The 135,285-nt window shown below is 35.0% G+C and overlaps 2 protein-coding genes and 1 long non-coding RNA gene across 4 annotated transcripts; 2 read left to right on the forward strand and 1 right to left on the reverse strand.

Annotated features, from left to right (window-relative positions):
- The first annotated feature begins 12,517 nt into the window (after positions 1-12,517).
- LOC130013567 (uncharacterized) lies at positions 12,518-23,030 on the forward strand. Its single transcript, XR_008788753.1, has 4 exons — positions 12,518-12,647; positions 20,825-21,096; positions 22,106-22,197; positions 22,951-23,030. It is a non-coding gene; the product is annotated as an uncharacterized LOC130013567 (long non-coding RNA).
- A 1,901-nt stretch (positions 23,031-24,931) lies between these two features.
- On the forward strand, positions 24,932-86,501 carry LOC126828485 (leucine-rich repeat serine/threonine-protein kinase 2). 2 transcript variants are annotated; one of them, XM_050558239.2, is made up of 62 exons: positions 24,932-25,017; positions 25,985-26,125; positions 27,478-27,606; positions 28,375-28,497; positions 28,977-29,099; positions 29,942-30,045; positions 30,575-30,660; positions 31,135-31,241; positions 32,080-32,209; positions 33,381-33,514; positions 35,044-35,172; positions 36,290-36,370; positions 36,795-36,937; positions 37,793-37,910; positions 38,264-38,364; positions 39,033-39,261; positions 39,984-40,082; positions 40,352-40,528; positions 41,274-41,429; positions 42,283-42,426; positions 42,855-42,994; positions 43,417-43,459; positions 44,280-44,491; positions 50,771-50,881; positions 51,747-51,883; positions 53,397-53,548; positions 54,405-54,528; positions 55,364-55,475; positions 55,966-56,037; positions 56,347-56,457; positions 57,013-57,108; positions 57,654-57,796; positions 58,129-58,249; positions 59,122-59,251; positions 59,599-59,658; positions 60,275-60,371; positions 60,922-60,976; positions 61,387-61,674; positions 63,212-63,324; positions 63,731-63,837; positions 64,408-64,508; positions 64,775-64,846; positions 65,446-65,528; positions 66,042-66,169; positions 66,766-66,869; positions 67,139-67,212; positions 67,797-67,860; positions 68,464-68,529; positions 68,855-69,025; positions 69,513-69,611; positions 70,312-70,437; positions 71,030-71,137; positions 72,911-73,015; positions 74,327-74,428; positions 75,231-75,332; positions 76,618-76,790; positions 78,253-78,331; positions 79,106-79,275; positions 79,931-80,080; positions 80,850-81,022; positions 81,883-81,960; positions 83,038-86,501. In XM_050558239.2, the coding sequence occupies exons 1-62, from the start codon at positions 24,936-24,938 to the stop codon at positions 83,151-83,153; spliced, it is 7,404 nt and encodes a 2,467-aa protein (XP_050414196.2). In that variant the 5' UTR covers positions 24,932-24,935; the 3' UTR covers positions 83,154-86,501. The 2 variants fall into 2 exon arrangements, with proteins under 2 accessions (XP_050414196.2, XP_055958249.1); XM_056102274.1 differs by lacking the exons at positions 33,381-33,514; positions 35,044-35,172; positions 36,290-36,370; ... (48 more) ...; positions 81,883-81,960; positions 83,038-86,501 and having other exon boundaries at positions 32,080-32,262.
- On the reverse strand, positions 48,156-49,479 carry LOC126828488 (trypsin-2-like). Its single transcript, XM_050558246.2, has one exon. It carries the CDS (start codon positions 49,473-49,475, stop codon positions 48,375-48,377), a length of 1,101 nt encoding a protein of 366 aa, XP_050414203.2. The 5' UTR covers positions 49,476-49,479; the 3' UTR covers positions 48,156-48,374.
- Positions 86,502-135,285: the final 48,784 nt, after the last annotated feature.

Genomic DNA, 135,285 nt, shown 5'->3' on the forward strand with positions numbered 1-135,285 from the left:
ACTTTAAATCAAATATTTCCAATGTATATAGTTCAGTCATTGTAGATGCATTTATAAAAATATTCTAGATAAGACTTGCATATTATGTTATTATATATTATTATAGATCAAATATTACCATATTTTAGAAGTATTTGTGTGGAAATAACGTACTACTCCCTAGGCAACCTCAATTCGCTTGAGTCACAGAACTAAATAGTATGTGACACGTGACTCATACAGTTTGAGGCACTACAGCGAGCAGTAGTTTTGCATGGCCAAGTGTTAAAGGGTTATGATGATACAGAGAAAAACTAACCCAGTTGTACAAATTTTGGTTGAGTTATGAGTATTTTGGATATAAATCACTTTAAGGTACCACTCCCTAGGCAATCTCAAACCGCTTGAGTCATAGGACAAAGACAGTAATTTATTCTGGAATATTACTGATGTGAACTTCAAGCTGGTAAATATGGAAAATTTTCAAAGGGTGTATGAAATGGAGTAAGGAACTAAATGAAAACTACGAGTTTACGCTTGATTCTGAAAATAAACACGTAATTCACATTGTTTTCTGGATATTACTTTTGACACTATTTAAATCGCCCATTTTTACCTATTTAAATGTTTACCAAAAATTCCATCTGAATATTTTAATTTTTAGACAGATTTGGAGGATTCGCACAGATTGCATATATGAGAATCCTCTTAGTCTTAGACTCTCGCAAAAAATGACGAATTTCTAACCCAGTTTGAGGCACTGGAGGGAGTAGTAGTTTTGGGTGGCCAAGTGTTAAAGGGTTAATTATATCTCAACTGATACAAATTTTGGTTGAGTTTTGAGAGTGTCTGTTATAGAATGTTCAATATTTGATTTGTGTGTTGGTTTTTGTTAAAGATTGCATAGTTTGTGGTTATAGATGTTAGTTCATTGAATTAAAACTATCTGATCAAAATACAGATCTAACTTCTGTCTTTTTATGACAGAATGATATAAACTATTTATTATATTTAACTTCAGTTTTGTTTTTTTCTCTACTAGTCTATTCCAACCTCGTGGGTTTTCACCCACTTCCTCCGGTTTCCTCCCACTGCTAAAGACCCCTTCGCACATGCGAATTATTGAAATAAAACTGAACCATATGTTAGTCCCGAAATGACCTAGTTTGTGTCGAGTGGACGTTAAACCCCATTTCTTCTCTCTCTCTCTCTCTCTCTCTCTCTACTAGTCTATATATGGCTCTCATTATGCATAGCACACTTTGCCTAAACTTAACTAAACAGACCATTTCATTGGCTAATCTGTTATATCAAAGAGAACTCTTAATTTAAATAATCACTCCAGATCCTACTGTTGTATAGACTAAGAAAACAAAACTTGAAGTATTGAATTATTATTAAAAAACTAAACAAAAAAAGATCTGTGTTTTAATCTGATTATATTCTATTTATTAACGATAATATTTTACATAGATGACGATATTACTTCAATTAAAATTTGGTATACTCTTGGCAGTATACTTATAGTCACGGGTGAGCCAGGCTAACATGAGCAATGTCAAAATTTATAGCACTTATAGTCACGTGTCAGCTTGATTAACATCAGCAATGTCAAAATTTTAGATGTAAATCTAATATCCTGGATACATAGGTGTTTATGAAACTGGATATTAAATTGATTGGTTCCCCCAGTAACTCGAACCATTCGTAAATGTTTTAAGTAAAACTTGCAAGAACTATGACGTGCAGTGTGTTTACATGGTTTCTTAAAAAGTTGATGTCCTACTCTGAACCTGAATCAGGTTCCTCCTTATGATTAGCCAAACAATCTCAGCATGAAATAAGAAATCTCATTTTGATAGATGGAATAACTGACAGACTAGGATAATGACAATGTAATAACACATCATTTGTTCATTCATTCGTTTGCAGGGTTTAATGGCCACTTTCATCCAGAGAAACACATGGAATCTGGTCGTATAAAAATCCTTTAATGTAGAGAAAACACTTATCACTACGAACAAATAAGGCTGAATGTGGAGAAGTGCTGCCCTGGCTAAAATCCATCTTATATATCACCTGGAAAGATGTAGTGAAATAAGTATTTATTTATCTATGTAGAGTATTATTTATGAATTATTATGTACACTGTATCTTTTAATGTTTTTTTTTTACTGTGATGTATGTTGTTATAATATCTATATTTGCATCTAGTTGAACCCTGCTATGTATTTATAACCTAGTACAAAAGTTCGAATTGGTTTCAATATTCCTGTTACTGAAAGTTGAGATCAATCAGTTCACAATGAACTTAAAGCATGCAAATCTATCTATTGTCGGAATCACATCTAGGTTTGCAAATTTACCTGGGATCTGAAACTACAAACTCTATCTTTAATTACAAATTTACCTGGGGGTTGGATGGCCGATTGGTTAGCGTGTGCGCGCTGTATCATAAGGTCTGTCATTCAGTCAAGTGGCGTGGTTTTGATTCCCCGGTTGTATGTGACAAGGAGTAGGGTCGCATGTTCAATCTTGTGGGTTTTCTCCGGGTCCTCCGGTTTCCTCCCACTGCTAAAGACCACTACGCGCAAGCAAATCATTAAAATAAAAATTGAACCATATGTTAGTCCCGAAATGACCTAGTTTGTGTCTAGTAGACGTTAAACCCCATTTCTGTCTCTCTTTTTCTCAGGGGTAACTTTTTTGTTGGTACAGAAAGAAATATATTAAATACAATTTTTGATATATCTCTAAAAATCCATCTGAATTGTAGTGTTAAAGTACCAGGAAATTTGCAAATTGTGACCCATGTGATGTAAAAGTGATAATTAATGAATTAAATTAGTCTGACCTTACATTATGATGTAAATTTCAATTTCCAAGGATTGAATAATATTCCTTTAGTCTTAAAAAGGCAAAACTTCCACATGGATCTATTTTATTTATTTATTATAATTCTTAAACAGTTTGCTATTAAACTGTATATATATTTGTATATAAAATTCTTGCCTTTTCTCTAATATAGAAAAAAACGAACTTTTCACTTGAAAACATGAGACAATAGCAGTTCATTTCAAAATGTCATGTGATTCTCAAAATCCATATATATGTATATATATATTTATATGAAAAGTTAAAGATTACTACTCTTAGGTATTGGATACACAAAAATATAAAAGATTTTGAAAAAAGAACTACATTATTTGTTGATGGCCGAATGGTTAGCATGTGCGCGCTATATCATAAGGCCTGTCATTGAGTCAACTGGCATGGTTTCGAATCCCCAGGTTGTAGGTGACAAGGAGTGAGTGCCTGTCCAACCTCTTGGGTTTTCTCTGGGTCCTCCGCGCAAGTGAATTATTGAAATAAAATTAAACCATATATTTGTCCCGAAATTACCTCGTCTGTGTCGAGTGGATGTTGAACCCCATTTCCCTCTCTTCAGGTAAACAACATTATCTAAATAAGCGAAAGTGCTAGTAATCAACAAATAATGTAGTTATTTTTTCAAAAACTTTTATATTTTTGTGTATATATATATTTATATATTTGTATACATCTATTAGAATAAGATATTTTATGAGTCATAATTAAGGATCCTGTCCTACACATAATTGTCTCGCCTTTTGGAGAAATCAGGGGACTATTAAAATGGATTTTTTCATCCGTTCATCTGTCTGTTCATCGACACCTTTTAGAACACAATAATTCTGCTTCTAATTGAGGTAGAATTTTCAAATTTTGAGTATAGTTCATTAGTTGAATGTCTTGTCTGGGTTTAATGATGAGCATTTTCTGCTTAAGCTAAGCAGTTTGATTTGTCGATGTTTGAGGACTCTGCTTGTAAATTGTAATGGATTTGAGAGTGATAAAACTTGGTGTGTAGTTTAACAATACATCAATGACATGACAAATTTCGTTCATAAGCATTTTCTGCTTAGGTCAAGCAGAGTGATAAGCAATTTGATTGCTTGATGTAATCCTTTAGTGATATTTAGCGATCGAGCAAAATAAAAAAACACAATTTCTATGCAAAACAATCACTGATTTGTACAAAAGAGCAGGATAATCTTAGCATTTAGTAACTGGGTAGAGCAATAAACTATAACACATACATATGGAAAACAGCTACTCATTTATTTAGGCGAGGTTAAAAAGAGTATTTTCTCAAGGTTATCAAGCTAATAATACAGCAATACAAAATCATGAGGCAAATATATACAGAAAAATTATAACAAATCATGAAACCATACATGACAAAAACAGTCTTAGAGTTTTCTTTCACGCACAAATGATTGTTTTTCATATAAATTGTGTTGTGGTATTTTTTTGATTGCTTGATGCTTTATTAAAAGATACATGTGCACTGTACAGTTATGGGACATCAATCTCTCACTGTTAGCTTGTTTATTATAGCCTAGGGTTCTGACTTTGTTGTTGACTGTTTAAAATATTTGGCAGTTGCACAAATAGCACAACCAGTGTTTATTTTGAAAGTAAACTAGATGACTTGACTTGAATGAGAACAAGTGTTATGTAATATAGACAAATTTCCGCTTTTAAAATGTACATAATGTTTATTGTAAATATTTAAGCATTAATGTATATATATATACATGTATATATATGTATGTTTAATGTCTTTACAAATGTGCCAAAATGTGTTGTTTTTTTTGTGTGTGTTTTTTTTTTTTTTTTGTGAATATGTATTTATATTTGAAATTTATTTTAAATAATAAAACAAATGTTGTAAATAGATTAATTGATACATACTAGTCCATAGGTACTATATATGTATGAGGCAGGGTATAATTGATCTGTTTAGAAGACCTGATGTCACGTCTCACATAGGTAACCACTGGGAAATAATACATAGTCCATGGTTACCATGTATGAGGCAGGGTATGATGGATCTGTTTAGAACACCTGATGTCACGTCTCACATAGGTAACCACTGGGAAATAATACATGGTTACCATGTATGAGACAGTGTATGATTGATCTGTTTAGAACACCTGATGTCATGTCTCACATAGTTAACCGCTAGAAAATAATACTTACTAGTCCATAGGTACCATGTATGAACAGAGTATTTAGAACATCTGATGTCACATCTCAGATAGTTAACCGCTAGAAAATAATACATACTAGTCCATGGGTACCATGTATGAGACAGGGTATGATTGATCTGTTTAGAACACCTGATGTCACGTCTCACATAGTTAACAATTTCTGTTGTATTTTTATTTCGACCTTATTAACCCTTTGACCGTTGAACACCTGAATGTTTCACAGGCTCTCTATCGGGTTACTGGGACCAATATGTCAAATGTCTGGACATAAACAAGTGAAGATTGCGGCTTGAGAATCGAATACATAGGCACTGCAACTCTTCTTTCTTGGTTTATCTTCAATATTCCACCTTGTGGTGCTAGTTGTCTGTTTAGTCATAAACAAGTGAAGGTGAGGGCCTGAGAATTGATTGTTGTACTAGTTGTACCAACAGTTGTTGTCTGGACGTTCCACATCTGGACGTAAGCAAGGCAAAATTGTGACAGGAGAACCAGTGGCTCGTCTTCAAAGGGTTAATTTTGGTCAACATATTTTTTTTATAACTGTTTATTCTCATCAAAACAGTGTACATTGTATCAAAATTATAAAATCTAAAAACAAATTCATAAAAATTATCGTAATATTATGAATATAACCTCTATATATACATTATTTGATATTGGCTTTCTCTGTAATGTTGTGTTATAATATAGATTTAGATTTGATATCTCTGGCTTTCCATAGGGTTACTTCTTCTGCTTATCAAATCATACTGCCAGTGTATAGAATTATAGATAAAGCTTTAATGTAGATATTCATATATTACCTGAAAATTTATTTTGTAAATCTCTCTATATATAATTCACCTTCGTTTATGAATTTTTAATCAACATTTAAATGTTTTGTAGAATATGATTTTAACAAAAACAAAAATGTACGCAGGTGCTTTTATATCATAATTTATTGGTTAAACTCGTATATCATAGTAGATTGGTTAAATACAGAAATATATATTCAGTTATTATAATATTGTTTAAAGTGGTTGATTTTCATTTGTATTTGGAGGGGTTGGATGGCATGTGCGCGCTGTATCATTCATAAGGTCTGTCATTGAGTCAACTGGCGTGGTTTCGAATCCCCGGTTTTACGTGACAAGGAGTAGGGTTGCCTGTCCAACCTCGTAGGTTTTCACCGGGTCCTCCGGTTTCCTCCCACTGCTAAAGACCCCTACGCGCAAGCGAATTATTGAATTAAAATTAAACCATGTGTTGGTCCCGAAATGACCTACTTTGTGTCGATTAGATGTTAAATCCCATCTTTCTCGTTTGTATTTTTAGGACAATATTTAATTTTCTCAGGTCTTAATACAAGCCCGGTTGTACGTGACAAGGAGTAGGGTCGCCTGTTTAACCTCCTGGGTTTGCTCTGGGTCCTCCGGTTTCCTCCCACTGCTAAAGACCCCTACGCACAAGCGAATTATTGAAATAAAATTGAACCATGTGTTAGTCCCGAAATGACCTAGTTTGTGTCGAGTGGACGTTAAACCCCATTTCTCTCACTTTCTCTCTCTTAATACAAGCGAAAATGTTCTCAAATGTTCTCAAATTGATTATTTAACAATTACTTAAAAAATGAAATCAATATATCTCCCTGCTTGGATTCATTCAGATTAAACAGAAGCCCATCAACACTTATTTGTGGTGTTGGCTTGTTTATATTTTCGGCAGAGGGCGCTGAGTGTTTACAAATTTTCAATTTATCACATCTTTGTAAATAGTGAATGGAACTGAACCTTTTTTTGAACCGATATTTCTTTCAGAAATTATAGGTGTTTTTATCGACCAAAGTGATTTGCATTCAATCAAATTTTGATCTTTAACGTCCATCTAATCCAATTTGGTTACCCTAATTTTCAAATTTATTAACACCAATTTCCATAGCGATCACCACGGTGCGATTTGATGATTTGATTACGTGTTATTTTCAACTATGTCCGGCCACAAGAATTGTTTACAGCTGATCAGCGCATTTAACGAACTCGCTAAAGTACTTTGAAATCGACTATACTGTCACATGAAATCTCCACTAAATTCAAATCGATTTGGCAAGTCTAAAAAAAAGCCTTAAATGTTTACAATAGTTACAAAATCCCTCAAATGAAGATCAGTGGCTTCAATGTATAAATCCTGAAAGTATACATATACTCCTTGATTAATATACAAGGGTCCCGTTTCACAAAACATATTGATGGTTCTTAAAACAATTATATGTATGTAATAGGTGGTATTACACAGTAATATATTTCGGCATTAATTTCTTGTTTTACGAAAGAAGAGTTTTGGTATATTGAATTTACTGGTACATAACTTTATATACGTTTTGGGAAACAGGGACCCCAGCTATTATAAAGATATATCAAAATTTATACGTCTATTCTGACCACTTTCATGAAACTTCATACTATCTTGTCCATGTTAAATTTCGAAGACAATTTTCAATATTTTTTCATTTTGATAAATTCCAAAGTTATGAAAGCTGTGACTCTGACAAGGAATTTTTTTATTCTGAAAGAGAAATAGTTGTTGTTAGTTAGTTGTATTTTACGTCCGCTTCCACCGAGGTGATATCGCAGACAAAAAAGAGAAATAAATGGCAAAGAGTTTAAATAGTATATGTCACTTGAAGCAGAAATTTTTCATGCTTGATGGCCAAATCATTTCAAAACTACAATTGTAACCAATGATGTCCATAAACAAAATATTCTTAACTTTTTGTCTCCTACAATTTTGTTTTGTTGTTGAGTTAATATTTATTCTATAGTTCTTTGAAAATGTAATGTACATTGTCGATTGTAACCAATGATGTCCATAAACAAAATATTCTAAACGTTTTGTCTTATACAATTTTGTTTTGTTGTTGAGTTAAAAAAATTTCATGATTAATATATTTATTCAATACAGTTCCGTGAAAATGTAATAAATTGTCTATTTTAGTGGATAGATAGCTCCATGAAACAGATTGTCAATTTTAAATAATATTTTGAATTTTTACTACAATATGCCAAATATAAAACTTAGGAAATGGTGCTTATCATAATATATCATATCATATAAGTTGGATTTCTGCTTGGTTCATAAAAAAAAAACTGTTGTTTAAATTCCCCCAGTTTTGAAGAATTATCAATTTCACCAAGATATTAATATTACCTGATAAATTTAAAAAACCTATTTAAGACCTAAAAGTTTAAACCAAAATGTCAACTAAATTCGTTTCTGGTAAGATAAGGGGTCCTGAAGTTAAAGCTTCATTGGTTTCAGCGTAGATCGAGTCCTCAATGTGTGAAGAGGTTTGATAATTAAGAGTAATTCAGGTAGACCTGAGATTTGTTTGGGTTGGGTACAAGATCCAAAGTTTCATTGGACGACCAATAGATTCTTGTGTTACACGCCCGATATACATCTCTGAATGAACCAATTCGAATCTATTTTTCAAAATTTTCTGGGCCGTACTGTACCCTGTACTTTTTTTCTAAATTTAGCCCCCCCCACCCCCCGACTTATCCCAGCCCCCCTCCCCGACTTATCCCAGGCCCCCAAGGTTAATCTAACCCTATCTTTCCCAATTAAAACAGTTTATTTTTCTAAACTCATGATTTGAGCACATAGTCAATAACTTACACCTGGCACAATTATATGGAATATAAGTTACTTGTAGATTTATACACACCAATGGTTCATCCAAGTAATTTGTATTCCATACAGTTGTGTCAGGTGTTCCTCCGAATTAGTTATTAGTCTGTAACTTACATGATAAAATTTTGTGAAATATAAATACAAAATCTAAAAAGAGCCTTATTTTAAAAACAGAAATACATCTTATATTAACTTATAATTATTTGTCCTTTGTAATTAATAAATGGTTTGTTAAATCTTCAATCCTATTTTGTCTTCTTTTTGTTTGATATTATATTATGCGAATACTAAAGAAACGCCACTATTATTCTACATTGTAATGAAATGAAATGAAATGAAATGGAGTTTAACGTCCTACTGTTCTGCTCCTAACCTGGGCTAATGAAGACGGGCAAACGCCATACAGTGTGCTATGAGGGAAATTTTGCCCGGACAGCGGCACTACGGCCTACTCTTATATCGAATTCCAACTGCCAAGGGATCTTTTACGTGCACGCCAATGTGTACACGGGACCTCGGTTTTTCGTCCCATCCGAACGACTAGACAGCTTTCCTTGTCAGCCCCTCCGTCCTGCATCACTGACAAGAGAGAACCACGCCGGAAAATCTGGATGAACTTTCTCGGCCAATGTGTAATGAAATGAAATGGGGGTCTAATGTCCTACTTTTGTGTGCCATCCAACTTCTTAAGTTTTTTCTTGGTCCTCCAGTTTCATCCCACTGTTAAAATTGAACCATATGTTAGTCCCGAAATGACATAATTTGTGTCAAGTGGACATTGAACCCCATCTCTCGCTCTCTCTTTCTGTACGAACTGGCCTATTCATAACTGTTTTTGTATGTGCACACCAATGTGTACACAGGACATCGTAGACCCTAGCCAATGTGTACACGGGACATCGTAGACCCTAGCCAATGTGTACACGGGACATCATAGACCCTAGCCAATGTGTACACAGGACCTTGTAGACCCTTGCCAATGTGTACATGGGACCTCGTAGACCCTAGCCCTGATACTTGACTTGAAAAATCCTTTCTTTATTCTCGGTCACCTGGGTTATTCTAGCCAAGTCCTGCACCTACCACTGGCCCTTTGAATATGGATAGGTTTTAGAGTTTAATTTTCTTATGTTTTGCAACAGCATCAGACAATTCTTTCCAGAACATTTGATACCTCTTCTTATCTAATACCTTTTGATTCTCTTTTTCATCGGTCAGGTGGCTGAATGATCTAATATGTGTGCTTTAAATTGATAAGATCTGTCATTGAGTCATATCCCAGCTTGTACGTGACATGGAGTAGGGTCACCTGTCCAACCTCATTGGTTTTCTCCAGGTCCTCCAGTTTCGTCTCCCAGATAGATCCCTAAGTGCATGCCAATTATTGAAATAAAAAGTTGAACCATATATATGTTAGTCCTGAAATGACCCAGTTTGTGTCGAGTGGACATTAAATCTCTCTCTTTAATGTGCATGACAATGTGTATACTCAGGAACTTGGCTTGAAAATTTCTATCTTTATCCTCAGTCACCCTGGCTACTCTAGTCGAGATTACAGTACCCTTATTAAATTTCCCCTTTGGACCTCTTCATATTTTTGTGTTTGGTTAGTAGCTTTTGACTATCTTTGTTATTTGGATTCAGTGTTGGCGTGCTTGGCATTGTTTTTATTTGCCGGCTGCAGTGGCTCAGTGAGTAAGATGCTGGCTCGCTAGCCTGGAGGTCTCGGCTTCGTTCTCAGTGTTGGCTGAGAAAGTTCCTTGTGATTTTTCTGTTTCCCCTTGACAGTTGTGCAGGACGGGGGGGTCGGACAAGTACAACTGCCTAGTTGTTTAGATGGGACGAAAAACCAAGGTTCTGTGTAAACATTGGCATGCACATAGAAGAACCCTTGACAGTTGGAATTCGATATAGGAGTAGGAAGTAGCGCCACTGTCTGGGCAAAATTTCCCTCATAGGACACTGTATGGCATATGTGTGTCTTCATTAATCCAGTCACAGCAGAATAGTAGGAAGTTAAACCCCGTTTCATTTTTGGTTTTATTTCTGTCTTTCATTTTACAGTCTTCCTCCAGTGTTGATAGATAGGCAGGGTTGGGTGGCCGAGTGGGCTAACAAACACTTTAGGCCATAAGGTCTGTCGTTAAATCAAGTGATATATTTTTTTACTGAAATAAAGAAATATATATGTTAGCCTCAAAATGACCTAGTCTGTGTTAAGTCCTTATTAAGCCCATATCTCTCTATTCCCCCACCCACCCACCTATACACCTCCCGTGTTGAATAGATAATACTTGTAACATTATTTTGCAATATGAGTGGAGATTTGAAAGATTTTATTTGTATATACATTCTGGTATAAATTCTACACAATAAAAAGAGACATTGAAATATATATCCACAAAGAATTTTTTATTTAGGACAAGTTATTTTAAGTATTCTTTGTGGTCATTACAATAGTATATCTGTTCAAGGTTGTACAGTACATAGACAATCCCACACAATCATTAGTATTACAATCACAGTAGGCTACATAGTAAACTATAGAACTCCACCTTAATTGACATATTAAAGGTCTCTCTTGTGCATATTATTAAATATGAGAGAGAGAGAAATGAAATGAAATGAAATGGGGTTTAAGGTCCTACTGTTCTGCTCCTACTGGGCTAATGAAGATGGGCATAAGCCATACAGTGTGTTATGAGGGAAATTTTGCCCGGGCAGCGGCACTATTGCCTACTCTTATATCGAATTCCAACTGCCAAGGGATCTTTTACATGCATGCCAATGTGTACATAGGACCTTGGTTTTTCATCCCATCCGAATGACTAGACAGCTGTCCTTGTCAGGCCCTCTGCCCTGCACCGCTGACAAGGGGAAAACACAATATGTTTAGGACTAACATAGCACAATTTTATTTCAATAATTTGCTTGTGTGTAGGGGTCTTACGCATTATTCAAATTAGTTCAGTGAAGAAACCTATTGAGTTTCAACAAATTATTTTAATTACTTCTAGCCCTTGTTTTACTTAGGAGAATATAACAACTAAAAAAGTTATTAACTGATCTGTCTGTAATTGATATGCATTATTCAAATAAGTGAAGTGAAGAACAATTTCTGTTAATTATTTCTAGAGTTATGGTCTCTGTTTCACTTTGTAGAATATTGTGAATGCTATATCTGTAAGAAATTAACATCATCATTCAAAAGTGATCTTTCCTTTAATGTACAAACTGCCATGACACCACCGCCAAATATTGCAGGTGTTAACTCCGCCCATTGCTTGCATTATAAGGCAGTGTTACAAGGCTTTTTTTTTACTATTTATGCCATACATGTAAAGTGACTATTATCACCTGAGATGGAGTGCACATGCTATTTCTGGCTAGGCGGACATTTTAAGTTGGATAGGAGAGAAAATTCGGGTAGCAGGGTTTTTTCATCAAATCATGTGGTTAGGCTTCACCTTTATTTCAATGGGAATTGGTATGTTAAGCTATATGCAGTACAGTTTTGAATCAGTTTATGTGGAAATTGAGGGTACTATTGGCCAATGACATTTTTTCAGTCATTTGACATCAGTGGCACCATTTCTGAGATGAGTGTATGTTTCGTTGCCTGGCAACCTTTTTTGAAATATTTATATAACATTTCTCAAGGATATGGATATTTGTTTTGCTGCCATTATTACAATTAAAAAGAGTACAAATCCCCCAGTCCTATCATGCTTCACTTTAAATTTGATAAAAAAATTAACGGTACTGGATAACCCACACTAAAGGAGAACGAGTCACGCGCTTCTTCTTAACAATAAACATCAATTTTAAGTCATGGATTCATTGGCGACGAGAGCTGTCAAAGTTTGCTGTCTGAACCTCGGCATTTAATTTTGCTGTCATTTATTTCTGCAGTAACAATGGGTGAGTTCACTTTGAATAGTACCTTATTAGATCGATATAATCAAAGGAAATTAAAGTTTTCCTTGCATATTTTCTTGTCAATTAATCACGTGGTTGCCCGCGTCTGATCATAATAATAAGCTATTGCCATTATAAACAAAAATGTCCGGAATTCACCTCGCTAATCAGCTGTTTAAAATTCAAGGCATTGCCATCCCAGTTAAGACTGGTTTGTCATCGAATAATGTAAGGTAATTCGGCGACCCCATTTACCTATATAGACGGTCAAAATTAATTAAAACTGACAACGCAGGACATATATATGGCCTATTATATCTCGATTATCAAGTATGCAATTATACTGCGCTAACCCTCTGAGCAGTGAGTACCGTAGATTATGTAATCTCGTCTACGTCAAATTGACAGGTGTTTTATTTATTACTGCATCTGCATAAGCTGTCAGTTACCGCATAACAAAAGGGTGTCATTATATATGACACATTTTAAAAACTAATTAAGGTGGCAATGGGCAAATATTATAATTAAAATTATTTTATATGAACCATGAAGTGACATAAAAACTAATGCCAACATTAATATCCATTATTGTCATTGGAAATGACAACTTTGATTCTCAGGTGTCCAGTTCAAAATTTAGATAACAATCATTTAAATTTATAGAGGTTGAATGAAATTTACTCTGTGATTCACTGGTAGCCTATTGGCACTATTGCTTCAGTCATTGATACAGAGATAACATCAATACTGTGTATATATTTCAATTTGTAAGTAAAATTAATATTATTCTTTGATTTAAATTTAAACCTGTATATCAGTGGTTTTCAAGCTATTTGGCACCAAGGTAACTGGAGGTTTTTGGGAATGAACTAAATCTTTAATGATGTAATCTTTTAGTCAATTTTAGGGGTATTTATAGTTAGTGGATATAGCAATAAACTACAACACATATTTATGGAAAAACAACTACTAATTTATTTGGGCGAGGTTACAATTAAAGAGTATTTTCTCAAGGTTATCAAGCTAATAATACAGCAATACAAAATCGTGAGGAAAATTATTATGTAATCATCGTAATGTTTAAATACTGTAATAATTGATTCTGAACACTTTTACTGCTGGTGCTTTTATATGCCATTTAAAAGTTTTCAACAATGTTTCTACCGAAAACAAAATCTTCTTAGTCTGTATATATATATATATATATATATATTGCAATACCTGAATAAACTCAATACAGTCAGAAACAAATTTTAACATTTAGGGCTTAATTTTATGATATTTATTGGTGTCTAACTTGATTTTTTAAGAGCACTGCAACATGCTTAGTAGATACTCATACATAGTCACTCACAGCACACCAGCAAGAACCATTGCTATATAGTGCATCTGAATGAAACTATTTTTCATTACATTCATGGTATCTAATTTGCATTCTGTGCAGGGCAGAATATGTTCACCCTTTCAAGAACATGTGACAGAATGGTACACACTGATCAGCAGTGAATTTTCGCTAGGCCACTTCAATCACTGATAAGGATGACATCGATAACTTTTTTCCTGCGACAAATTAAATTCTAAAACATTTTTTTTATGTATGGGAAAAATTAATAAAGGCGTTTGACGTATTTGTAGGTAAAAATTATTTCCTATTTAGTGTAAATGGGTATTAAAATGACTAAAAGGCAGCATTCCGCCCGAAGCATTAACTTCTTATGTAAACAATGCACGCGCCATTCAGCCAATGATTGACCCCGCGTGCTGTGAGGGCACGTGTTAAGGCAGTCATCTTTGACAGAGATATTACTACTCGTAATTCTCTGTGAAACGGATTGAGAATGCTATTGGAATGTTTAGATTACTATGACCCGGTGCAGAGGTTTTAAAGTTTACATTCTAAAACACTATTTGTTTTTAAAACTCTATTTGTCTTTTTTGTTTTTCTGGCCTTTGAATTCATTTGCCTTTTAGGCTCAATGGTAATTTATCAGTCTTACATCATTACATAATAATATTAGTAATGATAAATAAAAGACTTTATCATATTCATAAATTGAACTAAACATTACATTATCTTTCATAAATTAGTACATTCATTTTATTAGTAATGATAAATAAAAAAAACATATTTTTTATGTATATAAACAATATTTTATTGCATTTGGAATTGGATTGGGGAACAGGCTAGGGCTAAGTTGTATGGAAGACCAAACAGCTCTTTAGTCAGTGTCCTTAATTCATAGCCCTTAATTGTCCCCGCCTTTCGAAGAAAGCAGGGGACTATTAAAATGGGTTCGTCCATCCGTCTGTCTGCCTTGATGGAGTTGGAAGATGGGCATTTTCTGCTTGGGGTAAGCAGAGATAAGCAATTTGATTGGTTGATGCTTTGGGACACGATAACTTTAGTTCTAATTAAGTGAGAGTGATAAAATTTTGTGTATAGTTTTATTACATCAATACCTTGACTAAGTTCGATAATGAGCATTTTCTGCTTAGGGTAAGCAGAGCGATAAGCAATTTGATTGGTCGAGACTTTGGAATACAATAATTCTCATTCTAATTTAGCTAGAATATTCACACTTGGCGTAGGTGTTTATTAGATGAATGCCTCGAATGAGTTGGGAGTTAGAAGATGAGAATTTTCTGCTTACGGTAAGCAGAGATAAACAATTTGATTGGTTGATGCTTTGGGACACGATAACTTTAGTTCTAATTAAGTGAGAGTGATGACACTTGGTGTATGGTTTTATCACCTCAATACCTTAACTAAGTTCCATAATAAGCATTATGAATTAAGAACAAAGAAGAAAGAACACTGAATAAAGAGCTGTTTGGTCTTCCATAAAGTTGACACCTCTGCAGAAAAAAAGACAAAGTTACATATGTGTTTTCAGATTCCAACAACACCCACCCCGGCCTATACAAAAGAACTTAAGTTGGTGGTGTAAAATGTCAATTTATTCTATTAAATTACTGAAACATGAATATTCCAATTGGCAACAATTAATAGTTACCCTTACTTCATGTTCCTTACTCAACAACAGTTGGGCTTAATTCAGACTAAGACACACATTTAAAACTTTATAAAATGTGAATATGTAAGGTATGTTAAATACTGTACCGATATATACAATCTCTATATACTTATTATAAATGTTATCTGATGATGACTAAGATAAAAATAGAGATAGTAATTGTTATGTGGTTTATATAATGTGAATGTATTCCGTATTTACATCCGATCTACCTTGTGTTTGCTGGTGGATAATTTATGACTTCACATTTTTCACATTAATGAATTGTTTTGGAGAAATCGTTTATACCGTATACCTATACCATTTATTACTTCACACCTTTTTGCATTAATAAATATTTTTCAGAGAAATTGTTTATGGTAACCAGGTAATAGATCTTTCTTTTCAAAGCAAACTATTGGCTTTGTGTTCATACACAATAATGACTTCACACTGATGGTTTATGAAAACAGAGATATATCCGGAAGTGAATTAAATCTAGACTAGCGGGGATTGGGTGGTCAAGTGGGTTGGTTTTCGATCTCAAGCATGTACATGACAAGAAGTTGGGTCGCCTACCCAGCCTAAAGACCCCTGTGCGGAGTGAGCTATTGAAATAAATCTGTAGTACAGATTCTGTACTATATGTTAGTCCCAATATGACCTCCCTCTCTCTCTCTCTCTCTCTCTCTCTCTCAACCATATCAAATACCTTTAAAATATCCTTTAAACAATTCACTGGACTTGTGTTTGTTGGGGAATGTTTACCTTGAATGACTTTGCACAATAATACAATAATATAACTTTTTTGGGGGAAAAGATTTATTCAGGAATACAATGTGAAAATCTTTTTTAATATAGACAGATACATTTAGGAATTTTACTACTGAGTGAAAGATTTATCCAGGTAAATCAGATTTAAATTAAATTCATCATAAATTCAACAAAAGGTAAATTATCACCTTGACAATGTAAAATCAACCACAACATCATCCTTTAAAGATGAATTATGTAAAACTTAGATAAAGAGCTGTCTGTTCTTGCTATAATAGTTCAAAAATATATAATGAAAAATATATCTTTTGAAATTTTCATTTAAATTACTTTATTCTGAGCAAAGTTAGGACTGTTTGAAGATAGAGCATAAATCGTTGATTATCGTAGCAACAGTACTTGAAAACCGTGCCTATTTTCTCTTTATGTGTCTATGTGTTGCCTACAGGCCGCACTTCTGAAACTTTTAATACATATTCCTTATACCCTAAGGATGGCCTCTTATTATTTTTGGTGCAAGCCCGACCCCCAGGGACAAATGAAATGGGGTTTAACATCCTACTGTTCTGCTCTGACTAGACTAATGAAGACAGGCATACACCATACAGTGTGCTATGAGGGGAATTTTGTCCAGGCAGCGACACTAAGCCTACTCTTATATCGAATTCCAACTGCCAAGGGATCTTTTACCTGCATGCCAATGTATAAACAGGACCTAATTTTTTTTGTCCCATTCGAATGACTAGACAATTGTCCTTGTCAGGCCCGATGTCCTGCACCACAAGGGGAAACCCCCTCAGAAAATCCTGAAGAACTTTCTCGGGCAAATCAGGGAAAGTATACACGACCTCCAGGGTAGCGTGCCATCGTCCCAGGGATGGAGACAGGTGCAATTTATGTGTGTGTGTGTGTCGCCTACAGGTCACAGTTCTTAACAGATCCTCTTGAAACTCTGCATTCTTTTTCTTTATACCCTCAGGATGATCCCTATTGTTTTTGGTGAAAGCCAAATCCCCAGGGGCAGTGCCACACCCCTTTTTTCTTTGTGTGTTGTCTACAGGCCACAATTCTTAATGGATGGTCTTGGAACTTGGCATATGTATTCTTTATAGCCTAAGGGACAGAGCCACGCCCACATTTTGTGTTGATCGTATACAGGCTGCAATTCTGAATGGATCATCTTGGAACTTGGCATATTTATTCCTTAGAGTCTAAGGGCGGCAACTATTGATTTTGGTGCATGTCCCGATCCCCAGGGGCAGAACCACGTACATTTTTTTATACGCCCACATTTTCATGTGGACGTATATTGTCAACCCACAGTCCGTCCGTCCACAATTGTTTTTGGACTCTTTACAGGTCACAATAATATTTATCCGATTTTGACGAAACTTTAAATATAGGTTTATCTCCAACAGATCTCGTCTGCTTTCGATATTGGCATGTGTCTGATCGAAACTTCGTGGATTATGGCCCCTGATTGTACGAAAAATCACAATTTTAGCTTGTGGACCCTATAAGGGTCACAATTTTGAACCGATTTTGATGAAACTTGACATGCATGTTTATAACCCAAAGATCTTGGTTCCTTTCGATATTTGTGTCCATCGGATCGTAACTTCCTGAATTATGGCCCCTGATTGTCCGAAAAATCGCCTTTTTTAGCTTGTGGTCCCTCTGGAGGTCACAATTATTATCTGATTTAAAAAAAACGTTTGATTATATCACCATTACACTGTAATGAAGGTTGAGTTCGAATTTCCCGAAAATCAAACCAAAACTGCCGGACAAAATTGCCGCCGCTTGTAAGCGAATAGTGTAGAAATATGGTATATTAAGGTTTATAACCGAAAGATCTTGGTTCCTTTAATATTTGTGCATATCGAATTGTAACTTCATGAATTATGGCCCTTGATTGTAGGAAAAATCACTTTCTTTTTAGCTTGTTCTCTATCCATCTCTCGAAAATGTGGGCGTATCCTGCCTGGCAGCCGCTGGTTGTGTTTAGCATCTGAAGGCCACAATTCTGAATGGATTATCTTGGAACTTGGTATACTTATTCCTTTTACCCTAAAGACGGCAACTATTGATTTCAGTTCATGATCTGACACCCTTTGGTAGTGCCACACCCATTTTTTGATAATATTTTGTCAGTAGATAATCTACAGGTTGCAATTATTAACATATTTGGATCCAATTCGGAACAATCCATCATAGGGTTGTAACTATTTGTATTGGTCCATGTCCAGCCTCCAGGGGCAGAGCCATGCCCAAATTCTGGAATTCTACAGGCTGGAATTCTAAATGGATCATCTTGGAACTTAGCATACCATATTTATTCCTTATACCGTAAGGATAGCAACTATTTATTTTGGTGCATGTCCCGATCCAATCTTTTGTTAATTTTTTTGTCAGTAAATACCCTACAGATTTTGTTAAAGTTCGGCAATCAATCATTTCAATAACAGGGTTGTACCTGTTTATATTGTTCCATATCCAATCCCCAGGGACAGAGCCACGCCCAATTTTTGTATTTATCATCTACAGACTACAATTCTGAATGGATCATCTTGGAACTTTGCATATTTATTCCTTAAACCGTAAATACAGCAACTATTTATTTTGGTGCATGCTAACCCCTTGGGGCAGTGTCATACCCACTTTTTTGTTAATATTTAGTCTGTAAATTTGGCCTTCTTTGCCTCTTGTCATATTACAGCCATTTCATATTTCATTCTCTTCATTTAAAAAAGTACCATATCAATCAAAGCAGGAATGTGGCCGTACATATATATTGCAGCGGTAGCGATGCTCTCGTTTAAATCTTGCAGCTGTTCAAATCCACTTAAATCTTGGCCATCCAATGGTTTAAAGAGTTGATTATATGCTTGTCATGTGAATAAATGCCTAAATAATAATTTATATAACATTTGAAGCCAACAGAAAGACCGGTAATAGGCAGATTTAGCTCTTACGTAATGCATCTTTAAGCAACTTACTGGAATGGTTACTTTACTGACTTTGCAAAACAATACAAACTAAAAAAATTTAGGGAAAAGTTTTATTTGAGAATATGATGTCATTTTCCTCAAAATATTTAGCAAGATGTAAAAAATTGTCCTTGACAATTAAAGACGGGAAAATTAATGGATTTTACTGTTGAGTGAAATATTAATCGTCTTATGTCATAACAGGTTTATGAATAATTTTATCAAAAAAAAAATAAAAAATCACCTTGACATCTTCAAAACATTTGTATGATTTATTATTTGACTTTATACGTTTAAGAAAACAAAACAATATTCATGGTATATTTATGTCTCGTGATGTTTGAGTAATATTATAGGTGATAAATTGTTGTTTTTTATAATGGAGCTGAACCTCTAACTCAATTATTTCCATAATATTTGAAAATAAAAACACAAATTAGAATTCAGTATTGGTCCATTTCAATCAGTATTGATGTTATTACCATGCTGTGAAATTATGAGATCCTGATATCCAATATTTAAGATATAATGAACATTTTAAAATCAATACACAAGTCGTGTATTCTTTGGTTTCGGGTGCCATTTGTAATGAACATAGCAAATCATATCCTACAAGACAATGTGGCAGTAATAAGTAAGATTGATTTACAAACGACAAAATAATAATTAAAAAAATCGTGTAGAATGGACTAAGCAGATGTAAACGACTGTCGTTCAGTTTTGACTGTTCAGTTATTTCACCGAACATAATTGATTAAAAATTACAATAATCTGACATTATAATGTACTCTTTGACCTATTATCGTTGATTTTTAGGTTCCAAAGAATAGGGGTTTGGATGGCCGAATGATAAGCATGTGCGTGCTGTATCATAAGGTCTGTCATTGAGTCAATTCCCGCGGTTTTGATTCCCCGGTTGTACATGACAACCTTGTGGGTTTTCTCCAGGTCCTCCGGTTTCCCCCACTGCTAAAGACTCCTACTCGTAGTCGAATATTGAAATAAAATTAAACTATAACACATACTTACGGAAGAACAATATGTGTTATAGTTTATTGCTCTATCCAGATACTAAATGCCTCTAAAAGATAATGAAATAAAATTGAACCATGTGTTAGTCCCGAAATGACCTAGTCTGTGTCGAGTGAAGGTTAAACCCCATTTCTCTCTTTCTCTTGGTACTTAGAAGTTTAATTCTTGTGACTTTTCAACGAGTACTCATTCAATATTGTGTATATATATCTTCGGAGTATTATGGTTGTCATTCTTTGCTTGATAAAGAGGAGAGAACCCTCGTCGAGACTACCGGTACATCAGAAATAAATATTTTTATGTGACTTGTATTCCATATAATTTATGTCACGTGTGAAATTTTTGAAGTTAAATATAAATTGTTTTTCAGTGATGAATAAAGCTACATGTATTCTGTGGTCCATGAGATAATCATGGTGAACAACAGGATGGAATCAAATCATGGTTTCTATGACAGCGGTTGTAGTTCACCAGTACCAGAAACCAGAGATAAAAACGGATTTGAAGTTTGGCCAAATGAGGAGAATTGGGTACACATACAAGCTGCTGAGTTGATACTACAGACTTTAAAACAGTCATATGTTGTGGAGGAATTAAAAGATGGATTGCTTCGTTTACAGAATCTACAAATATTTACTCATAGTATGTTGATATTTTTGTCATTATCTTTAATCATTCAGGTTCTTACAATCTTATTAAAACACAGATCCTATTTCGTTTCGTTTTTTTATAGTTCAATATTTCGTGTTACTTGTCTTTACGTACTGTACTAGGATCTGGAAGAATGTGATTTACCGTCTCGCTAGCAAATTCAGATAACTAATCTACTTTAGGGATTGGTTAAAGTCTCTAATTGTGAAAATTTAATCTCTAAAACAATCTGATAAAAACACAGAGGCCCTATTTCGTTTCGTTTTTTTATAGTTCAAAATTTCGTTTTACTTGTCTTTACTACACTAGGATCTGTAAGAGTTGTTATATAACCCGCATTCTGGTTGATGTGAGGGATTAGCCAGTGAAATAGTCTGTTTTAGTGATTTCTTGGAGTGCGATGCACTGAACTGTGGGTATCCTACTAGAAACATCGATGCAGATTGGTTAATCAAATGTCTGATGTCATAAGGTCAAAAGCCGTTCGTATGACCTCTGACGTGACCCCCCAATATAACTGGTCAGATCTTCATGTAGTAGAGGCCATCGGAAGTATAAAAAAAATGAAACAAAATATAGATCTGTATTTTATTCAGATTGAGGTGCTTATTTCCACTGAAAATTACGTTTAAAGCTGACTGATTAATTTTGATAATGAGTGTCCAATTTACAAGTATTTAATTTCCTGACCACTGTCCAAACATTAATCATTATACATCATTAATCTATTGGGTTGTTTATTTTTAACAGTGATTGAGAAATTAAACGCTTGTAAATTGGACACTCATTATCAAAATTGAATGGTCAGATTTAAACTGGACCGAAGTACGAATTAAACGATTTATGGTGATTTTAAACAGTTTTTACGAATTTTTAAACAAAGATTGGATATTAAACGAATGAGAAAGAAATTAGTGGTAGATACACAAGATTAAATGATACCTGGGTTACAGTGTATGTAAATGGTACATCTTTTTCTGTTTTCTATTTCCTTTTACAGCAGAGGTTCAGAAATATTTGGAGAATAATCAAGTACATCTATTGGTTTTATCTGTAATGAAACATTTATCGGCTTTTGATGATATACAATTAGTAAGTATGTCTTTACTAGACTACCTTTGTTTACCAGGTGAGTAGGGTCACCTGTCTAACCTGGTGGGTTTACTCCAGGTTCTCTGGTTTCCTCCCACTGCTAGAGACACCTATGCTCAAGCGAATTATTGAAATAGAATTGAACTGTATGTTAGTTCTGAGATGACCTGGTTTGTGTTGAGTGGACATTACCCCCTCCCCCCTCTCTCTCTCTCTCTCTCTCTCTCTCTCTCTTTTATGTTTATAAAGAATGTGGTATTACAGTTAAATTTATAGTTTATAATAATATATAAAAAATATGTGGTATTACTAAAAATGGTCTATTTTTTGGGAAAAATATCTTGCAAGTATACAGAATATGTCTGAAATTGACAGATTTTCAAATTTTGATGTAAACAAATTGTCTCTGGAAGTCCAAACTTGGCTATATTTAAATGACGTCTAAAAACCTTATTTTTTACCCAAACGTTTGACCTATAATTTAAATGCTTCACTTTCTATTTGTATATTGTAACTTGACTATTCCTTTGTATTCTTTTGTTTATTGGTATATAAATGTATGTTTTTTATGATCATATCTACATTGTAAAGCGCCACAGAGCAGTCAGACTGACTGAATGTTCAGCGGTATAGAAAACGATTATTATTATTTTTTATTATTTAAAAGTTCTGCTTTATAGAACAGTTAATTGTACAAGCTATTACCATATGAATAATATTGTATATTTTTTATTTTTCTTCCAAAATAATCAGATCGGTTTGCAGCTTCTGTGTTCCTTTATATCTCACAGTAGAATATTAGAAGATAGTATTAAAAACTCTGATACACATAGGTAAGTTCCTTTATATCTCACAGTAGAATATTAGAAGATAGTATTAAAAACTCTGACACGCATAGGTAAGTTCACAGAAGTATGTTATAAGATAGTATTAAAAACTCTGACCCACATATGTAAGTTCCTTTATATCTCACAGAAGAATATTAGAAGATAGTATTAAAAATTCAGACACACATAGGTAAGTTCCTTTATATCTCACAGAAGAATATTAGAAGATAGTATTAAAAATTCAGACACGCATAGGTAAGTTCCTTTATATCTCACAGTAGAATATTAGAAGATAGTATTAAAAACTCTGACTCACATAGGTAAGTTCCTTTATATCTCACAGTAGAATATTAGAAGATAGTATTAAAAATTCAGACACGCATAGGTAAGTTCCTTTATATCTCACAATAGTATGTTATAAGATAGTATTAAAAACTCTGACCCACATATGTAAGTTCCTTTATATCTCACAGAAGAATATTAGAAGATAGTATTAAAAATTCAGACACGCATAGGTAAGTTCCTTTATATCTCACAGAAGTATGTTATAAGATAGTATTAAAAATTCAGACACGCATAGGTAAGTTTGCCTTTGGAACTGAGAAAAAGGAAAACAAATGCAATGAAATTTGGTATAATGGCCTAGTTTTCTGCACTAACTAAGATAATGAAATCAGACATACACCATGCAATGAGAGATATTTTGTCCAGACAGTTTTATTTCTCGTTTTCCGCCTGCTTTTCAACATATTTCAACTGCCAAGGGTTCTTTTATGAAATGAAATGAAATGGGGTTTAACATCCTACTGTTCTGCTCCTAAACTGGGCTAATGAAGACAGGCATACGCCACACAGTGTGCTATGAGGGAAATTTTGCCTGGTTTTTCGTCAGGCCCTCCGTCCTGCATCACTGACAAGGGGAAACCACGCTGGAAAATCTGGATGAACTAGCGAGCCAGCGTCTTACGGTTCTTTTATGTGCATGCCAACCAGGGGCATGGTGACACATGATTTTGCATGAGGAACAAGATGCTGCCTGTCCCCCAAAGAAACAATATTTATATGTGTGTGCGGAGGAGCGGCTCCCAGAGCCACTGGGTAATATTGGTCTGTGTGGAACATGCTTGAATAGATTTGTGGCATATCTGACCCACAGTATATGTTTGACACTGGTTGAGCATTATGATTATAATGTTGAAAACCACATTGAAACCATATGATTGTTTGTCATTTGCGAGGGGGCGCAAAAACTCAGTGTTGCGCAAATACTCTCAACCATGCTGCAAAGCATCAAAGCATCCAACCAGGACAGCATACAATACATATACACAAAATACTTAATTAGCACACACACACATATCCAGCACTTTGGCATAATCAATTGAATGACAGAACAAGAAAGAAGAAAATATATTGATTATCACACACAGAGATTAAACAACAATTATTACAAGGAGAAAACCTATAACATTTAGTTAATGATACATTATGGGAGATTTGATGACGAGTTGGCAGTTTTCACTATAATAGTTAAAAACTAGCTAATGTAAAGGCAATTTGCTGAAAATTTCATTCAAATTGATCCACTATGAACCGAGAACTAAGCGATTGAAATTTTTGCCTAGCCTCGATCATCATTACTAGTCAGTACAATAAACAGCATCTTCTCGATTATCCATTTAATCGTTAAATTGTGATGGAAAGTTATGCAGTAAATTGGCTCATAATCCACTAAAGATCGCAGGCTAGAGATGCCATCTAGAGTTGATTATGGTCTGGATAGGTTCATTAATGTCTAATTAATAATTTATATAATTTTTACAGGCCTAAAGAAAGACCTGCAATAGACAGATTTAGCTCTTGCATAATGTATGTTTAATGTATATTTATTTGTATGATTTTAGTCATGTAATGGAAGTCTTACAGAATAATATATCAGATCCAGAAATTCATAAAGGAGGAATGAAAATATTTTCCTGTCTTCTGGAAGATGGTTTGTATTTGGAATGTTGAATAATTTCGTTTTTTATACGCCCACATTTTCATGTGGATGTATATTGTCCCCTTTCGTCTGTCCGTCCGTCCGTTCGTCCGTCCGTTCACGATTTGTTTGTGGACACTCTACGGGTCACAATTTTTATCTGATTTTGACAACACTTGAAATATAGGTGTATCTCGCAAAGATCTCGATTCCTTTCGAAATTGGCATGTATCGGACCATATCTTCATGAATTATGTCCCCTGATTGTACGAAAATCATGTTTTGAGCTTGTGGACACTCTAGAGGTCACAATTTTTATCCGATTTTGATGAAACTTGCAATGTATGTTTATTACCCAAAGATATCGGTTCCTGTCAATATTTGCACATATAGGAGTGTTACTTCCTGGATTATGGCCCCTGATTTGTCTTGCCTGGCAACCGCTGGTTTATACTTTTGATGGTCTACACTACACTTTCGATGGCCTGTACTGGAAGGTTGCGCCAGGGGTCGTACGAGCGGCTTTAGACCCTATGACGTCAGACATTGATTAATCAATCTACGTTGACGTTTCTAGTGGATTATCCACAGTTCTGTGCATGGTACGCCAAGAAGTCGCTATAACTGATGGTTTCATTGGCTAATCACTCACGCCATCCAGAAAGCCGGTTAAATAACAACTCTTCCAGATCCGAGTGTAGTACAGACAAATAAAACGAAATTTAGAACTATAAAAAACGAAACGAAATAGGATCTGTGTTTTAATGAGATTTCTTGGCATTGAATAAGAAAGATTTTAGGGTTTCTCAAAATTCAAAATAAACCCAGTTTTAATTTAAAAAATTGAATGTTGCTATTTATATTGTATTTGGTGCAGTATGACATTGACAATTGATGAACAAAAATATGTGGTCAAATTCCTTGCTCTTTCAAGTAAAAAAAAATGAAATGATAAAATTTGGTTCCTGTATGTTTTCAGATTATATAAAAATGCAGCTAAAGTCTGAAGGAAGATTATATGAAGTATTAGATATGGTTTTTAAAAGTATTGCTGTATTTAAGGATGATGAAGGAATTCAATTTTATGCCTTTGCATCTCTGGCACATTTACTAAGATTTGGTAAGAATTTAAGTAATTAAGAACATATGTTTCATTCTTTTATTTGAATAAATTAATATTGATCAATAATATACACATTATTCCCAATCTAACAAAGAATGAAGAACAACATCTTATTGTTGTCTAAGATTTAACACAGGAACAAGGTCACAAGAAAACTAATAACTGTGTGAATTAAATTTGATACAATAGAACCTTTTTTGGGAACTTTTTACAAAATGAACAATGCAGAGAAAACCGATAAATGTGAGAATTAAATTTGATACAATAAAACTTTTTTGGGAAACTTTTTAGAAAATGAACAATGCAGAGAAAAATGAAATGAAATGAAAAATGAAATGGGGGTTCAACATCATACTCTTCTCTCTTCTGCACCAACCGGGCTAATGAAGCCAGGGGTAGTTGGATGGCTGAATGTTTAGCGCGAGCACATTGCATCAAAAGGTCTGTCATTGTGTCAAGTGACAAGGAGTAGGGTTGCCTGTCCAACCTTGTGGGTTTCCTCAAACTGCTAAAGACCCCTACCTGCAAGTGAATTATTGAAAAAAAATTGAACCATATGTGGGTCCCAGAATGACAGTGTTTGTGTCAAATGACGTTAAACCCTCTCTCTCTCTCTCTCTCTCTCTCTTTCTCTCTCTCTCCTCCCCTTTTCATTATTTGCAACACTTCCTGACTCGACAAATCAGGAAGCGTTTAACCAATTCTATCATATATGTAGAATTTGTGGACAACAACATTGTCTTTTAATGATCTAGTAAATAATGTAACCCTTTTGCTACTGGTTACTATGGTTACTAGCTCACTGTGCCATTTCTTTACTCGACTATTCTAATAATAGAATGGGAAACGATAGTCGGGTCCTACGTAAAGTTGCTATAGTTTGTGGTGACTTAATTGGTGACCAAAACTCACATGATGAAATGGTCAAGCAATACCTCCAATTACAATTTCGTCTGATTACAATTACAACTCTTGACAATTCAAATTAAAAAAAAAGGTAGGAGTAAATGACTCTCTCTGGGCAAAATTCTTCTGCCTTGTGTTGGGCGAACAATGATACCTTTATCTTTAAATGACAAAAGTATTGGGTTGACAAGACATCTGATTATAATTACAGAAAAACAAGGTCCTGTGTATACATTGGCATGCACATACAAGATCCCTTGGCAGTTGAAATTCGATATAAGAGTAGGCCATAGTGCCGCCGCCTGGTCAAAATTGATGTATACCCATCTTCATTAGCCCAGTTGGAGCAGAACAGTAGGACATTAAACCCCATTTCATTTCATTTCTTTTAAAGCAATCAATTTTTTTTGTCTTACACAATGTTATTATTTTATTGAATAAAGATGATGAAACCAAGAAAGAAATGATGAAGAAATATTATCAACTAGTGATGGATTCTCTGTCTATTAATAGTTCTAAACCAGATATTGTAGAGAAGATATTAATTATCATAAACATACTAGCTCATAATGGTAAGTAAAATTTAGTTTGTTGTTTAAATCTTCTTCCTGTCTATCAAAAAGTGTCTAAGTTGTAATGTCATGATTTGCCCATTTTTTGGATATTATCAAGTTTCTCGCAGCATAATCCACTCTAATATGTACTTAGATTGATTATTTAACATTTAATTAAGAAAACAAAATCAGAATACAAACGATAGATAATCTCCAGTCTTGGATTCAGTGTGTGTGCTGTATCATACGGCCTGTCATTGAGTCAACTGGCGTGGTTTCGAATCCCCGGTTGTACGTGACAAGGAGTAGGGTCGCCTGTCCAACCTCGTGGGTTTTCTCCGGGTCCTCCGGTTTCCTCCCACTGTTAAAGACCCCTACGTGCAAGTAAATTATTGAAATAAAATTAAACCATATGTTAGTCCCGAAATGACCTAGTTTGTGTCGAGTTTAACCCCATTCCTCTCTCTCTCTCTCTCTCTCTCTCTCTCTCTCTCTTGGATTCAGTCAGATTAAGAAATTCATGTTTTTGGAAGTCATTATTAATGAGTACTTGTGACATTGTAATTTTTGCCTTTGAGCAGCCATTCCAGTGCTACAATAAGATGATAATGATTATTACCCTGTGGTCTTTCTGTGTTGAATGTCAATAATTGCAAACTGCTTCTAAATCATAAAGCATATTTTGTTTTTTTGAATTATCTCCCTTGACACACTAAAGGGGAGATAATTCTGAGAATATTTCCTAATTTAGTTTGAAATATTTTTACACAAGATTTCAATTTACAGAAGAATGCCATACAAAATTAGTGATTGAAAATGTCCATTTAAAGTTGATGCAGTTTGTAAAATCAGCAGTTGATGATATTGTAAAGTCCAGTCTGGAAATTTTGGTTCTTCTTTCGTCTTCAGGTAAGATTTTATAAAGCTTGTATGAATCTTTTACTGTCTTTAAGGTTAATGAACCTCTACCCAGAGCAAGGAGAGCCACACCCCCTTGACAGAAATGTGGCTATACATCTTTCTATGCAGTTTTTTTACGCCAACATTTTCATGTGGACGTATATTGTCATCAATCTGTGTCTGTCCACATTTTCTTTGTGAACACTCTACATCTAATAGTTTTTATCCGATTTTGATGAAACTTGAAATTAGGTTTATATCCCAAAGACCTGGGTTTATGTCGATTTTGGCAAGTATCTGAACGTAACAGTCAGGATTATGGTCCCTGATTGTGCGAAAAATTTCCTTTTTAGCTTGTTCTATGTCCATCTCTTGCAAAATGTTGGCGTATCTTCCATAGCAACCGCTGGCTTTATCTTGTTCTCTGTCCATCTCTTGCAAAATGTGGGTGTTTCTTGCATGGCAACCACTTGTTTTTATTTTTACAGAAACAGTTTGTAATGATGAAGTTCAGTCTGGTTTTATGATGGATATTCTGTTTCCAACACTGATTAGTCAACCAGAAGAAGCTGAGATACAGATGCTGGGTTTAGAAATATTCCAATTTACCGGTACTGTATATTATTGGGTCTTGTTCTAATATGAAATGAAATGGGGTTTAAGATCCTACAGTTCTACACTATCTGGGATAATAAAGACAGGCGTGTGCCATGCAGTGCGCCCATCGAGTTCGAACCGTTAATCACTATTTTACATGCACAGTAACACTGGTGAACCTCGGTTTTTTATCTCATCTGAACAACCAGATGCTTTCCTTGCCTGGCTTCTTCCTTTGATTGGCATAAACATCTCTGATTATGTGATACAATGTTATAGTTATATTTAACTTCTATCTAGTGGTGTTGAGACTTTGGAAGCCATGTCACACGCTCCTTATAGTGAACTGCATCAAGGCTCTACTTTAAAAACCTTGCCAGCTAGTAAATTTCATTATTTACTTTATTTCACATTTTCAAGACATTTATTTAAAAAAAAAAAAACATGGCAGTTTTAAGAGCTATCTCAATTTTAAAATCAATTTGAAGTGTCTTGTACACATAAATTTAGCTGTATTTGGTGTGTGATGTTCAAGAATGTACATTGATTGACAAAGTATGTTCTCCAATTTGTCAATTTCATGACCAATCGTCCAACCTCGTGTGATTTCTCCAGGTCCTCGTATTTCCTCCCACTGCTAAAGACACCTACACGCAAGCGAATCAATGATATAGAATTGAACCAGTTTGTGTCAAGTGGATGTTAAACCCCCCCTCTCTCTCTCTCTCTCTCTCTCTCTCTCTCTCTCTCATATGACCAATCAGTCAAGCTGGTAAATATGTCCAAAAGGTGATTCCTGAGGAACAAGTGCCTTAATTAAATCATTTTATTGATATTTTGTTAATGTTATTTCTAGCTTCTGAACTATTTAAAGACCTTGACACTGCCGATTTAGCATCTAATTGGACTCGTGTTATATACACCAGTATGTCACAACACTTAGATTCACCTCTGGTACAGGTTTGTAAGTTTTGTATTTTACTGTGACTGATAGTTTCATGCTATATGTAGACGGGGATATAATGATTTTACTGTGACTGATAGTTTCATGCTATATGTAGACCGGGATATAATGATTTTACTGTGACTAATAGTTTCATGCTATTTGTAGACATGGAAATTTAACTGTGAATGCTATATGCAGGTCTGAATACAGTTATATTATTTGTACCTACCAAAATGTCTGGCACTGATGATCCAGCCGGCACTGATGATCTAGTCAAACATGTATTAATAAAATCAATAAAAATGCAGAAAAATTACAAATCTGCGGCAGACAAATTGACAGGCAACAATCAGTTGTCGTGCATTACAAAGCCTGAATTGGTATCTGACAATGTCTGTGACTGGTGCCTTATTTCCAGGCTTGGCTATATGCTAGTTTGATGGACAGTTGGCAATAACTTCAAGAAGAAATCAACTTATGTTCTAAAATTGTTTTAGAAAGATGCCTTTGTAATACTACCAATACTTGATTTTGTATTTTCAGAAATCTTCTTGTATGGCTTTGAGTAAATTATTATGCTGTAAACCTGAAGCATATATGTGGATTGGGGAAAGCACAGATTTAAAACAGTGAGTACTAATTACCTTATCTTTATTTGATATTCTTCCTTGTTACTTCTATTCTAGTAAAGCCCTTTATTTGATATCAAGGTGGTTGTACGGGCAATAAAAGGAACAGGAAGAGTTTTAACATCTCCATGATACTTTGGTAATTCTGAGGTTAACATTCGAGAGGAGAATTTCTATTGAAAGAAACATCGCCGCTGACTCTTTATCAAATTTCAACTGTCGCAGGTTCTTTCACATGCGTACCATGGGTAGCCCTTAGTTTTTCATCTCATCCATATGACAAGGTACCAATTTATCCGCACTTAACTGCCTCTGCCTCCACAACTATCAATAAATTCTGGAGTAAACATAAACTTTTGAAGTGTTCTGAAACTAGATGCCACAGGTGTTATAACTGACTAATGTACATATTGTAAATGTACATATCATATATATAGTATTTATTATTGCTAAATATGTTTTGAATATTTTCAGATATCCCCTTCACTCATTGTGTCTAGGTACCTTGTTGATGTATTCTAAATTTGAAGAACTGTATGCAGCAGCCTGTGATTGTTTTTTCTACTTAGCTGCTGATAATGGTGGGTAACTTTTCATTCCACTCTAGAATATACTCAACTTGATTATTTAACATTGATTAAAATACAGATGTGACGCCATCCTTTGGTGTTGGCGTACCATTATTTCAAATTTATGATTACGGGCAATGTGCTAAGCGTACTTTATTTATACTAGTTGAAATTTTTGACCTGTGTGACGTATTTCATGGCAAAGCAAGTGCGAGTGTCTGTATTTTAAGTTGTTTAATGGTCTCGAGCTTACGACATTGTGTAATATATTGAAACAACAACTCAGGGCTAACGTCCCTCAGGTTGTTTTAGTATATTACTTAATGTCTCGCTCTTGACCATTAAACCACATTTAAGAAAACAAAAGCAAAATATCAACAGTAGATAATCTCCTAGCTTGGATTTAATCGGATTAAAAGAGAAAGAGAAATAGGGTTAACTGGACACAAACTAGGTCATTTCGGGACTAACATAAGGTTTAATTTTATTTCACTAATTTGCTTGTGCGTAGGGGTCTTTAGCAGTGGGAGGAGACCGGAGGCCTCAGAGAAAACCCACGAGGTTGGACAGGCGACCCTACTCCTTGTCACGTGGATCCAGGGAATAGAAACCACGCCAGGTTCCAACCCATCTGACTAAACTAAAAAAAGACCCTGTATACATGTGAGAGTTGGAATGAGTTAAAAGTAGATCAAAAAGTGCACTTATTGCACAATGCATGGTGTTTTCCCAGATGAAAACTAAGACATTGAACCCCATTTCATTTTCATTCTAAAGCAAGCTGTTGATCAACTGTTGTATACATGATAATGCATGTACATGTATTTGGTTTTCACTTTGATTATTTCAGATGCATTATGTAAAAATTTAATACAAAAGAATTCTCACTTTGCTATAATTGAGGGAATGAAGTTGCATTTATCCTCCCCAGTTGCTCTAGCATCATCCTGTCGTGCTCTAAGAGGCTTATGTATATTTCAGTAAGTAGCAGTAATTTTAAGTTTTATAAAGATAATCACTTAACTTTTTTGTACACAGCATGTTTTTTTGAATGGCAAAGCTTTATTAATTGATGAATGAATACCGGTATGTTAAAATGCATTGCATCATGGCATGAATTTCATACCTAATTTTAACAATGTTTTAATTCTTACTAATGAGATGTAGATGATACACCAGCCTTGTGATACGATGTGTATTTCAAAAGCAATACTCTTTATACAATACAATAATGAAATTAAATGGGGTTTAGCATCCTACTGTTCTGCTCCGACTGGGCTAATGAAGACGAGCATATGTCATGCAGTGTGCTATGAGAGAAATTTGCGGACAGTTTTTATCAAGTCTCGGGTGACATGAGCTAATATATTGCTGTCAAGTTTTAGCATAGGCCCAGCTAGCCAATAGGAACTGGTTTACAAGGCACATGCCCAGCTAGCCAATAGGAACTGGTTTACAAGGCACAGTCTGATATACTGTTTGTCCGTGCCACTGGAGACGTGAGCGGAGTTACTATTCAGACCAACCAGTTTCCTCAGTTTCTATCTATCTCTGATCATAGTCAACATTTGCTAGTAGTTTTTATGGGTTTAGATAGTTTTGTTGTGTTGTAGGCTATAGTAGTAATCCTAGTAATACTGATTATACTTATAAAATTTTTCCTTTGCGTCATGAAAGTCAACTTAATGTATCTGGTATTGTATCTTGGAAAAGTGTATTTCAATTATGCACTCACATGTTCATAGCCCAGTCAGAGCAGAACAGGACATTAAACCCCCATTTCATTTCATTTCATTTCTATACACAATGTATAGGTGTATCGTAACAGCCCTAATGATATGATATTTTTATATGTATCGATGACAACAAGTTGATTATATCAGATATTTTTGTACATAGCGATGACGACAGGTCGATAATATCAGATATTTTTGTACATAGCGATGACAACAGGTCAATTATATCAGATATTTTTGTATCTAGTGATGACAAAAAAGTGATTATATCAGATAATTTTGTATAGCATGATGACAACAGGTCGATAATATCAGATATTTTTGTATCTAGTGATGACGACAGGTTGATAATATCAGATATTTTTGTATATAGCAATAACAGCAAGTTGATTATATCAGATATTTTTGTATATAGTGATGATAACAAGTTGATTGTATCGGAATATGATGATGTATTACAAATATTGGTGACTATATTACGGCGGTATGGACAAGATATTGGAGTGTTAAGTGAAGTTGTAAGCACTATTACGTGTTTGGCTGATATTGGTGAGACATCATCCACATCTTTTTTATTACTAATAATTTAACTTGTTTATTAATGGCATCCATAAAGCTGCTGATTTTCATTCTAATATTTTGGACAATATCTAATGATTCACTCTTAATATGTATATAGATTTATTGTTTAACATTTAATTAAAAAAACAAAACCAAAGGGGGAGGGGGCACGGTAGCTAAGTGGGTAGGACGCTGGCTCGCTAGCCTGGAGGTCGGGTGTTCGATCCCTGCATTGGCCGGGAAAGTTCATCCAGATTTTCCGGCGTGGTTCCTCCTTGTCAGTGATGCAGGACGGGAGGGCCTGACAAGGGTGGCTGTTTATTCATTCGAATGGTACGAAAAACCGAGGTCCCGTGTACACATTGCCGAGAATGTACCAGGTCCCTTGACAGTTGGAATTCAATATAAGAGTAGGCCGCAATACCGCTGTCTGGGCAAAATTTCCCTCATAGCACACTGTATGGCGTATGCCCATTTTCATTAGCCCAGTTCGGAGCAGAACGGTAGGACGTTAGACTCTGTTTCCTTTCATTTCATTCCAAAGGGGGGTGAAGGGGTGGGGCATCAAAAGGTTTTACTCAATACTGAAGGGAATTGAATAACGCTTGTGCGAAAAAATTCTTTACAGAGATTCAATTTTACTGTATTTTATTTTACAAGGGATTTAAAACCCATCAAATGAATATCAGCAGCTTTAACCGATTTATTTATAGCCTTGAGAATGAATTTTGAATATTTATTATTGTTATGAAATGTATATGCATCTGTCAGATGGTCAGTATAAAGTTCCTATATAATGATATATTTTCATCTTTCATATTTACGCAAATTGCACGTGTATAATTATTGTTCTTAATGATTTTACACCATTAGCAGTACGTTAAAGATCCCCTGACAGTTAGAAATCAGAATAAGAGTAGGCTGTTGTGCCACTGTCAAGGCAAAATTACCCTCACAGAACATTGCATGGTGTCTGCTCTGTGCTGTTTGTGCAATAAAGTAAGATATTGAATAACAATAAACCCCATTTCATTTTGTCTGATTCCCAATCATCAGTCATATATATAGTTCGTCTTCATTAGCCCAGTCGGAGCAGAACAGTAGGTTGTTTAACCCCATTTCATTTCATTATATATATATATATATATATATATATATAAATAAATTGTAGGTCCATTCATGTATTAGGGGTGGTTGACTGACTGTATGGTTAACGCATGCTCATTGTATTAGAAGGTCTGTCATTGAGTCAACTGGCGTGGTTTTGATTCCCTGTTTGTATGTGACAAGGAGTAGGGTCACCTCTCCAACCTTGTGGGTTTTCTCTGGGTCCTCCTTTTTCCTACCACTGCTAAAGATGCCCTATGTGCAAGCGAATTATTGAAATAAAATTGAAAGATATGTTAGTCCCTAAACGACCTAGTTTGTGTCGGTGGTTAAACCCTCTCTCTCTCTCTCTCTCTCTCTCTCTCTCTCTCTCTCCATGGATGTATTAACCAGTAATATGTATGTTTCAGATGTAATAAGACATCAATGTATTGTAGAGAAGGTACATCTACATATATTAAGTATATTAGATAATTTCCCCGATGATAGGATTATACAGGAAGCTGGTATAGAGGCTATAGCTGTTCTAGGAGGAGCAGGTATTATCACCAATAAAATAAAACACAAAACATACATGGAATACAATCACTGAGTTTAATAGGAGCAAAGTATCAGTAATAATTATGGTGCCCTTTGTGCTTGATAACGACAAGATAATGATTGTGAAATATTCATGAAAGTTCTGTGTTTTGTGAATACAATTAATAAATTTAAAGGAGCTAAATTGCTATTCTTTGGTACCTAGAAATGGACACAAATGTAATATGTAATATGAATGTATATAAACTGATTTACATTCAATCGTTTCTGTTTTTACTGTAATTTCTAATCAGTTATGTTTGGTGAAATACATGAGTGCAAAATTGAATGGCAGTCTTTGACGTCTGGTTATTCCAGTCTACAACGGTAGCATTGTTCTCTGGGATATATATATCCCCATTCACCGAGTCACTTCATTGCAAATGGTGCTTGAAAGCATACTGGCGCGCAATTTGTGTGCCAATTTTAAGATTTTTTATTTTGTCTGAAATATTGGATATCAAAAGTTCATCTTTTCACGGTAAGATAACAACATCAATGTTGATATAAATTGACTAATAAGTCGTGTTTGCAATGTCGAAGACTGTGAATGATATTGAGTTAAAGAGTTGCCTCCTTTAATAGGAGCAACTTAAAGTTTCAGCAGTGTTGTTCTTACCGATATTACGCTCATAAGCACAAAAGAATTTAATTGGGGCAATGTTTCAGACAAGAGAATCATTGTTGAAACATTGCATAAATTTAAATTCAATTATTGTATTCCATAAACTTTTTGTTTTTCATTTAATGAGTCCAATTACCAAACTGAAACTTCTATAATATTATTAACATCATTATTGACATAGAAATATAGTGGTGGATATATATTGATAATATCAATAAAAAAGACAAATAGTGCCAGACAAAATATAGGCACCAGAGGTTTAGTGCCTGACAAAGCCTGAATCTGTGCCTGACATTATCTGTGACATCGGCCTTATTTCCAGGCATGTTAGCCATATGATGCTTTCACGACATAAAAACACCGAAATCAATGACTGTCTTGAGAGTCAGAATATTTTTTTGTGAGGCCTAATGGTAGATAATATAATTTTGCTTAAATTGGTTTTTTTTTAGCCAGTGGAGCTGAGGTGCTGAATTATTACAGAGCTGTTGAAAAAATCATCAGAGGATTGCTCAACTTTCAATACTATATTAGTAAGTTTTTGTTTTTTTTATAAAAAACAATTTTTTTTGTATGATTTTATGTATTAACCCTGGAAATGAGTAGCCATGGCTATCATTTCTTGATTATGAATGGAACTCTAAGAATTTTTTTTTCGCTACAGTATCATGTTTTTCACAATATACCTGATGCCGGGCTCCGGTTTCAAGAAATTAGAATTTCCCACTACTAAAGACCCCTACGTGGAAGTGTATTATTGAAATAAAAGTGAACCATGTGTTAGTCCCGAAATAACCTATTTTGTGTCGAGTGGACCCCCCTCTCTCTCTCTCTCTCTCTCTCCCCCCCCCAATGTTTCATCTAGTAAAGATAATGTAGGATTTTATGCCAACATTAAAAGATGACATTACATCTGTATTTTAATGTTACATATATTTACATTTTATATTTATTTAGACATACAGAAGAAAGGATTAATAGCTATACAGATTTTGGCTGATAATGATGTACTTAAATCACCAGATATGTGTACAGAATTAGCACAAGTTATACGCATGATAATGTTCACACATAAATCAGTCTCCAGTATACAGAGAGAGGTATGTAGAATGGAAACTTTACCTGATTTAAAAAAAAATACTCACCTACATCGACCAGGCAAAGATTGATACTGTTGGGTATGGTTTTGTTACCGAAATTGTGCCTGGACAGTGGGAGAGAAAAATGGTGTTTTTGCCGTCCAATCGACACAGTCTAGTTTATTTTGGGACTAACATATACTTCAATTTTATTTAAATAATTTGTTTATGCGCAGGGGTCTTTAGCAGTGGGAGGAAACCGGAGGACCCAGAGAAAACCCACAAGGCTAGACAGGTGACCCTACTCCTTGTCACGTACAACTGGGGAGTGCCTGGATAGTGAACCTGAGGACTACTCTTGTTTCAGTTTAAACTGTCAGTGTATCTTTAACTACTGTCAGATAGTATACATTTGTCTTGTTTGAACCAGAGACAAGGGGAAAGCAGGCTGGAAAATCAAGAGGAACTTTGTTGGACAACACATGTATCAAACCCTTGATCACCTGGTTAGGAATCACCTCCATACCCATCTAGCCATCATGGCTTCCATTTGTGTGGTTCAGGCGAGAAGGAAGATTTTAACTTCCACTCAAAAAAAACCCCAGATCATTATATTTCATTAATTTACTTTGCATGCAGACTTTTTGGCAATGGCAGGGAAACAGAAGCTTGAAGCAGCCAAAAGAATCATCAAGTGGCCCTACTCCTTATCACTTACCATCATGGGATAGAATTCTTGGCTTGCATAGATAACATGTGATCATCAACAATGCAATCCCTCATGGGCTAGCCATGCCCACTTACTGTTGGATTTGAGAACATTTATTAGAATATGAGATAGAAACAATAATCAATATAAATTTGTTTATGTTGTAGGCAGTGGTTTTGATGCAGATTTTAGCCGAGAAAGGTAGACCAATGAGTGAAGTACTGGTTAAACAAGACTGTCACGAAATACTCTTTCAGATATTAGAGAGATATGATGACGATAGAGGTAAACTTGACATTCATTTACCATTTGATAAAAGATGTCTGGAATCTTTACGATAGATTGCACCCATCATTCTGTACTCTCTCTCTCTCATTCTGTACTCTCTCTCTCTCATTCTGTACTCTCTCTCTCTCATTCTGTACTCTCTCTCTCTCATTCTGTACTCTCTATCTCTCATTCTGTACTCTCTCTCTCTCATTCTGTACTCTCTCTCTCATTCTGTACTCTCTCTCTCTCATTCTGTACTCTCTCTCTCATTCTGTACTTTTTTCCCTGGCATTTAATGTCAGACATCATCAATGCGATAAAATTTTCTTACATACAAATTAGGTGATGGTAATAATTTTATTTTACAGGGTTACATGATTTAGCCAGTGAATGTTTATATGTTATTGGTTGTGAACAGAATCTGAAATCGTCCATGTTATTAGCAGCATGTGCCAAGGGTTTCTTAGCGGTAAGTATATGTTGTGTGAACTTTATAGTTATGGGTTGAACAAAAAAATTGGAGAGGAGCCCTGGGAAATTTAAAAATTACAATTCAGTTATTTTATTTTTTTGTAGTTTAGTTGAGGCAAACCAAGAAATAATTAATGCTGCCGATCTCATTTGTGCATTTTCGGACCATGTCTAATTATTCATGGCTTAATCCACGGTAAAATGTACTCAAATTGATTAACATTTAATAAAGAATCTCCTGGCTTGAATTCAGTTGGATTAAAAAAAGATCCATTAACCACACCGGAAAATCCTGATGAACTTTCTCGGCCAACACCTGGATCGAACCTGGGACCTCCAGATTATTGAGCCAATGTCTTACTCACTAAGCCAACGCGGCTCACCGTCTGCTTATGAATATCTTTTAATTCTATTATATACATTGTATTGGAAAGATTCAGCGCTATCTAAAAACCCTCATCTATAAATAATCAGTAAATATAACAACCAACAGTGCCTTAGAAACTATTCTTCAGTATTAACACGCTTTATAGATAGCCTTATTATTACTTTGTTCTGCTACTTGTATAATGCAGTAGTTTTATTTTCTTTAATCCTTGACCACCGTATTCGTTTGTTTAATAAAATGTGTAGATACAGTTGAGGTTTATACATTTCTGTTGATAGGGTGTAGAATGTTTATTAGAAATTGGTTCGGATGTAAATATTGGGGAAGGACAAGAAACACCATTATATTTTGCGGTCAAGAATCAAGATGAGAATATGGTTAGATTATTATTAAAACATGAAGTAACAGATGTCCGAACGCCATTACGACATAGTTTAGATAAACAGTATCATTATATAACCAGTTTGTTATTACCGTATGTAGACCAGGATCATGATCTAAGGAAAGGTAAGTATTATAACCAGTTACAATCCTACAATTACTAATTAGGATATTTTTATGTGGAATTACTAATTAGGATATTTTTTGTATGGAATTACTAATTAAGATATTTTTTGTATGGAATTGCTAATTAGACTATGTTTTGCATGAAATTGGGCTATGATTTGAATGGAATTACTAATAAGGATATTTCTTTGTATGGAATTACTAATTAGGATATGTATTTTATGGAATTACTACATTCTATGATTGTATGGAATTACTAATTAGGTTATGATTTGTATGACATTACTAATTAGGTTATGATTTGTATGACATTACTAATTAGAGGAAATGTTTTGTATGAAATTTTTAAATAGAATATGTGTTGTATGGAATTATTAATTAGGATATGTTTTGTATATAATTACTAATTAGGCTATGTTTTGTATCAAATTGCTAATGTGGATATGATTTGTATGGAATTGCTCATTGGGATATGTTTATATGGAATTACTAATTTGGATATACTTTGTATCGTATGGAATTTCTAATTAGAATATGATTTGTATAGAATTACTAATTATGATAACAACAGATTAAAAAAAATTCTAATGAGTAATATTTCTTTGGAATCGCTAATTTGAGTACAATTTGTGTAGATGTACTATTGAATTGAAATTTCTAATTAAGTTATATTTATTAGGAATTACTAATTAGGGTAATAATTGCATGTTTTTTTTTTTCAGCTGGTACTGTTATATGGAATGATTTTGGATTGGGTAATTTAAGACCAGAGTGGTTTTTATCTACATTTGGTGGACAAAAAGAAACAAGACCTTCTCCAGGTTTGATAATCAAATCCATAAAACATACAGTAAGATTCTGATCTTTAAGCTTTGCTCCATCTAGCACCTCAAACTGTTCAAACTATTTAAAGGCAGTTTGAGGCAGTAGATTCGAGAGGTTTCAAAATTGAGCTACAATGCTCAATGTAAATAATATTCCTTTTCTCTAGTTTCTTCATAAGTAAGTACTTATTTGTAACAATTAAAAGCTTTTGAAATTTATATTTTCAAATGAAAAACACAATTTGCATATATTTTCTTTGTTTCAGGAGCAGGGAAGAATCTGTTTGCCAAAATCAAAAAAAGTGAACAAAAACGAACCAAACGCTTGAGCCATTCTCCTAGTGATTCCTATCTAGAGATAATGAGACATCAATGTTGGCGAGTTCGTAGGAATAATTGTGATTTTATTAAACATAAAGCTGAAATTGTCCGAAATATCAGAGGTAGGTTTCATTTTGTTCAAATACCTCTGGAGTGCTGTAGAATACCGATGAACAACAAAAATTAGTGAACTCTTCAAATGTGAAGTGGTATTGGTGGTTCGAGAAAGAATCTGCTGTCTTGTGTATGATACCTATCACTGCTAACAACTTCATGATGGAATAGTTTGAACTTTTCAATTTCGAAGGTACAGGATGTCGAGTGAGCCATGGCCGGGGTCCCCAAGATCAACTCGCAATTGAGTTCTTATTTAAAAACCTTTTATGGTCAAAAAACTATGTATTGTTGTCACCCACGTCTGTCCATCCATATTCTTTTATATCTTGCATGGAACTAAATTAATATGCAGTAAAAAGCCAATATATTTGCAACAATTTCCAATAATTCGAAACACCTAAGTTGTCATCTGATTACCAGTAAATGCTTTGTTTATATTAATGTTGGGTAAAAGCCACAAAATATTAGTCAATTCTGATAAATATCTCTTGGATTGTTGCCCTTGATTCATTTTTAATATCTTGTAATTAGTTATTTCTGATCAATATTTCTTGGATTGTTGCCCTTGATTCATTTTTAATATCCTGTAATTAGTTATTTCTGATAAATATTTCTTGAATTGTTGCCCTTGATTCATTTTTGATATCTTGTAATTGCTCCCAATTCCTACCATATCACATGATAGGACGACTTAGCTACTGTGGTTGTGTATGTTTCATTGACTGGCAACCTAACTTTGTTTTATATCAGAAGCTGAAGATCTCAAATCAAACACCAAAAGAGCAAAAAGCTTTCCAAAAAGATTTTATCGCCAAGGTGGTGATGAAACTAAGAAATCTTCCAGTCCTACAAGCGATTCTCCACCGAAAGATAAAATCGAACCTGCTTTCATCATTCCTATACCCGGTAATATTTAAACAATCTCTTTCATCATACAAACCCATGGTGGCTCAATGATTAAGTTCAATGACTAGCTCGCTAATCAGGAGATCATGGGGTCGCTATCAGTGTTGGCAAGAAACTTTTCCTGTGCTTTTTCAGGGTATTTCCTTTTGTGGGGGTGGGAGGGATTGGGGGTGCAGGACAAAAGGGTCTGGCATAGAACAGCATCTAGTTGTTCGGATGAGACAGAAAACCTATGTCCTGTACACGTTGCGATGCACGTAAAGAACTCTTGACAGTTGGAATCAAAATAAGAGTAGATCATAGCGCCGTTCTTCAGAAAACATTTTACCCAACACTTAAGATATTAAATGTGGTGCTTACTTGTTTTGGACTGATATTCCCTTTAGAGATTCAACTTTCAAAATATTGTAGTTTGCAAGGGATTCAACATCTCTCAAATGATGTTCAGGTACTTTAAAGACAAATAATAAGGTGTATATTTAAGGATCATTGCTTGATAATGGCGACCCCTAAAGAAACCCTACGCCCAAGCGAATGATTAAAATAAAAATTAACCATGTGTTAGTCCAGAAATGACCTAGTTTGTGTCGAGTGGACGTTAAACCCCATCTCTCTCTCTCACTCCATAGAGCTTGAAACGTTGAAGTTAATAAAGATAGTGAATGTTATCCATAAAGCTTGAGACATTGCAGTTAATAAAGATAATTAAAGATGCCCTTTAAAGATATTGTATATTTAAGTGTATAAGAACAATCTTTGACAGACACTTATTAAAGCAAATAGTAGAAAACTAATTAGACATTTAATTTATGTAATAAATTAGAAATGAATTTTTGTTTTCGTATCCCTACAGATGATCCATTATTTGAGCATTCTGAAGATGAGTGGGAAGATTGGAAAAAGACAACTTTAACTGGGGCTAATATCCCTTTTAGTCCATCTGATCCCAGACGACAGAAAGGAAAAACAAAAAGGAAAGGAATGGTTGCACCTCCAGGTAAAAATGTGTTGTATAGAAGTTTAAATTCCTGACATTGTAATATAACATTTTTGAATTTCATGGAAATCTACATATTTGTATTAAATTTATAAATTGTTTATATTTTGGTCTTTAATACATAAACATGTAATGGTATAAAATGTTTATATTTTGGACTGGAGTAAAATACATATACAATTATCATCTTTTGAAATATTTATATTTTGGACTATAGTAAAAATATATACATTTTATACCATTACATGTACTGATATAAAAGCTTGTATTTTGAACTATAGTAAAATACATACACATGTACTGGTATATTTTTGACTATAGTAAATACATATACATATACAACATATATTTACATGTATAAAATATTTATGAAATATGGACTATATAGTAAATGCATATATAATTACTTGTATACAATGTTTATATAGTAAAATGGCAACGGAAATATACACAGATTGAAGATCCTACTTACACTGGACAAACCTCAAGACAAACCTTGGAACAATCCTCTATACGAGAATCTTCGGATCTTAGTTCTGAATCATCTGGTCTTTTTTCTATTGATTTTGTAAGTTATAATTTATAGATACTGTATTCATAAGCAGCAGTAAAGGGAAGCAGAAGTAAAGTACATGTATAAGTTTCATATTTGGTCATTGTAACGCAATTTTTATAAGCGGATGACGTTTATTGTCAATAGAGGCAACAGATGTGGTCTGAAGCATGGTATCGGTTTTCAGCATTCCACAACCTTACATGCCCCCTTTCTAAAAAAAACAAATGTGACGTAAATCATTGGGGTCATGAGAGGACAAACCTTGTGAATGTGATAGAGGCTACAGTTTTTAACAGATCTTATTCACATTTGTCGTGAAACATTAGGAAGAATCCTGTTGATCTACAGTGATCTGCAACCCTTTGGAGTTACACCCCTTTTATCAGCATGTATGTTGAAGGGAATGTATTTATAAATAATATTTATCATTGTAGAATGAAGACAGATCAAGATTTAGTGTTTGTGATACATGTACAGGTATAACTATTTATACTTAAAATATTCTTTATCACAGATTCTCATCTTGCAGGGGGTGGGGGGGGGTGGATGGCCGAATCTTTTAAGAGTCTATTAGACAGAAACACATTAATTTCGGGACTAACAGATGATTTAATTTTATTTCCATCTTTAAGCAGTTGGGAGGAAACCGGAGGACCCGAAGAAAAACCATGAGGTTGTACAGGCGATACTACTCCATGTCATGTACAAGCGGGTAATCAAAACCACAGACTCTATGACAGACACTATATTCTAAAGTACACCTTTAAAAGATTCAGGTAGGGTGGATGGCCGAATGGTTAGCATGTGCGCGCTGTATTATACGGTCTGTCATTGAGTCAACTGACGTGGTTTCGATTCCTCGGTTGTACATGACAAGGAGTAGGGTTGCCTGTCCAACCTCGTGGGTTTTCTCCGGGTCCTCCGGTTTCCTCCCACTTCTAAAGACCCCTACGCACAAGCTAATCATAGAAATAAAATTAAACCATATTTTAGTCCTGAAATGACCTAGTTTGTGTCAAGTGGACGTTAAACCCCATTTCTCTCTCTCTCAGTGTGCAGGACAGAGGGCCTGACAAAGAACCATGTATAGTCATTTGGATGGGACAAAATACGAGGTCCAGTGAATGCAATGACGTGCGCGTAAAAAAAGCAACCCTCGACAGTTGGAATTCCATTAAAGAGTAGACAATAATGCAGCTGCCTGGACAAAATTCCCTCATGTAAGGCATATGCCCATCTTCAATAGTATGGTCAGTGGGAAAATTAGGAAGATGATACCCCATTTCATTTTTTTCAGAAATGGAAACCAGTATTGACGATAATTTGGAACACGATTTTATGATAACACCAGAATTTACTATGAAATGTCTGGATGTGTCTTCTAATAAAATATCAACGTTTAGTCAACTAGTGGAACAAGGAGAAGAATTCTTAGAACATTTTAATCAGCTGCAGAGATTGATAGCTTCAAATAATACCATTTCACAGTTTCCAATGAAATTTAGCCAAGTAAGTATATTGAAACATTCTGAACAAAAAAAGGTTTTAGACTTTAGAACCATTTGAATATAGGACGTCCCAATTCTAACTTTAAGTTCATGATTTTGCAATCTGAGTAAAATACTATTTAGTTTTTTTTTTTTTATCCTTTTACCGGTTGTACTGGAAGGTCATGTCAGCAGTCGTGTGAGCGGTTTTTGACCCTATGACATCAGACATTGGTTAATCAATCAGTGTTGAAGTTTCTAGTGGTTTAAACACAGTTCCGTGCATCTCACGCCAAACACTCGCCGTAACAGACTGTTTCATTGTCTAATCCCTCACTTCATCCAGAACGCTGGTAATATAACAACCCTTCCAGATCCTAGTGTAGTAAAGACAAGTAAAATGAAATTTTGAACTATAAAAAACGAAACGAAATAGGATGTGTGTTTTAATCAGATTGATGATTTTGCTGTAAATTTGTAAGATTTTTCTGTCAGAAGTCTGTATAGCACTGAGCTTAGTTGGTGCAGTGTCCACGAAAAAATGAACGAAAGGCAATAGGCTTGCTGGCACAAATATGATGCAATAATCAATTGAATCTGTTTGTATCATAGAGCTGCGAACCGGCACATGTGCACTGAAGCACATTCATAAATCGACTCATTTTGAATCAGAATAGGGGGGTTGGGTGGCCGAATGATTAGAGCATGCTTGCTTTATCGTAAAGTGTATCATTGAGTCGACTGGCGTGATTTCGATTCCCTGGTTGTACGTGACAAGGAGTAGGGTCGCCTGTCCAACCTTGTGGGTTTTCTCTGGGTCCTCCGGTTTCCTCCCACTTCTAAAGACCCCTACGTTCAAGTGAATTATTGAAATAAAATTAAACCATATGTTAGTCCCAAAATGACCTAGTTTGTGTCGAATGGACATTAAACCCCTTTTCTCTCTCTCTCTGATTCAGAATAGTCATATATACTGCTGATGACATTTAAACTAATTCCCATATTGTAAAACAATATGATACTTTGAACAATCAGAGTAGCCGAAAATCAGTGAAAAACATGCACTGTAACCTGGGTATCATTTAATCTTGTGTATCTAACACTAATCAATTGGGTTGTTTATTTTTTAACAGTGCTCAAGAAATTAAGCGCTTGTAAATTGGACACTCATTATCAAAACTGAATTGTCTCCTTTAAACTGGACACAAGTACAAATAAGATGATTTGGGGTGATCTTAAATGATTTTTACGAATTTTTAAACAAAGAATGAATGTGAAAGAAATTAGTGCTAAATACACAAGATTAAATGATACCTGGGTTACAGTGATCGGTGATGCAATTAATTCCAACAGGGGTGTACTTATACATTAATCATTATGCAGATAATCAAATAGACAAATAAAACTTATTTTCTGAACTCAAGGTAAATGTAACAATCGGCAATATCTTCTATTCAAATATTTTGACCGTGTATATGAAATATAAGTTGTCCGAGTCCTTGATCACCTTTAGGTGTATTGTTATTATACATGTTGTATAAATATTTACGTGTAAGAATGCTTGTTATGATATTACCAATTTGTGCTGTGATATAGACATAAAGGAGTGACTGTACCTATTACAGTCTGTTGATTTTGTTGGGGTTATGAATAGAATATTGTATGTTATGTTATTTGATTTAAAGTTATAATGAGGGAAAACAACCATCTGGCTTGTTACTGGACTTATCTTAATTATTATGTGAGAGGTTTACAGGTACAGTCAATGACAGGTCGAGATTGGTGGCCCTATATGCCACCCCCTCCCCCCCTTAAATAATTCTATTATTGTTGTGTTTGTATGAAACCATCTGGCTTGTTACTGGACTTCCTAACATCTAAATTATTATGTGAGAGGTTTACAGGTCCAGGTTGGGCTCCTATAGGCCTGCCCCCCTCCCCCAGTTTAAATAATTCACTTATTATTGTGTTTGTATGAAACCATCTGGCTTGTAACTCTGGCCCACCCGCTTAAGTAATTTACTTATTTTTGGCGGGGTTGGATGCCCGAATGGTTAGCAAGTGTGCGCTGTATCATAAGGTCCGTCATTGAGTCAACTGGTGTGGTTTCGATTCCCCGGTTGAACGTTACAAGGAGTAGGGTCGCCTGTCCAAGCTTGTGTGTTATCTGCGGGTCCTCCGGTTTCCCTTTAATTCTATAGACCCCCTACGTGCAAGTGAATTTATTGAAATAAAATTGAACCATATGTTAGTCCCGAAATGACTTTGTGTCGAGTGGACGTTAAAACCCATTTCTCTCTCTTTCTCTCACTTATTGTATTTGTATGAAACTTTTAAATTTGAGCTATTTGTTGGGGTTGGTCCAGATATGAGCCACAAATGACAGAATGTTCCCCCAACCTGCCCCAGGGCCCCTCTAACTAAATTTTTCTATCCTTAAGATAGATATTTTGGAAAAATATGCAGTCATTTATAAAAAGGCATTTAATGTCCTACTTTTCTGCTCCAACTGGACTAATGAAGAGTGCTATGAGGGAGATTTCCCCCCGACAACTGGCAAGGCTTCTTTATGTGCACGCCAGTTTGTACACAGGTGCTCAGTATTTCGTCCGTCAGAATGACTAAATGGGATCTCCATATTAGCAAGCATTAAATGGGATCTCCATAATAGGGAGCCAGCGCAGCTCCTTTTTCCAGAGAATCAAAGTATGCTTTTTAAAGTGGGTTAGCCCAGTCTGGAAATGAAATGAGATGGGTTATAATGACCTGTTTTTCTGACAATGTGGATATTTCATGCGGTGTTCTTTGAGGGAAATTTACCCAGAGACAGTGGGATTTCTACCTTCTCGCCATCGAATTCCAACTGTTAAGGATTCTTTTAGATGCACTCCAATGTGAACACAGGAATTTGTTTTTCCGTACCATCCAAAAGATTTAATGCTGTTTCTTGCCTAAATCCTGCACCACTGACGAGGGAAATGAATGAAATGAAATGGTGATTAATGTTCTACCGTGTTCTGCTCCGACTGGGCTAATGAGGATGGGCATATGCGATACAGTGTGGGATAAGAGAGAATTTTTCCCTGACAGCGGCACTACGGCCTACACTTATATCGTATTCCAACTTCCGAGGGATCTTTTACGTGCATGGCAATGTGTACACAGGGCCTGTTCTTTTGTCATATCAGAACAACAAGACCCCTGTCCTTGTCCGGCCCTCCATCCTGCACCATTGACAAGGGGAAACCACGCTGGAAAATCCTGATGAACTTTCTTGGCCAAAACCAGGAGCGAACCTGCAACCTCCGGACTAGCGAGCCAGTGTCTTACTCACTTAGCCACCGTGGCTCCCTGACAAGAGGGACAGAACTCAAAAACTTGGGACCTTATTCACTGAACGGCTGTGGCTCCTAGGTCAGGCTGGTTCCTCGCTCCTTCAATAGATACAACACTCTCTTTAAAACATTGAATAAATACTTCAGAGAAAACAATTTTACTTACTGCATATATTAGATTATGTCAACAATTGAATAGTGATAATTAGTGATATAACATATACTTATTATATTCAGTAAATCCTTGGTATTGATATTTAGTTATAACATATATTTATTATATTCAGTTAATCCTTGGTATTGATAATTAGTTATATAACATATATTTATTATATTCAGTTAATCCTTGGTATTGAAAACATAATTATATGTGCAAAATTTAAAAGTGCCAGTATTATGAATTTTCAGCGAGTTTTACTACAGACACAAAAGTTTTGAAAAAGGAAATATTCTCACAAAGAACAGTCAGTATATCCTTTGAATTGATAGCTAAAAGTACAAGTGCAAGAATTGTTCAGTAATTTTAATTGAGAATAAATTGTTTATGTTATTATTGGCTTCATTATTATTTTACTTTCCGTTACCGCTGTTGATAACACTGTCAATAAATGGTCGCATCTTGCCTACATCTGTGTAGACACCTGCAGCACCAGCAGAGGCACAACCAGCTCCATAGGAGACAACACCATATTGTACATAGCGGCCATTGATAGGACAGAACAGTGGTCCACCAGAATCACCTTGACAAGTATCAGCACCTCCTATTACAGGTCGACCAGCACAGAGTTGGATATTTGGATTAGAGGGAACGGTACTGGAGAAATATTTGCTACATTCAAATCCATTATAAGTAGGAATAGTTGTTTCTTGAAGGATAGGAGAAGCTTGCCCACCAGAGGATGTAGTACCCCAACCGGCTATTGTACATTGTGTTCCAGATGGTAGGGCGACACCATCCCCATCATTAGCAAGACAAATTGGTTGAACACAGTTGTTGAATTGTAACGGTTGGGCTAGTTTGATAATTGCGATATCATTCTCTTGTTCACCGTTGGGAAGATCTCTGTAGTTGGGATGCTTGATAACAGCAGCAGCCTTAACCGTCTGATCATTAGTTTCGTAAGGATTGTTATAGTCATATTCCCCAGCATGAACACCAATAGTAGAGGCTGGATTCGTACCAACGCAATGAGCAGCTGTAACAATATGGTAGGCATCAATAATACTACCTCCGCACATGCCATTTCCCACCCTCAATCTTACCATCCATGGATATTCACATTTCTCTGTGTTTACTCCACCCACGATTCTCATCTGATTCATCTTCTCACTGAATTCTGCCATTCTAGTGGCAGGATTGGTGCTACTGATTCCACAGTTACTTTGATTAATTGGGTTAGAAAGGACTGATGGTACAGCTGGTGCGGTTGGACTAGAGTATATTGAAGGTACAGGTGTTGGTGCTGTATTCAATGGATTGGTAGAATAAGCACTACAGCATTGTTGATACAGTTGATTACTAAGTGCTGCGCTGCTGCAATAAGGAGCACTGGCTCGTAGTTTGTTGATGTAACTGCAGTAGAAAGCATTTGTTGTTGTACATACGGCGGTTCCTGCTCTAGTCTGGGTTTCCTCTACTACATCATCAGGTGTGTTAGACAAATGAGTCATGGCATTGTAGATATCATTAATGTTTCCATTTTCACCATTTTGATACATCCGATTTGCTATTATCGTTTGAACAATGTTATCAGGAGAGCGTCTTTGAGCTGCAAGGAGATGGACCTGTTGCCAAATTAGATTTTGTTCACTTGCAGCAACAAAAGGGAGCAATTGATTGTAAGCAGAAACAGTGACTGGATTCAGATAATGCCCAAAAGCTTTTTGAAATTTTTTATCTCTCTTTCTTCTTGTTCTACCAGCTATTTTGTTGCAGACAAAGTTATCATACATTCCAATTGGTAAGGTTCCCATATTATTTGCTGCTGCTTTATATGGGGATGGTGCTGGTAGTGGCGTTGGCATTGGAGTTGGTGGGGGGAGCGGTTGAGCGGTATATCTATATGGCTGCGGATATGGCTGTCGATATGGTTGCGGATATCCATATGGAGATGCATAAGGATTATATCTGTATGGTGTTCTCTGGAACTGGTACGGCTGATAACCAAACACAGCAAGAGCCGTTGGAATGGTCACAAGTAGAAACAATCCAACAAACATACTGACAATTACAAGATAAATGTTCACACTAAGTCTTAGATCTGATACAAGTTAAATACTGCCATATGGAGGCTACACACCTGGCTTTGAGTAATGATTTGTTCAAATAAATCACCCCTCATATACCTGACTACTGGATCAATACGTGACAAACTATGATTTTATATCTTGACAGTACACCATTGTTTCATTATTATAGAACCGTTATAATTTCATAGTAACATTTTACATATTCTGATAATACAAGGAGTGGCTTGTTTCTAATTTTAGTTTAGTCAGTTGTAAGACGATCCTAGATCAACAGAACTTGATCGTTTGTTTTTCGTGGTCAAATGAGCTACATTATAAACTGGAGTAATTCAAGTGCATGAATAAACGTATTGACTCCCATGCCATAACATAGATCAAACAATTGCATATAGAAATAATTGGTTAGGCTTGTAAGATCAGTACTGCAGCTAGGGCAGGGCAGTAGGGAAGCATGGGGTGGGCATCACTTTTCGGGGGTATGGAGGATCACTTTTGTGATACTGCATTGAAAAAAAATGGCCAATACAGTTTTATTTATCTATGAATAAACACCGCTTTTTGTTTAACAGTTTATTGTCCTTTTCATATGTGTGTGGGGATGAAGGGGGTAAAAACTCCAGGAAATCCCTGTGCTACGCCACTGTGTTACATGTTTGATAATTAAATTACCTATGTAACAATGGTTTTACACATTTATAAATCTTGTATTTTTTTAGCAATTAACAAACCTGACAACACTAGATTTAAAGAATAACCACCTGACAGCCTTTCCTGTTGAATTATCAGCTTGTCCCTGTCTGTCTACTGTAGATTTAACTAAAAATCAAGTAAGTGTTTATATATAAAATATCCTAGTCAACTCCAACATGCATACTAGCACATCAGTCTAAACAGTCAGCTGATTACCAACCCTGGTAGTAAACACTGATCCTCTAGGACACCAACTCTGGTAACCCCACTAATTTGTGAGTCTGGCAAACCTGACAAGTGCAGGAATAGTATAAATAGAAGCCCACAATTTGAGTCCAGTCCATCTGAAAAGTTCAATACGAACGAATCTAGTCACTGATACTCATTATAGCCCGGTCTTTGATCATAAACAATATTATCTTCTTGAAAGTGTTTATAAAACCACATCTTGTTATTACCTGTGTCTGTAATTCAATGGTCTTTTGTCTGTTGACAATAGTTAAAGAGCTCTGAAGGTCAGAGTTATTCAATGATCTTTTGTTCATTGACAATAGGTGAAAGGCTCTGAAGGTCAGAGTTATTCAATGATCTTTTGTTCATTGACAATAGGAGAAAGGCTCTGAAGGTCAGAGTTATTCAATGATCATTTGTTCATCGAAAATAGGTGAAGGGCTCTGAAGGTCAGAGTTATTTGTTCATTGACAATAGGTGAAGGGCTCTGAAGAGTTATTCAATGATATATTATGATTATTTGAATTTGAAGGACTTATACTTTTAAGACAATTTATGTTTATGCTTTGACTCTTTTAAGAGTCATAGCATAAACATAAATTATCTTAAATTTTAAAATTAATATACACAATACAGGATAGAGACCACAACTAAATTGTTCCAAAAACACCTGTTGTCAAATCTTTAAATTAAACAAATCTTTTGGAAAATAGAATGATGAAGTTGTTTGAAATGATTAATTATACTTCTTTTATTTTATTTTTTTAATAGATACAAGTTTTTGGCCTGAAGAAACCATTTGTGACCTTCAGTATCCGAGACCTGACCTTGATATCAAATGGATTGAAGGAATTCCCTAATTACTTATACAAGATTATGCCACATTTGGAAAAATTGAAATTATCAAAGTATGAAATTTTCATTGATTTCTTCAAGTGAGAGTAGAAATTATCCTCATTTTGTTTATTTGCCTTCTTAATAACAAAAATTGAAGAATGTTTCGACATTGACGTTCTGATTCTGAAGACTAAAATTCTAAAACAGTGGCTGACTAACCAGGATGTTTCTGGTTTGATCATAGTTGAAATAACTATGTGGCACTGTTGAGCCTTGGCCCACATCAGGGATGGGGGGGGGTGGGGGAGGCGTAAAAAAATCTCAGTTGCGCAAAAAGTAATGTGAGCAATGGTCAGACTGAGTACTCCATCTGCTAGTGGCTGTGATGAGGCCCTCTGAGGCACTCCATTGGATTTTCAAAGTCCTGGACATTGGGATCTCTTCAGACCATGGTTAGCCTGCAGCTGTGGGCTTGATCCCAGTGTTGGATAATGTTGCACAGGATATTTCAGATTTCTTATTGTGTGTGGTGCAGATTGTAGGGCAAGACTAAGAGAAGCATCTACTAGTAGTCATTTTAATACACAATGGGGTGCACATAAAATGTCAAACCCCATTTCATTTTTCTCTGCATTGTACATTTTGTAAAAAGTTTGCCAAAAAAGTTTTATTGTCTCAAATTTAATTCACACATTTATTGGTTTTCTCGTGACCTTGTTCCTGTGTTAAATCTTAGACAACAATAAGATGTTGTTCTTCATTCTTTGTTAGATAGGGAATAATGTGTATATTGTTTATCAGTATTAGCAGAAGAAAGGTCGTTGGCATCAGAAGCCCCATTTTTATGGTACGGCATATGAGAACACAGAGAATCTTAAAACAGGCATTTTTATCAGGGTTTTTAAATAATGAAAATTATCATGCCTGTTTTAAAGAAGGTGTCTTTAATTCTGAACCTTATAATAAAATTTATAGCCTTTGTTTTTTTCTACATGCAAGTTTCTACCTGTGTTTCAATTCTATTTTTATACTTGACTTGTTGTCTTGTTTAACTAGCTGTGATATGTATATATATGTATTAAAGTATACATATATATATAGATTGTATCAGTGCCTATTAGCAACTATGGGGAGCCATGGTGGCTAAGTGGGTAAGACGCTCGCTCACTAGCCTGGAGGTCGCGTGTTTGCTCCTGCATTGGCCATGAAAGTTCTACAGGATTTTCTGACGTGGTTTCCTCTTGTCATTGGTGCCTGACAAAGACAATTGTCTAGTCTTTCGGATGGGATGGAAAACCTAGGTCCTGTGTATACATTGATGTGCACATAAAAAATCTCTTGACAGTTGGAATTCGATATAAGAGTAGGCCATAGTGCAGCTGCCTGGGCAAAATTTCCCACATAGCACACTGTATGGCGTATGGCCATCTACATTGGCCCAGTCGGAGCAGAACAGTAGGACGTTAAACCCCCATTCCATTTCAATTCATTTCATTTACTAGCAACTTTAATTTTAGTTGGATTTCAGGTATACTATCAAATGAATTAGATAATTATTATTATTAATTAATATTACTTTTTCAGAAATAATCTAGATGGTGTACTAGATTCACCGCTACACCTGCCAGAGTTACGCAATCTAGATCTATCCCACAATTCCTTGAAAGTCATTGGAGATAAATTTTTCACGAATTGCATTAAACTGGAAACTTTCGCCATAGCAAACAATGGATTAGGTAGATAATTATTAATTTATATTAAATGTGTCCTCGGCAATTTGAATATTTTTTGTAGATAACCAGAGTTTTGACTACAATTTAATGTGGCCCAATAATGGTCATTCGTACCTTGTATGGGTTTGAAGAGCTGAGTTGTCAAATGCAAGACATGGCTTCAATCTTAGGGTTATATTTGACAAGAAGTGTCACCTTGTTTTTTCACCAGTTTTAGTGATTTCCTTCCACCTATAAAGGGTCTTGTGCACAAGCAAATTATTGAAATAAAGCTGTCATACTAATTGGATTCTGAAATGACCTGTGGGAATTACCCCCCCCCCCCCTCTCTGTCTCTGTCTCTCTCTCATTGTTTCTGTTACTTTGTGGACAGCTCACCCTAGGAAATACCTAAGCCCCTAGGCTGCCTATGTCCCTCATTACTTAGGTAATAAATTCAGTTACCAGAACTCCCCAAATTATATTTGACTCATATTGTCTGCTCAGTGTTATCACAGACATATGGAAACTGATGATAGTTAAACTGATGTGTGAATATTGTTATTGGGTAGTTGAATGGTGTGCGTTAGATCATAACATCTATCACTGAATCATGTGGCATGATTTCAATTCCTTGTTTGTATGTGACAAGGCGTAGGGTTTCCTCTTCAACCTCATGGGTTTTCTCCGTGTCCTCCCATTTCCTTCCACAGCTAAAGACACCTATGCGAACGCGAATTATTGAAATAAATTTCAGCGATATGTTTGTCCTGAAATGACCTAATTTTTGTCAAGTGGACATAAGATCACATTTCTGTTGCTGTCTTCCATAATAAGAATATCGATACTTTTCACATATTCATTGTTCTCTCATTTTCAGAAACTTTACCAAGTGAAGACATATCCAAATCTTTAGCCAGACTTTATCAACTTCGTCTCAACAAAAATAATCTTTATGGGAAGGAGCCGTTCTATGTTCCAAAATTTGTTTTAGAATTACCTAGGTTTGTTGAATATTTGTTCACATTAATTTTCATTTTTAAGAGAAGTATCTTTTGTTCATGATGAATTATTTTGAAACTAGAAGTAGTTTATTTCTCTGGAGAGAAAAGTGTGGTATAAAAGAAATTTTACTCGGAAAGTAGAATACTCTTCATAAAATTCCATCCGTACACAGGATCTTAATGTTTGATCCCCTAGCTAGACCATCCATCTTGCATCACTGAGAATGGGAAAACCATGCTGGATATTCCCAGGAATGTTTTCAGCCAACATCGGGAGCAAACCACTGTTGTTCCTCAAAATATTTAAACATATGATTAGATATCAAGTTGAAAAGTTAAATTCTAGGTGCTCCATTCTAGGTGCCCCATTCTAGACATAGATTATCAGATTAACATATATAGAAATCATCTCATGGAGTCAGCTGGTGACCAGTAATGTAAAGGGTAAATACCAAAGATCTGTAGGGAGCTACAGTGACTCAGTGAGTAGGGGTTGGCCTGCTAACCTGGATGTCCTGTGTTTAATCCCAGTGTTGGCTGAGAAAGTTTCATCTTGTCTGTCATACAGGATGAAGGATCTGGCAAGGGACAACGAATAGTTGATTGGATTGGATGGAAAACCGAGGTCCTGTGTACATATTGATATGCATGTAAAAGATCTCTTGGCGGTTGAAATGCGAATTAAGAGTAGGCAATAGCGCTGATGTTCCGGACAAAATTTACCACACTGCATTGTGTATGCCTGTCTTCATTAGCCCAGTCAGTGCAGCAAAGTAAGCCGTTAAACCCTATTTCATTTCATATAGAATGATTGATTCTACTATTTTTATTACAGCTTACGTTTAATAGAATTATGTGATAATGGTTTAACTGGTTTTCCTGCTCCCTCTGTTTGGAAGTCACCAATATTGAAAGAAGTTATATTTTCAAGAAATTTGATTAGCAAGGTAAATTATTCAAACTTAAACAAATATAAGTCACATCTTACTTTGATAAGTGTAGGATAAAGCATGAGGCTGAGGTTAGGCTTGGGAAAGAAAGGCTGAAGAAAATAACCAGCAAAAGTGTGCAATATCATTGAACATGTCCAGTTATTGCACGGTTAAGCGCTACCCATCTACTAGAGAGAAAACAGTCTGCTTATTCAACGAAAAGAACAAAGAAAGTTTTCCCGTCCATGTTACAATTCTATTTACAATATTGATAATCTGTACCAAATAGTTCCCCTTTGCTTTTACCAGGCCCACCTGCTGCCCTCTCCCCTTCCCTCCTCATAGCACACTGTCATCAGTAGCCCTGTTGGTGTAGAAAAGTAAGACGTTAAATCCCATTTTATCTCTTTTCCCCAATTCGCCCTCCCCCACCCTCTCTCTGCTGGTAATGTTTTATCTGATGTCACCGTCTTAAGATTCTATTGTTTCTTTTTTCAAATTAAAGTTGAATCTTGAAGGTGCTAAAGCTTGGAGTAAATTAGAAAAACTTCATATTTCACACAACAGATTATCAGAAGTGAGTAGAATTTATCTCTTATTTCTTTTGTACCAGAAAATCAAAAAGAATGTTTTCTAAAATTTTTTGCTTCTTCTGACTACACTGCTTCCTTGATAACTTAGAGAAAAGTGATGTATTTTTGATTGGGTTTTGTACCTCCTTTTCAAAGCTGACCACAACTAACGCTCCATAGACTGTCTCAAATTGCCAGAACTAATCACAGAATTAGTATATAGTTCTAAGGAGCATTAGATTCAGGCAGTTCAATTGTTAAACGGATAAATCTAATTGTACCTAATTTTTTTTTTTTCATTTATAAATTTACAGCTACCCCGAGAGATTGGTCAGTTGATATCTCTTCAGTCGTTTGATTTTAGTCATAATAAAACATTAACAACATTACCAGATGAATTAGGAAGATGCTCTAGATTATGGGAGGTAGGTTGCTTACTGACGAAATGGTAGTTCTGGTAGTATATTTATGATTTGATATATTTAATGTATATAAATATATGTTTAAATTTTGTTAAAAGATAAACTTGTTTATGATATTTTGACAGTAAACATGTACAATTATCCTTAATGTCGATATCAAATAACAGAGAAGTAACTGTATCTATACCTTGGTGGTTGGATGGCCAAAGGTCTGTCATTATGTCAAGTGGCGTGGTTGTGATTCCCTGCTTGTACATGACAAAGAATACGGTCGCCTGTCCAACCTCGTGGGTTTTCTCTGGGTCCTCCAGTTTTCTCCCACTGCTAAAGACCCCTATGTCCAAGAGAAATAGTAAAATAAAATTAAACCATATGTTAGTCCCGAAATGACCCAATTTGTGTCAATTAAATGTTAAACCCCATTTTTCTCTCTCTCTCTATCTATAACTTGTTGTTTTGTTGTTAATGTTTAAATCATACTGAGAGATGTCATTTAAACAACTGAGAAGTAAATAAATCTTTAAGCCTGTTGAATGTCGTACATTTTTTTTTTCACAGATGCCAACTGATGGCTGTAATATCGATCTAGCTGATAGCTTATTAAAGGGGAGAGTTCGAGATCTCATCATATATCTACATAATAGACTTAAAAAGGTTAATAATTTTGGAACTGTAAACATTTTTACATCAGGATAAGGCTTTAATGAGGGCTCTTGTTTCACTCATATATGCCAGTCTTGTCTGACTGACAGTGAAATTGGCCAATTGGAGAACTTACCTGTCAGTCAATTTACATGCCACAAAATTAGAAAAGTAAAAATATATAAAAATATTTTGGGATACTAAATATGTGATATTACTAAAAATTGTAATATATTTGAGAAAATGTCTTGCTAATCTGATCTCAACAAAATTTGTCAAACATAGACTGACAGACAAAATTTTGAGATCGTTGGTTCCTTGCTTAAGGCATAACGTTCGCTTCCACCTTGGGGGATATCGCAGACAAGTAATTTTGTGATGAAAGCCCTAGTTTAAAGTGCAGAGTGTTGCAGGCAGATGTCATTTGGCCTGAGTAAAGGTCCATTGACATTTCAAAGAGTTATGTGAATATGTAGCCTATAGTATTGATACTGTCATACTTCTATGCTTCCATCATTTTGCCTTGTGTAAGATGATAGATATAAATTATTCTGCAGGCTCAACGTTATTTTTGTATGAAACTTATGGTTGTTGGTTATGGTGGTAGAGGGAAGACAACTCTATTAAGAGCTTTATGTAAGAAATATAAAAAATCGGCAGAGGATCGACCAACAGTTGGAGTGATTGTTAATGATTGGAAGTAAGTAAACAAGACTGAACGAAAATTTATTTAAGTTACTGTGCGAGATGTGTGTTTTTCGGAAAATATTAAATTTATCACGGCTTTACAATCAATTAAATGTACCCATATTGATTATGTAATGTTTAATTAAGAACATAAAATTATAATATATATTAATGTTAGATAATTTGAGGGCTTTCATTTAATCTGATTAAAAACGAACCAACCAAAGGATTAATATATCGTTCAAATCACACTCAAGGTCTGTATATTTTTATTTATGAATCATGATATTGTAGTTATATATAAATAAACTACCCTGTCTTAAACCAGGCCTGTTTTTCCTTTAGATATGAAAGACATAAATTTGGGAAGAATTGTGCATACACCATCAGAACATGGGATTTTGCTGGTCAGGAAGACTTTTACAGCACACATCAGTGTTTTTTATCAAATAGAGCTGTGTATTTAGTAAGTATAATTTAATTAAAAGATATTTAAACTACTGCTAAAATTTTTAATATTTTTTTTATTTTGAAAGAAGATGTAAATCCAGTCTATATAATTGTTGCAGGACTCTCTTTTCCATGGCCTGAAGAGCTTACCTATCACTCAGTTGCTTGCCATAAAATTAGATTTTCAAACAATTTAACCTTCAACCATATAAATACACTTTTATTTATAGATTTTTCATCATGTACAATCCTTAAATATATATTAAGAGATTAAGATAATGCCAAAATATTGTACAACACTTAAAGATATATTAAAAAGTTGGGATAATGGCAAAATTTTGTCATGTTCTTTTAAAAAAAGTATCTTACTACAGTAATTTGAGTTAAACAACGTCAACAATGGACCGGATGTGAAACCTGGGTCTGTTTAATCTTGATTTTCTCCAAGTCACCTGACTGTTTATGTAAATGTGATCTGGACGGGTGGGGAAGGGTGGCGCAATGTAGAATATTCTGTTGCCATCACACTATTGGGGGTGGGTTGGGTTGGGGGGGGGGGTGTGTGTGGATGGCCAAATGATTAGCACGTGCGGGCTGTATCATAAGGTCTTGTCATTGAGTCAACTGGCGGGGGTTTCGATTCCCCGGTTGTACGTGACAAGGAGTAGGGTCGTCTGTCCAACCTCGTGGGTTTTCTCCGGGTCTTTCGGGTTTCATCCCACTGCTAAAGCCCCCTACGCACAAGCGATTTGTTGAAATAAAATTGAACCATATGTTAGTCCCGAATTGACTTAGTTTGTGTCGAGTATGTTAAACCTGTCTGTCTGTCTCTCACTCTCTCTCTCTCTCTCTCTCTCTCCCTCTCTATTGTATTTTTGTTATTTTAAGATTGTGTATGATGTAAGTCGAGGTGTAAGTGAAATAGATCGTCTACAACCATGGTTATCTAATATATTAGCCCGAGCACCAGCTTGTCCTGTCATTGTTGTAGGAACACACTATGATCGACTTAATCCTGGTAAATATAGTATTATTTAGTATAATCCTCTCATTACATGTGTTTTAACAGGTTTAAATCTTGTTTACCCAGGAGGTAAATTTTGCAGATTCAGGATTTTAAAATAATTTTGTTTCAATAGCAGGGGGCTACCATCCTAGGTCCTTAGGTCAAAATACTCTTGGGGGTCTAGATCGTCGGAGATGTTTTCTGAGCGATTTCTGATTAATAAAACTACTCAACAATGAGTGTTTTTAATAGAATAGTTACTTGCGTGCAATAACCTAGAGAAATGAGTACATGCGGCCTGCATTTACTACCAACTATTAATCTATTGTTTATTGGTATATATTATCATTGTTTTCTAGATGAATATGAAAAAGTACAAGAAATTGAACAGAAGTTGCATGTTTTAAGCAATAAACCAGGTAATAAAATAGTTTTAATTTTTGTTTACCGGTAGACTCATTTTAAAATTGTTTTCACTTCTAAATTTTAATTTGGTACTGGACACAATGGGAAGAACATTTGAGATTTTTGAAGTCTATCCTTTGCTTGTACAGTGTGGGTCCTGCACGGCTGAGTGTGTTTAATTGTTTGGAAGGTACGGAAACAGGTCCTTCCCAGTACGTTGGAAATCAAAGAAGAATAGGTAAAAACACTGCTGTTGACAAAATAATCATACCTCGCATTGCACCCGTAACTATAGAAATAAAAATTACCCTAGGCTTGTCTCAAAATAACCAAAGTATTGCCTCGGTGAAATATTTAAAACCCACACTATTCGATTACTATATACAAATTGTCCTAGTTGCCTGTAGTTATTAATATAATGATTAATATTTATGTCATATTACCTTGTGATATTATTACGTCCTATGGTTGACTGTAGTTATTGATATAATGCTATGGTTGAATGTAGTTATTAATACAATGCTATTGTTGACTGTAGTCATTAATAATATAATGCTATGGTTGACTGAGTTATTAATATAATGCTATGTTTCACTGCGTTACTAATATAATGATTAATGTTTACATCAGGCTACCCTGTGATATTATTACGTGCTATGGTTGACTGTTCGAAAGAAACACCAGAAATGGAAGAACTACGACGGAGAGTTAAAGATACTATTGATAAGTAAGTCTAGGAATTATTATTTTATATTCAAACATTTCAGTTTTGAAGTGTTCTAAACATTTAGGGGTTGCTAGTGAGGACATTGGAGATTCACAACTAGAATGTCTTAGGTGCGTAAATAATTTTTGCATTTGTCACACTGTAACCCTGGTATCATTTAATCTTGTGTATTTAGCACTAATTTATTTAATTTCAAATCTTTGTTTAAGAATTCGTAAAAATCATTTAAAATCAGTACTTGTGTCCAGTTTAAAGCTTTATATTGAATGAATGTAAAAGAAATTAGTGCTAAATACACAAATTAAATGATACCTGTGTTACAATATCAAGTGTAACACATGGCAAAGATATGTGTCTTGTAGTTTGGTTAATTTGAAAGAACTATAAGAACTATATCTTGTGTATACATCAGAATAAATACATGATGCACATGGATTAATTAATCAAATTTTTTTATGTGTTGAGCAATTGTAAAAATTTAGAAATCCGGGCCTCGGGAATGTGTTCTGTTCATTACAATACAAATTTCATTATGTTATTTATTTTACAGTTTTAAAGTCAAAGGAAAACCAGTTATGGGTCAGAAAGTTCCAGCTAGTTATGTGGTTTGTGCATGTTTTATTATTTTATTAATTATTTTTGCAAATACAGCCCATAATATATATTTAGAGTATAGGCATATTTCATTGTTGCTGATAATGAATCAGTTCATCATGATAGTGGTTTGTGAGTAAATAGTCAAGTAAATATTGTGTTTGATTTTAGTACACTCTATATCCTTGCAACTTATTGGCTGTGGTAGTCGAGTGATCAGTGTTGTGGTAGTCGAGTAGTCAGGGCTGTCATAGTCGAGTGATCAGGGCTGTGGTAGTCGAGTGATCAGGGCCATGGTAGTCGATTGGTCGGGGGCCGTTGTGGTTGGGGCTGTGGTAGTCGAGTGGAGCATTGTTTTGATGAAACATTAAACCCCATTCCATCTCACTTTACTTTCAAATTATCATTACTTTTATTTTAGAAACTTTCTGAGCTTCTATCAGAAGAAGCTAAAAATCCTGAGTCCAATCTGCCAGTACTACGTAGAAATCAACTATTGAAAATAGTACAAAATGCTGGACTTGATCTTGATGAAGAAGAACTTGATCAAGCTGTTTGGTTTTTACATGAAACTGGTGTTTTACTACATTATAATGAATCAGCCTTACAGCTACGAGATTTTTATTTCATCAATCCAGGATGGTTGTGTAGAATGATGGCTCAGGTTGTCACAGTTCCACAAATTAATCCATTTATAAGTCCACAAGGGGTAAGTCAATTTTGTTTTGCTTTCGTGATATAAACCAACAAAATAGATAGGAACAAATGATTAATTAAGAATTTCACACACTGATATAATTAATGTGCGAAATAATTTAACAGATATTTTAAACAATTCTTCACTTTCATCGTCAATAGATATTAGTACAACTTTTGAATGGTCACATAGGTAAAATATGTTTGTTTTTCTGTACACGGGAAACATTCACTACAAGTTAATGATGCATCTGGAATGATCCTCCAAGACACATTAGGGAAAATGGAACATTCACAGGTTATAACAGTTATTGTTGTCCCCCGCCTTTCGAAGAAAGCAGGGGACTATTAAAATGGGTTCGTCCGTCTGTCTGTCTGTCTGTCTGTCTGTCTGTCTGTCTGTCTGTCTGTCTGTCTGTCTGTCTGTCCGTCTGTCTGTCCATCTGTCTGTCCGTCTGTCTGTCCGTCACACTTTTTGGGACACAATAACTCTCTTCCTAATTGAGCTAGAATGTTCAAACTTGGTGTATGTGTTTATTAGGTCAATGCCTTGATGGAGTTCGAAGATGAGCATTTTCCGCTTAGGGTAAGCAGAGATAAGCAATTTGATTGGTTGATGCTTTGGGACACGATAACTCTCTTCCTAATTGGGCTAGAATGTTCAAACTTGGTGTATGTGTTTATGAGGTCAATGCCTTGATGGAGTTCGAAGATGAGCATTTTCCGCTTAGGGTAAGCAGAGATAAGCAATTTGATTGGTTGATACTTTGGGGCACGATAACTCTCTTCCTAATTGAGCTAGAATGTTCAAACTTGGTGTATGTGTTGATTAGGTCAATGCCTTGATGGAGTTCGAAGATGAGCATTTTCCGCTTAGGGTAAGCAGAGATAAGCAATTTGATTGGTTGATGCTTTGGGACACGATAACTTTAGTTCTAATTAAGTGAGATTGATGAAACTTGGTGTATAGTTTCATTACAGTAATACCTTGACTAAGTTTGATAATGAGCATTTTCTGCTCAGGGTAAGCAGAGCAATACGCAATTTGATTTTTATATGTGTCCTCTAATTATTTTCCTATTTCGGCGGGGGACATCAGCCTCACTGTTGGCTTGTTTTTTAAGGCAAGCGGTCGCACCTTAATGTTAACTGAGGGGAGATTTTTCTCCCTCCCCTTAAAATTGAAAATTGCTCTCCTTTACAAAGTGATCGGGGGTTTGTTATCATTTATGAAACCAGTAATAACCCCCTTATATGCAGTTGTTGATCTTCAGAACCATTTCCCATACACACAACTAATCACTCTCCTTAATTTCAGATCATTAACCTTAATCTCTAAATCACTCTTCTCATCGAAACTGAGAGAGCTTTTATTAGGGGAGTGATTTTTTCAAGGGGAGGTTTTTTCGGCTCTCCTCTAAAATACAAACAACAACGACTGTTATAAGACAATTTAAACTCAACGTTTTACCAAATAACTGTTCTAGAACACTATGAACTTGTTGTAAAGGGATTAGACATGATTTTTGGACATATTATATTTTATACAGATAATGAAGAAAGATTCTGCCAAGTGGTTGTTTACTGGTAAAACTGTTGGTGATGAAACACATTTTAAATTTCCACATCAACTTATACCCCAGTATCTACGTCTCTTAGAAAAGTTAGTTTACATTTGTTTAATAAATAAAAAAACAAAACAGTCCTTATAAGAAATTGTTAACCTAATGGTGCAAGCAATCTCTGCGGTGTAAGATGAGAACTGTATAAATATCGTTTTAATGATAATAATAATGGCGCAATTAAAAGAATACTGGATACTGCAGTCAGGAATTCTTTGATCAGTCCCATCCATAATAAATTCCATTCTGTTAGCTTTCTGGAGCATATCTCATAAACCTTTCAAGAAATGTTTATGAAACTTTGTACATTTATCAATCTTATGCCTTTTGCTAATTGGAGATTTCTCAAATACACTAATTTTTGTGCTTTTGTGGAAACAAATATGACTCAGTTGCTGGTATAAAAGTTTATAGAAGGATGATGACTAAGTCTTATTGTTTTATTAGGTTTGAGATAGCACTACCTCGTAACAATGATGAACTGATGATACCATGTCGACTTCCTGCAGAAAGACCAGTTCTAAAGATAAATGTACATGCTTTACCAAAAGATGGTAAGATTTACAAAATGTCCTTATCGATAATATTGATCTCCTGTTTAATATCTCAGGGGTTGGGTTATTGAGTGGTTCAGATTGTGCACTTTACTTTAGATCCCAAGGTTTGTAATTGAATTAGGAGTAGGGTCACCTGTCAAACCTCGTGGCCTGTCCAACCTCGTGGGTTTTCTCCGGGGCCTCCAGTTTCCTCCCACTTCTAAAGACCCCTACGCGCAAGTGAATTATTGGAATTGAACCATGTGTTAGTCCCCAAATGACCTAGTTTGTGTCGAGTGGACGTTCAAACCCATTTCTCTCTCTCACTCCAACCTCGTGGATTTTTTCCAAGTCCTCCGGTCTCCTCCCAATTCTAAAGAACCCTGTGAATTATTGAAATAAAGTAGTTGAATGTGTTAGTCCAAAATGACTTTGTTTGTTTTGAGTGGTAGGTAAACCCCATTTCTTTGCATGTTTGATATCTCAATGTTACTGTCAACAGTAGCATCAAACACGAATCCCAAAACATGAATGTATATTATGTGTAACAGTTCAGATACACAGTGAATATAACTCTTTATTTTTCAGATAAAATAAGTCGTATTTACGTAATGCCATCTGCACCTATTGGTTTCTGGTCCAGATTAATAACACGACTTGTTGTCTTTTCACATAGTTCTGTTGCAGAGGTATGTTGTTTATATCCTGCATAACTTCTTTTTCTTAAACAATATTTTATTCAGATTTGTATCTGAATAGGGATTGGGGAACAGGTATAGCCTATATTAGACCCCTCTCCCTATTAAGGACTTGATTGATCAACAGCTGTAGGGCACTGGTCTCTCGACATGAATGTCTCTGGTTTGAATTCCGGTGTGGGCTAAGAAGCACATTCAGGATTTTTCAAACCTGGATTTCACATATTTATATCTGGGTACCGTACTTATTTTTGCAGATATTACTACAGTTAAGTGTCGAACCTGTTGTGCAATATTGGAGAGAAGGAATTTTTGTAGCATGGCCTAAGGTAACAGCTTCTCGAATATTTAAAATTATTATTTACAATTATTGTAAGATATAAAATCATAGTTAGCATCTTTTAACAATGTGAGTATATGAGGAGTGGTATCAGGTGTTTTCATTCAACCCAGTCGATGTTGGCTGCTAGTGGAGCCATGGTGGCTAAGTGGGTAAGACACTGGCTCGATACCCTGGAGTTCACGGGCTTCGCTCCTGGTGTTGCCCGAGAAAGTTCATCACGATATTCCGGCGGGGTTCCCCCCTGTCGGTGTTGCAGGACATAAGGCCTGACAAAGACAGCTGTCTAGTCATTCGGATGGGACAAAAAACTGAGGTCCTGTGTACACATTGGCATGCACATAAAAGATCCATTGACAGTTGGAATTCAATGTAAGAGTAGGCCATAGCGGCGCTCTCCAAGCAAAATTTCCCTTATGGCACACTGTATGGCGTATGCACATCTTCATTAGCTCAATCGGAGCAGAACAGTAGGATGTTAAACCCCATTTCATTTCCATTTTCTTGAAAAGTTATTTGTACAGAACTGTTTTTTACCTTATGTATAAGGACCTTTATATATCTTTTACCATATTTGTTCATTTTCAGTATGCTTATTTTCTGGTTGATTCTGCTAAAGATAATGATGAAGAGTTACATATAACTGTACCTTCAACTACCTTTGGTTACAGGTAACTTAAACTTATAGTTATTTTGTTGATTCTGTGTTATTAAAGTTGTCTAGCTGATGTAATTATTTTACAGTTGTCTAGCTGATCTTACATTACAGTTGTCTAGCTGATCTAGTTATATTGTGGTTGTCTAGCTGATCTTATATTACAGTTGTCTAACTGATCTTATTATATTTTAGTTTATCTGATCTTATTATTTTACAGTTGTCTAGCTGATCTTATATTACTGTTGCCTAGCTTATCTTATTATATCACATTTGTCCAGCTGATCTTATATTACAGTTGTCTAGCTGATCTAGTTTTATCGCCGTTGTCTAGCTGATCTTATTATATTACAGTTGTCTGGCTGATCTTATTATATTACAGTTGTCTAGCTGACCTTATTATATTGTACAGTTGTCTAGCTGATCTTATTATATTGTACAGTTGTCTAGCTAACCTTATTATAGTACAGTTGTCTAGCTGATCTTATTATATTGCAGTTTTCTAGTTATATAGTTGATCATATTACAGATTACTGGGTTATCTTGTGGATCATGTTGATGCGTTAGTTGATGAATGGTATCCTGGTTTAACAGGTATTGATCCTGTATTAGGACGGGAATTATTACAGAAATTTGCTCAGTGCTATCGGTGCACAGGTAAATATACAAATTTTCTTCTAGACATGTTTGTTTCATCTCTGTATCTACTGTGTCCGACTTCATACACATTTTCTCCCAGAGACGTTTGATTCATCACACACAGTTTTGTTTGATTGTGGTTTTATAGGAGAACGATAGATCGGAGAAGGTCCTGCACATTTGTGGATTGTGTGTTAGGGTTATGATAAGGGTTATGCTTGTTCCAGGGTTAGGGCTAGGGTTAGCTCCAGTCCTGTTTACATCTGAAGATTTTGACAAAATCTGTAGGACTCCTAACCCTTACCCTAACCCTAACCCACAATCCACATATGACGTCATATGTGCTCAAATGTGCAGGACCGTCTCCAGTCTAGCAATCACTGGTTTTATATCATAAAACCTTTATCACAAACTATGTTATGATTGAAAATGGTCAAGATTTTCTCTGAACTTAAAGCCTCAGATCAGATCAATATAATGAAGCATTGAGAGTGTATAGCCTTACTATTTTAATCGTTTATAAATATTAGATGAACAACCTATGAGAATTTACTTTTGAGTTATTATTAAAATATACTTCCAAATTTTAACAAAGTCTATGTTTATTTTTCTAGAAAAACCAAAGAGATTTCTCGTATCTGAGATAATTATTCAGTCAGAAACTAGTGATGAAATTTACTGTCCAAAACACAAAGGAAACATTGAACTTGGCCATCTGGTAAGGAATTTTGATTACCCAACTTTTGTGGAATAAAATATTATTGTATATTGTTAAAAAGTTACGGAAAATGTTAGTAGTAGGTATACATTTTGTATTTATATGTAACAAAAACCTGATTTGTTGATTCAATTTGTTCTTCTATATTGAATTATATACTTATAAACGAACCAATATGTTTTTTAAATTAACATCCAAGGATCTGAACAGTTTTGAGATCCATTTAAGATTTATTTTAACTTTGTAGAATAAATGAACTGATATTTCAGGCTCCAGATGTCATGTTAACAGATTTAGAGAGTCATTTCCAGTTAGATATGAATGAATTTGAATTCAAGGACAGGTCTGTACACAGATTTAGGGTTTTAGGAAAATGTGTATGTTTGTGATGGTGGGGTGGGTTGATTGATCTAATGTGTGTGCTTTAGATCAGAAGTTCTATCATTGAATCAAGTGCCATGGTTTTGATTCCTAGCTTGTACCTGACAAGGAGTAGGCAGGGCTGCCTGTCTATTGTCTAACCTTGTGGCTTTTCTCCGGGTCCTTCGGTTTCATCCTACTGTTTATTGAAATAAACTGTAATTAACAGAATTTATATTACTATTAGACTAATTCACTGTTTGTTTGCAAATGCCCCACTGAACAAAATTGCCTGATCAATACCGATGACGTTAAGTGAAAATCACACCCTTTTGGTTCTATTTGAAAAAGGGATATTAGCGTATCTAGGTAGATATCACCCTTTAAACAGAAAGTACAGATCGTTCACATCCCGACATAATGAATACCATTTCGAATCAGAATAAGAAATGAGATTATAGGTTTTTTTTGTTGAATTATGACGTGGGAGACAGAGTTGAGAATTTTATACCTTTTGGGACATATTGATCAACTTTCAACCAATCCTAGTTTGTTTATATATTTTAGCCCAGAGAATTTACTAGGAGATGGTGGATTTGGTTGTGTCTTTAAAGCTGTTTATAAAAAACAGGTATTGTATAATAGGCTAGAACTTCATTTGGTAAAAGGGGGTGTTGGATGACCCAATGGTTAGCATGTGCATGTTGTATCTTAAGGTCTGTCATTGAATCAACTGACGTTTCGATTCCCCGGTTGTACGTGACAAGGAGTAGGGTCGTCTGTCGACCCTCGTGGGTTTTCTCCGGGTCCTTCGGTTTCCTCCCACTGCCAAAGACTCCTATGCGCAAATGAATTATTGAAATAAAATTAAACCATATGTTAGTCCTGAAATGACCAAGTTTGTGTTGAGTGGACATAAAACCCCATTTCTCTCTCTTTCTCTCATAAAACTAAAAGCCGAAACAGTGTCTTTTTAATACAATTGTTGTGAATCAGACATCCATACTTAAAAAACAGTAAACTATTTAAAATTAGTAACTTCATTTTAATATGTTATTGAGCTACCTGTTTGAAATATTTGATTCAAATTTAATGCAATGCTGTATAGCAGAGTTAGAGTGTGGTATGGGATTCTCTTAATTTAAAACATAATTATGGGATATCAGAGTGTTTATGTGAATATTTCTGTGTATAAAAACCAGTGGTTGTAAAGCATAAATTGTATTAATTACAGATTGTAGCAGCTAAAGTATTTAGTGCTGTTGGTGATGACCATCCACATAAAATGTTGAGACAAGAGGTAAACAACTTTCTTTATTGCTTCATTCTTCACTTCTTGGTGTGATATATTATGGTATTGGGGTATATAGATAACAAGATAAGCAGAAGGGTTAAGGATCAAACAGCCATTATTCATTTCACTCCATCCCAGAATTCCCTATAGGATCAAAGCCTTTTATTAATTAAGGGGGGTAACTCATTTTGACACAAAGAATTCAAGACAGTTTCAGACCACTATTTCTTTGTGAATAAGTTGGTTTAGTAATAGAGTATATGACAAAATTATAAAATTGTATAATGGATCACATTTATGACATCTGCTTATTGTTCTTTCTTGACTCCAGGTGAATATTTTACGAAGATTGAACCATCCTAATGTTTTATCATTAACCGCTGTTGGTCTTCGTCCAGCCAGATTAGTATTACTAGAATTTGCTCCTGTTGGTTCTCTTGGAAATGTGTTACGTAATAGACAGCCATTAAGTAGAATTTTACAACATAAAATAGCATCTCAGGTAAGGTTTTCATATTCTTGGTTATTTCTATATTTTGAAAATAGATTTTAAAACAGTGTGCATGTTTTCTGATTTACTACAGAGAGAAAGAAAGAAAGAAAGAAAGAGGTTTAACATCCACTCGACACAAACCAGGTCATTTTTGGACTAACATGGTTCAGTTTTATTTCAATAATTCGCTTGCACGTAGGGGTCCTTAGCAGGGTTACCCAGAGAAAATTGAACAGGCAACCCAGACCTCTATACTTACATTTAGGTGGCATTGGCCTTTGAGAGGGTTGGATGGCCGAATGGTTAGTGTGAATGGTTAGTGTGTGCGCGTTGCATCAATATAATATTTCACAAGAGATCCCTCAATACCTTAAATGATGATCAGAGTCTTCAATTAATATCAAATCATACCTTGATGTTGATAAATGAAGTATTTGTATTGTGATGTTGATGATTTTACGTAATGTTAATGAAAGATATTTATATTTATATATAGATATGTGAAGGGATGTGTTATCTACATAAACTAATGGTAGTATATAGAGACATGAAACCAGATAACGTACTTATATTTAGTCTTTCATCAAGTGCCAAGGTTTGTGATTCCTTTTGCAATATATACAAGTGAAATGTACAGCATTGTAAAGGTGCAATAACAGGGCAGTAGTTCAATTATTTGTTGTATCAGGAATCTGCTCACATGATGGAATAGTCTCTCAAGTTGAGTTTCAAAAAGATTTCCACACCTAACAACTTAATCTGATTGCTGTCAAATCCACACACCCTTACTGCAGTAGTCTTTATTGGGGTGATGGATGGCCTGTCATTGAGTCAACTGGCGTGGTTTCGATTCCCTGGTTGTACGTGACAAGGAGTAGGATCATCTGTCTAACCTCATGGGTTTTCTCCGGGTCATCCGTTTTCCTCCCACTGTTAAAGGCCCCAACACACAAGCGAATTATTGAAATAAAATTTACCATTTGTTAGTCCCGAGTGGACGTTAAACCCAATTTCTCCCTCTCTCAGTAGCCATTATTACATAACACACGGTCTTAGACCATCATCAAAGTTGAAGTTATTATAAACTAAAGTTTGGGAAATAAATATCATAGTTAAATTGTTCTTTCCAGTAACTTTTAATTACTGGTTGAAGATATTTAATGTTAGATAGTACTTATCTTCCGGATTTTGCCATATTTTTGTAATTTTTTTTTTAAAAAAAAGAGATGATAATTAAATATAAAGTTTATGATGTCAGTAGATCAAATCTAAATGTTATAAATAATTCATTTCAGATTAATGCTAAAATATCTGATTATGGAATATCCAGATTTTCGACATTATATGGTTTAACAGCACAAGAAGGTACACCTGCTTATAGAGCACCTGAAGTAATTAGAGGTGAAACATACTCATTTCAGGTATTATATCTCCTTAATTTAAGTAGCAACTCATATAAAACTACAAAATATTCATTTTATAAATATTTATTTTTCATGTGCAGGGTGGGGGGGGGGGGTGGATGGCAGAATGGTTAACGCGTGCTCACGTTGTATCACAAGGTCTGTCAATGAGTCAAGTGGCGAGATTTTGGTTGCAGGTGACAAGGAATACGGGCCGGTCACCAATCCACCCTCATGGATTTTCTCCTGGTCCTCCGGTTTCCTCCCACTGCTAAAGACCCCTATGCGCAAGTGAATTATTGAAATCAAATTGAACCGTATGTTAGTCTCGAAATGACCTAGTTTGTGTTGAGTGGACCTTAAGACCCATCTCTCTCTCTCTCTCTCTCTCTCTCTCTCTCTCTCTCTCAAATCTTTGTGTGAACTGTGGGTGTAATTGGGGATATTTGGTACTGTAAGACTGATACAGATATTTATCCATCTTGTATTTAAAAACAGTTTTTATTTTAATTTGCACTCGAAGATGAATGACATGTATCTACTTTCAATATTATTTCAACTAAATATCATCAAATATATTAAAATAATATTAGTATATTTATTTTAACAGGCTGATGTATTTTCGTTTGGTATAACTCTATATGTCATGGTAACAGGAGGTCAACATCCATATGATGAACTCGAGTTCCAGAGTGAGAAGGACAAAGCTTTTGCTGAAGTTAGTTAAATCATTGTATTTCTGTCCTCCACCTTTTAGAGACAGCAAGGGGCTTTTATTATGGGTTCGTCTGTCTGTCTGTCACACTTTTTGTAACACAATCATTCTTTTTCTAATTGGGGTAGAATGTTCAAACTGGGTGTATATATTCATTAAGTGAATGTCTTGACAGTTTGATTATGAACATTCTCTGCTTAGGTTAACCCTTTCAATGCTAGACGTAAATCCACTGCCTGTGCTAGACCCTTTTTTGAGGAAAAAAGGGAGGTTGGAACTGAATGCCAAGCAGTACTTATGGAAGCTTTTATGAAAAATCTTTTTGTCTGTTGGGATGGGCATGAGGTTGGGCTAAGAGGAAAAAATAGAATTTTGGAAATTTGCATAATAATGTAGTCACGTGACGTCATGGCGGCCATTTTGGATTCTCATTTCACACTAAAGCTAACACGAAAACGAATTTTTCTCCATGAAATACTTAAAAGATATTGGTTTTTTTACTGGATTTTGATAAAGATATATAAAATGAACAAAAATATCAATAGCAGCCATGAGCAATGCCGCCGCGAACACGCGCATCACGTCTCCCGCTGCCATGACCACGTGCGGATTGCAATACCTTGTTTTTACTTTCACTTTCACTTTCATCCCCAAGTCCCATATCATTATCAATATAGTCAGTCAATAGATCTACACGTTCGGGAATCAGGAATTACCTACGTATTTTACGATCCAGCAGGCCAGCATTATTATCAACATTAGAATTATTGTCAGAATCTACTGCAGACACAGGGCTATCGTGTTCACATTGGGCTTGTTCATCATGCACGGGAGACATAGCTAGCCATGGGCGGAACGTCGCGCAACAAATCACACACTTCATAATACCAATCACTGTCCTGACTACTATCATTATCAAGTAACTGGAAACGAATTATGTGTATCACCCGCCTCGAAATTGTCCACATGTTGGTCAGCAAGACGTCATTCACGACTTCATCGAGAGTGCATCCTCTACGTTGTCACAATGCACTCCGCCATTTTACGGTTTGCTGCTTTGAAACACGTGGAAATATGTTCTAGTGTATAGAAAATACAATAGATGGCACTTGCAGTTACGGTACTAATTTTAGCGAGGGCTTTACTGAGTACACGGTAATACCGGGTACGGGCATTTTACCGACATTTTATAATACCCGGTACTACCGGGTATACGCAGTGAAAGGGTTAAGCAAAGATAAGTGGTTTCATTGTCTTTGGCCCATGTCTTGGAGCACGATAACTTTGTTCTTTAAGAGTGATGTTTCATTACATCGATACCTTGACTAAATATGGTAATGAGCATTATCTGCTCAGCTTATGCAAAGCGATAAGTAATTCTGTTGTTTGATGCTAAGTAGTTAATAGGTGTCATATATTTATTTTGGGACGGAGTTGGGGAAGTCAACGTCATTGTTGACTTGTTTTCTCTAGCAAGTTATAAAGCGTTATTTATATTCCGTTCGAACTTAGAAGAGATCATATTTTAGTCTCTGTATTATAAAAGGAAAGAAAATTAAAAATGATTTAATATTTCACACATCTATTCTATTATTGATATCAATTAATTGACAAAATTGACCTTGCACACACACACAATCAATTTTATAACGTCAGTTTTCATTCTGATCGAAAACTTTGAGATAAAAGCACCTTTGTCGCTCGCAATAGTCGGATTTGAGCTGGTATCTACTTTGTAAGATTTCAAGATATAAAGTATGTTTTCTCTGAATTCAGAATCTGCCGATTCCACCGATTACTAAACGTGGAATTAAACCGTGGCCTGACATGCAGGAAGTAATTAATCAGTGTTTACAACAAGTACCAGATTATAGACCACAGGTATTATTCTACTCATACACTATTTTATAAAAATAGTATTATTTTATACAGACAGTATTTTATAAAGTAATATTAATTTATACAGACAGTATTTTATAAAATAATATTATAAACAGTAAAGTTATTTCATTCAGACAGTATTTTATAAAATAATATTATAAACAGTAAAGTTATTTTATAAAGTAATATTAAAAAGAGTAAAGTTATTTTATACAGACAGTATTTTATAAAGTAATATTAAAAAGAGTAAAGTTATTTTATACAGACAGTATTTTATAAAGTAATGTTATAAAGAGTAAAGTTATTTTGTACAGACAGTATTTTATAAAGTAATGTTATAAAGAGTAAAGTTATTTTGTACAGACAGTATTTTATAAAGTAATGTTATAAAGAGTAAAGTTATTTTATAACGTAAATATTATAGAGAGTAAAATTATTTCATACAGACAGTATTTTATAAAGTAAAATTATAAAGAGTAAAGTTATTTTGTACAGACAGTATTTTATAAAGAGTAAAGTTATTTTATAAAGTAATGTTATAAAGAGTAAAGTTATTTTATAAAGTAATGTAATAAAGAGTAAAGTTATTTTGTACAGACAGTATTTTATAAAGTAATGTTATAAAGAGTAAAGTTATTTTATAAAGTAATGTAATAAAGAGTAAAGTTATTTTGTACAGACAGTATTTTATAAAGTAATGTTATAAAGAGTAAAGTTATTTTATAAAGTAATGTAATAAAGAGTAAAGTTATTTTGTACAGACAGTATTTTATAAAGTAATGTTATAAAGAGTAAAGTTATTTTATAAAGTAATGTAATAAAGAGTAAAGTTATTTTGTACAGACAGTATTTTATAAAGTAATGTTATAAAGAGTAAAGTTATTTTATAAAGTAATGTAATAAAGAGTAAAGTTATTTTGTACAGACAGTATAAAATGAATGACTAAATGGAATGGGGTTCAACAGCCTACTTGTCTGAACCAACCTGTATGAAGATGGTCATACACCATGCAGTGTGCTTGGAGGGAAATTTTACCCAGACAGCAATTGTCCAGGACCTCACTGGAAAATCCTGCGGAACTCTCTTGACCAACACAGGGATCAAATCCAAATGAAATAGAAGACAGGCAGTGAGCTATAAGGGAGAGTTTGGCCAAACAGCAGCGTGACAGACTACTATATTTAAATTGCCAGCTAACAGGAGATCTGTAACTTGTGGTCAATGGCATACACATTCAAGAAGCTTTTTCTTACCAGTTGCCCCATCACTTGATTCCCAATACTTGTTTATATGTTATTTTATATTTCTAGTCAAAGGAAGTATGTAGAAAATTGCGATCAGCTGAGTTATATTGTTTGAGAGAATTTCGACCAATATCTGTGGGCACAACTGTAGAATGTATGGCATATCAGGTAAATTGGTCAAATAATAAGCTGAGATATTTAGCGATTTGAAATGTATTTAGAATTTTCTTTTTAACATTCTGCCAGTTTATTTTTAAACTATTTATTCTGTAATAAATGGGGGTTGGATGGTCTAGTGGTTTAACTAGTGTGAAAAACATAGGTCAGTCATTGAGTCAAGTGGCGTGGTTTCTGTTTCTCGTTTGTACATGACAAGGCGGAGGGTCGCCTGTCCAACCTAATAGGTTTTTCTCTGGGTCCTCCAGTTTCCTTGTTAAACAACATCTAGTCTGGGGTATCACCTATAGGGTAGACAAGGAAAGTACTGTGTAGTCATTCGGGTGGAACAAAAAAAATCAAAGTCCATTCATGTACACATTTGAATATGTGTAAAAAAACTCATGACATTTCGAATTCAATGATGAGTTGGTAGAAACCCCACAACCCAGGCCAAATTATCCTCCCTACCCTTTGCACATGACCTTAGAGATAAATAACATTATCTTAATCTCAAGTATGTGTTGATTCAAGGTTAAACTCTGTGCCTTTTAAATTATTAAAATTATTTTGCTTTGGCAACCAATGTGTTGAAGAGTAGGCATAAACTCCTCGGTCCGGGCAAAATTATTCATCAATCATTGGTTCATGTGACCATAGGAATTAATCAACTTATATTAGTCTTGAAATGACCAAAGTATTGTATTAATTGTTTTTTTTTTCTTAAACAAAATTTTATTCAGAAATTAAATAATTATTGGGGTTTTGCCGTTTCCATTGCCTTTAAATTATCGAATTTGTTTTACTTTGACAGCCAATAGATGAGGAAGAAACCAAACTATGGATAGCCAGTGGTGACAATGATTATATGCAATTTGGTTGGTTTAATTTATTAGATTATAGAGATGAATTTAAGGTAAATACGTTGAATAAATTATAACAAGTTTCCTGGAGACAACACTAAATTATAACCAGAGCTGTGTTTTTACATTGAATTTCTTGGTAGTTTTTCGGATGAGATGGAAAACTGTGGTCCTGTGTACACAATGGTGGGCACGTTAAAAATCCATTGGAATTTTATATAAAAGTATGCCGTAGCGCCGCTTTCCAGGCAAAATTTCCCTAATTGCCCAATCAGCAGAACAACCTCTTTTTACTTATTATCAAGTACAATACAATGAAATATAGTCAGAGAGAAATGGATCGTTGCGATTAGACTTACTTGAAAAGAATTTTGATACCACAAGCATTAATATTATTTTCTGTTTATGAGCGGGAATCATATGGAATAAAAAAATTGTTATCCTGAATTATTGCTGCATGACAGTGAACATAAGCAAATCCCGAACTATATAATGTACCGGGTAATACCTTTTTATCACTGAAACATTTTTTTTTTCTAACAAGAAATTGTACCGTAATTGAACCAGTGTTTTGAACTTTGGCATGTTCTGTTTATCAATATTTTTATGTGTTTTTTGACATAAAGGATATAACTTCAACTGTATTTCAAGTATTTCAAGGTTAATTTCCTTGACATTATAATTTTATGGTATGTAAATTGACTGAAAGGTTAACCACTCTGGTCTTTCGCCAGTCAGTTACACTGACAGGTTAACCACTCCGGTCTTTCAGTTACACTGTCAGTAAATGTGAGTAAAACAAGACTCCTGCCATGGACTATGATACTTGTAAAGTCTTGATCTCAGTGATACAGCTGGCGAAGATCAGGAAAAAAATCCTGGTAAATAATTCACGAACAACACTTGACAAGACTGTGTAGAGTATAATGGTTTATAATCCTTATAAGACATATAGAAATAGATTTCACTAAAAATAAACACACTTATATGGATATACTACTTCTGAATTTTATTAACATGCTACGTTTCAATACTCGTACAGGTATCGTTATCAAGCAAAAAGATTATTTACTTGATAACGATACCTGTATGAGTATTGAAACGTAGCATGTTAATAAAATTCAGAAGTAGTATATCCATATATAAGTGTGTTTATTTTTAATGGTTTAATACAGGATACGTTTCGGGCTACAGCCTTTTATCAATTGGTAGTCTGAAATGCATCTTTTATTAAACCATTATACTTTTATATTTATATATATTTTTTTAAGTATGTTTTTATGTTAACAGGGTGCCATGTTTTTATGTTAACAGGGTGCCATGTTTTTATGTTAACAGGGTGCCATGTTTCCGTATGGTAGAATATTATGTATGTTACCAGTTGATCCAGAACATATTTTACTTGGTACACAGATTGGCAAAATATTTGTATTTGATACAATAACAAGAGAGATAAGTAATTCTACAGAAGTTCTTTCAGATTCAGTTTTATCTCTACATCTTGTTAAAAGGTAGGTTTCACCAGTGGTATACGGGTTGGAGTGGCAGGGAGGGTCACAGTCTCGCCACCCTGCCACCCCACCCATTTAAATATTCCTGTGACCAACACACCAGTGGCATACAGACTGGAGTCATAGTTTCACCATCCTGCCACCCCACCCACTTAAATATTCCTGTGACCAACACACCAGTGGCATACAGACTGGAGTCATAGTTTCACCACCCTGCCACCCCACCCACTTAAATATTCGGGTGACCAAACTCACCAGTGGCTTACAGGGCCGCCTTCGGCTCGTCCAAATGTTCGACCATAGTTCAACTAGGTCTCGACCATGCACAACCCGAACTTGAAATGGTTAGACTATAGTCACGACCATGATTAACCCACCTTTCGAGGTCGGTTGAGGCTGGTCAAGTCAGATTAAAAATGGCGGCTCGCGACAAAACATGTGTTGTGTTGGAATTGTTATTTGAAGATAGAACGTATACTACCAATGTTGCTCCAGAACCTGAAAGTTATTTAACTTCATATAACATATTTAAGTAGATTCCATATTATATAAAGTGGATAATCATGTTTTTCCAATCAATTCGACCAAGACTGGTGTCAGACTGAAATTGTGAAAGTGACAGTATTATAGTAAAAATATTTCATCTATTTGTGAATTTTATTTGGAAAAACAGAAACACAAACAAACGATTTTGTTCATAAATACACCAGTTTGATATACATTGTAAATATAAATTATGTAAATAAACTCTGGATATTTTGTTGGTTTGTTCATTTTTTTTGTCTGGGGATAACTCGGTCACTAACTCAACTGTGAGTAGATTTCTTGAAATCGTCGTTATCATATTCTACCTCTGGTATAGCGTTTTCAGCATAGTCTTTGGCAAACGTTCCGAGAATTTATCTCCAAAGAATGATGTGGTCATATCAAAGTTCTCATTAAGCAAACTTGCGTTTTCATTGATTAAAAGGTTTTGTAGCTGTTCATTGAAGAGAACGGCGTCCATTTTGACGACTATGGTCGAACTAGCTTCCGTTCAGGTGTAGTGAACTATACTTTGCCGTTTAGTCGTGACCATACAAGCGCACCCGAAGGCTGCCCTGGCTGGAGTGGGAGGGAGGGTCATAGTCTCGTTTAACAAGTACCATTGCTATGATAATAAACAATCCATACTACATTTCGTTAAAACTTCAAACACTGGTAACTTCACTCAGAATAAAGTAATATGACTGATTTTTCGATATATTCATTTTGCATTATCTATTTTGGAACTGTTATAGCGAGAACTGACAGCTCTTTATCTAAATCTTACATAATATATCTTTAATGAATGTAATGATTTTCATATTGTTCAATTAAACAGTGAAATTCACATTTTTGTATAGTGGGCTAAATCCCCTAGATTATTGAATTCATTTTACTACTGAAATTGTGTTTTGGTCAGATGAAAATTGTGTTATAGGTCAGATGAAAATGATGTTATATTTGCTGGATTAGCCAATGGGAGATTAGCATTCTTTCCAGTATCAGAAATATTACAGGTACATTTTAAAGATACATTCTCACGAAAGATTTTATAGGGTAATTATTTATGATATAAGTATGGCAAATTGGGTATAAATGGAATGAAGAGACGCCCAGTCTTACTGGAAAAATACTGGATTGCCTGATAAACACCCATGAGGCAAGCACTGTGCAAAATTGTCAGGGTATCACTAACTGTCAACCCAGCGGCTTATTGTCTACCAGCTTGACTTAGGGTGCGCTTGTTGTTTCTTGATCGATTGGTTAGACGTTTTTTGGTAACATTAAGGGTTTAAGCATACAAAAGAGTCTGTAATTAAATGGCAGAAAAAGAAGCTGGCAGAAGATAATCCAAGAATTTACTTAGGCTTCAATATGTAATGCAAATGGACAGTGAGTAATACATTTTGAAAAATGGGCCTCTCTCAATCAAGTTATAACATGACAAAAATGGCTTCTAATAATAGATTTTTTATATCTTCGGGTATTTCCTCGTGAGTACATTGTTTTGAGAGGGATTTGAAGCAAAATATTGATAGATTAATCGGTTTGAATATGGTTTTAGTCCAAATACATCATCAAATCACCTGGTTTGTACATGGGAAGGCATTGTTAATCTTTTTTTTAAGGTGACTTTTTCCTATGTTTGTTGGTATTGATGTTTTACTCCATTAATGAGAGAAGGCGGCGCAGTAGTCTCGGCATTGCTCGGTGTGATGGACGAGAAAAGGGAAAGAACCCTTGACAGTTGGAATCCACAATAATCATATTTTATGTTTTTTTTCGTACAGGAACCAGACACACAGCCATTACCCCCGATGATTATTGGGAAAGGTTACGACCCTGTATGTTGTATCTTAAAGTATAAGAATAAAACAATTGCATCTTGTGGTTCACAGATTGTAATATTAGCTAGTAAGGGTATGGCTGTTGAAAAGATGTTTGATACCGATGAGGAAAGGTAAAGTCAAATTTGTTTCCATGGAAACACAAATAAATATTAAATCAAAAGAATTATAGTATTATGTTAGTGTCAAAATGATCTAAATAAGGTAAAGTCAAATTTGTTTCCATGGAAACACAAATAAATATTAAATCTAAAGAATTATAGTATTATGTTAGTGTCAAAATGATCTAAATAAGGTACAGCAAGACATTACATGCCCATTTCACTTGATTTAGTTAAAGGACAGTGGTCTGAATCCTTCATCCCCATCCATCATAAAAAGACCTACCAATCATTGTATCTTGATTCAAATAATTTGTTGTACCTTTTTTGGTCCATGATCTTACCATCTCTTCCCGAAACTTGGGTGTCTGAATGGACTAACGCATCTGCTTTAGATCATAAGGTCTGTAATGGAGTTGAGTGTCGTGTATACCCCACTCCTACGTGACCAGAAGTAGAATTTTCTCCCACTGCTCAAGACCCCTACGCACAAGCGAATTATTGAAATGAAATTGAACCATATGTTAGTTCTGATTTGACCTAGTTTATGTCAAATGGACTTAAACCTCATATCTCTCTCTCTCTCTCTCTCTCTCTCTCTCTCTCCATGCTTTGTGTGACTAGGTTATATTTCAATTTGAATCATTTCCATGTATTATGTTTTCAGTAAGAACAATTTTAGAAAACCTATTCTAACAATGACATTAGGGAAACATCTGTATATATCTAAACGACAGTGTAGTGTGGTGGAAGTCTGGGATATATCGAAAGGTAAACGTAGGGATCGTGGTGATTGTAATATACAGACTATTTTCAAGTAAGTTTAGTTTATAATCATGAACATTTTCTTCTCAAAGTAACGATACGCCAGTGGCATTTGTCACTAAAATATCATATAAAGATTTATGCTCAAAGTGAGGTCTAAAAATTCCAGAAAATGGCTTATGAATATAAACCTCTAAACAGCTAGGTTCCATCGAAGTTGTTTGAAGACACTGAGATTCAATATAAGAAAGGGCAATACATGTGCTGTGTTATAGTCAAATGATCTGCAAACTAAATGTTAGATTACTAAGAACTGGGAGCCTGATTGCATGGATCTAGTTGAACTTATGAATAATATATAAAAACCTTAGTGCTGACCATTCTGATATAACTGTTCATATAGAATTAACTATTTTCATTCTCCAAAATGTATAGATCTACGATATCCTTACCACAGTTTTAAGTTACTTTATGTTTTTAGTTGTGTTCAAGCTTGTTCGGGGGATTGGATGGCTGAATGGTAAGCGTATGCGCACTGTATCATAAAGTTTGTCATTGAGTCAACTGGCGTGGTTTCGATTCCGTGGTTGTATGTGACAAGGAGTAGGGTCGCCTGCCCAACCCCATGGATTTCTCCGGGTCCTCCAGTTTCCTCCCACTGCTAAAGACCCCTATGCGCAAGCAAATTATTGAAATAAAATTAAACCATATGTTAGTCCCAAAATGGCCTAGTTTGTCTCGTGTGGATGTTAAACCCCATTTCTCTCTCTCTCTCTAGCTTGTTCATATTCATGTTTTATGTTTTTATTTTTTTATCACAGCCTGCCCAAAAATGATTCAAGAATTACAGCGATGGTGCTTCAAGATAAAGTATTATGGATTGGTACAGGTGGTGGTCAGATAGTTATAGTTGACAGTTTGTTATTATCTCCCCTTGTTTCTACTGCACGTCACACAGCTTCTATTAGATGTCTCATGTGTATTAAATTACAAGGTAAATTTAAACATCAAATTTACCACTAGAAAACTTGGTCGAGAAGATTCTTCAAAAGATTCTTTCCCTTTGTCCGTGGTGCAGGACAGGGGGGACCTACCAAGGACAAGCATCTTATATTTGTGTGAGACGAATAAATAATAAGGACAAATGTATAACATTTTCAGTATGTTCAAGATTTCCTGACAGTTGGAGCTCGATAATAAGAGTGGACCCCGTTGCCCAGCTGTCAGTGCAAAATTTCCACCATAACACACTGCATAAATAAAATAAAGCAAAGTACGAACAATCCAAACCATGAGACAAAATTCAAAGTCCTAAAAAAATGGTATAGGCAAAATGGACTGTTCACCATATACAAAAAGCATGATGAACAGTGGTAACAGGTGTCTGGAAGAGTAAGCTTGCCCTTTCTAGCGCCACACCCACCATAGCTGCATCCAAACCATTAGACGAAATCTTGGTAGCCAACAGACTTTTCCGTCCTTTTTCACTATTCTGGTTTGTGCAGGAAAGTAGAATGTTACCCCCCATTTCATTTCAATTAGTGCCCATCATTTATTTATTTAGCTGGACAGTTTACAAGCCTGGTCTTTACTTCTCAGAGGTGGTGCTGCTGAGGCTGACAAGGAAAGTGTTTGTAGTCATTTGGTTGGGACAGAAAAGCAAGGTTAACCCATGTAAATTAACGAAGGGTAGGCAGATATCCTGCTTTCCAGGCAAAATTCTCTAAACTTGCATGACACAAATTAAAAAATTTTGTCTCAAAATGACTTTACTATTGAGTTGAGGAGACATTGAATCCCAGTTTCATTGTGTTAAAATATATGAGGCCTATTATAAGATTTTATTTTATCCAGCGGAGAATGATAAAGATTGTGTGATATTAAGTGGTGGATTAGGATTTCGTAACAGACCAGATTCAGATATTGATAAAGGTATGTCATATGAGGACGCTTCATAAATATACACTACAGACTTCCACATGTAATGGCCAGTGGGTGTAGGTTACGGTCTGTAGGCTAGAACAGTTCAGGGTTTGAACGAAAGTGGGTTTAGTGGTTTGGATGGGATGGAAAAAACAAAATAAAGTCTTTTAAACAAATAATATACAAGAGTAATACTCTTCATGTTGCATTGCACGTTTAGCCCGGAGGCACTGCTCGACAATATGAATTTGAAAATAACTTATAACTATCAGCATGAAATATTCAGAAATTGTTGAAATAGCCAAAATTAGCTAAGCATCATTTTGGAGAGAGAGGGAGAGGGAGAGAGAGAGAGAGAGAGTTTAACCCAGACAAACTAGTCATTTCTTTCAAACATTCCCTTGTGCATAGAGATCTTTAGCAGTGGTAGAAAACCGGTGGACCCTGAGAAAAACCACAAGGTTAGACAGGCAACCTTACTCCTTGTCAGACGGATGGTGCAAAGTGCACGCACTAACCATTCAGCCATCCAAACCCTCACAAATGCCAATGACACCTAAATCCAAGTATAAAGGTCATCACAGATCAATCAAATTTTAAAGCTTGGTGTTGAATCAGAAGGTCTGTCATTGAGTCAAGTGGCATGGTTTTGATACCTCGCTTGTACAAGGAGTAGGGTCACCTGTTAAATTTTCTCTGCGTAACACTGCTAAAGATCCCTACGTGCCAGCGAATTATTGAAATAAAATTGAACAATATGTTAGTGCCAAATGACCTGGTTTGTGTCCACACAAACTAAGTCATTTCGGACATATGGTTCAATTTTATTTCAATAATTCGCTTGTGCGTAGGGGTCTTTTAGCAGTGGGTGGAAACCGGGTGCAGGAGAGAGGTACATAGGGCCTGACATGCACATGAAAGTACCATGGACAGTAGAAATTCAAAATAACGGTAGACGGTAGCGGTGCCATGCCTGGGCAAAATTCTCCACGTAGAACACTTCATGGCGTATGCCCGTCTTCATTAGCCCGGTCGGTGATGAAAATGGTATTTTCTTTTAATCAGCTGATTTTTTATAAACTGCAGATAACCAGTATGGTTGTATAGCTGTATGGGATTCCATTCTACCACAAATGGTGAAAAATGATGATAAAAGTTTAACTCTCAGATTTCACAAAAGACGGAGATCTGTAAGCAGTTAAAATAATTGTTGGACCGTAAAATGTTTGGTAGTGATGTGATTCTGGATTTTATCAACAATTTCAATAACTATAATGTTTACATCTATGGTACTCAAAATAGAAGTTAAATTTACCAGCTCAAATTTGCAATTTGCTAGGACAAAAATGCAAGGTACTTAGAGGAGTGAGTTGTAGTGCCAATTTAATTTGGTACAAATGTACAACTCACTCCTTTTTCAGAAGTTTCCATGATTATCCACATCTGTAAATCTAAATTAAGAAATTTGCTGATATTCAAGGTTGCGTTAAGTAACTGGATAGAGAAATAAACTATACCACGTACTTATGGGAGAACAATTACTGATTTATTTGGGTTACGTTTTGAAGAGTATTTGCTCTACACATTTGTTAAGTACAATTTTGTTTATGTCCAGTAACTACAAGCTTTGTTTATGTACACTAACTACAGATTTTGTTCATGTCATGTAACTACAAGTTTTGTTCATGTCACATCACTACAAGCTATGTTCAATGTTCATGCCACATACTTACCAGCTATGTTCATACCAACTAAATACAAGCTGTGTTCATGCCAACTAACTACAAGCTGTGTTCATGCCAACTAACTACAAGCTGTGTTCATGCCAACTAACTACAAGCCATGTTCATGCCAACTAACTACAAGCTGTGTTCCTATGAATTGACTACAGGCTTAGTTAATGCCAATTAACTACAGACTTTGTTTATGCCAATTAACTAAAGAAAATTACAAACTTTGTTCATGTCAAATAATTACAAACTTTGTTCATGTACAGTAACTACAAGCTTTGTCCATGTACATTAACTAGAAACTGTGTTCCTATGAACAAACTACCAGTTCAGACTTTGTCCATGTCAAGCTACTACATCCTGTGTTCATGTCAAATAACTACAAACTTTGTTCACATCAAAAAACTACAAACTATATATGTTCATGTACAGTAACTGAAATGATGTGATCCCTCTGGTTATATCTATTTAGAGAGGACAATTTCTTGCAAAAAATAATATGTGCCAAAATTTTTTAAATATATGAAATTATAAATAAACAGGTAAATGAATTAATAAACCTATACATATAAACTTAGCCATCTTTGTGTTCTCATAAGTGTGTTCAGTCATCTTTATCATATTGTTTTATTTCACATTCATGTTGTTGGTTGCTGTCTATTTTTATGGTTTGGTAATCAGGGGAGAATCCAGAGGGGGGTTTGGGGGGTCCCCCCTCCCCCTGCTCAGCCACATAAATTTTTTTGTAAAACAACCTTTTTTTATGAGAAAAGTGTCATAATTGTGCTTTATCCTTTATGGTCAGATGGTGCGACAGGATGGGCACTCAAAGCGTGAGATAATGATATAGACATATGGGATATCACAATTAATGCTTTGCATCAATAAAATTGAATCACAATGTCATCATATTAATTCATAATAAAAATTGACATCAAACAGGATGTTGGATTTCTCTATTTAAAAAGCTCAATGTGTATGTATATACGCCAAAATGACGATAGAGACCATGTATTTCTCAAAAAATTTCAAGCCGAGGGGGGGGGGGGATACATTTTCTCAGGAACCTGGCAAACCCCCTCCTGCAAAAATTCCTGGATCCGCCCCTGGTAATATCCCAAAATAAAACAAAAGTAATCCATAGATACCATTCATTGTGTAAATCAGGATAAAATGTGTTTCTATTGAATATGTGTGTAAATTTTTGTATATTGAATATGTGTGTAAATTTTTGTATATTGATTGCATGTATAAAATTGTTTATATTATTATTGAACATGTGTATAAATTTTTTATATATTAAATATGTGTATAAAATGTTTGTATATGGATTGCATGTATAAAGTTGTTTATGTACTCTTCAAAAAAAGTAGGGGATATTGAAATGCAAATACCTATGCAGGTTGTGATATGATAAATAGTCATGGACACTTGACATGCTTTGAGAGTATGTTCACAGATGAAGAACTTATCGCCCCAACAGAACCACTGTGCTGCATGTGCAGCACGCAATAGCGCCATACACGTGGGAGGAGTTCATTGTCAAATTTGACATTTCAAGGAAGGGTTGATGAAAACTGCCACTTGCTGGTTTATCCTATCCATGTTTGCTTTCCTATCGGTTCTTGCATAAGATTTACTGTTTAGCGTATCTTTGCTTTAGTGTGTTACGTTTAGTTTGATCGGGAGATGTGTTCGTCGATGCCAACGTCAACCGACAACACTACAAGAATTGGCCTGGCACTACAAGAGGAGTGGGTCAGAATGCCCAAAATCGTGATTGGGCGGTTGATTAGGAGCATGCCACGACGAATTTCTGAATGTCTGAGGATTGGTGGAGCAATTACTCATTATTAAGACAAAAATCAAAAACGTCCATTTTCACTTTTGATAGTGTATCTCTTTGAGAGTGAAATGGGGCCGTCAAATAAGCCGCCCATATGAACTGTTTATGTTCATGTGTAGGCAATTGGCCTGTTATTAACATACACTGCTTACCTGTAATAAAAACAGCAGTGCATTTCCACAGTTTTGTATTGTTTCTGAATATCCCCTACTTTTTTTGAAGAGTATATTATAATTGAATATGTGTATAAAATTTATGTATATTTAATATATTTATGCAATTTGTGAATATTAAGTATGGTTTAATGGTAGAGAGCGAGACATTAAGTAATATATTGATACTAGCGCCTCGTGTTGTTTCAATATATTAGCTCGAGACCATTAAACAACTTAAAATACAGACACTATCCTGCACGTGCTTTTCAATGAAATATGTCACGTGAATCCAATATTTCATCTAGTACATGTACAGATAATACACGATTGGCAAGTTGCCCGTACTTTATTGGAAATAATGGTACGCCAACATCAAAGGACGACGTCACATCTGTATTTTAAATATACATGTAAAATTATGTATATTGATGTATAAAACTGGTATACATAAATGTTGTGTACATTGAATATAGTTATATAATTTATGTATATTAAATACATATCTAAAGTTTTTGTATTAATACAAAACTCAAAAATGTATGTGTACTAACTACATGTAAAATTTGTGTATATAAAACTCTATTTATCATATTTTTTGATGAGAATATCCGGTGAGAAAATAATCAAAATGTTAATATCTCTACCATAAATCTCTATTGTTAAATATTATTTTTTCTTCATATTTATGTTTTTATTTTACAACCCTGAAATACTGATTTTAATGTGTAGAACATACCAAATACTTCCATCACTTTTTTTAAAAGTCATTTGTGATAAAGTCATTTTATATACACCCCATGTATAATAATAAATGTATATTTATTAATGTAATTGCTTGTCTTAATTTTTTCATGTGAACTATTAACACTAGGAACATTCCTGCATGGTTTTACCTCTTGGATAAGAGACAGCCTTTCTCCATAGAAGAGACAAGATCAAACACAAGATCAATCAGTTGGCAATATCCCGTACCCTTGCACAAATACTATGTCAAATTTATTTCCATGGAAATACACAAATTATTTAGCTGAGAAATGTTTAATTAGCAACAAGCACATGTACTATAATAGGTTCATTCATAAGGATATCATCAATCGTTCATGAGACATCCCTCTGTAATAAAACCGACATGGAATGACGGAGCCCTCTTAAACATCCCTTCCCTTCACTTTGATCGGTACAGAAAAATAAAACTAGAAAGCTACATCTTTCTTCCACTTCTAAAGACTAAAAGAAAAACGGCCATAAGTCATTAGGGGTTTAACATCCTACTGATTTGCTCTGAATGAGCTAATAAAGCGGGGCATATGCCATACAGTGTGCTGTAAGGAAAATTTTGCCCAAACAGCGGTGCTACAGCCTACTTTTGTATCGAATTCCAACTGTCAAGGGTTCTTTTAGATGCACGCCAATTTGTACACAGGGCCTCGTTTTTTTGTCCCATCTCAACGACTATACATTGTCCCTTGATAGACCCTCTGTCATGCATCACTGACAAAGGGGAACCATACCAAAAAATCCCAATGAACTTTCTATGTCAACACTGGGATCAACATGGGAACTCCAGTTTAGCGGGCCAATTTCTTACTCACTGAGCCACTGCAGATGTGTTTTGCACATAAATGAAAATGACATATAACATGAAAAGCAAACCTGTATACAAACAAAAATTAAAAATAGTTTCAGGGCTTTTTTTTTAAAACAATATTTTTATTCAGGATACCTGAATGGGATTGGGAAACAGGCTTAGCCCATCATGTAAAATCCCCCACCCTAAGTTTCAGATTGCATGAGTTTTTAAATGAAGTTTCATATTAAAGTTATCACGGAATATTTTATCACAATTTTGCCAACTACATACAACCAATTTTGTTTTAGTTAAATTAACAGCTTTACAATGGACAGATTTTATATGATCAGTTAATCTCCCTTGCATCTTGAAAGCACTGGAGCATAATACACACGCAAATGGTCGCTCAGTAGAATGAGTTAATAGATGTCTTTTTAATTTTTCATGAGATATATAGGTCTTCTTACAAATGTCACAGACTAATGCTTGAGAATTGTCATCATGAGATAATATATGGTCCATTAAAGTTCTCTTTTGTTTGCATTCAAAGTTACATATGGTACAGTTAAACATTTCTCGATTATAATCATGAACAGTCTGAACATGTGATTTTAACAAACTGCTTGATTTAGTTGAAAATGAACAATCATTGCACTTGAAAGGTTTTTTGATTTTGTCTTCCAACAAACTATTAATTAAACCAGTTGAAATAATTATATCGGATGAATTATCTATCTCCCTTTCCACTTCATGCAATTGTTCTTTATTTGAAGTTTCAGGTGTAGCCCTAAAACTAACAGTTGGAGCCTTACAGATTGCATCACTTTTATTAATAGTCATTCCATTTTTGCATCTTTTTTTATGTCTGTTGAGAAGTTTTAAAGATGTTGATGAATATTCACAATTCAAGCAATTATATGGTTTTTCAATTTTATGAAATGCTTTCATATGATCTTTAACTTTTTTTTCACTTTTAAATCTCTGTTCACATTCTTGACAGGAAAATAAATTGTTTTTATTCAAGCTAGACTCTGTATTGGGTGGAAAGGAAATCTTTAAATGAACATTTTGTCCAATCAGTGTCGATGGACCAGTAATTGGATAAGTAGGTGGTGGTGCAGAGTAACAATCATCATCATCACATTCCAAATATAAATCGATTGGATTTTGTAATCCTGGTAAAGCTGAGGTATCTAGGTTTGAAATATCCCATTCCAAGAATTCCTGGGATTGATTCAATGTATCAGATGTATCTGTCAGCTGGTTGGTCAGGTTGTCATTGTAAATAAACGCCATTTCATCGATGACATTCTGTTGCACTACCGGTACTTCTGAAAAAGAAAAATCTAATCATTGTACGGTACGTTATGAGAATAACATAAGTAGCTAGAAATACGGTAGGTTGAAAAATGCAACCAATTGAACCATGTGTACCTTAGTTAAAATAGTGTGTTATAATAATAATAATAATTTTCTAGAGCACTGAACATTCAGTCAGTTTGACTGCTCTTGTGGTGCTTAATAAAGAATATAAACGTTTAGTAAAGTAAAGATCTTTTAAAACAAGTGTAATATGTTCAGCTACTGGCAGCCTTATTCTGAATTTTTTTGTAGTTGATCATGTACTTGTCTTGATGGTATTTTGGCAGAGAGTATAATAACGAGCAGTTATCAAGAGATTGGTAATTTTAGTGGTATTGAACGGTCGAATTTTTCCAATATTGTACAGATGAAAGTTTGCTTTTTTGCTGATGTTGGACACGTGTATGAGGGAAATTTAAGCCGGACTCGAATTCCAACTGCCAAGGGATCTTTTACGTGCACGCCAAGGACCTCGGTTTTTCGTCCCAATTAATTATTGCACTTGTAGTTGCAGCGTGAATGTCAAAATGACTAAATCCTAAAATCTGATTAGGCCTATCTTTCACCAGACCAAAAAACACGGAAATATATGTGCGTAATATTATATTTTTAGCGGGTAATTTAATACCCAGTTCAACAAATACACCCACCAACATAATGAAGATTTTTTTTTTTTTTAGCATAATGATAATGTCGCTTACGATATTGTTTGGTTTTGTTGTAGATATAAGGGACTCCGTAACTCCACATTATCCAGACGTTGTATATGTTTAAATCCCAATATACTTTAACGTCTGGATAACTATTTCTTATACCAGACAATTTTTCATCCGGGGTCTACAATCTAAACATGGCTACCGTCTGCAGGTTGGTATTTCAATAATAATTAAGAAAATTGAGTTGTATTCACCACAATTTGCCCCTTGCCAACATCGCCAAGACCTTGTAATCACTACAAAGTAATTGAAAATACACATTAGAAAAAAAATAGTCCTTGGAATTTTCTAGAATTTACAAATCCATTGCGTTTTCATTCCGCCATTTTTTGTGGTTTTCTCTTCCTGCGAAGATTACGCAGCAAAATTGCTTTTACATCATTCGCCCACAGACCATCTTGGCCTATGGTATTTGTATTAGTTATTTATTTTATATTCATTTTTTCATGTTTATTATAAAATCAACCTTATAAGTATTAATGAAGCGCTTTGGAACTACATTCGCATCAATCGAGTGTTGCATTCCCACGTGGGATTCAGCAATTCAGGAGACTGAGAATTGACTTTCTTCCCGTTTACAAATTTATTTTTCAGTAGGATTTTACTGAAGTTGTCGTTTTTTCAGGGGACTAGAAAATATTCCGGTTTGTTTTTCCAATATAATAAACATTTTGTAAAGAATTAGATAATTTGTTGACATACACTGTAATACAGAGCTGTTCAAGACTTTGGTGCCCACCCAGTCAAAATTAGTTGCATTATAAATGTTGAACCAGGGGCGTAAAATTTTTTTTGAATCCACTAGCCCAGGGCTAGTAGTCTACTGTCAGGCACTAGCCCAGCATTAATATCCACTAGTCCATAGTTCGACAAGGTACAAGATTTAATCTTCAATATTTGTGCATATGTTTTGTTGCCTGCCAACCTATCGTTTTTAATAAAGATCGTAGACTTGATTGCCAAATAATTAAGGATGCATACGGCTACTCAGTTAACCGGTCACGCTTCGGTTGCACTGGTGAAACGGTTAAAAAAAACCTACAAACCGATATTCGTTTTCATATCATATCTGACCTTCAAAACCAGGAATGGTAGCCACAACAATGTTTTCTTTCACTAAAGACCATATGTAAATACTTCATATAGCACATGTCATTTATAATATATCACAGTAAATTAACATCCTTTAATTCCCGCTCGAAGATTTGTATACGTTACGTTATTATTCAGTCTTAAGACCAACTAGAAATCAGCCAGATTTCTTCAAGTTTGGGAATGTGACCTCAAAGATTTGTTGAAGAGAATCCTGTCATCAACCTCTCAAAGACAATTAATTGTAGCCCAATTATTATCTATTCAGATGGTGTATTGTATAAGTGTCATATTACACTGCTCTATATTTAGAATGTAAAACTAAAGCTAGATGGGTTTGGAATCAGATTCTATGAAATTTGAATAAGAGAATAAGAAAAACTATAAAAGACAGAAATAAACAAATTTAATAACAATTAAATAAAATTTAAAAAAATTGATTCAAATATTACATAATGTAATAATAAGCTTATTAATTTGATGTAATATCTACAGCAGCTTGTCTAAGCCAGGGTATAAAATATCTTACATTATTTTACTCATATACTTTGATATTGACCAATTTGATGTTAACCAATTAAATGATTTACACGGAAATATTTATTTATGGCTAGGGATATGATATGATATATCTTTCTTATCTAAATAGATCCTGCTTATATATATATATATATATATATATATATATATATTTCCGTGTAAATTTCCACATCAAGAACTCGTAGTATTATTCTTACAATTTCTCGTAAAATAGGGGCCACAAGGCAAGAAGTTAGGCCCGATATACGCGAACATCAAACCGAGATCTTTGATACATAAACATATAATATTAAGTTTTTTTCAAAACCGGATACAAATCGTTAGAGGGGCCACAGCCTTCGATCAGATTATCACAAAATTCAAACCCAGGGTGTAACGGTGTATATTTAAACGGTTTTTAAAATCGGGTATAAACTGTAATTTTTGGTACACCCAGGGTCCATAATCTAGGAGGTTACGGACCGATATGTGCGAATATGGAAAGAAACAAAAATCCGTGGAATATAGACATATATTTTAAGTTTGATCAAAATCGAATAAAAAAATTGTGACTTCTACAGTGTCCACAACCTTGGTATTATATACTTTTATACTATTTGCGAACGAGGAGCGGGCAGTTTCAATCCGATTTTCATGAAATTCGAACTCAACCATCATAAGGGTGGAATGGTGATATGTTAGAACAGCTTTTAATATTGGATAAAATGCCAATATCGAAAGGAACTGCGTGTCCACAAATAAATTGTGGGCTGACAGGGGCGACTCAATACACGTCCACTTGAAAATATGGGCGTACAAAAATAGCTCAGCATGATAAAACTTGGTTTTTGGAAGACTAAACAACTGATATCAAATACTTTATATGAAATGAGATTTTTATTTTAGAAATTAAAATGTTAAGTTATTTGATACTCCCACTGGCCGGTTAATAGTTGTCAACGCTTATGTAATTTATATTAGGGCAATGCTACTCAAGACGGACATGTTGTTTAGATCAGCATACCAAGTAATTAAAATCAGTGAACCGGACCAAACCCAAACATCCAAAATTTAGCACTTTTTCCTAGAAAGTCCTAGCACTGTATTAGCACTTACTGTAAAGCACCAGATAGCCTCAACTGATTGACAAATTAATTGTTTTACCGTATTTATTTACCTGGTCACTCTATAATAAAGAGTCCCCAAATGAAACAAATCAGTTTAATGTGCTGATACAATATTAAAATAGACAGGATAGTAAAATTGTTTATATTATCACTCGAGTGCCATGCTGTGTGCCGATAGGGTCAAAGTTGATGACACACGGGTCACTGGAACCATTCATCATGGCCTGTGTGTAATGAACAGGCCTAGTAAATTGTTTGGAAATACCTGACATGCTAAATAATCAAAATTATCTTGTATTTAAACATACAAAGGTAAGCTTTCAAATATTTATGTCCGAACTAATCTAATATAAAGTATAAGTGAGTCTTTTGTTTTTAAATCAACCTGATTTTAACTGGTTTATACATGACCTTATACATGACCGGTCAAAGTGTGCAAGATGGAGAAATGAAATGTCAATTATGAATGAATAAAAGGGAATAGAAGGGGTACAGTAAATACTACAGAAAATCTATTCTTATGATTAAGTTTTCCTTGGGATATGAGGAATAAATGTGGGATATTTTATAGTTTATTTATCTATATCGTCACTAGTTTGAGTCACAAACCAATAAAAGGGCACTAGCCCAGGACTATTACGGCTAAATAGATTGGTAGCCCCGTGCGTCGGGCTAGTGGATTTTTACAACCCTGTGTTGAACTCACCGCAGCAAATGTTCACGGTCAAATGACAAGTTCTCAAGTGATGACAGGGCAGACATGCAACTAGCTACGAGAATGTAGCTAAAAACGTTAAGATATAATATACTGATGTGCTTGTTTTTACTCAATTTTAGCTACAATTGGGTGCCTTTAGTTTCATCTGGCAAAATTAATTTCTTTATTAATGCATGTAACATCTTAAAAATAAGTTAATTTTATACTGTAGAAATTATTAGACATACTCAGCCCAATCTACCGAAACAAAGTCTTTCATTTATCAGCAAATATTGACAAAGTAAATAAAGCGTTGTTTTTATCAAAATTGATATGGACATTCATAATTACGATACATGTATATTACTCCTGCGCAACTCGGATCAGGTTAGTACTTTGATTGGCTATTGTACACGAGGCCCCGCCTTTGTGTTAAAGATGTAAATTTAAAATGTCAGAGCAGAGACAGCCATCTATTATCACTTTTATTTAAAAAGAGGGGATTTTTACCCATGTCAGGTAGGATTTTCTGCTTAATTGTAGCTGTATGTGGCAGAAATGTTATAAATAACAGTCAATTGTTGTTTTGAAGAAAAAATTGTCAATTTTGCTTATTTGAAGCCCGATGTGATTAGCCTTGGGGGTTTTGCCACTTGAAACTGTATAGCACCATCTCTTATCTCGAAACACGGAGGGTTGCGAGATGAGGTTTCTTATCTACCACTGTTTTCTGTTTTCAAGTAGAAATGTTATTGCTAAAAATCAGTGTCGGTGTGAAAACTGTACAGCACACATGTATGTAGATGTAATACAATGTATCATAAATCCATTCAAGATACTTTCCCGCATACAAACTGTGTGATTTGTAGAAATATTTGGACTAAAAACATTCAAACTAATTAATCTGTCAAAAATATGCTTCAAATCCCTCTTAAAACTTTATATCTGCTGGGAGATACCTCGAGCTATAAATAAATTGTTGTTAGAAGCCATGTTTGTCACGTAACTTCATTGAGGGAGGGTCCATTTTGCAGAATGTATTTTTCATTACTTACTGTCCATTTACCATACATACTGAGGCCTAATTATTTTCTGTCAATTTCTTTTTCTGCCATTTAATTGCTGAGTCTTTTGTTCATTGACACCCCTAAATGTTCCCCAAACTGACTAATCATGTGATGAAGAAATAACAACCACTCCCTGAGTAAAGCTAGCACACAATAAGCTAGCAGACAAAACTCTGGTTGCCATTTAGTGATACTCTGACATTTTTGCCCAGTGCTTACTGTTTGTCCCCTTTGGTCTTTTTCGGGTAATCCTGTATTTTTCTAGTAAGATTGAGTAGCCTACTTTCCATATCAAATTTGCCATACTTTTATTGGAAATAACCACCAATAAATACTTTTGGGACAATGTATCTTTTAAAAAAAAGATTCTTAAATATTGAACAAAATACATGTATTCCAATACTTAAAGCTACGCTCCCATTTCCAATGGTTATTTCCAATAAAAGTATGGCAATTTTGGTATATGTGGAAAGTAGAAATATCCAATCTTACTAGAAAAATACTGAATTCCCTGAAAAACACTCATAGACTATAGAGCGCATACAGGACAAAAATGAACAGGTTTCCCTAATCGACAGCTTGACGATTAGGACTGTGTGCATGCGTGACATCAAAGGTTGCACGCAGAGATTGAGCGCTTGATGTACATGTTTATAAACTTTATGAAGAGTTAGACGTACAACACTTTCTGAGATAAAAATCAAGGAAAAAGACTCGGGCAGTGGATAATCCGAGAATTTTATTAGGCTTCGATATTTGTAATAGTCAATGATAATGGCAACATCGTCTTTTGTATGCAATGAATTATCCTCCGACATCGCACCCGCTGTGTCACGTGACACAAACATGACCTCTTTTGATCAAGTTTTTATAGCCAGGTTTTCCCTGACAATTGCAATGTTTTGAGAAGGATTTGAACCAAAAATATGATAAATTAATTAGTTTGAATATGTTTTTAGACCAAATATATCATCAAATCACCCAGTTTGTACCCGGGAATGTATCTTTAACAATCAATTAAGGTAACATTATATTGCAAAGTAATCTTTAAACTTGAGTCCAACAAAAAGGCATTTTGTGGTGCATATTTTCAAAGAGTGATACTGATAGTATTGAAAATGTCACAATACACGAATTGAAGAATAATAGAAACCAACTCTTTAAAGTTGGATGTAAAGTTAATGAAAGCAAGATTTCAATAACTTTAAACAAAGAATAATTTACTAGTGCTTGACACTTGCAATTGGTAAAACTTTGAAGATCAATTATTGGCATACATTACTCAAGCTGATAATTGATTGATACAATTGATGTTTGTCCTCCTCCCAATGTTAAACACTGTTATTTTCCAAGTCTATAAATGTGTAGGGCAAGTAAGGTCAATTTCTTCTTCATATCTAATTGCTCAAAAAACAAATCGTTTGGCAAGTAAAGCACTGTCTCTTTTCTTGAATAATTATTAGAGTCTTTATTCTAGATATGTTTATAAGAACTTGTTTTTGTTAAAATTGTATAACTATGACAGTTTCTGCATGTATTATTTTTACATGCCAGTTAAAATAGTCCATTCAATAAAGTTTGGGGTTTAATCCGGACTATGAGAGATCAAGGACGGATAGCTAATAATTTGAAATATAATCCTAAGACAACCTAGATGTAGACAGAAAATATCACAAGTTTGGGACAGTTCAGCCTGTATTATTTATAAATAGGATACCCAGCTTCACCAAGGGCTCAAATTCGACAGGGACCCATATTTGTGAGGGCCCAATTTGTTAGGGACCCAAATTTGATGTTCTAAAACATTGACGGGGCCTCATGCTGGTTAATTTGATACGACTATATGGGAGTGGAGAGCAGCGATGAAGTGTTATTTTTGCCCATGGCCCAGGCCCAGTTCGTCCAGGGCCTAAATTCGATGGCCTCCTACTTTTACAGGGTCATTCTGGTTAATTTGATACATCATATTTGGGGGTGGAGCATAGTCACGAAGCATGATGGGTGAACACGCATTATCACCATCACCACTTTCATTTTTTTTTTTTATCGCAAATTGTGACTTTGGTGATGGACAGCCGGAGTCCTAGAAGCATGCATGATACCACAGTGCACTTCAGATTCACCGCTTCGCAAATAGGCCAAGTATTACGAAAGGGGATTGACCAATCGTGCATCAACGAGGGGAGAAAAATAACTATAATATAAGGGATAAGAGTGGCTGTGAAGACCAGGTTATCCCGAGTGTCATTGACTACTAGTTTCATTTGTATTGAACTCTTCAGACGGATTGGACTCATGTGACGGGCGTTATTATTTATACTATTCTGAAACCCTGGTGGGAATTCCATGGCTACCACTTGGCACGGTTAGCGAGCTACTGACCCGGGTAAAAAATTTGCAAATCCCGGCTAGAGGGTAACCCCGCCAGTTAGTAACCATGGAAACCCCCACCAAGGTTTCGGAATAGTATAAATTAAAACGCCCGTCACGCGAGTCCAATCAGTCTGAAGAGTTCAATAAGAACGAAACTAATCACTGACACTCGGGATAACCAGTCTTCATAGCCACTCTTATCTCTTATATGATCTCACTCTCTGCTTACGTTCTCGTTATGGCTAATTTTATTGATCAAATCGGTCGGTCATGATTCCCCCTTTTTCCTCGGAATCAACCACTGTTTTGACGGAAGATATTCTTTCGGCTAAAAAATCTTTACTCTCCCAGTTACATGTATAAGATATACATAGAATCAAACCGGTCCAGAGCCGATCAGGTTGATAAGAAGTCGCTCATTCAACATTGATACATAACCGAAGGTGAACAGGCCTACCCGTCCAGTTAATACAACAGACAATCTCACCTCGGTCCACAAAAGAGAGACGCATACTAGTCGCCTCCTACTTCCTATTTCCAAGGCATTATATAAATAAATCATTTGGTACTAATTTGTACCTACATAATATTAAACCCCTGGGACGCCATGTTGAAATACACAGTATTTAACGTTTTAAAACCTAACTAAATTATGGAATCAACGACAAATCTAAACTTGGCCACCCCAAACATTTTTATTTTTGAGTAAAATAACTAGGTTTGCAAAGAATTTTAAGACAAAAGAAAGATTTATTAATATGGTACTCTTACAAAACGTCCAAATAAAGGTGTTTTAGAATGTTTGATTGCCATTTTGATCTTTTGGGTTGAGAGATAGTAGCATATATATATAGACTCATTTTTGTGAAAATCTAAATTTTGATCAAAATCAATATTTTCACTTGTTTTATCAGTAGCTCATTATTAGACTTTGTGCATTCCAACTCATTTTAGCAGATCAAGTGAATGGATCAAGGGACTTAGGCTAGCTGTAAGCATCCACTGTGCTTTACTATTCCATGCCTGTAGTGATACAGGCTTTACTCAAAATGAAAACAAACTAACCAATCTGATTAAAACACAGATCCTATTTCGTTTCGTTTTTATAGTTCAAAATTTCTTTTATTTGTCTGTACTACACTAGGATCTTGATGAGTTGTTATATAACCTGCTTTCTGAATGGTGTGAGGGATTAGCCAATGAAACCATCTGCTTCGGCGACTTCTTGGCGTGCACGGAACTGTGGGCAAACCACTAGAAACGTCAATGCTGATTGATTAATCAATGTCTGACGTCATAGTGTCAAAAGCCGCTCGTACGAAGTCCGACGCGACCTTCCACTACAACTAGTCAGATTTTCATGTAGTGTAGGCCATCAAAAGTATAGAAAACCGAAACGAAATATAGATCTGCATTTCGATCAGATTGCAAAACAATAAGGGAGGGAGACAATAAGATAAAGAGGGAATACATGTACATGAACCTCCTAAATGTTTCATACTAGTGTGAGTCTGGATAAACCAGAAAGCTATTTCAATAATTATGAATAATGTACATGGGGGGTTGTTGACGTGTTACCGGTACGTGTCAGATCCAGCAGTATCAAAATATTACGCTGTTAATTGTCAATTTTATCTCCATGGATATTAACCAGCACTATTAATTGTTAACAAATGATTTAAGTGTGATACCGGTACAGGATTTTAATTACTTTCAATTTATTTTGTGGGAAATGCTGACAAGGTTGTTATCCATGCCAAATAAATACTACAAGGGGTAAATGTTTAGCATACCCAGACTTGCTCATGAAACTAATTGTTTTTGAAGCAACCATGTGTTCAAAGAAGTTCACAAATAGTTTCTTATAATAGATTTAATTCTATTTATAGTTGTCATGATTGAAATAAATAAGACTCCAACATGAAGATTGACAGATCAAAGTTAAAGAAGTCTTCAACAGATGTGGTAAGATGTTTATTTATAATAATAACAAACTGATGATTTTCTTTCATTTATCTAGTTTATCTCAAACTTTTCTTTTCTTTGAATTTTTTTGTAATGATCTACTACAGCATTACATAATGTATGTGTACAAAACGCCTGTAATACATAATGTGCAATTTACTTTTTGTTAATTTTGTTTACTCAAAGTGACCTTTTTTTTTTTTGAAATGTAAAATATGGTTTATTTGTCTAATATTCAGTACTGTTGAACTTCTAAATGAAAATTTATAATATTATGCATTGACATATATATTTTTTTTTTTTAATTTATTTTTGTTTCTATGGTTTTTGATCAACATTTCATTACCTTTCATATTTTAGCCTGCTGACTGCAGAACATTGATTGAGAAATTAAAAACCTGTCAAGAGGATCAGCTATTGGCTGAAATTAGAAACGTGAAAACATGGACGTTCGGAAAGGTAAGTACTGAAATGTAGCAATATTGTTATTAATCTATGAAAACCAACCAGATTCAATCTTTGTAATCAAGACATTCATTATGAATGTTATCTATAAATTTTTTTGCATCTTACAAGCATTTGACTTGTCAAATAAGATGTTCGGAAAATCTAATTCTGAAATCAGTTGGCAACCAAAATAACTATTGTTTACATTTAGTAATATAATCAAGAGAGATAAACAACAATGGTCGTTATCCTTAAATATTGCCAGAATCAGAGCTTAAATGAGAGAGAAATGAGGTTTAACATCCTTTCTACATAAACTAGGTCGTTTTGGGACTAACATGGTTCAATTTTATTTCAATAATTCATTTGCGCATGGTTGTCTTCACCAGTGGGAGGAAATCATAGGACCCGGAGAAAAACCCATGAGATTGGACAGGCGACCCTACTCCTTGTCACCAGGGAACAAAATAACTATTATTGTCTCAAAATTTAATTGGCAATAAGTAAACCTTTCACAGATACTCCGAAAATGCGAACCTATCCTTTCTATACTACATTTTACAACATAATGTTCAATTCAGGAGTCAATCTGTTTTCGGTCATGCTTATCCAGACATAATAAATGCATGGAAATATTGATCATGCATCTGGAAAACGTGACTACTGTGCCGCATGTCTTCATTTTTCTCTCTATTCATGATTTTTACTGCTCTAAGTTTGACATTTTATGTAATTAGTCGGAAGCTGTAGGCATCAAATGGTGCAAATGTTATGAAAATAGAAGAAAATGTTATGAAAACAGTAGTGTTGATTGAACACAAGCTTCACAGTGTAAAACCCTTATAAGTATTACTGCTGCAAAACAAACGGTCAAATTTTTCTTCATTAAATATTTCTAACCGAATGTACCCGATATGGAAATGAAATGAAATGGGGTTTAACGTCCATATTGTTTTGCTCTGAACTGGGCTAATGAAGACGGGCATACGCCATACAGTGTGCTATGAGGGAAATTTTGCCCGGACAGCGGCACTACGACCTACTCTTATATCGAATTCCAACTGTCAAGGGATCTTTTACGTGCACGCCAATGGTTTTTCGTATCATCCGAATGGTAGACAGCTGTCCTTGTCAGGCCCTCCGTCCTGCATCACTGACAAGAGGGAACCACGCTGGAAAATCTCGATGAACTTTCTCGGCCAATGCAGGGATCGAACACCCGACCTCCAGGCTAGCGAGCCAGCGTCTTACCCACTTAGCCACCGTGACCCCACCTGATATGGAGAACCCTGTTCACTCTTATGCGAAATGCAAGTCTCTCATTTTACGCAAGCGCACTCGTAATGGTTATGTTTTGAGAATGAAACAATGTCGAAATATGTGAAATTTACAAGAGAATAGTGGATTTTATTAAACTTCTAGACGTTAAGGCTCGACTAAGAGAGCAATAGAGTGACAAATTCAGGCACGTCACCACGTTTTGGCCGTTTGAATTAAAAACTAAAGTCATGGCAAGGAATTTTGGAGTATTTCCTTGAACAGACAGTAAAAACAAATAATATTTCCAAAAGTAAGAATAACTGCCAAACTTTACCATAAATAGTAAATAACTGTTAGATTTAATTAACATTGAACATTCATGATATATTGTAGCTGCATCTCAAATAAACAAAACTGCTAATCAGCAAATCTGGTTAGCAAAATTCATTAAAACTGCTAATCATTTGTCCACAGTTAATTTTGTTTCCCTTCTTGTTTCATACAAGCAAGGAATCGGAAACCACAACACTTGACTCAATGACAGACCATATGATCTTATAGAATAGGAGAACTATGGTACAGATTCAAGTTTGTGAATAGTATGATGCATGATATAATTATTGAAATAGTGTTATTATTGTGCATGCCCAACTAGTTTACATGTATGTCTGTGTGGTATTAAAAATCAATACACAATGTGTGCTGTATTATATAGGCTTGTTGGACTAACAGTTGACTACATCTGTGTTATATCATTTTATGATATTGATTTCTTCATGGAGGTCTACTCAAGTTAAATGTGAGAATATTGAAATTCCTCAACACAAGTCTAATGAAGTTTAGATTCAAAACTGAAATCACAACTATTATCTTGATCCTTATGCATTAATATATATGTCTCTTACTTCATGATATTTGAAACTATAATTGTATAAACTTTCCATACAGTGAGCTGAGCTTTTCCAAAATTTACACCATGACAGAATTGCAGGAAAAACCTATATTTGTTTTGAAATTAGTGAACGCGAAATGATTAAATTGCATATTCAATTTATAAATGTTATTATTGGCTTATATCGGTTTTACAATTACTACAGTCTTGATTTTAGAAATTGAATATTTGAATGGTGTACTGTTTGTGTTTTATTGCAAATGATGTGACAGTGGTAAGAAGTAAAGCAGTTTACAATAAGAATAAGAGTAGTCCTGCCCGAATTCAAATTCATGAAATTATGTCTTCATATCTAGTGACAGCATGAATTAGCAAAAAAGTTAAAAATAAAGAAGTCCTGGGCGAATTCATTTTTATTATACGCCGATTACGCCCGCATGGAAATGTGGACGTATATTGCCGCCGTCCTGTCCGTCGGTTACGTCCGTCTGTCCGTCGACCACAATTTCTTGTGAACGCTGTAACGCCAAAAGTTACGATCCAATTGTTTTAAAATTGATATGTTGTTGACATTAGTGAGATGAAAAAGCCTACTTAATTTCTGTTTATTATGGCCCTTGTTTCACTTTGTTGGGCCTTATGAACGCTCTAATGCCAAAAGTTATCATCCGATCTTTGTGAAATTTAATCCCTGGTTGTACGTGACAAGGAGTAGGGTCGTCTTTCGAACCTCGTGGGTTTTCTCTGGGTCCTCCGGTTTCCTCCCACTGCTAAAGACCCCTACGCGCAAGCGAATTACTGAAACACAATTAAACCATATGTTAGTCCCGAAATGACGTCGAGTGGACGTTAAACCACATTTCTCCCCGAAATGACGTCGAGTGGACGTTAAACCACATTTCTCTCTCTCTCTCTCTTACAATAAAGAGGTTCTGGGCAAATTGAAGTTGATGTCTTCGTATGTAGTGACAGCTTGAAGTAGCAAGAGGTTTACAATAAACTGGTCTTGAGATAATTGAGTTTATGAAATTATAGTTAAATGGTTGTTTTATTTTTTTAGTGTGAACTGTACCATTGGTCAGATGTATTAGATATCTTTGATGATGTACTCGAAAGAAGTTGTAGAAAGGAGGCGGATAAAAAATGGACACTTGCTTGTGATCTACAAGGCAACGAAAAGGTATCTAATTTTTGGATTAAATGTTTATTAACAGATGCAGTTTTCAATCTTAAAATCTTTGATCCATTATTTGAAGGATGGGTAATCCCTTGTAAATTACAATATTGTCAAAAGTTGAATCTTTCAAAGGAAAATCAGTCAAAAAATGGTTTCGGTTCAGTATTAACAAAGATGTTAAGAATTGAAAATTTGTCATTATTCACCATCTTCTGAAGATGACATTTACAAGTATAAGTTCTTTAAATGGCATTTAGTAACTGGATAGAGTAACAACAAAACACATACTTGTTGCTAAGTATGGTTTCGGTTATGTTGTTGTATTTTGTCTATATATATTTGCCTCATACCTGTTTTACTGTATTAGCTTGATAACATTGAGAGAATACTCTACGAAACGTCGCCTTAAATACACTAGTAGCTGTTTTCCATTAATATGTGTTTTGTTGTTACAAGTATAAGGTCACAATATGATGACATTACAAAAAAACATACACATAGTTGTTATTCATGATCAATGTTTAATTAAAGATACATTATGTAAGATTTAGATAAAGAACTAGACTTTCTTGCTTTAATAGTTCGAAAGTGGGTGATGTAAAATGAATAATTTTGAAAATTTCATTCAAATTACTCTATTGCAAGCAAAGATATTAGCCTTTGAAGGTTTGACAGACGTGTGCAATAATTTCAACCACCGTACTGGTTGATCGAAGCTAAGTCTTGGTCCTCCATATTTGATTAAATCAAAGTATCGCTGAACCATTCTAATCTATTTAATATCGGAGAAATCTGATGGCCATCGAGAGTTGATTAAGGCCTGGAACAGTTAATTAATGTCTAATTAATACTTTAGAAAATATTTCAGGCCTAAAGAAAGACCGGCAATAGGCAGATTTAGCTCTTGCATAATGCATGTTTAATTTACGAGAACAATATTTTATATTTGAAAGTGCATTGTATTTACTGCATCATGATTTTTGATCATGGTGAACATACTCAGTGCTAAATTAAACTGTGTCGCCCTACCAGGGGTTGGTTGTTGTATATTAAAACTGACCTGGGACTATTCACCACTACATTTCAACAATCTTGCCAAACTATATAAGTAACAGTTCAGATTTGAAAATTAATTTCTCTTTGTTCAAAATTTGAATATTTTATCAGGTAAATGCATTTTAAATATTTTGAATATGGTATTATTTAATTTCGGTTTGTGTATTTTTGTAATTTTTTTTTTAAAGCTGAAGAAATTGTTGCTGGATGTATTGAGATTTACAGCCTTATTGATAGAACACAGTTTTTCTCGTCATCTGTATAATTCCATGGAACATCTGACAACACTTCTGTCAGCATGTGATATGACTATAGTATTGGGAGTTCTAAATCTTCTCTATGTCTTCAGGTATGTTTATCTTTTATTTTTAAAGGAGCCACGGTGGCTAAGTGAGTAAGATGCTGGCTCACTAGCCAGGAGGTTGCGGGTACGCTCTCAGTGTTGGCCAAGAAAGTTCATCAGCGTGGTTTCTGGGCGTGTACGATTTTATAGAAGCTTAGATGTTGTTCTATGATGATCACTTATAGACAAGCATATATCAGATTGTCAGTGAAGTTAATATATTCTGAGAACTATTGAGAATTATTTTATGTACAAAAATAAGTTGTTTGTGAAAAAAGAACAAGCTATTGTTCTTGAACATATTTTAGATGTGCTTTATTTCGATCCATATTTTTTTCCGGCATGGTTCCCCCTTGTCAGTGGTGAAGGGTGGAGGGCTTGAAAAGAACAGCTGACGAGTCATTCAGATGGGACAAAAACCAAGGTCCTGTGTACACATTGGCGTACACGTAAACGATCCCTTGGCAGTAGTTGGAATTTGATATTCCCTTGTATTTAAGCTCTTCATTTATATGCTAAGATTAGTAATATATTCGAATGTCTTTGATACACAAAAAATATAAATGTTCGGATTTAATAAGTGGGCTTTGATTTTTATCTGAGAAATAATTAAGTTCTCTTATTTTAGCAAAAGATCAAATTTTATAACAAGGCTGTATCCTGAGAAGAAACAAGCTTTAGTTGTTCGTTTGACACATCTAGCAGAGGTAAGTTGACATGCTGGTCTTTATCCATTCTGCAATGCTCAACAACATTTTCTGGAATTCTTACTCCAGGGTGCTAGAACCATACAGGGTCTAGTCCCCACTCATCTTCTCTTCATCTGTTGTAGCCATTCAAGTATGATGTCAAAACTCACTAGAAACCAAAGGGTTGTTTTAAACAGAATTGAATTGGGGTAGGACAGGAGTTTTTAAAGGTGCCACTCTTGAACATCAATAGTTGAAAGTAATTAAAATAGCAGAACTTGAATCTGCATTATTTATCTTTGCCATGATATAACTGTTGTCATAGTGATCGTCTATAATGCTAAATAAAATGTGTCTCCCTACCAGGGGTTAGTTATTTTATATAATTACTGACCTGGGATATTTCAACACTACAGTTTAAATCCCATACTATCATTCTGATATTATCATTTCGCCTTATTATCCATTGAAATATATTTCTTCTGTATCTTACAGAGTTGGGGTGGTAAAGAAAATGGATTTGGTTTGGCTGAATGTTGTAAAAACATACCATTATCTGTAAGTATATTTTATTAACAGTTCATTTACTACTTTGAATGTATGGTGCATGCTAATATTTAAATTTTGGCATCCTTGAGTTCAGGTTAGATCTTTTGTTGGAGATGCATAGGCTATATCTCTCCATGACTTTATTGATTTTATCACTGAATATCTAACTTCTAATACCTGAAGCAATGCCCCAAGAAATCCCTTTCTGGCCATTGCTGGATCGACTTCTGATACTTGAGCTTTTGAGGGAGAATGTCTATTTACCCCGTTCAATTAAATCTCTCCTAAGTACAGAAGTACAGCAACATGACAGCCTTCGTTTAATCTGGGTTCTTCCTAAAACGTTGGACAGTGATTTATTAATTGGGCATAATAAATTTCGTGAGTCATGACATAACGTAATGTAAACAAAATTTGGAGCTCTGTTTAAACCCGACTGATATTGTTACGCAGTTAGGTATTGGTTGTTAATCGGACTATAGACCAGTCATAATTTGGAACATAAATTTGCGCTGAGTATAACAGTACTTGAGTGGGATTAGGTCTAATCAAACGATACGCTGCGAGGAGTATGATGTAGCTTGTAAGTAAGGCACATGTCACATACATTGTCAGGCACAAATTATAGGCTTTGTTGTGCACAATTCCTTGGGTGTCTTGCGTGCTGATTTTTTATTGATGTTTTTTATATGTCTGACACAAAGTTAAAAATGTCGGGTCGATCATCTATTCATTTTATTTTTAGAATTTTCCTGCTAGTGCAACAACTTTACATTTTGAATTTTATACGGAAAGTAAAGAAGAAAAGGAACGATCTGGTAAAAAGGTAAGTCTTGTTATTAACCAGTGTATCTTGAGCTGTCGCCTATCCAACCTCGTGGGTTTTCTCTGGGTCCTCCGGCTTCCTACCACTTCTAAAGATCCCTATGCGCTAATTATTGAAATAAAATTGGACAATATACTAGTCCCGAAATGACCTAGTTTGTGTCACGTGGACCATTTCTTTCTCTTGCCACCAATGAAGCGGTATTGTAACTAATCTCAAAAAATAATCTGGCAATGCGGCAGCAAGACTGTACAAGTTCTAGTAGAGTTGTATTTACACGACATGTTTTGAGCGGGAGCTCTTTATCAACTGTGGTATTGTAACTGATGTCAAATAGATTTTCAAGGATATGCTAAGAATTGATTTAGTCCTCAGAAAAGATTGTGCGTTAATATTGAAAATGAAATTATTTGTTTTATGCAAGCTTTGTTAAAGATACGTTGTGTAAGATTTAGATAGAGAGCTAGCCATTCTTGCTATAATAGTTCGAAAATAGATAATGTAAAATGAATAATTTGAAAATTTCATTCCAATTACTCTATTGCGAACGAAGATATTACCCTTAGAAGGTTTGACAAAACGTGTGCAATAATTTCAACTACCGTACTAGTTGTTCGAAGCTAAGTCTCATTCCTCCATTTTTTAGCTAAATCAAAATATGGCTGAACTGTTCTAATCTATTTAATATCGGAGATATCCGATGCCGTCAAGAGTTGATTATGGCCTGGATAAGTTAATGTCTTATTAATAGTTTAGAAAACATTTCAGGCCTAAAGAAAGACCTGCAATAGGCAGATTTAGCTCTTGCATAATGTATGTTTAAGTAAAAATGTTTTATTACAGAATGTAACTAATATTGTTCAACATATACACATGGATAATGTAGATGAATCAGAGAAACTACCATCAGAAATAATGGAGGAATTATTGGAATGTTTTAATATTCCTGCAAATAAACAGGTAATTAAACTGTGGTATCAGTATAGTAGAGGTTTTAACATGCAGCACTAACTAGCAGGGGTTCTGGATTTTCAGAGAAAGATTCTTTCAGATTTTCAATCTTGATGCCCCTTGTCAGTTTTGCAGGACAGAAAGCCTGACCAGGAAAAGTTATGGGTCATTCTTATGGGACTTTGTATAATTGCATTATTTATCTTCACTATGATATAACTGTTGTCATGGTGATCGTCTATAATGCTAAATAAAATGTGTCTCCCTACCAGGGGTTGGTTATTTTATATAATTACTGACCTGGGATATTTCAACACTACAATTATAGAACACTTCAATAGATAAATTTGGCAATTAAATGTCTAGTTCTTCGAATGGAATAAAAACCCAGAGATCCTATCTGTACCATTGGCAGCATGTTAAAGATCCCTTGACAGTTTATAATCGAAGTCAAAGTTGTAGCACTGCTGACAAGCCAAATTTTTCCCATAGCACACTTCATAGTGTAGACCTGTTCTCATTAGCGTTATTTGTGTGGAAAAGAAGAACTATGTCTTCATTGCATTTCATTTATGTTTATTTGAAATTGTAAGATAATAAAGTTTAATATGATATCATCTATGTTTATAATTTCAGACTTTGTTGTATACACATATACGTCTAGCTCACCTCTTTTCAAAATATGACGCTCGAGTACAGTGTGTCCAAGCTAGATTACAGGCCATTGCAATATTGGGTAAGGAACTTCATTTATAATTCTTGCGAGGCATTTAATAACTGGAGCCATGGTGGCTAAATGGGTAAGAAGCCGACTTCCTAGCATGAAGGTTGCGGGTTCGATCCCTGTGTTGGCCGTGAAAGTTCATCCAGATTTTCCGGCGTGGTTCTCCCTTGTCAGTGATGCAGGAAGGAGGGGCTGACAAGGAAAGCTGTCTAGTTGTTCGGATGGGACGAAAAAACCGAGGTCCCGTGTACACATTGGCGTGCACGTAAAAGATCCCTTGGCAGTTGGAATTCGATATAAGAGTAGGCCGTAGTGCCGTGTCCGGGCAAAATTTCCCTCATAGCACACTGTATGGCGTATGCCCGTCTTCATTAGCCCAGGTTAGGAGCAGAACAGTAGGACGTTAAACTCCATTTCATTTCATTTCATTTACTAACTGGATAGAGCAATAATGTTTCAAAGAGATATTTCCCAAAGTTTTCAAGCTCAGTACAGCAACCAATGTATAGAACAGTTATATATAACCAATCAGAATTTATCTTGTAAAGTATATAGCGTATATTAATTTGATATATTAATTTTAAGAAATTGAAACAAGATAAAAGTATATCGTCACATGAGTCATAAACCATTTGATAAGAACAGATATTTTCTTCTTTTTTTTTAGTGTATTCCAACTCGATACAAGAGAATTTAAATATTATATTATACCCTGGTTTAATAGAAGAACTAGTTGATATAGTTGAACTGAAAGAAGATGGGCTAGTGGTAAGTTATAGAATATTCCAGGATTTGGAAAAAAATTATAAACATTTTTTATATATATATTATAATCCATTGTGGCAGAAAAACAATTGGAAGCCAGTGTGAGGTCCTGGTCAGTATTGTTTTAGTGGAAATGAAAACTAAGCCATGGTGGCTCTGTGAGTAAGACGCTGGTCGCTAACCTGGAGTCCTTTGTTCAATCTCTGCGTTACCCCCTTACTGTAGGATGAAGGGCCTAGCATTGACAACATATAGGTGTTTGGATGGAACGTAAAACCAAAGCCCTTGTGCACATTGGCATGCCAGTAAAAACTCCCTTGGTAGTTTGAATTCATTATAAGAGTACATGCTGCGAAATGTTTTTAAAAAAAAAGCTGAAAAAGCTGCCTGTCGCTTTAGTAACTAACCGGTCACTCTCAATTATCAAAGATAAATCATGTCACACTATCAATAAGTACACAAACACTCTTAAATTGTTTAGGTCTTTACGTATATTGATCCATATGAATATCGTAATATGAAACTTTTTTATTTCTACGACATTGGAATGCTTTGACTCGGCGCCTGGAAGATTCATGTGATTCTATAATCTGTATCCATGTGAATTCGGCCAAGTATCATGGTACCAAACTTGCATGCTATATTGAATACTTTGCCGTTTACGTGTAGAATTCCGATTCTAAAATATCCGTAAAAAATTGTTCAACAAAACACGACTTCACACCCGTGCATGGCATCATATTACAAGATCACCTGTCGGTGACAAGTAGATAGGCGATCATTTTGAGCCATGGAGTTGGCTATAGCGCTGCTGCCTGGGCAAAATTTCTGTCATAGCACACTGTATGGCGTATGCCCGTCTTCATTAGCCCAATTGGACCAGAAAAGTAGGAAGTTAAACCCTATTTCATTTGTTTTATGAAAAAGGTTTTGGGATAAGATAATGAATGCAGAGAAGCCATGAGGTGTAAAAAAAAAAAAAAAAAAGACTTTATCAGATTGGGAAAGTTTAATTTTATGAGATTTATATTTTAATTCACAGGATATCAAGGCTGCTGCTTTGAGAACATTAACTTCAATCATTCACCTTGAAAGAAATCCAAAGTAAGTGCCTGTCTCTTCTAAAGCCAAGCAAAACAACTAAATATTATGGGTTTTTTTATCTAAAGGTTATTGTCTCTCCTTTATTTTTATTCATTACACTAATAACCAACTAGTGAATCAATTCATGTTTCCACCCAGGGGTTGTATGTAACAAAAAGTAGTGTTATCAGCATAGTCATGTGGGTTTTCTACAGGTCATTTAGCCCAGAGTTCACAAAGCATTTTCAGACTTTAGTTAAGAAATTACTCAAAATTATTCATCTTACTTTAACTGAAATATAGCCCTTTATAAACAATTTTGTTATTTTAATGTATCAAATACATCAGTAAGAAGCTATGTGCAAATTTTTGTGTTTCTGGATCAGATATTTCTCCTAATCAGTGATTGAAAGTTGATTAAATTCTTAAGTCTGAGAATGCTTTGTGAACTTGGGGTACAGTTTCTTCCCACTGCTAAAAATCTGGGGCCTGTTTCACGAAATTTTAACTAAGATAAAATCCAAATTTTAGTAATTTGATTGGATTATATTAGATTGATTTTAGTGCTTAGCCAATCAAAATTGAAGTATCTACTATAATTTGGATTTTATCTTTAGTTAAGATTTCGAGAAACAGAGCCCTAGGCATTAATTAGTTAGTGTTGGGTGGACATTAAACTCTTTTTCTCTGTATTTGTAATTAATGTTTTCCCTATGTAATTTGTTGAAGAGTTTTTGTGTATGTATTATTTTACAGATTAAACAGTATTATTGATGCGACAGGTGCCTCGTCATATCACGGCTTTCTTCCTGTATTAGTTCGTACCTGTATACAACATATGATAGGTAAGTTACAAATATCAACCAGTGATTCCCTTTCACCTTTTATATATCTGGACATTACTTTGATTCTGATTGGCTGAAAAATTGTTCTGTTATTAATTCATCCAATGTGATTCCCTATCATCTTTCATTTGAATAACTGAACATTTCTTTGATTCTGATTGGCTGAAAAAAAGTTCTATTATTAATTCATCCAATGTGATTCCCTCTCATCTTTCATTGAATGACTGGACATTTCTTTGATTCTGATTGGCTGAAAAAATGTTCTGTTATTAATTCATCCAATGTAATTCCCTCTCATCTTTCATTGAATTATTATAATTTATCTCAAAATGACCTAAAAAATGCCTCGGAATTCACATGCAACATCTATTCTTGATTGAGCTATCTGTAAATAATTCTAAGCATTATTTATCTTCGCCATGATATAACTGTTGTCATGGTGATCGTCTATAATCTAAATAAAATGTGTCTCCCTACCAGGGGTTGGTTTATTTATATAATTACTGACCTGGGATATTTCAACACTACAGAAAATGATAATCAGATCAAGCAACAGAGAACTTTAATTTTAAGAATGTTAATGAATCACCAGTGATGATATATAAAGATTTAATGGCAATAATGAATTTATGGATTGTTTGTATTACACAGTGGTGTTTGTGTAAACATGTAGAATGAATGAGCTTCCACTTAAAGTGAAAAGTGCAGACAACGTAAACATTTTAAAAAAGAAACTAAAAACTTATTGTTTTAATGAATCTTTCGTGATTCTCAAGTATGATATTTAAAATTTATTCCAATGTGACATTATTTAATTTTTTTTTTTTCCCCTGGCTATTATGAATATTGTAACAGCACATCAGAGTAGCTAATCTAGCTGCTCTATAAACGTCCATTATTATTATTATTATTTATTCATGTTAATGACGTCTTGTGACATGATCATTGGCGCCTCTGAGCCATTTGGTAGGAATTCCAGCTCTACAATAATTTTTATTACGTGTACTAATTACATGTTTATCATTTACAGATCGTGAACTTAGTCCATTTCCACAGCAGTATGCAACAGCTCTATTCTCTTTTCTATATCATCTTGCCAGTTATGAAAATGGTAAGTTGAATATACAGAACACAATTTAGTATACATGTGATCCAATAGTCAGTAGATATTATGAAACAATATTATGACTAACATATTTGTGTGGCTCAGTGACTGAGGGCGGAGCAAGGAAAAGAATCTAGTCTACAAGATCCTGTGTATGCCATCCTGACAGTGGAATTTTAAATAACCGTAGGCCTTGTAGCACACTATGATGCATGCACTTCTTCATTAACCTGATTGGTGCAGAAAAATAGGATGTTAAACCCTATTTCATTTACGGGGGGTTGGATGGCTGAATGGTTAGCGTGTGCGCGCTGTATCATAAAGTCTGTCATTGAGTTGACTGGCGTGGTTTCGAATCCCCGGTTGTACGTGGCAAGGAGTAGGGTCGCCTACGCGCAAGCGATTTATGTAAATAAAATTAAACCATATGTTAGTCCTGAAATGACCTAGTTTGTCGAGTGGACGTTAAACCCCATTTCTCTCTCTCTCTCTCTCTATTTCATTTACATATGTTCTAAGAAAGGACAAATCTGATTGGGTTGTAAAAAAAAAATATATATTTATATATATCACCAAGACTTATTACATATTCTTACAGTTCTGTTTGCATTATTTATCTTCGCCATGATATAACTGTTGTCATGGTGATCGTCTATGATGCTAAATAAAATGTGTCTCCCTACCAGGGGTTGGTTATTTATATAATTACTGACCTGGGATATTTCAACACTACACAAATTTATTTTAGAGATTTTATTAGATATTTTTTGCAATTTTTTCCTGTTGATCTTTTAATATTATTGAAAGAAAATCATACCTTGGGTAAGAGAAACTCTTATGTCACAAAGGGTTTTGTTTGTTATTTCCAGTATATTGTAGACATGATTAATATTGATTGTTAATATAATTATAAGGTGTTGAAGCATTGGTATCGTGTGGTATGATGGAAGCATTGTTAAAAGTTATAAACTGGTATGCTGAAGGACAGGATCATATAACAGTAAGTATACAAATGGGATGTTTTATTGTCTGCGATATCACCTGGGTGGAAGCGGACGTAAAATACAACTAACTACTACTACTGGGATGTTTTATTGACAAGAATATCACTGTACTGTAATATTATATATAGTATATATACAGTAATTGTATCCTTGGATTCGGTATTTATTAATTGGCTTATTTTCACTGTTGTCTTTGATAGATTTTGAAAGTAAATCAGAATTATTAGGTAGCTAACAGAAAGTTATTGTGCTTAAAATTAAAATCGAAGTTATAATGAGGAATGAATTGTGTCCTATAAATCTGTTTGAAAGATGTCTATATTCTTAAATACATGCTAACAGAAACTTTGATCCACCAAGCTTTTCAACTAGTATATTTATTTACATGGTTTATGGCTTCGCATTGTTTATCTTCACTATGATATAACTGTTGTCATGGTGATCGTCTATGATGCTAAATAAAATGTGTCTCTCTACCAGGGGTTGGTTGTTTTATATAACTGACCTGGTATACTTCAGCACTACAAAACAATCTTAATTTTAGAGATTTAATTTAAATATTATTGCATATTTGTTCCAGTACGTTTATTGTGGAGTACTGAGATGAAAATTCTATACAAATGCATGTGTTATTTTAATTCCAGTTTGTTACTCGAGCTGTTCGTGTGATAGATTTAATCACTAATTTAGATATGGCTGCCTTTCAAGCTCATGGTGGTTTACAGGCCTTTATTAACAGATTAGAGGTGAGCTTTATACATTAGTCAAGCAGTGAGGCACTCTCATTTAGTAGATGTTTTGGGGTTTTTTCACTGTCAGGATTGATGTTTGTGGGCCTGACAAGGAAAGTGCCTAGTTGTTCAGATCAAATAAAGAAAACGAGTCCATTCTAAGTGCATTGTTGAGAAATAAATTCTCTTTGCATTGAACATGTAACCATAGAAACGACCATATGTTCATCTCAAAATGTCCAGAATATTGTCGGATCGCCTGTCCAACCTTGTGGGTTTTCTCTGGGTCCTCCGGTTTCCTCCCTCTGCTAAAGACCCCTACGTGCAAGCAAATTATTAAAATAAAATTGAACCTTATGTTAGTCCCGAAATTACCTTTGTGTTGAGTGGATAAACCTCTCCCTCCCCCCTCCCTCTCTCTCTCTCCAGAATATTGTGTTAAGATTGTAAACCCAATTCCATTATTTTATACATTATTTGATATACCGTTAACAGTAAATGTTGATCATATATAGAGAGATAATATATCTGCATTGATTCATGCCATCTTTAGTCACTTTCTCACTTCCATTACTCCTAAATTAGTTCATATCCTTTAAACATTGATGGGTCTTATGATTGAAGCAGGATATTCCTTCTCTTATTGGGTTCAACTGTGAGGATCAGACTGTCACCTTATCCTCACATGATTACTATCATTAATTAAATAAATATTCTTTCATAGCATGAAGTTTCTATATGCCGTAAAGAACAACCATTTGTGATAAAACCAAGAAATCGTGAGTTGAGTCTAGATATGGTACCAGATTCTCCACCTACTTTAAGTTTGATGGAGACGGAGGGTAGTTCGAACGAGGCTACAGAGGGTAGTTCTAGTAAATCAACTGATGTTAATCAAGGTGCATCTACGTCATCAGGTGCAACTCATGCTACAGATCCAGAAAATTCAGGTGCAAAACCAGGTACGATAAAGAAAATTTATATATTTAAAAAAAGACCTTAAAACAAATGAAAATAAATTCTGATAATATTTTTCATTAATTTTACGAACAGGAAATATAATTTTAATTGGTTAACTTAATCAAATTGTGTTTTACTTAATCAAATTGTGTTTTATATTTTTAGGAATTCAGTGTTTCCCCCAGAGAGCAGCACTTTTAAAATCGATGTTAAATTTCCTTAAAAAGGCCATTCCAGATACAGCTTTTGCAGAGAGTATACGCCATTGTAAGTTATTGAAAGACAAATTTAAAACAATAGACTCTGATTTGTAAATATGATTTACCATATGTTTTAAAGCATACCCAAACTCCAGTAAATAAAATACAGTTTACTAGATGACCATGTGTGCTAAAGTAAAATAGAATTATTTTATCTGATAAATATTCTCACATATTTATCTTTAATGATTCTTGGACAAATGAAACTCTTCTTTTACTTCCAAGATAGTTTATCATCCATGTTATGTTGTTCAATCCATTTGTCTCTGTCAACACTGCATCTTATTCTTTCTCACAAATACTCCTCAAACCAGGCTAATTATACTGGTAACATGAAATAATTTAGTTATTAAAGGGTTGTAATAATTCTCTTGTTAAATTTGATGGGTCCTAATCTTTATAAAATATCGTAATAAGACAAGTATATACATCATCAGATTTAAAGGGCTGTCCAACCTCGTGGGTTTTCTCCGGGTCCTCCGGTTTCCTCCCATAGCTAAAGACCCCTACGCGCAAGCGAATTATGGAAATAAAATTGAACCATATGTTAGTCCCGAAATGACCTGGTTTGTGTCGAGTGGACGTTAAACCCCATTTCTCTCTCTCTCTCTCTAGATTTAAAGGGTAGTGGGTGGGGGCTGTGGTTGTGCAGGTAAAAGATCCCTGGCAAGTTGGAATTAAAGATAGAGCTGGTGAAAATGCGATCTGAGAAGAATGCTTGTATTGCATATGTAACCATTTTATTATATCAGACAGAATTTCATAATCACTAGATTTGAACTACATTCAAACAGCAATGTCCACACTCCCTGAAAGTATAAATGTGTATGAAAAAGATAAATTGACGAATTACTCATACAGGATAAATATTTGTGTTTAGTCACATGGTATGACTGTTTTTACCTCCCCTTTGAAGAGTGATAACGTATGTGATAATATTGTAGTATGTAAAAATATACATGCGATGCCGAAGGCTTTATAAGAAATAATGCATTGTATTTACTGCATCATGATTTTAGATCATGGTGAACATACTCAGTGCTAAATTAAAATGTGTCGCCCTACCAGGGGTTGGTTGTTGTATATTAAAACTGACCTGGGACTATTCACCACTACAATATAGATTTCCCCTATTTACACCTGTTAATTAGAAGATATTATCTACTTTAAAAAAAAAGCTAATGTACAGCAAAATATTTCTTCTATTTCAGTAATGGATGGCTCTCTTCCTAGGTCTCTCAAACATATAATTAGTAATGCAGAATATTATGGTCCATCCTTATTTCTCTTAGGTAGGTACAAAAATGGTTGTCACGGATCATCATTTACATTTCTTCAATGTCCTAGTTTTCGTGGCTTGATCCACAATAAAATATTCTCAAATTCTCGAAGGAATTTAAAATCCCTCTAATGATGATCACCAGCTATAACAGAAACTAAATATTGAGACTATTGATATATATTTAAATGTAATTATTGTTGTTTTTAGCCACAGATGTAGTGACTGTTTATGTCTTTCAAGAACCATCTTTATTGTCGTCTCTACAAGATAATGGTCTAACAGATGTTGTATTAAATGCACTGCTTATCAAAGATGTAAGTAATACAAACATATACTCTTCCCTTCTATATGGCTAGAAATATACAAATATAGGATAAATTCATTCTTGATCTTTGAATCATGTTGTCAAAATGTATCATTGATGTTTAGATACCAAATAGATATTCTTGAAATCTGTACACCAAACGTGAACCATTTCATTTAGCCATGTTGGGAAAAAAAAAAAAAAAAAAAAATTTCTGGTTCTCAGATACTGCCATGTCTCCAATATGTTCGGTTACGGGTTGTACGTAACAAGGAGTATGGTCGTCTAAAATAAATTTGAACCATGTGTTAGTCCAGAAATGACCTAGTTTGTGTCGAGTGGATGTTAAACCCCATCTCTCTCTCTCTCTCTCTCTCTCTCAATGAGAAAGAAATGGCTGAAATTAAGTAAGAGGTTCTCTATTCTTTGCTTCCGGCGTGGTTTCCCCTTGTCAGTGATGCAGGGCGGAGGGCCTGACAAGGATAGCTGTCTAGTCGTTCAGATGGGACGAAAAACCAAGGTCCCGTGTACATATTGGCGTGCACGTAAAAGATCCCTTGGCAGTTGGTATTCGATATAAGAGTAGGCCGTAGCGCCGCTGCCCGGGCAAAATTTCCCTCATAGCAGACTGTATGGCGTATGCCTGTCTTCATTAGCCCAGTTTAGGAGCAGAACAGTAGGACGTTAAACCCCATTTCATTTCATTTCATTTCTATTCTGTGCTAATGATATGTATTATACTTTATTTCAGGTTCCTGCCACAAGAGAAGTTCTGGCTTCCTTACCAAATATGTTTAGTGCTTTATGTTTGAATTCCCGTGGATTACAAGCGTTTGTTGACTGTGATCCGTTTGAACGTTTATTAAAAGTTCTCTTATCACCAGATTATTTACCAGCTATGAGACGACGTAGAAGTTCCGATCAATTTGGTTAGTATTTGTAATTTTCATCAACTTCATTTTTAAAAAAAATGGGAAAAATATCTCATTAAATATCATTTACAGAGGATGCTGAATATTGAAATTTTTTAAATCGTCATAATTTTGTAAATTGTAAACAGAACTGAACTATTTTTTGACTGGTATTTCTTTTAGATATACAAATTTTACAATATTGAAAGAGACCATTCCTCAGATGATAATTATACAACACAATTTATATGGAAAACATTCACTGTTTTGTACAGATATAGCACAATGTTTGAACAAGTGTCTCTTATCAATTTCAAGCACAAACTCAAGCAGCTTTAAAAGGAATAAAAAATAATGTGACTACGTTGACAATATTGTAGTTTGCTAGGTATTCCTCAAATGTTGTTCAGGGATTTCAAGTTATACGCGGGAATGGGTGGCTGAATGGTTAACACGTGTGGGTTGCATCGTCAGTCAAGTGGCGTGGTTTCGATTCCCCACTTGTACGTGACAAAGAGTAGTCGTCTGTCCAACCTCGTGGGTTTTCTTCAGGTCCTCCAGTTTCCTCACACAGCTAACGACCCTCACGCGCAAGCGAATTAATGAAATAAAATTGAACCATATGTTAGTCCCGAAATTACCTAGTTTGTTTCGTGGACATTAAACTATCTCTCTCTCTCTCTCAAATAAGAGATAATTGTGATTGTATTTTTAGGTGATACAGCCAGTAATCTAGGTAATGCTATGGATGAATTAATGAGACACCAACCAACATTACGTACCCATGCCACTAAAGCTATTATTAAGGTAAATACTATGTAACAATACTATGCACAATATAACTATGAGGGCTTTTTTGATATATAACGAATGGTATTATTATTATTACTCAAATGTTGACTGTAAATTACATTCTTCTCTGCTTATGATAGTCCATTTTCCAACAAAATCTAATTTTTCTTGTCTTTATCCATGGTACATACCATATTCTCCAATTAATTAAGAAAATAGGACCAAAATCCTAACGATGGATAATCTCTGAGCTTAGATTCATTGGGAAATAAAGCATACCCAAACTCCGGTAAATAAAATACAATTTACTAGATGACCATGTGTGCTAAAGTAAAATAGAATTATTTTATCTGATAAATATTCTTTATGTATTTATCTTCTAATGATTCTTGGACAGATTAAATTTTACGACAAATGTTTTGAAAATGAAATGTAATATGCTTTAATTTCCTACGTTCTATGAGGCATTCCAACTGCCAAGAGTTTTTTTTTTATGCCATCTTGAACGACTAGTCTTGGTGCCTTGTCAAGCCCTCCTGTCTGTACCTCTGTCAAGGGGATTCAATTCTGAGAAACTTTCTGATCATTACTGGGAACCGCTTGGCTAATAAACCTGCTCCTTATTCACTCAGGCAACACGTCTCCGCGATTTCAGTAATTATAAAAATGAAGATAGTGTAGTCCTCTTTACTTGTGTTGAGTGGACACAACACCATCTTCATACTTATGCCCGTTCTCTTGACTGAAATCTAATATGCTTGTCCAACCTCTTCACCATCCAAGCAAATGTTTGCGATTCCCCAAATCTGTATCCTGACTATAAAAGTCTTACCGTTATTGACTTGGTTGTTTTTTTATTATTCAGTTGTTAGAAAAGGTTTGCGAGATGGGTCAAGATTCGAAGTATATTTGTCAGAAACAACAAGCTAAAGTAGAAGCTAACATCAGTTTATCGGTGAGATCACCTCAACCTGCTGATGGTGGTTCATCAGATGAAGAAGAGGAAGAAGAAGAATTAGCTAGTCAAGCTAGTCAAACAGCTGCACCTAAACCTAATGATACACTGCTACTAGAATCTATGCAGTATGTATTATTTACTATATAGTTTACATCAATAAATAGTTGTGAAGCAAAGTGTCCGATAATGGTTATGCCTTAACTATCTATCCTAAAATTCTATTCCAATGCCACATTACTTTTCTTCAGTATGAAATATTTGATCAATTTGATTATAACATAATGTCTTGTATATTTTGAATATTATGTTGGAACGAGAAATTATTTCTTTTTTTTATATCAATATTTTAGAGCAACAGAAACTCAAGAAAAGCAAGCCATTCCATTGATGGATTATGTACTCAATGTGGTAGGTAGAAATTAATCTCATTCTATAAACACCTGAGGCAGTGCAGGGTATGCTTACTTTCTGTGTAACACCCAATACCACTCCTCATTTAATGTCATTGATGCTGGTCAATCAATTTTCTGACCATATCAGATTTGTCACCTCTGAACCATTTTCGATCCGATATCCCCTTTTAGAGATTCAGCTTTCACAATATTGTAGTTTGCAACAGATTCAAAATCCCTTGTGAAAAAGAGTTAGTCTAGCTCAGAGGTTCTCGATCTTTTTTTTGCAAATGGCACACTTTGGAATACATGAAAAAATGGGGCACACCTGGCTAAATATATATGAAAAATATTTGAATTTTTCAAAATAAAAACATTGCAAGTCAGTCGACAGAGACTAGTCATAGACATAGAATGACTCAAACTAAATAAAGAAAAACACAGCTATATGAACTTGGCAGTGAATACTCAATTGGTATCACATGTTTTTTTGCATTTTCTTAATGTGTCGTTCAATATTTTACGGCACACTCATTGAGAATCACTGGTCTAGCTACTTATTCTTGTACAATTTGATTTTAAAGTAAATAATTCACCATTTGTCTTGAGTTATTAACCAAGTATACTATGATGATTTATACTAATTAAGGGGAGGCAAGGGTCGACAAATGTCAATTTTGACTCAAATTATCGATTTTTTATATTTGCATATTTGTGATGTTCATTCATTTTTATTTCACTTGTAATTAAAGAAAATACATATAATGTGGTTTATGATAGAAAAAATGCACTTTTGAACACTCTTGCAATTCAAATTTTGCTGTTTTACCTCTTTATGTCTTAATTTCTCTAAAAGTAAAATATCAACAGTCGACAACCTTACAAAAAATCGTTCTTGAAAGTTTACAACAGATATGTCTGAAACTTACACACATACTTAAGTAATGTTAGTTCCATGCAAATAAGGATTTTCAGTACTCTAAATGAATTTTTAGTGTAGTAAATTGGCATTTGAAATCTCTCATTGAAAACATTTTTCATAATTTTTGTTTTGTTGACATAGAATGACATGTAAGGACACAATAACAATACTATATTGATAATTGCACAGAGAAATGTCCTAGGAACATTTTAAAAAAAGTTCCAGGCTTCTACCTTTGATACTTTCAGAGAACGATTTTTTTTAAGCAGTAAAAATGATTTTTTTTGTTTCCATGGTAACCAGTAAAGCAGATTCCCCCAAAACTGCCTATTAGCCTATTTTGTTGATTGTGAACAATTCCTGAAAATTTCAAGTTGATAGCATTATTAGAAGCCAGTTATTTTAAAATTCATATTTGTCGAGCAGTTCCTCCCCTTAAAGCATACCCAAACTCCAGTAAATAAAATACAGTTTACTAGATGACCATGTATGCTAAAGTAAAATAGAATTATTTTATCTGATAAATATTCTCATGTATTTATCTTCTAATGATTCTTGGACATGTTATCAAATAAAAGTTATGGTTGACAAATTTAAATTAAAAGGACAGAGAGAGACACAATGGATTTATTGTTTCTAAAAATAACCTATATTTATTTTAGATGAGGTTTGTGGAAGCTATTCTGAGTAACAATTCAACAGATGATCATTGTCGAGAATTTGTCAGTCATTCAGGATTAATACCATTGTTAAAAGTTTTAGGATTACCTAACTTGCCGATAGATTATCCTGCTTCACCTGCTTGTCAAGCCGTGGCGACAGTATGTAAGGCTATATTGGTAAGTTTAATATATTTGTCATCTCAGGTTCATTGCCAGAGTTGGCAGGGATAGTTTCTTGGGATTGTCTGGCAAAAATCTGTTATAACTGCTGTGCATGGCACATGCCCGTCTTCATTATTCTGTTTGGTTCAGAAAAGTAGGATATTTAGCCCCTATTCATTAATCTTCAATGATGGTCATCCTGCCAAATCATAGAATAGTAATTTATTGTTTAACATAGAGTTGTTTCTTTCATTGTTTGGATTTGAGAAGGAAGGTGTCATTTGATTTTCGTCATAGAATATCGAATAAGTGCATTATTTATCTTCGCCATGATATAACTGTTGTCATGGTGATCGTCTATAATGCTAAATAAAATGTGTCTCTCTACCGGGGGTTGGTTATTTTATATAACTGACCTGGTATACTTCAACACGACAGTTACAGAAAACTTGGTTACAATCAATGCACACATCAATTCAAAACTAAAGCTATTTGCAATATATTCATTTTGCACTATCTATTTTTGAAATATTTTTGTCAGAACGGCCAGCTCTTTATCTAAATCTTACTAAATGTCCCTTTAAGGACTGGATATTAGTCCTCTTACTTGAACAGTGTGAAGTGTTCTAGAGTTTGGTTGTTTCTGGCGTTTTCTAAAATGAGATGCAAAACTCAGTGTATTCTAACGGGTTAATGCCTGATGTATTTAATTATTTTTCAATGAATGAATTTTTCAGACCTTATCAAGAGAGCCTCAAGTACTACGACAAGGACTTTTACAACTAAATGAAGTACTAACTAGTCTCGAACCTTTACATAAACATCTAGAATCACCAGGAGGTTCAGTATTATTGAGAGAATTAGCTGGTGTTAGTTGTTCTGTTGATCCAACTCTATCACCCCAGGCAACACCATTATTACATGCCTTGTCAGCTGCTCATGCTTATATCATGATGTTTGTACATGTTTGTCGACTTGGTCAGGTTAGTTTATGCCCTTGTTTTTATACTGCCACATTAAAATGTGAGAAACTTCCAATCAATAGAAACCAATTATAGAAGGCTTGATGGGATCACTCTTGACGAGTCAGAATGATGTATTTGATATCAGATAAGTTGAGACACTATAATATCAAAAAATGTTTTTTTGATGAAAGAATGTTGTTTTTGTCTATCATTATGTTCTATTATTGTCTCACTCAATTCCCCGCTTCTACGTGACAAGGAGTAGAGTCGCCTGTCCAACCTTTTGGGTTTTCTCCCACTGCTAAAGACCCATACGCGCAAGTGAATTATTGAAATAAAATTGAACCATATATGCTAGTCCCGAAATGACCTAGTTTCTCTCTCTCTCTCTCTCTCTCTCTCTCTCTCTCTCTCTCTCTCTTTATTGTCTCACATTGAAGTGTGGATGAATACTATTGTCACCCCCACTGGTCTCTGTCCATGGTTTGCTTCCATTGATCAGAATACAAATACAACAACCTTTATGGACTGCTCAACGACTTACATGCAGTAGGTGTATGTTTTTTTGTCTGGCAACTTCCTTTATTTTTTTAGGCTTGATTGCATTAATTAAGCATGTGGAAAATAAGGCATACCCAAACTCCAGTAAATAAAATACAGTTTACTAGATGACCATGTATGCTAAAGTAAAATAGAATTATTTTATCTGATAAATATTCTTATGTATTTATCTTCTAATGATTCTTGGACATAAAGTGCCTATGATATGGAGTTAATTTATCAGGTTTGATCTGACAAAGATTTAAATTCCATTCATTTGTAATTTACAGATGATTAGGTGTAAGAAATTTAAAATCTTTATTGAGAGCCTTGACTGAAAACACTTAACATTTCCACATGATGATTACTGACAACAAAACTTACAGATTTAATGCAAATATGATGAATATCTACTCAAGACTTAAACATTTTATAGAAATGATATTTTATGTTATTTCTGTACTTTCAGAATGATATACGAACTATATCAGTGAGTCACTGGGGATCAGAGTTAGGATTAAAAGTATTAGCAGGACTGAGTCAGTTGTATACATCCCTAGTGTGGGAAAGTACCGTACTCCTAGCATTGTGTAGTGAAGATATTTTACCTCAAGGCTGTGAATTTGGTAGAGCTGATATGGAAAAAATTCTTCCAAAAGATATGAAATTAGATAAAGACTGTAAAGAAGACGAAAGTCTGAGTAGAAGTGTGGGAGAGACCGGAAGTAATGGTGTTAGTGCTGCCATGGAATCATTAACAACATCAGAAAATCCAGAAACACCCATGGAAGTGTCGGAACCAAGCTCTTCTGATAAAGATCCTAAAAAATCGAAACTTTCTCCATTGTTACAAGCGCAGATTAAACAGTTAAAACCACTGTTGTCTGTGTCCTCACGATTAGGACGGTCTTTAGCCGAGTTGTTTGGTTTACTAGTGAAATTATGTGTGGGTATGCCGTTGAGACATCGGAGGTCTCATCAACCTCCTCCTACACCTACAACCCCAACACCTGCAGCTCAAGCTGTAGCTAAAGCTTTAACTAAGCTTCTAGCTAATGGTTTGTCTTGGTCTCCACCTTCTTATGCTCCTGTGCCAAAACTACGGTAAGATTTTATATTGAATCATTTTCCGATTAAATTTTAGAGCAATCAAAAAATCCAACTAAATGTTTGAAGGTAAATATTGTCAATATCTCTATTAAAGGACAATATCACTTGTCACTTCAGTCAGTTATATAGAAGGATAACTCATGTTTTCCTGTTGCTTTCTTGAAATATTGATTTTGTATCTTTCGTACCTGTTTAACCGGTTCTATCAATGTGATAATGACTGGCACCAACATTGTCCTTTAATAGTTAGTGGAATGTATTATGTATTGCATGAATTTTTTACTGAAGGATATAGTTTATCAACTTTCATTCATGATACTAATTATGCTTTGTGTATATTTCAGTTTAACGTTTCTAGTATGTTCTGTGGGTTTTACGTCACCTATGTTATTTGATGAGAAGAAACAGCCTTATCACTTGATGTTACAAAGATTTGTATCGTCTGGTGGACAGAATTCACTTTTTCAGTAAGTTTTCCATTAATATAATTCCTTCACAATGACATTTGAAGATTAAAAAACACACCAACATTCTTCAAGTTCAAGGGTAATTCTGTACTCCTAATTCCACTGAACACTGCACGGCTAGGCAAGTGTAAAATAATCAATCCAGATTAACCAGAGCTCCAAATATTTTAACATAAAAGTGCATGACAATAGTGGCTACATTACATCACAACCCTGAAATTCATTATGAGGGATTAACCAGAGAGCAAACTGAATAGAATTCAATGACTTCCAACAATGGAACTTTGGAGTGAAAAATATTTACTTTTTGCTGACAAGTTGGAGGGAATGCTCATTTGTGGGGGTACTTTTAGTTGATAAGCTAAAGGGGGAATGCGCAAAGGGTAGAAAAGATATTTTTGGATGACAGACTCAAGCTTAAGTTTCACAGGGTGGACAAAATATAGTTTTAGTTGACAAGCCCACAGAATGGAAAAGATGAGGTTTGAGCTGACTCAAATTATGATTTTGTGAACTCAACAACACAATCCCTTGATAAAGGACATAATTCAAAGAAGCTTTCCTTGAATTGCATTAACAAGCTTAAGCATGAAAGCAGAATGAAAAACTGTGTGTAAAGTTAGTCTTAAATTAAAATGGTAAAAATGTGTTGAGAAGTTATTTCTATTCAAATGTATTTATTTTGTAGAGCTTTTTCGTGGGCCTTATCAATGGATGGTAAAGTACCTCTTTCAGATGGTATAGAACATCCTGAACTACCAGGTATTCATCTTTATTCTTCTGATTATCCAACATCTTGTTTGTAATTATCTATCCAGAAGATCTGATCATTCTTTTATTTTTATTATCAAATAACCTTTCATAATTCTTACAAGGGGATAATGTAGTCAAGTGATTTTATTTCGGGTCCTCCAGTTTCTTTCCACGGCCAAAGACTCCTAATTTGGGGAAAATTATTGGACACTATATTAGTCCCAAAATGACATAGTATGTGTGTAGAGAGGAGGTTAAACTCCATTCTTACAAATCATGAACAAATTGTATCGTACTGGTTAATATTATCGTGGAGCCACAGCCACGGTGGGTAAGACGCTGACTTGCTAGCCTGGTGGTTGTGTGTTTGATCCCTGCATTGGCCGAGAAGGTTAATCAGGATTTTCCGGCATGGTTTCCGCTTGCCAGTGGTGCAGGACGGAGGGCCTGACAAGGACAGTTGTCTAGTTGTTAGAATGGCACAAAAAACCAAGGTCCCTTGTACACATTGGCGTGCATGTGAAAGATCCCAATATAAGAGTGGGCTGTATCGCTGTATGCCCATCTTCATTAGCCCAGTCAGAGTAGGACGTTTAACCCCATTTCAATTCATAATATTAATGTGACAATTTCATTGATTAATATCCTTTTTGTTTATTTTTAGATGGATCTGGGGAGTTTTTAGATGCATGGTTGATGCTAGTAGAGAAGATGGTTAATCCAAAAGCTATTTTAGAATCTATTCATACCTTACCTTTAAAATCTAGTCAACCCGGTTTTACGTCTTTCAGTCCCGTATTATATCTTATCTCTACTCAGAAGGTGAGCAAAAAATCATTTTACTCCATAATAAACAGGGAAAGCTTCACAGATCTGTCGGTGCTGTGGTGACACAGTGAGTAATATGTTGGCTCTGTAATGTGCTGGCTTGCTAACCTGGAGGTCTTTGGTTTGCTTCTTATGTTGGCTGAGAGAGTTTCTCAGGATATCATGGCAAGGAACCTAGTCGTTTAGATGGGCCAACCAGTCAATTCAAAATAAGGGGTCATAACGCCGCTGTCCTGGCAAAATTTTCCCAATTACCACACTGCATGGCATATGCCCTCCTTCATTAGCCCAGTTGGGGGGTTGGATGGCCGAAGGGTTAGCATGTGACCATTGTATCATAAGATCTGTCAAAGAGTCACCTGGCGTGGTTTCGATTCCCTGGATGTACGCGACAATGAGTATTGTCGTCTGTCCAACCTTGTGGTTTAAACCACATTTCATTTATTTGAATGATGTATAACTCAAATTGTTAAATATTTCTTCAATCATAACTTGATAATAAAACTAAATATATTCATACAATTTATTTTATTTATTTATAGGCTGCGTTTAATGCTGTGATGAATTTATGGGGTAAAAAACCTTTAAAGATCTATGGTAGTCGAATGTCTGAATCAATTTTAGCCATTTTGTGTCATATCATCAAAGGGGAAACAATTATAAAGGTAAGTTTCTAAACTCGTGTACACAATAATAATGGAACTTAATTTGGATGAAAGGATTTTTTGTTGGGGTTAAAATCGTGTCAGAATCATGTGAAAATATGATGTATGTGAAATGGGTGTTCAATTTTCACCCAGGTACATTATCCATTGACAGAATTGCAATTGAATGACACAGTTCTGCAAGGCCCCAAACTGATGTAGTTTGAACAAAATCTTCAGAAAGCCTAGACGTAATCAGACGTTTAAACTATACTTATTCCTTGATAGTATTATATTCCTTTGGCACTTACCTTGTTCCCAGTTTATCAGGATTTTCTGGCGTGGTTTACCCTTGTCAGTGGTGCTGGTCGGATGGCCCGACAAGGACAGCTGTCTAGTCGTTCGGATGGGATGAGAAACCAAGGTCCTCTGTACACATTGGCGTGTACGGAAAAGATTCCCTGGCAGTTGGAGTTCGATGTAAGAGTAGGCCGTAGTGCCACTGCCCAGGCAAAACTTCCCTCATAACACACTGTATGGAGTATGCCTGTCTTCATTAGCCCAGTATAGGAGTATGCGTTAAAAAACCCATTATATTTCATGTCTTGTTCCCTGGAATCACAAAGGGAGGACTATGGCCTTTGTCCATGAGAAAGGATAGTTTGTGTGTGTGAAATAGATTTAACATCCGCTTCCACCACACTGATATCACGGACAAAAAATGTAGTTTAAAGTAAGATATGATTTATATTACAGGAGAGTTTAGCTAAAGAGAAAGAAGAGAAACCTGAAACAAGTACAGGAGGTTTAACTACTGCTGCACCAGCTTCAACTCTAGCACCACCTAGTTTAAACAGTCGACGTTTAATACCAGACTCAGATCTCTGTACACCTACTAATATACAACAAGTAAGCTTATCAATTACTGTTTATTTCTAGTATTCATTAATGTTTATAGTTTTCCTCTTGTCAGAAGGGGATTGGATGGCCGAATGGTTAGCATGTGCGTGCTGTATCATTAGGCCTGTCATTGAGTCAACTGGCGTGGTTTTGAATCCCCGGTTGTACGTGACAAGGAGTAGGATCGCCTGTCCAACCTCGTGGGGTTTCTCCAGGTCCTCCGGTTTCCTCCCACTGCTAAAGACACCTACGTGCAAGCAAATTATTGAAATAAGATTAAACCATATATTAGTCCCGAAATGACCTAGTTTATGTCGAGTGGATGTTAAACTCCATTTCTCTCTCTCTTGTCAGTGATGCAAGACAAGACCTGGCTAGGAACAGTTCTCTACATTCTGATCGGATAAAAAACAACTGAGACAATATGTTAAAGATTCCTGGACAGCTGAAAGCTGTAGTGTATTATCCCATTTGTGAGGAAAAGTTAAACCCCATCTCATTTCATATCCTAAGTGCTTACACAAATACTGAAATCTTGGTATTCATAGGTTATTGAAGGTTATTCAAGCCAAATAAAACTATTGAATTTGATCAGTTTTGTTGTCTCCTTTATGAAATATTTAATAAAATAAATCAATTCCATTTACTTACATTCAATAATAAGTAAACAAATACAAGATGTTAACTGAAAAAAAAGTGTATAGTTTGTCAAGCGGAAGATATCTGCGTAAAGTTTGCTTTGTTGAGGATCAGTAGATACTAGAAGCATGAGGAAAAGAAAGTAAAACATATAAGTGAGGTATCCACTGAACTAAAAAAACCCAACAGATTCTGTGTTGATTAGTAGTTTTTAATAGTACAATTTTTCGATCTCAGTTGACCATCAGATACATACATTATACAAAATTCATGGGATTTATGCGTTTTTGTGTTTTAGTTAATGGATATGGGTTTTACTCGAGAACATTGTACGGAAGCTTTGATGCATTCAGTTAGTCTAGAACAAGCTACAGAATATATTTTAACGCATCCACATCCAGCCACTGCTCCTGTAGGAGGAGGGGTAAGCTTACTTAATCATATACTTGCAAATTCTGTCCATTCCTTGCTGACACTCTGGAAGCTAAATTTATTATCCGATCGACTTTAGTGTCAATATTTATGAGGTAAACAGATGGGTTGGATGGCCGAATAGTTAGCACGCGTGCGCTGTATCATACGGTCTGTCATTGAGTCGCCTATGCAACCTCGTCGGTTTTCACCGGTCCTCCGGTTTCCTCCCACAGCTAAAGACCCCTACACGCAAGCGAATTATTTAAATAAAATTGAACCATGTGTTAGTCCCGAAATGAGGTAAACAGTTTGTAGTTGATCTGGCAAAGTGCATCTTTCCCAAAAAGCGCACCAAGATGAATAACGCTTGGTCCTAGAATCCTATTGATTTTAACCAAGTTTTGATTATTACTTAGATATTGCCTTTGAACAAGCGAAAGAATCATCAATGCAAAGATGCTAAAATTATCATCCAAGTGCAACAATCTATATGGACTGCTTGGATGAGCTAGATGCTATGCTATGAATATGTTTCGTCAACAGGCAACCGGTCTTTACTTTTAATGTGTATTTAAGACTGTGATCCTGGTCCAACAGCCTTTATAGACTGCTTGGATTAGTTAGCTGGTATGAGAGTATGTTTCGTTGCCTGGCAACTCATGTTTTAACTTGTATTTGTTTCAATTTTAGACGGCAACTAACGTTGCAACATCATCTGTTCCAAGTACCGGAGGGGGTTTATTAGATGAAGAAGACCAGATGATGAGGGCTATAGCAATGTCACTAGGTGAAGATGTAGTCATGTCAACTGATAAGGTAGGTACTTTTAATTATTTTTGGTGAGTCTGGTTCTGGGCTCGATCCCATTTTTGGTTGAGAAAGTTACCAGGATTCTCCAGCCAAGCTTCCAGTTGTCAGTGGTGCAGAACTAGAGCCTAGAAAGTAATAGCGTCCAGTCGTTGGGATGGTACCAAAAAAAAACAACTCCAAGACAACCCTTAAAAGATAGCCGGATTGTTGGAAGTAAGCGTAGGTAGTATCTTCCCTGTCAAGACAAAATTTTCGTTCTTTACTTGGCTGATGCAGAGTATAGGATGTTAAAACCCCCATTTCATGGCATTTGTTTTACATTTTTCTAGTATTTATATTGTGGTTCTATGATGAAGTTAATGAAAGACAAGCATATATCTGAAATTATTCTGTTGATATTCATGACTGAGAACCTATATGTATTATTATTGATAATATGATACAAGAATGATTCAATACATTTGTTAGGGGCAGATGGGACGAAAAATCGAGGTCCTGTGTGCACATAAAAAAACCTGTGGCATTTGAAATTCGATATAAGATGACCTTTGTGTAGCTGTTCGGGCACAATTTCCCTCATAGCATTCTGCATGGCGTATGCCCGTCTTTATTAAGACCCAGTCATTGCAGAAAAGTAGGACGTTAAACCCCATTTCATTTCTATAATTTGCGAAATTCTGGGGGGACCCGGAGAAAACACAGGTTACTCCTTGTCACGTTCATGTATGGGATCTCAATTATGACACTTGACTCAATTTCCGTGTTAGACCACTCGTCCATCCAATCCCCTGATGTTATAAAAAGTGATAAATCATCCAGTTAATTCCCTCTCCAGTTTTGAATGTTGTTCCAATAAGCTAAAGAATTGTAGATTGTTATCATGGAAAAAATATGTAGAGGATTATGAATTGTATTTGATACGATGACAAACCTTATGATATAATTTTCTGGTATGATTTTCCCTTGTCAGTAGTGTGGAATAGAGAGGGCCTGTCTAGTTCGGATGGTACGAAAAACCAAGGTCCCGTGTAAACATTTGCGTGCACATAAAAGAACCCTTGTCAGTTGGAATTTCCCTCATGGCACACTGGATGGCGTAAACGCATCTTAATTAACTCAGTTGAAGGAGAACGTTAACCACATTTCATTTCATTTCATTTCTTATGATATAAAGCGCTGGCATTAGACCATTTGATTATCAAACCTAAATGAAATTGTAATTATTGAATTTTGATTTAAAGATTATAAATTATTGTATTTTATAGAAGGATGAAGAAAGTGATAAGAAAATAGAAGATGGAGGTGAATCTGAGAAACAAGAAGATGAAGATCCGTTAGATAAATCAGTTTTAGATACCTTTACAGATAGTATTTTACCAGGTAATTATATCATTCATCACTTCTCACTGCGCTAATCAGATAGTATTTTACCAGGTACATTAATTATCATACTAACACTATTTATGGAATAACAATTACTGGTTTATTTCCACGATGGTACTCGCGCTACTCTTGGCTTTATCAAATGTTAATAAACCAGTAGTTGTTATTCCATAAGTAGTGTTTGTGTGTTACTGTTCAGTTACTAAATGACACTTAAAGAAGTAAATTAATTATATTATTCATCACTGAACCATCTACATTGCGCTGATCAGTCTATTTGCTATACATCCACGTAATGAACAGGGGAAAAAACATTTTGTGTTTGTTGATTAGGAGTGAGCATTGAATGTAGCAAAAAAAGTTATTGAGAATTGAATGACTGGGACAACAATAGATCATTCTGTTTTGTCACTGTCATCTATTTTTTGTTTGCAGCCATGTTGCTAAAATGAAAGTCTGATAGTTCTGAGTGCCCTCTTAGAATTTTTTTTTTTTTTTTTTTCTCTAAAATATAGAAAGCCATGGAAGGGGTAGACACTGGACTTACACCCATAAAGGACCTTTAATTTGACATCATTGATATTGTCCTGCTTAATAATAACATTGGAGTTTAAAAAATCAGATTTATATCTTAACCTTGACGTGAATACAAGTGAAATGTTTCTGTTTACTATGTATAATGTATATTACAGGTTGTATGTCATTGTTAGATACTCTACCAGAAACGGTATATAGAGTTTGTGATCTATTAGTAGTTGTTACACAGAGAAATGGCGATCAATGGAGAAACAACATGCTCAAATCTTTAGTTCAAGAGGTAATTTGAAGTGTAGTTGGTTGGCCGAGGGCTCTTAAACCTGAGTTTTAGATCAAAAAGTTTATCTTTTGTTTCCATCTGAATCTTGTTTTTGAATAGGAGTAGGTGTAGCACTACCTGTTACCAAAGCTTACATCTGAAGTGTGACATCATCCTTAGCTGCACATCTTTGTTCTGGCCTTGGATCGTCTAGGTTTGACATGCGGGGATACTGTTGGAACTCTTTACTCTTGGACTTCACGTTAATTTCTTAAATATTTAGCCTAGTTGATGTAGAAAAGTAGGTCATTAAGCCCCATTTCACTTTATTTAAATTGAGTAGTAAACTTAGGAGTTTATAAAGTTAGAAGTTTTATTTTTTGATCATGTTAGATATTATATATGATTCTGTGAATGTATCATAGGGTCAGAAGCCGCTCATATGACCTGACGCGACCTCCCAAAACAACTGGTCAGATCTTCATGTAGTGTAGGCCATCGAAAGTATAAAATACAAAACAAAATATAGATCTGTATTTTAATTGGTGAATGTATGTTATTTATAATTACAGGTGAATGAATTAGGAGATAATTTATCACGACATATGGGAGTAGATGAGAGTAACACTGATAATACAGATAAATCAACATCAAACGCTGCTAAATTTGCTACTAGATTACATTTACTTACTTTGTTGTTTGAGGTAAGAATTTCTTTAAAAGATCCTTTCCATAACCGTTGTTAGCCGTGGTGAGTTAGTAAGGCTCGGACTCACCAACAAACAGAAGGTCCAAGTATTCTTTCCCAATGTTTGGCGAGAAAATGGATAATTTACCCTGCTTTGACAATGACATCAGTAACAAAATCAGTGGTTAACTTTTTTGTGTTTTAAATTGGGTTTTGACCAAAGATGTTAATTTGTTAACTGGTTCTAATAGGAGCTGAGTAGTAATTATGCTCAAATGTCGGTCTAAAATTATTTTGAATTGACGTAATTCAGAATCTTTTGACACAGAATGGACTCCTGTCACAGCTCTGTCAGTCGTGAAGACAAATGTAGTGTGAATAAAATAGGGACGTAATCAAGTCCGGTGGTTATTTTATTACAGGAGATGATGATGCCAAGTGCTAAAGCTATAGAAGAGGCGAAGTTGATAGATTTATTGATACAAGTTTTACATTCAGGACAAGAATATCTAACCAATAGTAAAGATCCACCAACTCCAAAGTAAGTTCTTTATTAACACATCTGATAATTTGATTGAAGATATTGTTATATTCGTATCTTGGGGTGTTAGTTACATGTTGGTGAAACAGAAAAACAACCATTCTCCAACAACCATTACTCAAAAAAGGCAAAAGAACTACAACATAAGGGAGACAACTTAAATATAAGGTTTTCAGACCACATTGCTATAGAATATATGACAATATTGTGGGGATCGGGAAGATGTTGGCCATATCATTTATACTCTTGTAGCTGTTGGATAATAAAATGTTTTTGGAGAAACTAGACATAATCCATCAAAGGCTGTTGTGTACATCTGTGGACTACATTGTCTTCTGATTTGATCAATTGTTCAATTGTAGATAAAAACTTCTGTTTGACTAAAAATTAAGGTATTTCTGTTTATCTTGAAATACTGTGTATTTTCACTATAGTATAATATGTTTATTTTAGATGGATGGCACCTCTGCTGCTATTATTAGATTTATTCCAGAAAGTATCTGTGACATCATTACGTAAATCAAAAGCTGCAGAATTAACAGTAAGTTAAATTTATAGTTAATTTTACTAGTAGAAAAAGAAGAAATGATTCATTTGAATGCTTTTGGAAGCATTTTGAGACATTGAAAATTATTATATCTGAAATTTGTGTATTTATTTTCTTTTTTGTTCCACATTCATTTGCAAGGTTTCATATTGACTCCTCAAAGAAAAGAATGTTAATGTTCAATATTGCATCATAAGATCTATCATTGAGTCCAGTGGTGTGTTTTTCTCCGGGTCCTTCGCTTTCCTCCCATTACTCAAGACCCCTCCGCGCATGGGAATTGATGAAATAAAATTGAACCATTGGTTAGTCCTGAAATGACCTAGTTTGTGTTGAGCGGACATTAAACCCCATCTCTCTCTCTATCTCTCTCTCTCTCTCTCTCTGGCATTGTATAATTGCATTATTTATCTTCACTATGATACAACTGTTGTCATGGTGATCGTCTATAATGCTAAATAAAATGTGTCTCCCTACCAGAGGTTGGTTATTTATATAATTACTGACCTGGGATATTTCAGCACTACAGAAAATTTATCAATGTTTAATGTTTGCTTCCCCAGTTGTGATATATCATAGCCAATGTTTGAAGAAGATCTAATAGTAATATGGGTTTTGTTTTATAATAGAGTGGCAGTCATAGTTGGAAATGGTTTGATGATGGTAGTGGTAGATGGTGTAAATATAGTCAGAGTAATAATAAAACTATAGATGATGCCTATCAAAATGGTGATATCAATATAAGGTCAGTATCATACTTAATTTAAAGCAGCTATATGTGCATGCCAGCCAGCTTGGTTTGCCGTCATTATCAACTTCTAATCCTACTAATTTTTATACTCCCACAATTCTACTCAAACAATTATAACCATTTCTACAAGAAAATTTCTTACTAGTCTTAAAACTAATAAAGTAGTTGTTTTGGTCTAATTTATTACAGGGGGGGGGGGGGGGTGTTCGATAGCCGAATGGTTTGCATGTGCGCGCTGTATCATAAGGTCTGTCATTGAGTCAACTGGCGGGGTTTCGAATCCCTGGTTGTACGTGACAAGGAATAGGGTCGTCTGTCCAACCTCGTGGGTTTTCTCTGGGTCATCTGGTTTCCTCCCACTGCTAAAGACCCCTACACGCAAGCAAATTATTGAAATAAAATTAAACCATGTGTTAGTCCCGAAATGACCTAGTTTGTGTCGAGTGAACGATAAACCCCATTTCTCTCTCTCTAATTTATTACAGGTCACAATCTTTCTTGATACATTTTCCGAATAAGTTTTGGACCTTAACTCCGCTTGTTTTTGGTTTCCTCAGTGGATATATAAGTCTCGCTTTCATTAGACAATCAAAACAAATTCTAATGTTTTCTGATAATTACTTTATGGGCTATTACTGACAAAAGAATAAATTTGCGATAACACTTGTTGACTGCTGTGGGTGTATATTTTGTTGCTTGGCAACCTATCTTTGTTGAATATAGTTATTACTAATTTAGAACTTCTGATTTGGGATTTGATGATAATATTTGGACTAAAAACATATTCCAACTAATTTATCCATCAAAACATTTTGATTCAGAAAAGACTGCCCCATGCAGCGAGAATCTATTTTTATAATTGTTTTCATGGGACTTGATAGAGGGGGAATTCATTAACAGCTTGTATTTGTTAGTCGCTGTCCATAAACATCAAAGTGTAAGTAAATTCCCTCTGCCAACTTCTTTTTCTGCCGTTTACTTTTTTCTGACTTATTGTGCATGTATTTTGTTGTATGAGATTGTGCTTGTGATGAATGTATTGTTTCAAGGTTTTGATTCGAGAGATGAACTCTTCCTACTTGGTGTATGTGATGGAATATTGTATTATTGCATTATTTATCTTCACTATGATATAACTGTTGTCATAGTGATCGTCTATAATGCTAAATAAAATGTGTCTCCCTACCAGGGGTTGGTTATTTTATATAACTGGCCTGGGACACTTCAACACTACAAAAGCTAACCGATGTTATTTGAACAAAACAGTTACTATAGGAGTAAAGAGCAAAAAGTAGAGACAATATTTTGTGTTGACACTTTTAAGAATATTTGATGATTGTCTATTTATAGATTTCAAGCTGGTAGAAGAAGATATACTGTTCAGTTTGGTTCTATGGTTCAGGTAATATATTCTTTGTTCATTTTTCTGTGTCATTATTATACCAATTGATGCCTAATAAAGTGGGCTGTAGCGCCACTGTCTTCGCAAAATTCCCCTCGTAGCGTATGCCTGTCTTCAATTGCTTAGTTGAAGTAGAACAGTAGGACGTTAAACCCCATTTCATTTTCTGTTAAAAGTCTTTTATAAATCTTTTCACTGTACATTTACAGATTAATGAAGAAACTGGTAACAGACGACCTATTATGTTATCATTACCATCACCTGATGAAAAACAAAATAAAACAAAAGATGACGCTAAAGACAACAATAAAACTGACAAAGGTTTGTGTACGATTTTATTACAGCTTATATGTAGTTCTATGATGATGACTAATAGACAAGCATATATCAGATTTGTCAGTGAAGTTAATAAACTCTGAGAACTATTCAAAAACAATTCTATGTACAAAGATACGTTTTATTTCGCTCCATGTTGTTTCCCCTTGTCAGTGATGTAGGGTGGAGGGCTTGACAAGGACAGCTGTCTAGTTGTTCAGATGGGACAAAAATAAACAAGGTCCTGTGTACACATTGCCGTGCACGTAAAAGATCTGTTGGCAGTTTGAATTTGATATAAAAGTAGGCCATAACGTCGGTTTCCGGGCAAACACACTGTATGGTGTATGTCCCTCTTCAATTGTGGCTAAGTGGGTAAGACGCTGGCTCGCTAGTCTGGAGGTCGGGTGTTCGATCCCTGCATTGGCCGAGAAAGTTCATTCAGATTTTCCGGCGTGGTTTCCCCTTGTCAATGATGCAGGATGGAGGGCCTGACTAGAACAGCTGTCTGGTTGTTCGGATGTGACGAAAAACCGAGGTCCTGTGTACACATTGGCGTGCACGCAAAAG

Source organism: Patella vulgata, chromosome 7 (genome assembly GCF_932274485.2).
Source record: "Patella vulgata chromosome 7, xgPatVulg1.2, whole genome shotgun sequence".
NCBI classification, from domain to species: Eukaryota; Metazoa; Mollusca; class Gastropoda; family Patellidae; genus Patella; species Patella vulgata.

Excerpts from the sequence above, each read along its gene's own strand:
- LOC126828485 (XM_050558239.2), top strand. The coding sequence starts at position 24,936 with ATGGAAGTCTTACAGAATAATATATCAGATCCAGAAATTCATAAAGGA. Across the intron at positions 71,138-72,910 it reads AGGACAAAGCTTTTGCTGAA|AATCTGCCGATTCCACCGAT; the intron begins GTTAGTTAAATC and ends CTCTGAATTCAG. Across the intron at positions 80,081-80,849 it reads AATATACAGACTATTTTCAA|CCTGCCCAAAAATGATTCAA; the intron begins GTAAGTTTAGTT and ends TTTTTATCACAG.
- LOC126828488 (XM_050558246.2), bottom strand. The coding sequence starts at position 49,475 with ATGACTCATTTGTCTAACACACCTGATGATGTAGTAGAGGAAACCCAG.